The sequence below is a fragment of the Myxocyprinus asiaticus genome, chromosome 3 (genome assembly GCF_019703515.2).
Source record: "Myxocyprinus asiaticus isolate MX2 ecotype Aquarium Trade chromosome 3, UBuf_Myxa_2, whole genome shotgun sequence".
Classification (NCBI taxonomy): domain Eukaryota; kingdom Metazoa; phylum Chordata; class Actinopteri; order Cypriniformes; family Catostomidae; genus Myxocyprinus; species Myxocyprinus asiaticus.
The window spans coordinates 41,116,918-41,261,096 of record NC_059346.1 but is presented as its reverse complement, the minus strand read 5'-3'; the positions used below and the strand labels follow the sequence as shown (position 1 = coordinate 41,261,096).

General features: G+C 38.3%; 1 protein-coding gene across 5 annotated transcripts; it reads left to right on the top strand.

The window, feature by feature from the left end:
• Window positions 1-44,262: 44,262 nt before the first annotated feature.
• On the top strand, window positions 44,263-143,748 carry LOC127425608 (myocyte-specific enhancer factor 2C-like). Of its 5 annotated transcripts, XM_051671787.1 has the most exons (11): window positions 44,263-44,278; window positions 53,904-54,013; window positions 83,600-83,792; window positions 96,286-96,489; window positions 115,426-115,572; window positions 117,125-117,269; window positions 118,489-118,563; window positions 127,919-128,091; window positions 129,670-129,799; window positions 131,170-131,305; window positions 139,893-143,744. In XM_051671787.1, the coding sequence occupies exons 3-11, from the start codon at window positions 83,739-83,741 to the stop codon at window positions 140,239-140,241; spliced, it is 1,413 nt and encodes a 470-aa protein (XP_051527747.1). In that variant the 5' UTR covers window positions 44,263-44,278; window positions 53,904-54,013; window positions 83,600-83,738; the 3' UTR covers window positions 140,242-143,744. The 5 variants fall into 5 exon arrangements, with proteins under 5 accessions (XP_051527747.1, XP_051527774.1, XP_051527766.1 ...); XM_051671814.1 differs by lacking the exons at window positions 44,263-44,278; window positions 53,904-54,013 and adding an exon at window positions 55,812-56,102 and having other exon boundaries at window positions 118,489-118,536; window positions 139,989-143,748; XM_051671806.1 differs by lacking the exons at window positions 44,263-44,278; window positions 53,904-54,013 and adding an exon at window positions 55,813-56,102 and having other exon boundaries at window positions 139,989-143,748.
• Window positions 143,749-144,179: the final 431 nt, after the last annotated feature.

Below are 144,179 nucleotides of genomic sequence, written 5' to 3'. Positions count from 1 at the left end.
GAGCATTGCAGGTTTCACATCTCGTCGCTTTTGTGCAGGACACATCTGCGCATATTCCCTTTAATACATTTCTGAATTCAGGCCAATTAGTCCCCAAAATCAGCAGATGGGTGAGGCGGGAACTAACCGTGGCCTCCACTCTATGTTTTGTTCCCTGAAATGTTATCACAAGGGTCACCATGGGGTAATTGTGAATATCCAATTTCACCCTCACCCTTTTGGTTGTGCCCAAAGGCTCGTGTTGAACCAAGCATTGGTGGATAGTGGTCTGATTACAACCCGTGTCCACCAAGGCTTGGTGTGTACTCCCCTTGACTCTTACCGGTATCCTGTACCCTCCAGCCTGATTGGGGGAAGCCTGTGGACCGTCGGGGATCCGGACTACAGTTCCCAGCTCCATCACAGGACACAGATCCCTGCAACACCAGCAGGCCAACCCAGGTGCTATGCCCGCACTTGAGGGGGCGGGTACATCCGCCTGAGGGGCAGAGCGTTAACATTTACATTTAAATTTATGCATTTGGCAGACACTTTTATCCAAAGTGACTTACAGTGTACTTATTACAGGGACAATACCCCCGGAGCAAACTGGAGTTAAGTGCCTTGCTCAAGGACTGGCTGTGGAGATCGAACCAGCAACCTTATGATTACCATTTATGTGCTTTAGTCCACTATGCCACCACCACTCACTGTAAGGTAAGGCACTGAAGTCATCGGAAAAGTGATAAACCGGCACAAGCGAGGAACTGGCTTCCATGCCCCCTGGGTGCAAGAACAGGGCCTGGAGAGAGGACAGAGTGAGAGGGGAGGGGGGAGTGGGAAGAGATGGGAGGAAGCACAGGGGGAGGAGAGAGAGAGAGAGGGCTCTTCCGCCCTTGGGCACACCGCCATATGGTCCTCCGCCAGCTGGACCGCTTCCTCCAGCGACTCCAGGCGATGGCACTGAACCCATTCCGCCACCCCTTCTGGAAGCCGACAGATCAGCTGTTCCATCACCACTTGGTCGATAATTTCCTCAACGTCGCGGTCCCCTGCCAGTAGCCATTTCCGGCAGGCGTCACAGAGACATTGAGAGAAGGCAAACGGGCAGCCAGTCCTCTCCAACTTCATCGACCAGAAGTGCTGGCAGTGTTGTTCTGGGCTCCAGCCAACCCGCTGCAGGATGGTTTTCCTCAAGATCTCGTAGGCCAGGAAACTAGCCACCAGCAGTTGTTGAACTGTGAGCTGGGCCTCCCCGGACAACAAAGGGATAAGCCGGGCTGCCCACTGAGCACGCGGCCAAAGCCAGATCTCGGCGGTCTGCTCGAACAGGTCGAGAAGGCTTCGGGGTCATCTTCCACGCCCATCTTCATGAGTGAGGGCAGGGGCAAGGGACTAGTGTTGTCCGGGGTCGCAGCCGGGGCTTTCTCCTGGCTGTGGAGGCTTCGGATCGCCTGCCGGTCCTCTGCTTGAGCACTGAGGATCTCATAGAAGCGGTGATCCTGGTCCTGATGGAGCTAAAGCAGGGCCTGTTGGTGGGAGTGGTGCAGGCCGGCGAGGGACTTGAGGTCTTCAGCCAGTGGTGAGGACTCCATGGGGCATACTTCCTTCGGTTCCATGTTCCCGGGTTTTGGCACCAGTGTAACTAAGCTTCACACAGGGAGGGAAGGAGGACACAGGGAACCGGGTTTCTTCAGTCTCAGGTAAGGCTTTTTAATTGTCAACTCTTCTGAGCTTACAGCTTCACAATAACTTATTAGCTTCACAATAACACATCTCTGATCTCTGGCTTCTTGTCGGTGGCGTGGTCCTTTTATACCGCTCTCCCCAAGCTCACTGCAACTAGAAACAGGTATTAATCATAATCTGGCTCAGGTGTATGCACCCTTACCGCTTTCTCTCCGGGCGGACGCTCGACCACACCCCGCTGCCACAACATGTTTTCAGTTCGTATTATGATGGGATGAAAAGAGTTATATTGGGAAAAAATAAGCACACTTAAATTATTTTCCAAATGATTTTCCTTCTGCACTTCAGGTACATATTTGCCATTTACTTCATGGTTCTCATGATTAAATATGGGATCCAGATCTAAGAACATACACATAATCAGTGGTTGGTAAGTTACTTAAAAAGTACTGTTATTCATCACACATTTCTAAATTGTAATCTGATTTCTTCATCTTAAAAAGTAAACACATTACTATTACATTGCTTTTAAGTTACTTTCTAATGCACTCTTCACAGAAAAGTTTTTGTTTTTCCACTCAATGAATTCAAAATTATGTACACGTGTACACTGGTGAGCCAAAACATTATAACCACCTGCCTAATATGCTGTTGGTCCTCTGCCTGCCACCAAAACAGCACCAACCTACCGAGGCATGGACTCTACAAGACCCCTGAAGGTGTCCTGTGGTATCTGGCACCAAGACATTAGCAGTAGATCCTTCAAGTCCTGTAAGTTGCAAGGTTGAGCCACCATGGATCAGACTTATTGGTCCAGCACATCCCACAAATGCTCAATCGGACTAAGATCTGGAGAATTTGGAGGCCAGGGCAACACCTTGAACTCTTCATCATGTTCCTTAAATCATTCCCGAAAAATATGTGCAGTGTAGCAGGGCACATTATCCTGCTGAAAGAGGCCACTGCCATCAGGGAATACCATTGCCATAAAGGGGTGTACCTGGTCTGAAACGATGTTTAGGTAGTTGGCACATGTCAAATTGACATCCACATGAATTGCCGGACCCAGGGTTTCCCAGCAGAACATTGCCCAGAGCATCACACTCCCTCCACAGGCTTGTCGTCTTCCCACAGTGCATCCTGATTCCATCACTTCTCCAGGTAAATGGAGCACACGTACACGGCCGTCCACGTGATGTAAAAGAAAATGGGACTCATCGGACCAGGCAACCTTCTTCCACTGCTTCAAGGTCCTGAATGTATTTTCGTATTATGATGGGATGAAAAGAGTTATACGGGGAAAGAATAAGCATACTTAAATTATTTTCCAAATGATTTTCCCCCTGCACTTCAGGTACATACTTGCCATTTACCTCATGGTTCTCATGATTAAATGTGGGATCCAGATCTAAGAACATACACATAATCAGTGGTTGGTAAGTTACTTAAAAAGTACTGTTATTCATCACACATTTCTAAATTGTAATCTGATTTCTTCATCTTAAAAAGTAAACACATTACTATTACATTGCTTTTAAGTTACTTTCTAATGCACTCTTCACAGAAAAGTTTTTGTTTTTCCACTCAATGAATTCAAAATTATGTACATGTGTACACTGGGGAGCCAAAACATTATGACCACCTGCCTAATATGCTGTTTGCCCATTGTAGGCAATTTCGAAAATGGACAGAGGTCATAACAATTTGACCCTTGTCAAAGTTGCTCAGGTCTTTAATCCTGCCCATTTCTCCTGCATTCAACACGTTCACTATGAGAACTGATTTTTCGCTTACCATCTAATCCACCCAGACCTTGACATGTGGCCTTGTTAGGAGATGGTCAATGTTATTCGCTTCACCTGTGAGTGGTCAGTGTTCTGGCTCATCAGTGTATTTCCTTCTCGTCCATATTCAAACGCCCTTCAGCATTCACAGAAACACAAACAAATGTACATATGAACTAAAATTCATATTTAAAATGTATTCTTCATAAATAATATTGTATGTGCAACCCATGTAATGTACTTAAAAATAATCACCTTAATTGAAAGTTGATAACTGTAATGTGATTACAAGAATTTAAAATGCAGTGTGTTACTCTACTTTTTGTAAAACAAAGAAATTAGATTATAGTTACTAATTACTTTGGAATCATATCAAAATATCCAACACTGCACATAATACTTCCACACACCCTTTAAATTTTATCAGACCAAATAAAACATAGTTATAACATGAAACTGGATGCCTGCCACAAATTACACACAGAAAAAACAATATATCTGATTGGTGAATAGGTTCAGCTAAGTACACCAATTTAGAACTAGTGTGACAGTGGTTGTACTGAAATGCTAAATGTAGAATCCGGTCTCTCAAGAAGTCCACACAAGATAGCAACTGTCTCCCTCAGCTTCGGCATGCAGATGACTAGCCATGGCGGCCACGGTACCATGTGACTTGTTCTCACTTGAATACAGGTATTGAGCTTCAAATTCCAGTGGGTACTGAATTATACTGTGCATTCAACAGTAACAGGGACTCTTCAAGGTAAACATTAGTGACTGCCAACAACAAGTCAAGAATGCATTTTGGGAAGCATTTTGATAGTTTCCCTTCTGGTATTTTACGTGTTGTGCTTTGACATTGATGTCTTGATTCTAATAGGCATGTGTTTTGTAAGAAATTACAATCTCACACCAGGTTAATTAGGTCAAATATGAGCTGGCAGAAAGCCATTTCTTGGGTACCTACCTTGAAATAAAACCGAATTAGCCCTAAAAACACTTCCCAGTACACAGTGTTAGTCATCAACGAGTAATCAGCTTTTATTTCCATGCCATCAATCAGGATTAGATAGAAATGCCAAAACTAATAATTACACAGTTATTACCATGCATGTATTAATTCATTGAAACTGTACAATGAAATAAGCATCATGACTTAAATGTGCACTTTAATATAACATTGCCGAAAACTGGCCTCAGCATAGTTGTCTGAGGCACATTTGAACATAAACAACAGATCAAAACGAGGCTGTGAAGAAGACAAACACATGCTGGAAAAACAAACATAACCACAATGTGCTGCTGCTGGGCGGCTTTATCTCCATGTGTTCCTGTTTGTTTGTTCTACTGAGCAGAGAGCTGTGTATAAAATGTCATGACATGATAAGTGAAGAGCTCTTGATTGCACAGCGCTGTCACTCGATGCATCACAGATCTCAACAGACATGGCTGTTGAAAATCATATCCAGGAGACTTATGATTTTCTTTTTTTTTTTTTTAAGCGTTGCCTGATGTGTTTATGTGCAAAAGAAGCAGAAATGCCTTATATGTACTGTAAAAAAATGCTGTTATCCTTCCATACATATATTAAGATGCATATTAGTTAGCTGATGTCAAATATTGACAGTGCATTGCATTGTAAAATGTGGTAACCTGCAATTGTTACCTTAAGGATAAAGGCTATTTCTACTTGATCCAACCTTAAAATTAGTTTGGTTGGTATAACCTTTATTCAGGTTGATTCAGTGATGATAAATAATAATAATAATAATAAGATCAAAAATATACTTTTTATGCTAACATAAGTTAACAATGTGTAAAAATGATCCTTAGATTAAGTAAATAATGTTAGAAATTAACCAAAGATTTACTTTATTTTTTTATTTACACAAAAGTAATGTATCTCAATGCAGATATTCTTATGATATCTTCTGATTTTTTTTTTTTTTTTTTTTTTTTTTTTAAGCAAACCAACAAGCATAGCAGGTGAGTTGGTTGAATGCATTTTATTTATTTATTTACTTCATTACTGAAAAAAGTACCATTCAAACTCCTCACTGGGGCACGAATAATTAACCTGTGGTTGGATTGTTTGACTGTTTTAAATTTTTATTTACATTATTGTTGATTTAATAGCTCTGTTTAACTTTTGATGTCAGGATGAGTTTGTTTCTCAATGTAAAGTGATCAGATTATTGATTGTAACACTTATTGTGTTTTAAATCTCAATTTAAAACTTTTTTGTTTTCTCAGTGTTATTTGTCTTAATGTGTTATGTATTTTACTCTCAATGACTGTACTATCTGAACTGTGTTTTTGTTACTGTTCATTGTTACTGTATTATTGTGTACTATTGTAAAGTGTCCTTAAGCTCTGGAAAGGTGTTATATAAATTAAACATTATTTATTGAGGTCAGTTTGTGGCATTTTAAGTTATTTTCTGAGTGTTTTTTTTGTTTGTTTGTTTGTTTGTTTGTTTTTGTCTCATGTGATGCGTATGAACAGGTTGTGGCATCTCTACATTAAGGGAATGTGGGGCTGTGCCCCACCAGATGCGGTGCTGTTGTGCAAAATGTGTGGCATAATCATACATTTATTTTAAGAAATTATATATTTTTCTAAACTTGTTTTATGTCCATAACAGTAACTACAGACAACAGTAGATATTATTTTGAGAAATTGTATAACTATTAAGGTCTGTTGTGTTAAAGCCGAGGGGCATGTTTGAAAAAAATAAATAAATAAATTGGGTCAAGCTGACATGGTCCTCTGAAGTTACCGCACTTAAGTGAAGACCTGCGCACTGAATTTCATTGGTAAGTTTAAAAAGATAATTTTATAATAATGGTGTTGTTGATGCATTGGTCTGTATTAGATTACAATAACAACAAAATCCTAAGACTCTTTTGTTTTTATTAGTTTGTAATGGTGTTCATGCTAGTTGAGATAATATGCACAGTATTTGACGATTTGCCTATACACATATCTGGTTTGCTTTCATGGTCACTTGAGCTTTTTGATGTGGATGTGCATGGTTTTGTGGTGTTTTTTGCTGAGGTAAAATGTTTAGGGATGTTTGTGCGTGGCATCATGTTCAGAAGTTGCGCTGGATAAAATCGTTATCCGTCACTCTGACAAAATGAGTTAAAAAAAAAAATGTTTTCATTCATGATCTATTTTTATTTGTCATGTTTTAATTTTATTAGTACAAGTGCTACATTCAGGGGTGTAGCATCCATTAGAATGACATATATTGTACATTACAGTGGATATGCCTGTATGATATATTTTTTGACTCCACATGCATGTCAAAACTGAGGTTAAAACTATTTTCTTGTATATTTTTTATCTGTCAAAATGACGGACAGCATTTGGAATTATCAGTCATTGCTTATAAAATCGGTAAATGACATGACGGACAATTTTCAGTTAACGCAACCCTTGAATTGATGAGTTAAGTGATTGTGTGTCCCACCAGAAATTATGAGCCTGAGACACCACTGTTCACAGCACATGATGTTGTCAAAAGTTCAACAAGCACTTTGCTCTCCATGACATTTACATTAGAAATTCACATATGATGAAGCACAAATTGTTGAACAATTTAATCAAAATAAAATGGTTATATAAATAAAGGGAACATTTTCCATTGAACTCTTTTTAGGTTGACAAAGGTTAAGGTATATCCTTCATTTCAGTTCATTTAAATTGGTAATGGTTACAATGATGGGATCAAGGCAACTTGCCATTTTAAATTCAGTTTAAACATTTACTTAAAATCATTAATTCATCTCAGTTCAACATTATCAATAACAAAACAAAAACAAACAAAAAAACATACAAGCTGTTGATTTAATTTTTCAACACTTGTTTTTATTTTTTTTTTTTTAATTATTTTTTTTTACAAATACATTGTTTCTATAAGGGGTCCTGCTGACAGTTTTAGAATATTATTTGCCCTCAGGACATAATACAAAAGACTCATGAGGAACAGGTTGGCTCTTCTCTCACATTGCCATAATGGAGTCACTTGGGTAAACATGTTGAGTATGACAATGTGAATCAATCCCACAAGGCCAATGGCAGCTTGCAAATGCAGAAAGCATGCAACAACACAAGACAGAAAGAATACTCGTTCACCTCTGGCCAAATTTAAACATTGTTCTCAAATGAATGCTGTGCCTGTGGAGTTTGTTAGTGTTTAAGTTATTAAAGTAGTAAACCACAAGAAGCTGTTCATTACAGTAATTTTGTTTGACAATGTGAAGCAGAGATTTACCCATTGTAAATATGTAGACCTTCCACATTTATATAGAATTCAATCAATGTGTGGTCAGAGGTTCGCATTTATCGGATATTTTAAAATGTAGCTCAACCAATAAAATTAAAAATCCAGTAAGGAGCTACCCATTTAATAAAAATAACTTTTAGAAAATTAAAATGTCATTGCAACATTATGTGATCATAAAACATGATCATACTGATGTCACTGACCTACATTTAAAAATGTGATAGAAGCCAACAAACTCTAATTAAGAACTTTAATATAGCAAAATGAGGTATATATGCTAATCACATAATGTTACGATTGTTCAATAATACAGGAAAACATGGAAAAAGGATTAAAGTCTATCTCCCTCAGCGTGGGCTACAGACTTCATCAGGTGTAACAACTAATCAAGCAAACTCAAGTAGCAGCCAGCCATGGAGCAGTCCAAAAGCTTCAACATTAATCAAACCTAATTGGTGCTTAAAGTCTTAAATTATTTATTATTGTGAGATCTGACAGTGCTGCTCAGAAGCAAATTGGGATCATCTTCCATGACCACCAAGGATTTGGAGATTAAGCCAGAACTAAGTTTATTTCCTCCATACTGCTTTTATCCCAGCAAACGAACCGTTTAAATGGATCACCCGCGATAGATAACCGCTTTACTGCAAACGAGAAATGAGGCTGTTCCTCTTAAGATCCTCTTCTCTTTTTCCCCCCTTCTCCCTGGTCTAATTGTGCCATGGATCCCCGTGGGTTTAGATGTTTGACACTGCGAAATGCTCTTAAATCCTCCTCGCTTCTCTCTTCCTTGCGCTGCGCTCCCTATCTAGAGCCAAAAGGATGTATGTCTAATTTATAAATGTCTCACTTTGCAAAATGGTGCATTAAATGAGTGCGGACACGCTCTGATTTGAAATGCTGACTTAAGAAAAGAAGTTCTGATGTTTCAAAATGAGTTTGGATCATGGCGCCAACCCTCTCCCCTTACACCCTCCTCTGCTTCTGTTGTCTTCCTCCTTCACAAGGCATCCACTGCTCTCACTGTCACTGCCAGTCTACTATAGTACATGCAATCAAAATTTTTATCATTTTATGATTAGCAGTTAATTGCAGCTGGATGGGCAGAAAATAAATAGATTAATTAATGATCTGATGCTTTGATGTTATTCTGATGTAAAGAACAAATTATGGTTGACTTAAAAATGGCATTAGAAGACTCACAGTTTCACTTTGCATTTAGATCACTACCCAAAGACATACAGATTCAGAAAATCTTGTAATCCTTCTTAATCAATCAAAATATGTTGATTAATACAAAACATGAAGTGTTAGCTTCCTTGTGTTCCTATTCCAATAAAGGAATAAATGAGCCCAGTGGCATTCTGCGGTGTTCTGCCTATGCAGACCAAAAAGCCACGTGGCCTGTTGGCGCAAAGAAAAAAATGTAAGATACCATTTGCCCTTGCTAAAGTGTATAGATCACCTGGGCCTTACTCTGGTTTCCTTGGTGAATTTGCAAATTTTCTATCAGATCTAGCACTTAACATAGATAGAACTTTAATTGTTGGTGACTTCAACATTCACATAGACAATGAAAATGACACATTGGGATTAGCATTTATCGATATTCTCAGCTCTCTTGGAGTCAGATAAAATGTGACAGGACCAACTCATCGGCATAATTAATTCTGTCATATGGAGTTGATGTTGATACTATAGAAATTCTACCGCAGATCGACAACATCTCAGATCATTACCTCATCTCTTGTTTGCTGCGATCAGCTAATGTCACTCAATCTACACCATGCTATAGTTCAGGTAGAACTATTCTTTCGACCACTAAAGATAGCTACACTTTTAATCTTTCAGAATTGTCTCACATACTCAGTAAGCCTAAAAGTCTAGAAGAACTTGATGTAATAACAGAAAATATAAATATAGTCTTCTCTAACACTCTTGATAGTGTCACCCCCCTTCGATTAAAGAAAATTCAAGAAAAAAGCCCCGCACCATGGTACAATGATCACACTCATGGAGCGCAAGTGGAAGAATACAAAATAAGAGGTATTTTGCATTGCATGGAAGGATAGTGTCTGTAGCTACAGAAGCTGCCAGGTCAGCATATTTTAGCAAACTCATAGAAATTAACCACAACAATCCTAGATGTTTATTCAGTACTGTGGCTAAATCCGTTAGGAATAAAGCATCGACTTAGCCAGATATTCCGTTGCAGCACAATAGTAATGACTTCATGAATTTCTTTACTGATAAAATTGAAATAATCAGAACTAAAATTGGAATTATGCAATCAACTGTTACAGCATCTCAGAAAACAGTGTCTCATCATTTTCTTCACAAGCAACTTCAATCCTTCACTGTCATAGGTCATGAAGAGCTAACAAACTTATCAAGAAAGTCAAAAGCCACAAAATGTTAGATCCAATACCAACTAAGTTCTTAAAAGAGGTATTCCCTGTAATCTCAGAACCTCTTCTTAATATTATTAACTCCTCGCTATCCTTAGGACATGTCCCAAGAAACTTTAAAATGGCAGTTATCAAAAAGCTTATCATGAAGACACAGCTTGATCCTGGAGAATTGGCTAATTACAGATCAATTTCAAATCTACCATTTATGTCAAAAATACTAGAAAATGTAGTGTCCTCCCAACTATGTTCGTTTCTACAGAGAAATGGTATATATATGAACAATTTCAGTCAGGATTTAGGCCCCTTCACTGTACAGAGACTGCACTTATCAGAGTTATAAATGACTTGCTCTTATCATTTGATTGTGTCTGCATTTCTCTTCTAGTGCTTTTAGATCTTAGTGCTGCCTTTGACACGATAGATCACAACATTCTCTTGAATAGGCTGGAGAATTATGTTGACATTAGTGAACTTGCATTAGCATGATTTAGGTCCTATTAATCAGACCGCTACCACTTTGTATGTGTAAACGATGAATTGTCAAATAAAAAAAAAAAGTTACGTGTGGAGTGCCACAGGGATCAGTTTTAGGGCCTCTGCTTTTCTCCTTATACCTTATACTCCTTATGCTTCCCCTGGGAGATATTATCAGGAATCATGGAATACGTTTCCACTGTTATGCTGACGATACCCAATGTTATATTTCTTCTAAACCCAATGAAAATTCACTGTTCTCCAAATTAGCAGAGTGTAGAGTGTGGCCAGAAATTTCCTTCTACTCAATTCTGACAAAACAGAGGTGTTAATTATTGGACCAAATACCTCGAAAAATAAGATGCTAAAATATAATTTGACTCTCGATGGATGTGCTGTTACGTCATCTTCTACAGTGAAGAACTTAGGTGTTATATTTGATACCAGTCTGTCCTTTGAAACTCAAATTTCCAATGTTTGTTGAATAGCATTCTTCCACCTTCTAATATTGCTAAGTTATGACACATGCACTCTGTTGCTGATGCCAAAAAAACGAATTCATGCATTCATGACCTCAAGACGAGATTATTGTAATGCATTGCTGGGAGGATGTCCAGCAAGTTCAATAAATAAACTTCAATTAGTTAAAAATGCAGCTGCCAGAGTGCCGACTAGAACCAAGAAATATGATCATATTAGCCCCATTTTATCGTTGTTACATTGGCTACCTGTTAAATTTCATATTAATTTTAAAATTCTGTTAACTACATACAAAGCTTTGAATGGTCTAGCTCCACAGTATTTAAGTGACCTTCATACATGTTATATTCCATCACGTTCATTACGATCACAAAATTCTGGCTTGTTAATAATTCCAAGAATATCAAAATCCACAAAAATCCTTTTCATATTTGGCTCATATTTTAAACTATGGAATAGTCTCCCTAACACTGTTCAGGACACAGACACACTCACTCAGTTTAAGTCTAGACTAAAGATTTATCTATTTAGCCAGGCATACACCTAATTTATCCATCAACTCACAATTAGGCTGCTTTAGTTAGGTCTGCCGGAACCAGAAACATCTATCATGATCTATAACTCTGCATAAAATTGAATGGCATCTACGATAATATTATTCTGTTTGTTTCCATGTCTCAACCTCGGGATTCATAGCCCGAGGTTACCAGAGCCGGGTAGATCCAGCTCCATTCCTGCTTGGTGTCGGACTCCACTGCTACGTGTCGCTGAGTGATGATGACAAACTACAGCCAGTGCTAGCCAGACATCACTTCAGTCTTTTGACTTTAGAAGATGAACTGATGCCAACTCAAACTGTAAGACATCGGATACTTGATATGCTACTGCCTGAACCTTGGACTTAGGATGGACCCCACCAAACCTCACCGAAATGACCTGCCGGTTGAACTGTGATGCACCTCATTGATCTCTGCCTGCATCACCTTTGTCTATTGATGGACTACACTCTTGAAATGGAATATATAGACTATCATTCAATTGCCAACAAAAGCCTTCATCAGCCAACTAACAAAGGACAATGCATCTATGTGAACTTCTGCAGTTAATCCAGGATGGACTTCAAAGACACAAGTCATTAATCTTAAAGTTCATAAAAATCTTTTTTTAAACACTGGACCTTAATGCTTAATTAAAAAATTTAAACCATGACTTTCACTGCACACAAATAACTAATATTGGCATTATATTCATGTTGTTTAGCCAGAGGGGAACTGTCCCCCAGAGTGAGCCTGGTTTCTCCCAAGTTTATTTTTCTCCATTAACCAACATCTTGTGGAGTTTTGTGTTCCTTGCCACAGTCGCCTTTAGCTTGCTCACAGGAGTTCTAAATACAATTATTATTTATTTAATTATTTAATTTTTATACACAATTTACAATCGTATTTAAATCAAACTAAACAATGATCACCCTAAGACTTTAAAGACATTACAGTTTCATTTTTTGTTAATGCATGATTTCCTGTAAAGCTGCTTTGAAACGATGTGTGTTGTGAATAGCGCTATTCAAATAAAAATGACTTGACAAAGTTCTCAGTGAGGAATAGTTTATGATTTTCATGATTTAGGTTTGGTGGTGAAAACAGACAGAATTGCAGGATTGCAAGAACATTTTAAAATCCTTGAATTTTAAATGATTTAATTGAAACTACTATGATGTATACAGTTTTATTTATTTTCATCAGGGTTGTCAATTTTACATGTTAATTTAATTAAGTTAATTATACAAAAATAAAGAAAAATATTTTATATAAAGTATAATAATAATAATAATAATAATAATAATAATAATAATATATACACACACAGGGTTGGGGACTAACGGAATACATGTAACGGGATTACGTATTTAAAATACAGTATTTCACTACAGTTACAATTTAAATCATTGGTAATTAGAATGTGATAAATGGCATCTTATGACGATGAGGGCGTCGCATCCGCTGATTGGTCCATTCAGTCCCAGCGCTCATCATCAACAGTACAGCGGATTCACAGAGCTCAACACACTGAAAGAGAGTGTGCCATCCCTGGGAGATAACATCTTTACTGACATACTCCTAAATCATAGTATTTATCAGACAACAAACTTAAAACTAGACAAACCTGTTGTCTCTCATCGCTATGGATTGCCGAAACGTAAGTAGAGCACGTGTTTTGTGTTTGTACAGCTTAAAAGTAAAACTTCTGAAATATTTGCAGGTGTTTTTCATTTATTATGTAACTTTATATTCTTATACTATATTCTTACGTTGGTAATTAGAATACAGTTACATTCAAAAAGTATTTTGATTACTGAAGAGATTACTTTGCATTTTATTGTCATTAGTTTCATTTAATATTTAGTCCTTTCAGATGGAAAACATTTATACATATAAATGATGTGATCCAAAGTGCATTTGAACAGCGGTGAAACACTTTCTTAGGATGCGTTACATTCATACGAGCAGACAGAGAAGCAAGTTTGAAGTAAGTTTAGAGCAGAAGAAATAGAAATAAACCTTGTGTAAATTGTCAGCTTTATCCTAAGCTAAAATGCTATTTCTAGCCATTTTACATGCACGTTACCAGGCACGATCATATTTTTTTATCAAGAAAATTGACGTTAGATCATAATTTATTTTATTCTAGTATTCTTGATAATAATTTTTGCATTGTTTTCCTGTAAAAATATCTAAAAATCCTTAAAACAAGATCAGTTTGATTGATCTTGTTTTAGAAACAACACTGCATAAGATATTTAGGTTTTTCTGAGAATGTATTTTTAACATGTGTATTTTGTCTTATTGTACTGGCAGAGTTTTTATAGTCAAAACAAGTGAAAAAATCTACCAGTGCTGAAGTAATCCAAAGTATTTAGAATACCTTACTGACCTTGAGTAATCTAACGGAATATGTTACAAATTACATTTTACAGCATGTATTCTGTAATCTGTAGTGGAATACATTTCAAAAGTAACCCTCCCAACACTGTAATTTGTATATATATATTTTATTTTATTTTTTTCTTCAAGTAGCGCTCATGGCATGAAATGTTGAAAAACAGTGAGATGCTGCACAACGACCATAGACCTTCTTCCGCATATATACAGGTGCATCTCAATAAATTAGAATGTCGTGGAAAAGTTCATTTATTTCAGTAATTCAACTCAAATTGTGAAACTTGTGTATTAAATAAATTCAATGCACACAGACTGAAGTAGTTTAAGTCTTTGGTTCTTTTAATTGTGATGATTTTGGCTCACATTTAACAAAAACCCACCAATTCACTATCTCAAAAAATGAGAATATGGTGACATGCCAATCAGCTAATCATCTCAAAACACCTGCAAAGGTTTCCTGAGCCTTCAAAATGGTCTCTCAGTTTGGTTCACTAGGCTACACAATCATGGGGAAGACTGCTGATCTGACAGTTGTCCAGAAGACAATCATTGACACCCTTCACAAGGAGGGTAAGCCACAAACATTCATTGCCAAAGAAGCTGGCTGTTCACAGAGTGCTGTATCCAAGCATGTTAACAGAAAGTTGAGTGGAAGGAAAAAGTGTGGAAGAAAAAGATGCACAACCAACCGAGAGAACCGCAGCCTTATGAGGATTGTCAAGCAAATTCGATTCAAGAATTTGGGTGAACTTCACAAGGAATGGACTGAGGCTGGGGTCAAGGCATCAAGAGCCACCACGCACAGACGTGTCCAGGAATTTGGCTACAGTTGTCGTATTCCTCTTGTTAAGCCACTCCTGAACCACAGACAACATCAGAGGTGTCTTACCTGGGCTGAGGAGAAGAAGAACTGGACTGTTGCCCAGTGGTCCAAAGTCCTCTTTTCAGAGGAGAGTAAGTTTTGTATTTCATTTGGAAACCAAGGTCCTAGAGTCTGGAGGAAGGGTGGAGAAGCTCATAGCCCAAGTTGCTTGAAGTCCAGTGTTAAGTTTCCACAGTCTGTGATGATTTGGGGTGCAATGTCATCTGCTGGTGTTGGTCCATTGTGTTTTTTGTCACTGCACCCGTTTACCAAGACATTTTGGAGCACTTCATGCTTCCTTCTGCTGACCAGCTTTTTAAAGATGCTGATTTCATTTTCCAGCAGGATTTGGCACCTGCCCACACTGCCAAAAGCACCAAAAGTTGGTTAAATGACCATGGTGTTGGTGTGCTTGACTGGCCAGCAAACTCACCAGACCTGAACCCCATAGAGAATCTATGGGGTATTGTCAAGAGGAAAATGAGAAACAAGAGACCAAAAAATGCAGATGAGCTGAAGGCCACTGTCAAAGAAACCTGGGCTTCCATACCACCTCAGCAGTGCCACAAACTGATCACCTCCATGCCACGCCGAATTGAGGCAGTAATTAAAGCAAAAGGAGCCCCTACCAAGAATTGAGTACATATACAGTAAATGAACATACTTTCCAGAAGGCCAACAATTCACTAAAAATGTTTTTTTTTTATTGGTCTTATGATGTATTCTAATTTTTTGAGATAGTGAATTGGTGGGTTTTTGTTAAATGTGAGCCAAAATCATCACAATTAAAAGAACCAAAGACTTAAACTACTTCAGTCTGTGTGCACTGAATTTATTTAATACACGAGTTTCATAATTTGAGTTGAATTACTGAAATAAATGAACTTTTCCACAAAATTCTAATTTATTGAGCTGCACCTGTACATAGACCAACAATAAAAAACAAAAACAAAAATATGAATGCATATTAAACGTGTTACTCAGCTGTCACAATAATGAAATATCGGTATCGGTAACACTTTACAATAAGATTCATAACTAATAAAAATCGTTAACATGAACTAACAATTAACAATACTTTTACAGCATTTCTTAATGTTAGCTAATGTTAATTTCAACCTGTACTAATACAGTTTTAAAATCAAAAGTTATATATGTTTACATTAGTTAATGCACTATGAACTAACAATGAACAACTTTATTTGTATTAACCAACATTGACAAAGATTAATAAATTCTGTAAACAATATATTGTTAATGGCTTTTTTCATGATACCTAATGTATAAACCAATGTCACAAATGGAACCTTATTGTAAAGTGTTACTGAAATGTCTATGATTTTTTTTTTTTTTTTCATTGGGGGCTTTTCTCAGCAAATAAGTGATTATTTGTTATTAATTTAATCAGCATAACATGCAATTAATTTGATAGCATTTTTTAATCAACTGACAGCCTTATTTTTTATTTCTTATTGGTCTCATAAATGGATGTCGCTGTGATGGTAATGTCACAGTTATTATACTGAGTCAGTTCTGAACAGTTCACATAAGAGGAGCTATTTGCTTTCTTTGGCACTACATATAGTCTTCCTCTGATATGTTCCTTCTTGGATTGCAGATAAAGTTGCTAGATAAATCATGCTTTCTGAACCTCCCAAGTCCCTCAACCCGGTGAAAATAAATCTTTCTAAAGTGGGAGTTAACTTCTGTCAGCATCCTCAAGAGAAATTCAAACAAGACTGTAAAAGGATTTCATGACAACCAAAACTGTTTCACTTTTCCTCTTTTAAAACCTTTGGTCACCACTACATCATTTTCTCTTTCTTTTCCCTTTATCTACATTTGTTTGGGCAGTACACAAGAACTGCTATAGGGCCTATTATAGACCTGCAACCTTGCTTACTTCGTGTGCAAAGTCATCTTGGACACACAATAAAGCGTGTCTAGCAAAGCAATGTCAGAACCAATGGTCTGGATAATAATGTAGTGTCTAATACACATTGGTTATCACAGTCCCATTAAGACCAGATACCCTAAACTAAAACTCTGCTGCTTGGGACATGCTGAATTTATGTACTGAGATTCTGTGGCAGCACCTCTCCTCTTTCCACATGTAAACAAGCCATAATTAATTGTACAGTGTGTAAATTTAGCCCCAGAGGCAAGGAGGCCATCTAAACCCTCACCACAAGGAATGGTCTTGGCAAATAGCCACACAATATTTTTAATTCAGCCTTTTCCTGCTAGGCCCAACAACCAGGCTCTCTGTGTAACATCTCTCATGAGGATAAAACAATCCAGACTTTTGCTGTCATTTAAAATTAGAATAATGTTGTCGTGTTGGTGATATGTTGATGATTAGAGAAAATGCATGAGTAACACAACAACACCTCAAATCATATGATGGGCATGACAGTGACAAAAGTGAAAACGATGTCATAGATAGCTCTCGCAATGTTTACAGTATGCACTCTTAATATAGACTGCATTAAAGGGTATTACAGGAGAGCGTTTTGATCTACATGCCCAGACATGCTTAAAAATGCATGCACACACTTTCTCACTTGCATGCATTGATCATACATTAACTAAATTCTCTGGTCTCTCTTTAAGTTACATGTCCTATATGGCTGCTATCTCAAATTTAGCAAAAAAGTAATACAGACCATGTCCTCAAAAACTTGATTGGGTCATCTGGCCTCACTCCGGCCCTAAATCAGTACAAATGAACTGATTATTTAAGCGTAAAATGCAGTTTGTACCAGGTGCATACTCTCAAAGGTGCATTAGATGGAGCAAGTCAACGAATTAAAATAAGGCAAGAGCATAGATGTAGCAGCAGGGTCTTTGAACCCTCCAGGTGCAGCTGTATGTTGACTGACGGAAACAGGCTTTGGGCCGAGATCGCAATGCCTTGACTGCACGAACCAGGGTGTTGTGTTCACTGAGGAAGTATCGTTACACTTTGCCTTTTTTATCAAAGAATAAGTTACTGAACAATGCATCTTTTTCAGAAGATAGCTGAGGTCGAGAGTGTGTATTTATGTGCGAGACGTTCCAGTGGAGTCTTATTTGGCCGTAGGAGAATACAACTACTTCTTTCCGTGATCATCCGCAGGCAAGTTTGCACCGTTTTCCTCTGTGTGCAGTTGCAAAAACCCTCATTCTTTGAGCAAAGAGCGTGTGTCAGTAGGTTTAAGAACATGTGTGAATCCCACTGGGCCTGTAGTCTACGTCGAGCTCCATTTTATCCCCTGTTGTTTTGCTATTCAAAAGCTGCTGTCCTTGTCTCTATCTACGTGCCCACATACTCATTAAAAACAAATATGTCCTCATTAGCAGCAAGGCATAGATTACACGTGTACACATCAGTCTGTGGAGTGTGTTCCTGCAAGCGTAACATCCCTCCTGTCATGGACCTCAAAGATGTTTTTCATTTTACTTGCTTATATCTCATGCAGCTAGATACCGTATATGTGCATGATGAATGCATTAGTGTATGGTTATAGAAACACTAAATCCTCATTTTCTTATTTCCATTAAAATAAGTTGCAGCAAATATAATCATCACAGGTTGTGGAACTCAAGTCAAGCCTTGGAAATGGTAACATAGCTAGAGGGTTCTGTCATGTCATGAGGGCTGGGTAAGAGAGAGAGGCAAAGGAGGTGAATGAAAACTCAAGTAAAGAGAGTCCCCTCAGCTTTTGCCCTTTCTTTACTCTCTCCCTCCTCTAGATACATCCATAGCCTGCAGCACACCACTACTCTTTCTGGGGGGGGAATTGAAGAGAGCAAGGTGCAAACGTTCCGTGCGCTCTACACTTAGTGCCTCAGGCCTTTATGTGATTTCCTCTTGTATTTCTGTGAAGATTCTAGTGTCTCTTCCTCCAGATGTTCAAGAACATATAAGCTCAAAGCTCTAATGTTTCCAAGGCCTTGTGCAGCCTGCTTCTCTAGCTCAGTGATTCCCAACCAGGGGTTACGTGTACTCCAGAACAGTACTTAAACAGGTTCCAGAGGGTGCTTGGAAAGATTTAGCTTTTGCTTTGATAAACCTGGAAGTCATCATTACCTAGTAATATCTTCTCATTAAAGTATAAACCAATGTTGTTTATTTGCAATGTTGAGATTCCATGGTATCTGCATTCCACCATACATATGAAAAAATACATTTGCTATTTAGATTTTTTAGTTTTTTTCTCAGGGAAAGTTTGTCTATAGACAAACACGCTCAGGTGTCTCATTAAAGCTGATGTGCGTATTTTTTTTTTCCCCCAGCTTAATATCCAGAGCCATAAGTTAGCTTTTTATAGGCTGATGTCGACAAAAAGTGTAAAGGCCCGTTCACACCAAGAACGATAACTATAACATTAACTACTGTAAAACCATAAACTTTTAAAAACTCTAAGAGAATAGCAGAGTCTACACTACAACTATAATGATAACAACAATGACAGAGGAACGATATCCTTGGAATCACTTTCAGAGCTAGTTTTTTTTTTTTTTTCAGCTGTTGAACGCTAAAAACATTGACAGCCAGTCAAAATCCATCCACCTTTAAAGGGTTCAAGCTGCAACGTGCTCTCATCTTCAAAATAACATATTCAAGCACCAGATCACCACTTATTACACACATGAACGAAATGGAAACTCCTGCTCTAGAATGGCAATGTTTCTTCTGCATTCTTCTTCAGTTTTAATGGAGATGAGATAATGGAAATCTATCGCAAGCTGGTAGCATAAATTACCTCAGGTATTCAGTGCTTATGTTGACAACATTTTCTTGTCTTCTTTAAAGTTGTATCCGTATGTTTTTCTTTTGGTTTCTTTGCAAAATGTAAATCAGGTCATCTACAGTACATCCATTTTATGAAACAGCAACACTCGCTTAGAATAAGCAGAAAATTATCATCTGTTAGTGTGGACATGAATTATTTTTAGTTTTCGTTATAGTTATCATTCTTGGTGTGAACGGGCCTTAACGTCATGGTTACTTGTGTAACCTCCGTTCCCAGATGGAGGGAACGAGACGTTGTGTCGATGTAGTGACACTAGGGGTCATTCTTGGGAGCCCGAGACACCTCTGGTCTTTGATAAAAGGCCAATGAAAATTGGTGAGTGGTATTTGCATGCCACTCCCCCGGACATACGGGTATAAAAGGAGCTGGTATGCAACCACTCATTCAGGTTTTATGCTGAGGAGCTGATATAAGGTCCGGCCATTTCAGCGGGTAGTTCAGCGTTGTGGCAGGAGGGACACATCTGATGGACCTCCATCAGGGAACAGAGGTTACACAGATAACCATGACGTTCCCTATCGGTCACTCACTCGACGTTGTCGATGTAGTGACACTAGGGGTCCCTATACGAAACGCCACAACTGGCTGAACTGTGTTATGTGGACTGGCGGTGTGTGCTGGGCAGACTGCTGTGTGCCTCATAGCCAGCGCACCAAGTCAACACGTAACCTCCCCCAACATAGTTATGAGTGTCGAACGGCCCTTTTTGGGGACAAGTCGACTACCCAAAGATAGAGACAGGCTTAACCCAGTCGTGGCCTCTTTTCCCCTTCTCTTTTTCCACTCCCTAAAAAAGAAGGGGGATTATCCGACTGGGCCACCAGGTCTAGTCGGGGGGTGTCCCTCCCAAGGGGAAGACACCGTGGAGACCACACCTCGCCCAAAGGGGTCTTTCCAACCATGTGGAGAGCCTTCAAGGTAGATCCTGCCCAATGGGGGAGGAGTTACTACAAACATGGAGACTGGGGCAGAGGGGTTCTGCCCAAGGAAGACGCAGTTTTCCAGCAGGGAAACGAACTAGAGGAAGATATATATCGCATGGGGTTAGCCTTACAGGGAACCGCCACATGCGGAGCACCTACCCCAGAACAGGGCTCTTAGTTAGCGCGTGTACTGTGAGTCTTTCCGAAAACTCGGCTGCCACAGGGCTTGGAGGAAGTCAACCAGGGAACAAAGTTTGTGAACACTACTGGGAATTAATGGCGCACGTCTTCAGCTCCAAGGGAGGTGGAAGGCGCTATGTGCAAGCGATACACCCGGCCAGCTATCCCGGGCTTATCTGCTTGTGTTGCGTGCCACTACCTGAGATGAAACCGGTTCCACCCGGAGGTTGTATAACCTTGCACAGGTGCTGGGTGTTGCCCAGCCCGCTGCTCTGCAAATGTCTGTTAGAGAGGCACCCCTGGCCAGGGCCCAGGGAGCCGCTACACTCCTGGTAGAATGGGCTGGTAGCCCTACCAGTGGCGGCATGTCCTAGGCAACATATGCCATAGTTATGGTGTCAGTGAGCCAGTGGGTGATCCTCTGCTTGGGGACAGCGCTTCCTTTCCGCTGTGCACCAAAGCAGACAAAGAGCTGCTCAGAGATTCTAAAGCTCTGTGTGTGATCCAAATAGATGCGTAAAGCACGCACCAGACACAGCGACGACAGAGCTGGGTCTATCTCCTCCTGGGGCAGCGCTTGCAGGTTCACCACCTGGTCCCTAAAGGGGTGGTGGGAACCTTGGGCACATAGCCCGGTCAGGGTCTCAGGATCACATGAGAGTAACCTGGACCGAACTCCAGGCACGTTTCGCTGACAGAGAACGCTTGCAGGTCACCTACCCTCTTGATGGAAGTGAGCGCAGTCAGGAGGGCAGTCTTCAAGGAGAGTGCCTTAAGCTCGGCTGACTGCAAAGGCTCAAAGGGGGCTCTCTGTAGACCCTGAAGAATTACAGAGGTCCGATGAGGGAACAAGGTGCGGTCTGGAGGGATTCAGCCTCCTGGCACCTCTTAGGAACCTGATGATCAGGTCATGCTTCCCTAAGGACTTACCGTCGACTGCGTTGTGGTGTGCTGCTATGGCAGCAACGTACACCTTCAAGGTGGAAGGGGACAGCCGCCCTTCCAACCTCTCTTGCAGGAAGGAAAGCACTGATCCGACTGCGCATCTCTGGGGTTCTTCCCGATGGGAAGAACATCACTTAGCGAATAGACGCCACTTAAAGGCATACAGGCGCCTCGTAGAGGGGGCCCTAGCCTAAGTGATTGTGTCTACCACCGCAGGTGGTACACCACTTAGGTCATCCGCGTCCCGTCCAGGGGCCAGACATAGAGATTTCAGAGGTCTGGGCGCGGGTGCCAGATGGTGCCCCGTCCCTGAGAAAGAAGGTCCTTCCTCAGGGGAATTCACCAGGGGGGAGCTGTCACGAGGAGCGTGAGGTCTGAGCACCACGTCTGGGTGGGCCAGTAGGGTGCTACCAGGATGACCTGCTCCTCGTCCTCCCTGACCTTGCACAGGGTCTGTGCAAGCAGGCTCACTGGGGGAAACACATATTTGCGCATGCCAGGGGGCCAGCTGTGTGCCAGTGCGTCTATGCCGAGGGAGGCCTCGGTCAGGGCATACCAGAGTGGGCAGTGGGGAGGATTCTTGGGAGGCGAACAGGTGCACCTGTGCCTGTCGAATCGACTCCAAATCAGCTGGACCACCTGAGGGTGGAGTCTCCACACTTCCCTGAGGGTAACCTGTCGTGACAGCGCGTCCGCTGTAGTGTTGAGGTTGCCCGGGATGTGAGTGGCTTGCAGCGACTTGAAGTGCTGCTGACTCCAGAGGAGGAGACGGCAGGCGAGTTGTGACATACAATGAGAGCGCAAACCGCCTTGGCGGTTGACATATGCTACTGTTGTCGTGTTGTCTGTCTGAACTAACACGTGCTTGCCCTGGATCAACGGCCGAAACCTCAGCAGGGTGAGCAGAATTGCCAACAACTCGAGGCAGTTGATGTGCCAATGCAGTCGCAGACCCGTCCAGAGGCCGGCGGCTGCGTGCCCATTGCAAACAGTGCCCCAGCCCGTTTTGGAGGCATCTGTCGTGACCACGATGTGCCTGGAGACCAGTTCTAGAGGAACACATGCCCGTAGAAACGAGAGGTCGGTCCAAGGACTGAAAAGATGGTGACAAACCGGTATGATGACCACGCAACGTGTCCCGTGACGCCATGCCCATCTTGGGACTCGAGTCTGGAGCCAGTGCTGAAAGGGCCTCATATGCATCAACCCGAGCGGGGTGGCCACCGCCGAGGATGCCATATGCCCCAGGAGCCTCTGAAAAAGTTTCAGTGGAACTGCTATTTTCTGTTTGAACACCTTCAAACAGGCCAGCACCGACTGTGCACACTCGTTCATAAGGCGCGCCGTCAAGGAGACTGAGTCCAACTCCAAACCGAGAAAAGAGATGCTCTGAACCGGGAGGAGCTTGATCTTTTCCTAGTTGACCCGAAGCCCTAGTCGGCTGAGGTGTGAGACACCAGGTCCCTGTGTGCGCACAACATGTCTCGAGAATGAGCTAGGATTAGCCAGTCGTCAAGATAGTTGAGAACGCGAATGCCCACCTCCCTTAATGGGGCAAGGGCAGCCTCTGCGACCTTCATAAAGGTGCAAGGAGACAGGGACAGGCCGAAAGGGAGGACTTTGTACTAATACGCCTGACTCTCGGACGCAAACCGCAGGAAGGGTCTGTGTCGAGGAAGGATCGTGACGTGGAAGTACGCATCCTTCAGGTCTACCGCCGCGAACCAATCTTGATGCCAGATGCTCACCAGAATGCGTTTTTGTGTCAGCATCTTGAATGGGAGCCTGTGTAAAGCCTAGTTCAGAACTCACAGGTACAAGATTGGCCGCAACCCACCGCCTTTTTTCGGTACGATGGAGTAGGGGTTGAAAAACCCCTTCTTCATCTCGGCTGGAGGGACAGGTTCTATCGCGCCCTTCCATAGGAGGGTAGCGATCTCCGCGCAAGGTAGCAGCATTTTCGTCCTTCACTAAGGTGAAGTGGACACCACTGAACCTGGGCGGACGCCCGGCGAAGTGAATCGCACAGCCGAGTCGGACGGTCCGGACCAGCCCTCGCGACGGACTGGAAAGCACAAGGCATGCGTCCAAGTTCCGCGCAAGGGGGACCAAAGGGACAACGTCATCGGACGTACCGGCAGGTAGGGCCTCGCGGCGGGGCGGAGCTCGAGGTGCCACACCACGTCGTGGCCGTGCTGAGTCTAAGGACATCGAAGCACTTACCTGGCTCCTTGTGACCACCCCCGGAACAGCCTGAGATGGGGGAGGAAGAGGCCTGTCCTCGTGACCTGTGGAGACTGTCACATCGGGGGTGGATTTGTGCCACAGCTGGGCGCTCAGGGCAGGAGACCGCAGCTGGAGTGCCAAACCTGCCAAATAGTGGTGGACGGTGGTCGTGATGATGGCCGTGCACACCGGATACGTGACCCAGGGAACAAGGAAACCACTCTTGCTGAGCTCTTGAGTACTGCAGCCACTTGGGAATGCAGCGCAATTAAATGCAAAAGGTAACAAAAAGATGGAGATCTGCTAACCAGCTCCAGAGCAGTGGGTTTCGTTGTCCCTTTGTCGCCCATCTCGAGGGTGCTTTGAAGCCTTTCATGGGTTCTGGGCGGCCGTGAGACAGGTGGCATCTGCTTCCTGCAGTGGGCTCCTTGCCGGGGCCGGGCCGAAGGGGCGGGCTGCGGCGGAGCCCACCGCAGGGGGATGCCCTTGGCGATGAGTAGATGGGGTGCGGGATCTTGAGCCGTGCTGGGGTAGGATATGCCGGCTAGCATCCATCTACTGCTCTACCATCGAAAACTGCTGGGCAAAGTCCTTGACGGTGTTGCTGAATAGGCCCGCCTGGGTAATGGGGGCAGCAAGGAATCGTGTCTTGTCGGCCTCACCCATCTCGACCAGGTTGAGCCAAAGGTGGTGCTCCTGGACCACAAGTGTGGCCATCGTCTGCTCGAGAGACCGCGCCGTGACCTCCGTCGCTCGGAGAGCGAGGTCAGTCGCCGAGCGCAGTTCCTCCATCAATCCCGGGGCGGAACTACCCATGTGCAGTTCCTTTAGTGCCTTGGCGGACTTGCAGGAGAGCCATGGCGTGCAGGGCGGAGGCAGCTTGTCCAGCGGCATGGTAGGGCTTGGCCATCAGAGACGACGTAAACCTACAGGCCTTGGATGGGGGCTTTGGGCACCCATGCTAGATGGCGGCGCTCTGCGGGCACAGGTGCACCGCGAGTGCCTTTATCCACCGGGGGATTGCCGAATAGCCCTTGGCCGCCCCACCATCGAGGGTAGTGAGGGCAGGGAAGCTGAAAAGATCGGGACCGGGCAGTAAAAAGTGCCTCCCGCGACCTTCTCAGCTCTTCATGCACTTCCGGGAAGAAAGAAACGGGGGCGGGGCAGGGCTTTGAGCGGCGCTGCGAGCCCAGGAACCAATCACCGAGCCGCGAGGGTTCAGGGAAGAAGAGTGAGTTCCACTCTAGCCGACACTCGTGGCTGCCCGGGAAAGAATGTCGTCATCTCCGCGTCAGCCTGTGACTGGGCAATCGACCCCGAAGGGAGGAGCCCAGCTGAGGCTTCCGACTGGACGAGCCCACTCTCCGATGCTGCACTCAAGAGCTCATCACTTTCGCGGGCTCCGAATAAGAGGTCGAACTCGCCGTGAGACGAGCCGGCAGACTCATCCAGAAGCCCGATCGGGGCAGACGAGCATGCTGGGGAATGGGAGGTCTGCGGGGGGATACCCGGCGGAGGCGGTCCCATTGGGGTCCCCAAATCGCCCCCAGTGCTAGCCGCGCTGGCCTCATACCTGTGGGTAAAAGGACCGAGGCGGAAGCCTCTGGGGTGGCTTGCTTTCTTACGAAGGCGAGCCGCGACCGCAACGTTGCCATGGACATATTCTCACAATAAGAACATGACCATCAACGAACGCTGTCTCCACGTGAGCAGTGCCCAGACGTGTGTGCCGCTCTTTTAGAGAAATATACTCTTTTAGAGAAATATACTCTTTTATTTCTGCCGAAGTGCCCAGGGGCTTCTCTGCAGTGCACTAGTGCAGAGGGGGAGAAGCCGCTGAAATGCGCCATCAGATCCAGCAGAGGTGAATGAACAGTAGTATTCAGCTCAGTGAGCATGACCGTTCGGCTCCGAAGAGAAAATTTGAATGAGTGGTTGCATACCAGCTCCTTTTATACCCGTATGTCCGGGGGAGTGGCATGCAAATACCACTCGCCAATTTTCATTGGCCTTTTATCAAAGACCAGAGGTGTCTCGGGCTCCCAAGAGTGACCCCTAGTGTCACTACATCGACACAACATCGAGTGAGTGACAGATAGGGAACAATATGGTTTTATCTCTTTGTATAACCAATAGAAGACGGGGGAAGTTTTCTGGAATCTGTTGGAAAATGGTGATTATTTTTTAAATTCCATTTGGTTACGGTAGTGGCACTTCAGCTTTAAAGAGAGTGGAATCTACTTGGGAGTAGTCTGTTTTTCATGCGTTGATTATTATTAATAATGCTAAATTATATCCAGAATAATTTTAGTCAAAATGAAAGCATTTGTGGTTTGGTGCCGATGGGGCCTTACTGATGAGCTGCCAGGACAAAAAAGTTTGGGAAACACTGTTCTAGCTAACCCCAATGGGATGTGTTAGCAGCTTGAGAAGATACACTAAACACAAAGAGAACTGGAGACAACCATGAGCTGAACAGTAGAAAAGTACAGTTGAAGAAGGGGGAAGCAGCAGTTGATTGGAGGGTCACCATGCTGTGCAAAGGATACAGGTTGAGATCAAGGCATGGGCTGTAATTAGCGAGGCAAAGCTCTGAATACGAGCCCCACTGCGCAGTGTGGGGAAGCAACATGTTAATTGCTACCTTTATCATTGCACAAAAATACAGCAGGAAGTGTTCACTTGAACCTTGCGAATGCACATATAGGTGAAAAAAATACAGTGACATAAAAACAATAATGGACAAACTGTTTTTTGAATCTTTTATATTTTTGTCACCCTCTGGATCAATGGCAAAGAGGGATTAAACAATTGCCACATGTTCAGATAAAATACTGTATATTATTCAGATAATATACTCAGTGCATATTCAGATGATTAATTAGCTTGTTTGATCTGCAATTTTAATGAACTGAGGAAAAGTACCCATGTTCACATTATGTGAATACCGAATTTGGAATCTGATCAAATTGTAAATATTAAAGACAAAGATAAATCTAAGCCTAAATCAGTTGAAAGATTTAAGCATAGATTTATCTATGTCTGTTAAAAACCTATCTACAGGCATAATTACATTGACTCGATCAGTGATTAGTACATGTCAAATACCATTGACAATTACCAGCTGTCTCGCTTTTTTTAAAGTTAACGAGAATTGCCATTCACAATGTAGTATGGATTCTCATTGAAACAGGATATTCAATGAAAATAAATGTAAGAAACAACTTTATTTTATTAATCAGGAATTTATATAAAAAAATTTAAAAAATGGCATTACATAGTAGAATGGAGCCAGATCCTGTTTAAATAGCTATTTGGCTAATGGATTATGTTATTCAATAAGTTAAAAAGGAACTTGTTTTAGGAGGAAGAGCAAGTTATTACATTTTTTTCTATTCTATGGAATAACATGCACCAAAAGAGGTGATGGTGGGGGGGGGGGTCATTCACAATAAGACCAGGAACATGCATTAAGAAAGTAAATAGGGTTGACCGTGACATCATGTTGGCAGCTTTCTTGTATTATTTACTGTAATATTTACTTCAGAAAACCAGGCCTAATATCCTGTTTTGCTTACACAACTCAAGCTATACACCTGCTAGTCCTTTGACTGTGTGACAAGACTGATATGTCATACTGATGTACAATTTTTGTCAGTTTCTCATTGGCATTTTAACAAAGGTCTCTAGTGGGCCCGTCTAACTTGAAATACTTGACCGTGGCCAATGGCATGCCTTCAAGCAATATACTACACTCACTCAAACCCAAGGCTGGTGAAACCCTCTGCAAAGTCACTGATCCCTCTAGTGTGGACATGGTCAGGGGACAGGAGTACCACATCTGGGCTGATACTGACTTGCCCCTGGAGACTCTAGGCTGGTTGTTTTGTCTTGGGAAGTGGTGCTCACTGCCATGATAGAAGCCAGTCAATTTGTTGACATGGTGTTATGGAATGTTACACCTCATCACGCTAGTCCTGGAGAAGAAATGTCTTTCACCGACTGTGTAGAGATGCCTGAGGATTTTCTTTGTCAAAGACACATCAGAGGAGTTTCTTTTTTAAAGATATCTAGAGAAAGAATTGCTAAAATCTTCTGTAGTCTCTCCCTCCATGAAGATAGGGTAGTGTAAAAACAGCACTTGTATAACTGCAGTGATTTTTAATTCAGCAAACTTTTCAAACATGATAACAAGGTGGCAAACACTGTGAACAGCCTACTTACCATTATGTAATTGAAAAGAAGAAATTTAGGCTCAGTTTCTCTCTGTGCCACCCTCTCACCCTTTTTTGACACTTTTCTTTAGTTAGAAAAGGCAAGCATGTTAATTGCCAGAGACAAGTGTTCGCAGGATTATCTTTACATAACCCTGAGATTAGTGGAGGATGTTACGCCATGGATGTCGGGAGAAATTAACAAAGAGATAGTGAGAGTATGGTGGATATCTTAAATACCTTCTGTGTACCTATGTTAACTGGTTTTGAAGTCCTTTTGATTTTGTTTTCCTCCATTTGGATTCCTTTTTAACTGGCTTTAACTTTTTTAACTTCTGCTATATTAATTATATTATATTAGGCAATTATTTTCACCATTTAACACACATTCCAACAATTTATTCAAGATTAATTTAGCTTCATTTCTAATTCGTCTCCTCTTGTAAATCTCTTACAATTACAGATAGTTATTGTACTGGCTTGATGTTTTTACAGCCCTGCATTTTAATTACATTAGAACATTACTGAAGGCAACAAATTTACTGTTTAATTTGGGTGCACTGTTTAATTCACAGCAGAGCCCTTTCATAAGTAGATTAATTTGAATCAATAACTGCTCTGTGGCAATGGAAGGCCAAACTAATGCTTTCTGCACTCCAGTCAATTATTATTTTTATTTTTTTTATTTTATTTTTTTTTATTGTCAAATGCAAGTTATCATAATTGCACTTAATTGTGTGTATTGTTACTTTACTGTTCATGTGTAATTATTATTTTATAACAATAATATTTGTATGGCCCTTTAATGGTTGCCTCTATTCCCCCTAAAACTTTCAAATCATTGCATTTGTATAACATTTTTCAGTTATCTGATGTATTTAAGGCAATTTAAATACATGTAAAAATTCTAATTAAAAAAAATCATAGTGAGTTTCTTCTACAGAGCACTAACACAGAATAACTGCACAAGAGCATGCTGTATAGTGGATAATTTTGAAAACTCTTAAAATAACTCTTGTGACCAGAATATCTCCCTATCTTTGAATCTTGCAGGCACAGTGAGGAATCTGATGAGTTAGTGTTGCTTTTTTTTTTTTTTGCGGCTCAGTCTATCTGTTGCAAGTGCAGTCCTGGAAATCTCAGCAGCAGCAGCAGCAGGATGTACAAATATAAGCTATGCTATCATAAAGATGTACTTATTTTTCATTCTAAAATAAATAAATACATTTTGTTAACATACACTCACTGAGCACTTGGTCAGGAATACTATGGTCCAAATAAATTGCCCGACGTGGTCTTCAACTGTTGTAGCCCATCTGCCTCAAGGTTAGACGTGTTGTGCATTCAGAGATGTTATTCTGCTCACTACAATTGTACAGAGTGGTTATCTGAATCACCGTAGCCTTTCTGTCAGCTCGAACCAGTCTGGCCATTCTCTGTTGACCTCTCTCATCAACAAGGCATTTCTGTCCACAGAACTGCCACTCACTGGATGTTTTTGGAACAATTCTGAGTAAACTCTAGAGACTGTTGTGCGTGAAAATCCCAGGAGATCAGCAGTTACAGAAATACTCAAACCAGCCCGTCTGGCACCAACAATCATGCCTCCGTCAAAATCACTGAGATCAAATTTTTCTACATTCTGATGGTTGATGTGAACATTAACTGAAGCTCCTGACCCATATCTGCATGATTTTATTCATTGCAAGAAAAGTAGGCATACAGGTGTCCCTAATAAAGTGCTAAGTGTATATTAAAAAAAATGAATGCTCAATATAATATGTAGCTTGTATGGCCTTTATCGCATAGCAACAGTAAATTGATTTGTTGAAAGTGATGAGCAAGGTCAAATTGATTTTGCCACACTGAGCATTTCAACAATGCATCCTGCCACTGTAAGCCACCCATAATAAACGAGACAAATATTGAAATGTCATTAAATAATACTTGTTAACATGCATGTGGAGTTTTGTAAGGGCATTTAAATAGAGCCTCAAGTTACATATCATCCACAAGTTTCTCCAACATCTGACAACCTGCCATTGTTTAATGAATATCAAGAGCAGATTCAAAACAGGTGGCCTAAAATGTGTACGCATGCTATGCATCTAATATTTTAAACCCCAAAAAGTCAAGGATTGAGATGAACATCAGTAAGGATCTTGGCACTATTTATTATCCAATTATAAAAGTGCCCTGCAAGAGTGACGTTAAGTATAACACAAAGTGTTGGCTTAAAGGATGTCTAACAGATGGCTTACAAAACCCAGGATGTTTTTGAAGGGAAAGACCTCAGCTTACATTATTAAGCTGTCACGTCTGCACATACCAAATTTGCTGGCAGGGATCAAATCAAATGAACAGAGAAGTAGCAGAAAGGGCGCGGTATGGAATAAGAAAGAAAAAGAACAAGTCTTTCTCTGCAAAGTTAATACCGAGGTCAGCGTTGCACTTGCCAAAGCCAGACAATTTGAACTTTGGATGCCCCAAGTTCATCCCTGGTTTCTTTCCCATCAATATAGCAGCACATTTATGACTTCATTAGACCTGTGGAAAAACAACCTCAGACGTTGTCATCAAACTCGGGTTCATCTTGCTTGGCCTGGTAGCCTATCATGTGCAGAGCTGATGGCTTGGAACAGGTATTTGGGACAAAACCAAATATTTCACTTTAAGACCTCTCTAATATCTAAGGAATCTAAAGGTTAAGGCCCGTTGATCCAGAGACATTTGATTTGCCAGTGGAAATGGGGCATCACATTCATAATGAAGAGCATTACCTAATCACAGTAAGGCAGCGTGGGTTGTGGGGGAGTGGTGAACCGGCGGGAAAGGGATAGGAAATGAGTGCTTCTAATGCCTCCTGATTGTTGAGAATGAATCATTGGTGCAGAGTACATGCTGCAGAGTCCAACAGAGGTCTCATTTCCTTTATCCTAATGGGACATGGACTTCAACCTTGCAATTAGGGAGACCTTAGAGAAAATCACTGAGACCTACGCAGACCTTTGAGCGCTCATGTAACTGAGTGTGGGTTATACAAGATTGGTGAGGCTATGATGGTAAATGTGTATATATTTATATGCATGTGTGTGTACTGGGAAAAGGACAAAATACAAAGACAAACCATTACATATAGTATATGCAATACTGAATGAAAAAAAAAACAATAATATTTAGGTCATCACAGAAAAAAAAAAGCTTTTATAATTATAGGTCACACAACAGCAGTCTGAAAATATCTAACATAAAAGCAACAAGGTTAAAATTGTGGAAAATGTTGTCTTTTTAAGAGATGAATCCAAAAAAACAAACAAACAAACAAAAAACATGTAACTTTTTAATCATATCGCTTCTGAAGATATGGATTTAACTGCTGGAGTCATATGGATTACATTCATGCTGCCTTTATATGCTTTTTGGACCTTCAAAGTTCTGACAATCATTCATTGTATGGACCAACAGAACTGAGACATTCTTCTAAAATTCTTTGTTTTCTGTAGAAGAAAGTCATACACATCTAGGATGGTATGAAGGTGAGTAAATGATGAGAATTTTCATTTTTGGGTGAATGATCCCTTTAAATTGCATGGCTCAACATACTGTAAATGTGACATTTTCAGTCTGTCTCTACACCGAAGCAACAGACATTTCCTAATTTTCTTTGTTGAAAACTGTATCTAAACATTTTCACTAAACAAGCCTTGCAGACTAAATGTAGGACCAGAATTAAAAAAGTGTAATTAATTGCCCTTAAAACTGTTCTCCCAGCCTTTCGGTTCATCATCCGTCACATTTTCAGAACAGTTGCCGACCCTCGTAAACATGTGGTATTAGCTATTTGTGCTCTTTTTGGTAGCAAAGTGGTAGACACTTTAACCTAATAGACCTTAATGCTTATGGCTCACAGAGGAGGTAATTGCACCCCATATCCATCTGCCCTGACCTCTATCACCACTGCTGTGCTTTGTCAAGGGCTGGTCTTTCAGCCAAGCAAGTGGACCTTATTGCTAACACAATGGAGATTTGTGATTGCGTCTTGTTGCAGTGCTTTATTTTATTATGTTCTGGTCATTGTGAGGGATATTTTGGAGATTTTACAAATAAAGGTATATTATGAATTAACTTTAGAGTCTAGAATTTTATGTAATTGATTGCAATGTCAATTTATTTGAAAACACACTGGTTCTTTTTCCTATAGTCATGGCAACATGAGCGCACAACATGATGCTATTTGAACAAATAGTCTGCAGTTTAACATTCAAGTTATGATTCACACACAGCTATCTAAATGAGGGCATATGCAATACACATTATTTAATTTATTTATGAATCATTATCCCTATTTTTCCAATTTCAGATGTAGCTCACTTCTGTCCCCACACTATGCTCAGACATATACAAAAATACACATACATAGGCAATATATTCATCATCAGTTTAGGTAGACTAAGAGGGCAGCCATGGCCCCAGTCACATAGCCATGACCCTTGACACGCCTTACACCTCTGAGCTTTCATCCTTATGGCTTCATCTGTCACTCTGCGCTACCACCAAAACAGTGTCACACCAGCTATGGTGAGATTAGAAAATTACATGAATGGAAGGGTGGAAAGGTATAATTGAAAATGGCAAATGGTTGAATGGGGTAGACATTTAAAATGAGTGCTCTGTGCTGTTAGGCTGGCAGGATGTTGGTAGCCTTGGAGGGGCATGCTGAAGAATCATTACACTTTGTGACAGGGCTTCAGGACAGCGCCCGTCGGAGAAAGTTGGCACGTCGTGCCCAGACAAACAAGAGCAGAGTTTATGCACGGAGATTACTGCACTGCTGCTGCCATGACAGGGACTAATTGAGGAAATACAAGACACCTTCTAATGAACATCTAATTAAAGCCACACAATGTTCCAAGAAGCTTTTTGAGGAACTTACAAAGGAAAATAAGACATTGTTCAGTTGAAGCATGCAAGTTGCTTCATCGCGGCTTGTTTTCCCAAAAGCATTGCACAAATGCATTTGTAGATTAACATGAGAAAGGGTAATGACTGTCAGTCAACAGTGCCTCCCATTGTAAACTATCATGACAATTACCAGTCCACAACGTGAAGTTCAGTGCAATTGTCATTGTAATTTTTTTTTAAAGCTAATTATCAATGCAAATTAAATTGTCTATCCAATGAAGCACAAGACACTATTCTTTCAATACATTAAAATAACACTTGATGTTAGTTGTCAATGAGTGTGAATTGTAAGAGCAAATGAAGAAGGCATATTTGCACAATTCTGTGTTTAATATATTTACGATACATTTAAAATGCGGACGTTAACGTGAAATGCTGTTAGCAACCATTTTACTTATGTAATCCTATGTATTTCTGAGTGAAAAAGGTTATTCAAAAAAAATCTCTAAAACGGTTGGGATTTATGATCAAAGAACTTCCTGACAACACTGGTTTCATAAATTGTGCTGCTTTACCTCAGATTGTGCTAGAAAAAGCCATTTTCCCAGATGTGTAGCTAATGCATATGCATGTTCTTGTGTTGATTGACAGGTGATGTCTGTATCTAAAAGGTGATTGGCTCTTTTACCTGTAAGGGTAGTCACTCTGACTAAACGCACAAGAGATGTGTAGCTTCCCCTAGACCTATTAACGAGGGAGCTACCCCGAGTTCTTTTTACACAATGTCCAACTAATACTGTTTAAATTTAGATGTTAGGATTACTGGGAAACTCATTTAGTCAAATGGATTACGTTGAAATGAAAATTGAACTCATTTAGACTCTTCAATGAAAATCCAATGAAAAACTATTGAATATCACTGAATAAAACAAATAGAAGAATTTAGATCACGCAATAATCGAACTTAAGTGTACTGTTGTAAGTGCTATTTGTATTATATTCAGATATAAATATTAAAGTAAACAATACAATATCAGATGAAAATTATAAATTTCAAATAGAAATAAATCTTAAATGAAAATGTATGTATCTTCCTATGTTATTCTTTAATCTCAGGTCACAAACAAAGGCTGATTTTTGAAACACTGTTCAACTGTTACAATGAAAACACAGTTTAAAGTGCACTTTCAATGATTTGATGAAGAATTGAGTAATTAAATTAAAGCCAGCAAGTAAATAAACAAAAAATAAATACCCAGTTCACTGTTGCAGGCCTGATTGAAGCTAAAGTGCATTGTAGCCTTAAACTAATGGCCGCATCACTCCAAAACTAATACAAGAAAAGAAAACTCACTCACTGTGTCCTGGTATGATGTTAAATTTGTAAAACATGCATCAACCATTTAGATGAGAGTTTGGAAAAGCGTTTGGGGAAGACTACGACCTAGTGAGGAAATCCAGCGGTGCCAGAGGAGATTTGAGCATTCCCGGTAGATCAAACCGCTATCTGGGAAGATATCCGTGCCACACACAGTAAACACTTGCAAAGTTTTTCCTTATAGGTATCGCTTGTCATATCCAAAAATGAAACTGTGCTAGCATTAGCATCAGGCTACTTGCAACAGTCCATGCTAAACACAGATTAAAGACTTCTCTTCCAACTTTTAATCAAAGTCTGAAAAAACTGAGTAATTTACCCTCTTAGCAGACACACAGGTTAGTCACCTTTGCAAACTAACAGGATCTGTCTTAACAATAAGTTGATCACCCATCTCAAACTGTGTTTGCACCTTTCACATGTGCTCACTCTTCTCTCCCTTTCCTCTTCCCATTCCTCTTTAAGCAAATTGAATGAACTCTTGTTTACAAATAAACACAAAAGAAAAACACTCTTTGAACAATTCCATTAACAAATAAACCAGAATAAACCACAAACCTTGTTGGAAACTTTTACCAGGTTACAGATGCATAAAGTAATCCACGGCATTGTTAATGTGTGCAATTGATGGCCATTCAAGATGAAGTGAATAAACTGAAAAGAGGTTTTCAATGAAGGAGATTTTACTATCAATTAAAATAATGCTAATTAAGGCCTTTTGTAATTTACAGAACAATTGGCAGGCATGAAATTAAACTGTAAGATGGTGAACCATCATGGCTTGAAGCCTTTGCAGTGATTTATTATTTACTTCTGCACTTGAAGACATGATCAGCACAAAGTTCATTCCACAGATTTAATGGAGATGCAATTGGAAAGATCAATGAGCTTTATCAGTAGCTGTGTTTTTCATTTGATTGCTGGCCTTCTGGTAATGACCTTATATTTCCAGCTTACTGAGAAGCACATGTTTTTTTGCAGAAGAATGGCCCATCCTCAATGCTTCACTTACTTGATTACTAAGCTCTCTCCTGAAGGACCTCTTCAGGACAATGTCTACATTTCAGGCTCCTCTTTAGCATCATCGACTGACATGCAATCAATTTAACCAGTGTGCCAAGTTGGATGCTAAGAATGTGACCTTAAATGGTACCATAATTTGGACCACTGTTGGTCCCATTAAATTGAGATTCGCAGAAGTCTTGGAGTTGCATCAGAAAAAGACCCTTAGCAACCAAGGCTTGTAACAACATTATTATCTGCATTTTAACAAGCCATGGACTTTTTGGAGAGCCTTATGACATTGGCATTCAATTCTGTCTTGTATAGACGATATAACGAAACCCACTCTTAGGACGTATGCCAAGGATGAGACACATTTTCGAGATGTCACTTAGCTGGTCATTTCACCCTAATTGGGACATCACCGACCTGTTTTCCCTGAAAATATGTCATGGATTGGCCTTGTAATTATGCTGTACCTGTCAAATGCTGTAATATCACACCAAACAACTCAACTTTTGCTTATTTTACCAGCATAAAGCAGACTTTCAGTGATATGTAACCTTAGAAATATTGTATGTACCATAGAATAAAACTTAAACATTTTCACCCATTTAGTGTTCCTTTGAATATCAGTCTCCAAAATACAAACAATGAAACATATAATTGCATTCCATTGCCGAGTTATATCGAAATCTTTTAACTTTTCCCATTTTAAAATTGAAGTTGTTGCTCAAAATTGTGTGATTTTTTTTTATTCATAGGCACAGAAATGGACCCAAGTTGCTAGATACCACTAAAAGGTTGGGCTTTCTCTTTTATTTTCCTGAAGTGCTGTCTAAGAGAGTTTGGGGTTTTTGGAATCTCTTTCATTTAGAAATATTATCATGGATGACACGGATCAGAAACCTAATTCTATTGATGTGATATACAATATACATAACTGTCTCGAGATGAATGTTCTTTTAGACATCCTTTATTATGTGTTTCTGATGTTGGCAATAACATTATAGTATGACAATCTTTATTTCCCATTGTAGTGCCATGTGCTGAATAGGTTCATTCACTTATGTTTTTCTTCTGAAATATTTTCCAAGTAGTTCTATAATGTCTCATCAAGTTTGTTGGAGAAATACCATACATTTGGAGCCAAACAGTTACCTAACTACTTATCTAAACTTTAAAAGATGCCAAGAACACTTACCATGACAATTCATACCAACATGATTGGATCTATTGTTTCATCTACATGTTTCCAAGAGCTAAATTCATACCAAAGAAGAGACCTGGACTTCATCTTTGCTTAGGTTTTCCTTGGCTTTCAACGAATTGCCAAAATTCAAAGCGTGAACAATAATTTAAAAAAATAAATAAAAAATAAATAAATAAAAATCAGCCCATTTTACCCACAGGAGCTTTAGTGAGAGGGATTCACTTTATCAAACAGTTTGCCAATTTTACTCTTTACTTAGCTGCTAATATGTTTGACAAGTCCTTTAAATCACTGATACTGAGAAAGCCGTTTGATTGGACTAGTTGTCACTTTAAAAAGGATGCCTGAGGCTGCCAATTGACTAATTCTAGATGGAATGAAAGAGCTTTGTGAGGATGCTGCTCTGGAAGTGTCCGTTGGATTAAGAGCTATTATGGGAACATCTATTATGACACCTAAATCATCAGCTGCATGGCGCAGCCAAATACGCCATGAAATGGTCCCGAGAAGACCTCTCTCCTCACACTTCATCAGTGCTACTTGTCACATGCTTTTCCACAAGTGGAGACAGAGCTGCTAAAAGAGCGAGCTGGAGAGAAACAGAGGGATGTACATATGTAAATAGTTGATATATACAGTACGTCACATGCTTGCCTTGGGTGAGATTGCAGTCTTTTCATCACCCCTCCAAAAAGTCATTTATTGTATTGTGTTGTTCTCTCTCACTATGTTCACTAAGGCTATGTCCACATTAATCCGGATACATTAGAAAACACTGTTTTCATTTTCGAAGCACTCTCCGTCCACACTGCCGTTTTCAAGTGTTTTCCAGAAGTTGCTTGTCCACACTAAAACGAATGGAAACACTTAAATCCCCATACTGCGCATGTAAAAAATCACTGTTCCATGTATGGTCTGAAATGCAATTGTCCATGTGTTCCGTTGCCAGACCACAATTCCGAGTAAACTTCCTGTCGCCTTTAATGAAATGCAATATGAAGGTTTTACAAAGTACCATTTATCATGGGCTGCCATCTTGATTGTTTTGGGTTGAATGGATCATATGACTGCATCACATGACAACAAATACGTCATCGTTTTCAGATATCTCCATTTCCCCTGTCCACACTACAATGCGAAGATGCCGTTTTCAAATGTATCCACTTCGGGGAGCGTTTTCGAAAAGCTCAGTTTTCGCTGTCAAATAGGCAGTCTCAATGTGGATGGAAGATCATAACGTAGAGACAAAAATGCGTTTTCAAACGAAAACATATTTGTGTGGATGTGGTCAGTTTTGCTGTTGGGCTAATCAGGATGCTCAAGTAAACAAAGTAATATTTAAAAGAGCCAGTGTTGACACTTTTCAGGTGAATCAATCTATGAATTCCTTATAGTTGTCACTGCACATTAACCTAAGATAAGAGAAAGTATTTTACCAGAAAAAAAATACACATATCGCAATTAATGTTTGTTTGAAATACTGTATGAGATGTTCTCCAGTTGTTTTGAATGATCTATGTGAACTACAATTCCATTACCTTATTAATTGTGGTAAATCCTGGATTGTGAATCAGATATATAGGACAGAGTTAACTTGAATGAAAGGGCAGCGCGGGGTCTTGCCCCACTTGCACTTACCTTTAGGTGAGTTCCTTCCATCTAATTAGAAGAGAAAAGCTGCCACTTACAGAGTGCTCAGGGCATGCTCGGAGTGAAGGAAAGAGAGAATGAGCGAGTGAGTGAGAGGGAAAGGTTGAGTGCGCATTCAGGATGCCATGGACACCAGCCAGAGCATTTAGGTTTGAGCTCGGTCAGTGCTGAGGAGACAGAGATTTATGTGAAGATTTACTGCATTTTCAAATGAAACAAATTAAAAGCAAGGTAATTTTTTTCATACATTCAGTTTTTTTGTGATTCAAAAGTGAAGACGTGTATGGGCAGTAACGTTGGCCTTGAATAATATGTTTTCCAGGTATCACAAGTTATTTAAGCATGCTTAAATAACCCATTGTAGTTTTGAGAGCTGTTCATGTAGCAGCAGTGTGGTTGTCATCATAGAGGGTCTCCATGCAAGCCAGTGGCTGTGTCTGTGGCAACCAGAGTGGTAATAGGGGAAAAAATAAGCTGAGGCACAAGCCGTAATCCTGCCTTCAGAAGATCCAGATGACTAACCTTTCAGTCAAAATATTGTTTTTGGAAAGAGGTGTGCAGACACCTTCCTCTCTCCAGCTCTCTGTCTCCCACTCTCTCCTTCCCCCTTTCCACTTCTTTTCTCTTTTCTGTACTTCATCAGATCTATTCAGGCTCAGAGTTCATCAGTGTGTGACAGAATGGAGTTGAATTTTAACATGGAATCATGTGATGTGCTTAACATGTGCACACGCATATGTGTGTGTGTGTGTGTGTGTATGTATGTATGTATGTATGTATGGATATGCATGTTAAACGTGGGCTCCCCTCAGTCTCCTGGGCAGGACACACACAGAGCGACCTTGTGTTAAGGAGAATGCTGACTTGAACCTGCCCACGCCACTCAGTACCGTTGATATAGAGACCACCAGTGAAATTTCCAATACAGAACCACAGTTGCTGAAAGTTAGCTGAGAAGTACATATTGGAACATGTGTTATGGCATATGTTGATTGGGATATTCAAAATATTAAAATGGCTAGAATATTTTGATTATTGGAATGACCACCAAACAAATGCAGCAGAAAACAGTTACAAATTAAATTCAAATCACAGCTTCGTTAAACATTGTTTGTATTACTTTGCTCATAATACCTTGAGTTGAATTAAATATTAGTATGGTGGTAGGGGCGTGGTCGAGCACCAGCTTGTGAATGGAGAGCGAGATCGGGAGATGAGAACAGTAAGGATCATCACCTGTTAATGATTTTCTATAACAGTTGTTTGTCTTTGCAGTGAGAGTTGGAGACGGATTTACGAGCGAGCCAGATGCCAGTGGGGGGAGAGAGAATGTCACACGAAGCTGTGTGTGTGTGTGTGAGTTTATGAAGCTTAAAAGTGAGTTTTGTTTATTGTAAAAATAAAATACCTTTTTGAGTTGGATTTCGCCATCTCCCCCAGGATGGGGCCCCAAGACTATCTGGAGGCTATCCTGGAGCTCTTTGAGCAGACAGCGGGGGCATGCGATTTGCCGAGCACCCAGTGGGCGGTCCGCTTCTTACCACTGATGTCTGGGGAGGCCTAACTCGCGGCGCAGCAGTTACCAGCAGAGAACCTCCTGGTGTATGCTGATTTAAAGAAAGCTATCTTGCAATGGGTTGGCGGACACCAGAGCAACCGCGCCAATGATTCCACTCACTGACCCTTGCCTCTGCCCAGCAGCTCCAGGACGCCTGCCAGAGATGGTTGCTGGCTGAGCAACGTGATGTCGGGACTGTGATTGACCTGGTGGTGCTGGAGCAGTTTATTGCTCAGCTTCCGAGATGGACAGCTGAGTGGGTCCAGTGCCACCACCCGGCATCGCTCCACATGGCCATCCAGCTGGAAGATGATATGCGTCGTATTCGGGAGCCGGCAAGCCCCGGGATCCTTTTTTTCTCTCTCTCCTGTCTCCCCTCACTCTCTTCCCTCCCCTTCCTCCTGTCCTGTTCATCCTCCCCAGAAACAGGGAGTTCCCTCTCCCAAACCGGCTCCCGGGCTTCGGGAACTGCACAACCCACTGGTTTCCCCTATCCCTCTCCACTCTCACTCCCAGTTTGGTGAATCCGCCACCGTGGGTGGAAAGTCTGGGTCGGTTTGCTGGAGCTGTGGGGAGCTCGGGCATTTCCAGGACCAATGCCCGGTGATGGAGGTGGACATTGGTCAGGGTGCCCGACACGCCGCAAGCCACCCCCGATCGATCAAGGATGTACCGCATACCTGTGAGTATTAAAGGGGGTAAATAACAGGCCTTGGTGGATTCAGGTTGAAACCAAACCTCCATCCATCACTGCTTGGTTCAAGATGAGGCTTTGGATGCTAGTCACAGGTGAAGGTGAGAGATGTGTGCATGGGGATATTCATGATTAACCCTTAGTGTCTGTCGTTATTCAATTTAAAGGGCAAAAGCATAGAATAGAGGTGGCAGTTAGTCCCTACCTCACCCATCAACTAATGTTGGGTACAGATTGGCCAGCATTTACAACCTTATTGAGGGAAATTTGTGTAGATGGGTCCAGTAACAAAGCGTTGGTGTATGATTTGCGATAAACTGACTGAATGAATGGATGATGGATGGATGGCTATTCTGAGGTCGTTGCGATGGGCGGGACTCACAGCAAACCCTAAGAAGTGCACAATTGGATGGGTGGAAGTACAGTATCTGGGGTTCCACTTGGGCCATGGTCAGGTGTGTCCCCAAATTGATAAGACAGCAGCGATTGCAGCCTGCGGCCGGGGCTGGCTGGCTATTATAGAAGGTTTGTGCCTAATTATTCGGACGTCACCAGCCTGCTGACTGATCTCACTAGAAAGGGATCTCCAGACCCGGTCCAGTGGATGGAGCCGTGCCAACAGGCTTTTATGCAGTTGAAAGCTGTGCTTTGTGGTGGACCGTTGTTACATTCTCCTAATTTTGCTCTCCTTTTTGTTTTACAGACCGACGCATCAGACAGGGGGTTGTCCCAGGTGGTCAAGGAGGAGGAATGCCCGGTGCTGTACATCAGCTGAAAGCTTTCGGCGAGAGAGGCGAGGTACAGCACCATTGAGAAGGAGTGTCTGGCCATAAAGTGGGCGGTCCTCACCCTTCGGTATTACCTCCAGGGATGTGCTTTCATCCTCTGTTCGGACCACATCCCGCTCCAGTGGCTCCATCGCATGAAGGATACCAACGCGCGGATCACCCATTGGTAACTGGCTCTTCGGCCATTTAAATTCGAGGTGATCCACAGGTAGGGGGCGCAGATGGCTGTTGCGGATTTCCTCTCCAGAATTGGGGGGGGTGGGGGGGGGCATACTGGGCAGGCCAGAGCCGTCAGGGGAAAAAAAAAATCCGTTGATGGGATAACCTGGTCATTCAGTACATTCAGGTACTCAGCTGACTTCATTTTATTGCCGCATAACGTTGCTGAGCCTAGACCTGACTCATCAGACCACATGACCTTTTTCCATTGGTCCACAGTCCAATATTTATGCTCCCTAGCAAACTGAAGTTGTTTATTCCAATTAGCCTCACTAACAAGTGGCTTTCTTGTGGCCACACAGCTGTTTAATCCCAATCCTGTAAGTTCTTGTTACATTGTGTGTGTGGAAATGCTTTTACTTTCACTACTAAACATAGCCGTGTGTTCTTCTTTTGATTTTTTTCGATGTGACTACACCAAGCATTTTAGTGATCTCCGATCACGATCATTCAAGATTTTTTTTCTGACCACATTTCTTCTGCAAAGCTGATGGTTCACCGCTATCCTTCCAGGTTTTAATAATGCATTGGACAGTTCTTAACCCAATTCCAGTGATTTCGGCAATCTTGTTAGTTGTTTTTTTTTTTTTTTTTGCTTGATGCAGGCCAATAATTTGCCCTTTCTCAAACACAGTAACATCTTTGTTACGCCTTCCGACATGGTTGTTTAAGAAATGAGAAGCTACACACTGCATCATTTAGGGTTAAAAGAACTGTTTGCAGCTGCAATCTCCTTTTCCCAAAAAATATTGTGGGAATATTGCGACTTTATTTCTTGCAACTGTGACATTATATAATAATGCCGTAATTGTGAGAAATAAAGTCACATTTGTTTATTATGAGAAATAATGTTGTAATTTTGAGAAATAAAATCACAGTTGTGAGAAATAATGTCAGAATTGACTCTTTTTATTTCCCTCATCTCTAGCAGATTCTGACTCCCATACTGTAGCTAAGTGCTTTTTCTGCAAGTTTTCATGAGTTTTCGTATTTTTCGATTGCTTTCAAAAGGTTAATTAAAGTTTCAGCTAGGCTGGGGATCACATGTTAATTTCGGATATGCGGTAATCCAATTGGCTAAAATATCAAAACATACACTTTCTCTTTTCTAGGAACATCACATGAAGTCAACAAGAGCAAAATCAACCCTAACATTTATTTATATCAATGGTGATATCAGTAAACTTTCAGTTTTCAATAATAAAGTTTCAATAATAGTTCATATGTTATCTTTTGTTTATAATATTCTACATTAATTAATATGCATTATTAATTACAACCTTGAAGGAGATTTAGTTACAGTGTTACAGTGTCATATTAACTGTGAATTCATTGAATTCATTGTGTTTTCCTGTATCACATCGAAGCCTTAGTCTTAAAATGTTAGGGCTGCCACTTATTAAATATTCTAATACATTTTGAAATATAAATGTTTCCCCCACCTCTAGAGGGTAGGTATTGTAACTTAGTATGGAGAGGTGGGGAGGGCCAGTAATAAATTCTATTATAGACAAATTATGTTTTTGTTTCTTAGTGCTCTGTACAGAAAGCGATAATTACACCTTTTCCCCTCAACAGTTTCCTCCTCCCTTGTGACTGCTGACCTAGGCTACATCCTGTTAAAGTGTTTTTACAGTAAGCGAACACTTTTACTGCTTTATCTCATATTTTTGTGTCCCACACCAATTAAACTCCCATTAAGATATGTTAACTATATCTATGTATGATGAACTCATTCCTTCGTACCAAAACCCATTCCCATTAAAGGTCAGATATCCCCAGAATATTGTTAACAGGGTCAATACAAATGTGATGTCACAGAGAGAATGGAATTCAATGACCTCCCGGGAATAAATGTTCTAATGTCTTCCCTCAGTTGTACTATTTCAGGTTAAAATATCATTCATAATTGAATTGTTATATATTCAGCTTGAAAATGCATGTTGTGACCCTGATCGTATAATGATGTCATGGTGTGAGTTTGAACCATAAAAAATACAGCCAATCAATGGCACATACAGGAATGTACAATATATGTTTTCATTCCACATGATAGATAGATATAAAAATGGATGGATGGATGTATGGATGAGTGGGTGGATGGGTGGGTGGGTGAGTGGGTGGGTGAGTGTGTGGGCGGATGAATGGATGATAGATAGATAGATAGATAGATAGATAGATAGATAGATAGATAGATAGATCCTTTCTTGTGGCAGGCATGTCCCATTTTGTTTGATGTTCTTTTCTTGATGACAGTTGGGGACATCATGTCAAGACAGACATTCCAGCAATGACAAAGGTCTGGGTGTCATTGATATCTCTGCAACCTAAATATACCTCTAAGCCTGGAGAGACAGGAACAGGTGGAGATCAGGCACTGCCAAACACTTTTGCTGCAGGACCACAAATCTTAAGGGTGACTTTTTTCATGGGGGGTGTGTGTTTAGGAAGCAAGTGTCTCATTTCTGTTGGTACGCATAGCACTCTTTTTAGATCCGAGAGAGTTTTCAGGGCAACACATCCCACATCTTGGTTTTTGTTCAAAGCCAGCTGGTCTGGCTTTATTAATGCAGGGCATTTTGTTTTGTTATTATTAATTTTTGTAAGCGTTTCATTAACCTGGCCCACAGCTGGACCTGCAGGGTGTGACTTCCTGGGGAAGCACAAGATCGGCACCGGTGAGTTTTTCCCTCCAAGCTCTTCCCTTTCTCCTTCCCCTCTTGTGATGAGCCGAAACAGTGTGTCTGTGGAAAAATCAAGAACTGCACAGTGACCAGGGAACAGTATGTGCCGACTGTCTGTGCCAAAAAAGTATATGTTTTTGAAGCCTTGTCCTTCTGTAGAGAATTTCAGAATTCAGGATGAGCTGTGAAGTTTGGGTGGTCTGAAACAGTCATTTCAGGTAAAATGAAATCTTATAATCCACATAATGATTTGTACTTATTTGTATTATTAAGGGATAGACCATGGCATAATGTTAAATATATCACAGACACAGGACTTTGTAATCCTAAATGATGTGCTTTTATGTTGTCCTAAATCCTCAAAGTCAGACTTCATTATTACTCCTGTTTAGAGTAATTGAATCCAGCAACTATTTGCTTGGTTGGAAGTGAAGCATGAGGGGAAACTACCTAGCCTCTGCACAGTGTTTGAATTAGATTTTCCTCACTTTGGAGCTAGCGGCCACGACAGAATCAATATCAATTTGTATCAATCTGGCCTTAGTGTAAGTTTGACATTGCTAGTTTAAGTATGAAACAAGGGAATTGGTGATCTTACACTAGCAGGAGTGGTCTGAACAGTTTGCAAATGAGAACTTTAGAGCTTGGGAGGAATGTAGGGAGTGTTTGAAATCCAAGAAACAGTGAAAATCATCTTGTATAACTGACACATTGAAAATGGGAAGAACATTTTTACCTCACAAATAAAGATGAATACCTGTATTATTCTGTATAAGTCCATAGCTTAATATTACCTCAATATTAACTTTGAAGTCAACACTTTTTTTCAAGACTCAACAATGTAACCGAACTTAGTTTTGACATTAAACGTTGAATGCAAAAAGGGGGTCAAATTGACCTGAAGGGGTCTGATGTTTGGAAGATTTTATCCACAAAAATATTTATTTCCTTGATCTTCCATGTAAGCCTCAAAAATCTTGTTTTTGACTCTCACCGATGTCATTTTAATATTTCTTGGTCATAGTTTCAGAAAAAAAAAAATAATAATAATTCTATCACTACCCTAAGACTGCATAAAGAAGGTAAAAATTACCTGCATGCATTTCCTATGGAATTTTGACTTTACATGGTATTGTTCTTTTTTTTGTTTTGTTTTTTTTTTTTTTGTACTTTTTAAAGTTTATGACAGATACGTTTTGAAGCACTAACATTCAGATATTTTAAATGATATTTTAAATCAGCTAGCTAGCAAATTACTAGAGCTTATACTTAGGTAGCTAGCACATTTTAGCAAGCTGGTAAGTTTAGTCTGGAAATACTGTATTTTTCAAACTTAAAAAAAAAGAAAAAAAAAAAAAAAAAAAAAATATATATATATATATATATATATATATATATATATATATATATATATATATATATATATATATGACAGATTTTGAAGCATAGACATTCAAATATTCTAAATCAGCTAGCAATCAATCTATTAGCAAGTTGACTATTAGCAAAATACGCTCACATATACAGCAGATTAGGCTTTGGAAATGTTCAACGAGACAACCATAGTGGGTTAGGAGTCAAAATCAGAGTACTCGGATGATGATGATCCAGACTACCGACTAGGGTTGCGTTTTCCATACAATGACATAACTCACTGTTTAACCACCATAGTATGATGCATCATTGGAACAATTAACTAGCTTGTCACGACTGTTTCCCGAACCATAGCATTTATGTTGCACATCCATCGTTTGAACCACATTGGTTGAGCTATCATTATTGACTTTACTCAGGGGGTGGAGTATTAACTTCTGCAATTATTAAATTATAAATGCTCATTTACACGTACACCAGAAAGCTGTTTAATGCAAGAAAGCAGCTGAAGACACGAAAGCGACATGCACTTTGTAATGCGACAGTTGCATTGCGCTGCAATAGTGGGGTTTCTCTCTACATCAGACTTTGGTGTTTCCCTGATGCACTTGAGCTCATACACACATGTGCACTCTTCAAAAACATATTAACGGCACTTATGCATTAACATAAACACATAAAAGCCATGTTCTCTGACAGAAGCCATGTGTGATAAAGCGTTTTTTCTTTAATCACTTAAACGGCTGCACTTGCGTTTCCTTGATGTTTCAGAACGCCACTTTCTGCAAAACCCCGGAATTAATTGTTTTCCTGAATGCATGTAAACATGATCAAAGTCTTGACAGAATAAAAGATATATGGAATAAAATATATAGAAGCCTCAGCGAAGTGAAATGATGTCCACACAGCAAATTAACAAGAAACTATTCCTCTAACCACAGGTAAAGAGCTGTAGTTCCTACCACAACTTTGCGATGCTGTTTGCGAATGTCCATTGCGAACTATGGTTTCGGGATACAACAAATCGTTCAACAATGTTGGTAACGATGGAACTTGCGACTATAGTTGGCTAACGATGCTTTTGGAAAATGCACCCCAGGTTGTGCTGGAGATGGAGTATTGTTTAGTTGTTTGTTGTTTTAATGAGAAGCAGATGAGGTTTTGAATGTTCCAGTGGAGAAAGCTGCACTGTTAGATGTTTTGAATGTGTTTGTGATAAAGGATCAGAAAGAGTCGATTCAGGAAAAGTTGTAATAATTTTAAAGAATATTGAATTTTTATCTTTTAATTTTAAAACATTAAAGGTGAACAAATTAACATGAATTAAACATTAAAAGCAATGTGAACAAATTAATTCTTAAATTTTTGAAGATAAAGGTATAAACAGTATATGTTTTCTTGCAAGAAGTCCATTGAAACCAGTAGGTATCATTTTGACCCTATTTATGCATTCGTGTACTGTAGGTTTTTTGGGTCATGCAGTCTAGGGTTAATTCAGCCCTTTGAGAATAAAATCCCAATTCAATCAGCTTCCTCCTCTAGCATAGTTTATTTACATTCTGAGAACAATATTTCTGAGGCAGCATATTTTTAAGGAAACATCCCTCACAAGCTTTCTGCCATCGAATCCCTCTCTTCCTGGGTGTTCAGGGTGTGACATTCTGCACCCCCCACCAACCCACCCCATGGAGACACAGCCAAGGCAGCTCTGACCCAGTTTACCAAAGCTCCCATGTTTGTCATTTGAAAAACTTTCTCGCTACCAAAATAAATAAATAAATAAATATGAATCTTTGATCTGAATTGTGGTTGGAAATGAGCGTTGTTTTCTCACAGGAAAGGTGGTGCACTTTGTAGAGGAGGCACCCTTTTCTGTTTGAACACTTCTCTGTCTATTCGCCATTGGCTATGTCAGGATTCAGTTTGTCTGTTTGTGTGTGTGTGTGTGTGTGTGTGTGTGTGTGTGTGTTTGCATATCGCTAGTCCCCTTCTCCTAACTCCCGCAGACTCGCATTATTTGCTAAATCAATAATTAACTGGAAATTACACAAATATGGCAATTTTCCTTGTGCGGTTTTCCTCTTATTTATCACAGCATCTACAGGCATGAGTGATCTGGCTTTAGCTTAGAACTGAAGTACCTCTACCACTTGCCATTAAGTGTGTGACAAAGACAGACCTGTTTGCATACTGATGCAGCAATTAAGCCTGCATTAACTACGAAACATATACGTAGTTGAGAAATGAGCCCCCCCCCCCCCCAAACGTTTATTTATATTAATCACAGTTGGCACGCAGGCGTCGCATTAATTACCATCCTTATGTTGCATATTGGAGATCCAGATGCTATGTTCTTAGGTTACATGGCTCCATATTATTGTCTGTCAGAGGAGTATTTCATATTTTAAACAATTCACAGCAAATGGTGACATATTAAACACATGGAAACGGTTACATCTCTCCAGCAGTGAAAAAAAGCAGAATTATCTTTGTTCCACTATAATTGCTTGTGGTAACGGTTTAGTTTTTCTTCTCTCTTTTTATCCATTCTCTTTTTCATAATCTAATTCCAGTATTTCACACTGGGCCTGTAGTCTTGGCCCTCTGTCATTTTTTCTTTATTCTCTCTCTCTCATATTACTTCTCTCTGTCCCTTGGAGAGGGTGTCATCTGTGCAGCGCTTCGTACCTCCGCGGATCTTACATGTAGAATGGGGCCCGTCTGAATCTACAAAACACGAGTGCTTCACCGCCTTTTGATCTCAGGCTAATCTCTGTTGCCTGCCTCCAGTCTCATCTTGTTTGAATAAGAATGAGTCTGGGATGGTATTGCAGGCACAAAGAGGTTTAGACGGCATCCGTTCAACAGAGCAGCGCTGTGCGGTATGTGTACACCCAGCATCACTCGTGAAGAGTCGGTGCAAAGTGCTCCTATGCTTCTATATTCTCCAGTGTGAAGCTTCTGTAGGCATCTGTGGGAGAGCAGTTTTCTGACATGCAAAAAACCTCAGATGATGTTATATATTGTTTGATATTACCTGGATAGGAAATTAATGACTTTTCCTGCAAATATTTTGCTGATGTGTGATCCAGTATTTTTGTGAAATGGCTCATATTGACAGAACAATTTACGGGAGTGGTTCTCAACTGGTTTTGCTCCAGGACCCAGATTGTATGCCCCAAAATGGTAACATAATCGTTTATCATATTAAACAAACAAAAAAAGTCCTTAAATTCAAACATAGAAATACATTATTCACTTATTTATTACAATTTGTATTTCTTATATTTATTAAGCCAAGGATTACCATACAGAACACATTGCAGTTGGCACAAACCATGTTTATACTTGTTGCAAGTGAACCTGTATAACGTGTATTCTGGGTCATTTCTTTTTCTTTGCTTAATTGTTCATGGTTTCGAGGATGAAGGCATTTCAAGCAACCTGTCTCTATTGGCTTCTGTGTAATTTGGCTAGCTTTGACCAAATGACAGATGAATTTGCACCAAAAAAGCAGCATTTGACATCAACAACGAAAGATATGGTGAGCATTTTCTCCTCCCTTGTAAAAGTTGATAAGCCTATTTATTATGCTAACCTTACTGTGCTCTATGATATAAATGGTTGCATTTTATTATTTGCATTTATTATTGTTTCTCTGTTATCCATGAACCTATCAGAGCAAACCTGCAAACCATTATTGTATCATGACACAACAATGGAGAACCCCTGATTTTATTTGTCAGTGCTTTGTAAAAGTAAGGCTTTCTATAAAAGCACAACCATTTCTTTGTTGCGTGGTTCTAAGAGCAAGTAAATTCTGCAATTTCTGTCACATAGAGAGGGTCTTCTCAGTTCAAGAAAACAGCGGTCCTGGTCTTTGTGCTACAGTCAGAGAAGAGAAAGGGCAATAGAGAGAACAAAGAGAGAGTTTGATTTCTTTACCACTTGAAGTGTGCATGAGTGTAGCTGGGCAGCTTTGCTCAGAGTTTCGATACTGAGTAAAAGAGGGAACAACAGAGACCAATAATAAAGAGAGTAAAGGAAAGGTATGATGCATTTGGTGTCCAATGAGATTTTTTTGTGGGGAAAGAACCCTTAAATTAAACACATAACACTTTATGTTATGGGTATTTAACCACCCCCTGCACAAATAATGTAGACCAGCAACTATTATATGGCCAGTTTGGCATAAACATGAGAAAATATAGGTAGATTTTTCTATTGCCTGTCCATAATGCCCAACATCTGTTACGGCCCAACTTCTGCACTAGCTCAGGAAACACCGGTTGGCACTCTGAGTCTGGAGACAGAAAAATGTGATGTTGGCATCTTTTTTAGTGCCGCCGTCCTGAAAAAAAGAGTGTCGAAACAATGAAATAACTGTACAAGTTTTGAGTGAGTTAGTTTCCAGCTGTTCAAAGGAGGAAAAATCATTATAGTTGTATTTTTGTATTTTTGTTTTTCCAGCTTTTAGTATTAGACAGACAAAGGGAACTTTGAGCTGAAGGGTGACACATACAAAGGCAAAACAGTGATCCAACTAACTGAGGAATTCAGGAAGCAGCAGGACCTGTTTATTTCAGTAATTTGAATGCAGAAATAAAAGGAGACAATTTGAGGTGGTTTCTCATGGATATGACAGAGAGTGAGCTATGTACCAGTGTTCTTACTGGTGAACTGAGATATTTGCATGTTAGTTCTTATACACAAAAATGCAATTTAAGCGCATGTGTTCCTTTGAGTCATTTTCTTTAAGGGTTCGTTCTCTTAGAAATTAAAAATCTGTCATTTACTCACCCTCATGTTGTTACAAGCCCACTCCACTTTCATTAGATGAAAAAAAAATGTAATAAATCGTCTCTCTCTCTCTCTCTCTCTCTCTCTCTCTCTCTCTCTCTCTCTCTCTCTCTCTTTAATGGAAGAAAGTCATTCAGGTTTGGACCAGCTTGAATTTTCATTAATGGGTGAACTATCCCTGTAACATATGCTTGTTGCTGTATAATACATACAGCATATTTTCAATAATTTACCTTTCAGTTATACTATAGTATTTTAGCTGTGACAGACAGGGTTGACTCATCTGTGATAAGGCCTTGGTGCGCCCCTGCTGGCAGAGATGTGTATTACAGTTGCACTCAGTCACTCAGAGATGTGTTCTGAGAAATTGCCCTTTAAGCCATGCTTATATAAGTACGGAACTTAAGCTAATATAGTTTTCAAATTTTACTGTCATTTGACACTTACTCCTATTTAGGCCTCCATTAGCAAGTGGGACAGAGTACAGGTGTATTGACAGGGGACATAAAGACTTCAGTAGAGTGCAGGGTAACTGGAACTAGGGTGGCTTTTTCCAGCACACCGCTTTAAGATTGAAACCAGAGCAGCAGCATCGTGCACAAAGGCTTAACCGTGTTGTGCTGCTTGTGGTTCATCTATAATGAATCAAAGGTGTAGCATTCACGCGCTGTTTGCCCAGCAGAACATGCAAATTACCAAATTTGTCCCCACACGAGTCAACACTTCACTACCAGTTTTCTTCCAACCACAATAAGTGTTAGCGTGCTCAGGTGCTATTTAAATTCAATGAAAAGAAGACTCAAATCACGATGATTGCATCAACTATGCAGTTTTTAGAAGTTAAATGTACACTTGGAAAGTGAAAGTTGAACTTTTTATTATTACTTTGAAGTTCATAGAAAGTTAGATAAGGACTGTGAATGGTCGGAGGGGATGGGTGATGAATTCGGTAATGTGAACTCGGTTTCCATTTAAAACCATAGCTGAACTGCTTTACTCTGATGCTAAATGGCGGCTGTAATGCTGATTAGTCAGGCATTATTTTTCATAGTATTTGCATCAATCAAATTGATTTAGCTTGTAGGATCTTTTAGAAATTAGTGAATGCTAGGATTAAAGGTGCAAAGAGACCCATCTTATACAGTTATGTGCAGTTAGTATTGTGTAGTGTAGATCGTAATTATTATGCTCTCATGTTGTTTCGTGCAATGTAAGTTTTAATTTTAAAAACAGAAAAACTGAGGCACAAACAAACAAAAGTGCCATTTCGTAGCCCTCCAAAGCAATCTGTAGACTCATTTCAAGACTCTTATGCAGTATTACTCTGTGTACTGTATAAATACCCCCAGTTAGTAAGTCTGTTTTTCCCTCTGCCTGTCTGTCTATTTATCTGTCTGCCTATCTAATACTTCAAAGTTAAGGAGAGGGTAGCGATGAAATGAGTGAAATTAAAGATGGCAGAGAGAGAAGCAGAGGGGAGGAGTGAGATAAACTGAGAAAATGAGGAGGGGAAGAGACAAATATACGTATGATCTGGCCAGACTTTTGGAGACCAGATTCATTCCCTGTGTTCAACTGCTCTGTGAAAGCTCAGTGCTGCTGTTTGAGCGCTTGACAATGTTATCAGCAGTGACAGCCAGATTGTGTTTTCAATGAGCGCGATCAGCAACAGATTCCACACGCACACTTGCACACACACATACTGTACACAAACAGCCTTGCTTGTTCCTGTTTGCCAAAGAAAATGTGTTGATGTTTATCATGCTCTTAAAATAAAACGAAATAGAGGCCTTGTACCTCTTTCCTCCCCAAACACTACTCATGTCTGACTAAAGATAATAAGAAACAAGTGGGTAACTACCGGGCTCCCTAAAAGAAAACAAGGTGGGTGGGATCGATGTCAGCCACTAACATTGTGTATTTATCCTTCATCTCCTTACAGCTGCTCGTTACGAACATGAACAGATGAGGCCAAAACCTCAAAATGACCTTTTACTGAAAAGCCTCTCATAAGTGTGTACGAAATGGCATAATCATTACTGGACACTTTCTACGCTGCTTTGAAGTTAATAGAAACCAGGTTGTTGATCTGCAAGTGATGGAAAACAAGTTTAATTTTAATTCGTAAATGGGGGAGATCTCAGCTTTCTAATGACACTTAGATTGAGGTTCTAGTCCACTCAGAGGCTGAGATATTTGATGAAATAACAAGGTTGTTGCATGAATTGAAAATTAGACTGAATGTCTATGGATGAGGGCTAAAATGCGTTAGAGCGCCACCTACATTTCAGATCTGTATATTGTGATATTGTGATTTTTTTCAAAAAAAAAAACTTTCTGTTTATCATATTTAGCATATCATATCTGATTATAAATAAATACAATCTTATTTATGAATAATTTGAGTCTTTTTTTTTTAATTTGGGGGGATTTTTTTGCAGTTAGTCCACAGTATGTGTGATTGATGACCTCTTCAATTTTGAGTGTGAAAAATTACGAGCAGCAGCCCAAAACTGCACCAGAGATTAAGGGCTTAATGTATAAGTCATCTTAACAATATCTAATTACTCATCTATATGTGAGAAAACATTTGTAGGGTCCCCCTTAGTTATGAAGCACAATGCATAGCAGACTGAAATGATTTAGTGAAATTATCAAATTCGTTGGTTGCAATGTATTCTGTATTCCCTATATTTATGTTAGTAGCAAAATACCAAATTTCTTACTACGTATATAAACAGTGTGTCTATGAATGCATCAATCTGTTGAAGTTTTAAGCTAACCAAAATAGTCTTTGAAGATTGATGGCAGAACCTGAGATAAATAAAAAAAAAAAAAAAAAGAAAACAGTACAAATAATGGTTAGACCCAGGCAGAGAAAAAAAAAAAGGAGGGAAAGAGAAAGAGAATGGCAGGAAATGCCAGGGAAAATTTGTACAAAGAGAATGTAAATATTTGTAATGCCTATTTTCTACATAATACACTGGTGGTGTTTGAGGAGAGTTATATACTATGTAAAGCGCTTTGAATGCCTAGAAAAGCGCTATATAAATGTAAGGAATTATTATTATTATTATTATTATTGGTAGTAGTAGTAGTAGTAGTAGTAGTATTAGTATTATTAGTATTATTATTATTATTATTATGAGAAAAGAGATATCTAGAGTGGTTAAATCTGCAAATGGCTTGTGCAGATCTTAGCCAACCAGGGCAACATCAATGATATACAGTACAGTATAGTTGCTGTTGTTTCTGTTCTTCTTTCTGTTCTTTATCTAGTTTACCTACCACATGAATATGCAAGAGGCAACTCAATAACAATGTTTATATATTTAATTATTCCTTTTGTAGTTCCCCCATCTATGAAGTGTATCCTGAACACTGTGCCTAGAAATGGCTATTAACACAGAAAGAATTTCTCTCTCTCTTTGTGTCTCTTAACCAGGTGCCAACTAGACAGCCAAAACTGCACACTGAAACCTAAGAGGGCCTTCCTGGTGAAATCAAGACAAAACACAAGCTGGATCAAGAAGAACTGAAGGAATTGTTAATGTGGTGGGTATTGAATGATAAATATGCTATGCTTTTGCAATTGGATGTAAAGGTTAAAAGCATCCCGCTCTGCTCTGTTCATAATGTTGAAGATGTTTTAGATTGGTTGTACAGTGGACTGTCAAAATGTGAGGAACTGTCAAATTCATGGTGAATCAGAGAATCTGATGAAACATAGCACGTGGTATCACATAGCTCGTGGAACCAAAGACGTAACGATCTGGATATTGAAATTACCAATAAAAATGAAATTCAAGATCAGTGTCTTGTGACCCAGAAGTGGGATCCCACAGAAGCTGACACCACTGGGTCTAGTTACAGTCTGTCAGGCAGATTAGCAGGTTTGTTTAATTCATTAACTAATTTCATGTTTTACCTCTACCTCTGGTTGTCTGACAGTGACTCAAATTGCACTTAAGGTTAACTCTAAAGCAAAAGTTTTGTGAAGGGATGGAATATCTGCATTAAGAAATTCAGAAGCAAATGTCAGCTTTGGAAGTCAAAATGGGGAACTGAAAAAAAAAAAAAAAACAGCAATATGATGCAATTTGGTGTTTTTATTCCTTCGTCAGGCCTCCAACATGAATTCAGTTATTATTTCTAAATATTCTTAAGGTGGTCTTTGGCATGGGGAGGTTTTGTGATAGTAATCAAGGTGTCTCTGTGTATGAATTCTCATCTGCTAAACTAGATGTGTTTAAATCATTTCATGCTACGATAGAACTGTGTGTGATTTATTCATCTGTTGTAGTACTCCAGTGATAAGGAAACCCCTCTGAATTAAAGGTGAGGAGATACTCCTCTCAGGCTGAGAGAAGGCACTAATCAATGAAGGGGAAAAGGCAGTGTTTAATGTATCTTAAACAAGGTAATTAGTAGAGTTATACTCTTATCAGTGATGTTTTGCTGTTATTTGGTTATTTTAAACTCTTCGCTGTCAGAAACAAAACAACAACTTTTTTTGTTCCAGAAGGTCAAAACATAAATGTACCTTTAAAGGTAAAGAATAGGTCATTAGGGTACAAATATGTACCCAAAACAATTTGCATTATTTATTAATGAGTTATAAACAAGTTATATTTTAACTAAGCGCAAACTAAAAAAAAAAAATTATCTGACGGTTGTTGTTAGCCTGATTTATATGAGTTATATGTTTTATGTTTAATGTTTAGTATACCTATGTCTGTTTACTGAATGCGCACAGTATACAGTATGTTTTATTGCTATATATTTGTCTGTTGTTTTCGATCCCAGTGTCAAAGGAAAATTTGCCATTCTATAGCAAACTGAATAGAAAATAAAATGTAAACTTAAAAGTTTAAAAAGTTTAACAACAACAGCATCCAACAACAACAAAGAAATAATAATAATAATAATAATAATAATAATAATAATAATAAATATTAATAAATACTCTCTAATACTCTAAAATCAGATACTTGTTTTAAAAAAGCTCTATGTACAAATGGAATGAAAATCGTATTAATTTAAAGCTAAAGGTGCGACTGTGCAGCATACATCCGACAAGCTTCATTCAGCCTGGTACTTGCGCTAAGTCACCACAAATGTCCACTCTGATTATACACGGTGTGTTTTGACTTTATCAGGTAGGAGATAACAACGCATTTTTGTTGCGCTTCTTTCATTAAAACACTGGGGTGATATAAGCCCGTCCCCCTTCAAGAGTAAACCCGATTATTTGCCCTGAGGGGGGGTGCACAGAGAGCGAGAGAGAGAGGCAGAGAGAGACAGAGAGAGACAGAGAGAGAGAGAGAGAGAGAGAGAGAGAGAGAGAGAGAGAGAGAGAGAGAGAGAGAGAGAGAGAGAGAGAGGCTCGCACGCAGCTCAACATCATCAGTCGCAATAACGGCTTAATCATTCCTCACCGTGGACGACCGACACCAAGCGCTATAACCTCACCATCTGAAACACTTCATTAGACAAACACGCATTTACAAAACGACACTTTTATCGTGCTAGTGATTTTTGGTGGATTTTAATAAGTGTGAAGTGGCGAAGTCCACCCCGGCGGCTCAACACCTTCCGTCACGCAGGACAAACTTCACCGGGCGCACATCATACAAACCATGAAGTAAGTGACACTGTTATCAGTTTATATCATTCTGTTTGTAGCTACATTGTGCATTTATGTGATTGTGTTAGGCAAACAATAATGCGTTGAGTTGATATCGCCGTTATTTCCCGAGTCCACGAGGTTGTTACAGACTCCGTTAAAAAGTTGACATGACAAACGCATGTTATTTCAATGACAAGCACATGTTATTTCTATTAATACTAACATGTACTAGTATGCCCTCTTAACAAGAGAAACTATACTACTAATGGCGAGACTTTATTTTAAACAGAGGCCCGTGGTTTAGTTTTTCTCTTTCAAAGTGCTTAAATCTGCTCGCACAGTGAACCAACATACTTTAAAGCAGTTTGAAACAAATCTAGGAGTTCATGATTAGACTTATAATATATATATTTGTATGCTTATGGTTGGAATGCATGTAGTAAAATAGAGCTGAGCGGCAATGTATGGAGGTCCGATAAATGCATAGTAACTTTCAATAGTTTTATAAAAAAAAAAAAAAAAAAAAAAAAAAAAAAGGGTGAATGTATGAATTAAGATCAAGCGCTATAGCCTAAATTTGTATTAGTGAACAACTTTTACAAATAGAGACATAAATAAATAAACAAAACAAAACTCAGCAGTAAAAACTATAGCTGTATATATATATAAATCAATAATCAGATTTTAATTATGTGAGCTCATCAGAGTTTTATTACCTAAAGACAAACTATATATATATATATATATATATATATATATATATATATATATATATATATATATATATATATATATAGTATCCTGTATATATTATAAATAAAGCCATACATAATTATGCACAAGACTTCACAGAACATAGCAGTTATGTGTTAGTTGTATTGTATTTTATTTATTTTTATTGCCAATTAAATGCCATTGAAACTATAGAGGTAGAATTGTGAGGTTGATTTTAAATCTAATAAAGTGTACTTCAAGACAAAGACATGAAATTTTATATAGATTAATGTAGCGCTTGTAATAAATTAAGCTTTTGATACTGAATGATACTGTGTGAATTAGTGTCACCTACCATTTTTTATATGAGTTTTTCAAGAGTTTGTGGAAGGAGCTGTCATAAACTAATTACATTTTGATGTGATTTGATGTATTAAGCCAGTAGTTGCAAAAATATGAGAATTAGCATAGTTCTACAAGTAAAGAGGAAGACAGACCCAGATATAATGAATGAAAGTGATTGTTTAATTAAGAGGCGAAACGCTTTTTGGCCCCTTTTTTTTTTTTTTTTTTTTTTTATCTCAACAGAGATTTCCTGTCCTGAACTGTGAATGAATATGATAGGTTGCATATCACAGTTCCCTCGTTAATAATTAAGTAGCACTTCAAAATTTCAAATGCACATAATACATACTGCACATGCACATCTGTCCATATTGTATTTTTGTCACTTCAACTCTCTTTCAGACTATAGTGTCGGAACAGGCAAACACAATCAATGAAGCTCCTGTATGTGTGTGTACTGTATGTATTTTGTGTTTGTGTGTCTCACCTGTTGCTTTAGTTTTTGGTTAATCTGCCCAAGAGGAAAATGAACACACACTTGCATGTGGACTTTCATGATTACATTCAGAGGGTCCTCTCACAGACCTGCACATACATGCACACACAAACACGAGCGGTCCTCCTTAGACCTGTCGTCTTTAGGAAATCACCGGGGATTGGGCTTCTGTCGATTCACAAAACCAGCAGTGACAACATGGCCTTACACTTCTCTTAAAGAGGGATCAGCTCTCCAAGTGTCACTCTGATTGGCTGAGGTACTTGAGCCGATTGTCAGGGGCATTGACAGGAAGACTTTGTATGCCCCTCTGAAGTGAAAAAATTGGCGTACTTAATAATGGCTTTAAATGTTTGTACATGGTTTGCAGAGTTTATCCTGTTAAACAAAAATATTTGTTATTATTAGTTGCTGATTGCATATTGGCAAAATATAGTAGTCGATATACAGTACGAGTTACTGTTTCTGTGCCCACAGTTTAAGAAAGCATTGTATTTTGTAGTGAGCTGACTGATGTTTCATCTTCTAGAGAGGCATTATATAGAATATTTCATAGCAATTCATATTTAAAAATTCTTAGTAAAATAGTTGACATTAATCTTGTAATTTATTTGTCTAAAATAAGTCATAAATTATACAGTAAGTGTATAAACCAAATGTCTTCTAGTAAGTTTTGAGTGCTCACAGTGAGAGAAAAAAGTCTTCATTTTCATTGCAACTCTTAAGCAATGATAATAAAAAAGAGGTAATATCAGCCCATTTTATTACACAGCAGTGTGTTAATTTTGAGTTAATGAAGTCAAACATTTTCTCATTTCAGTTTTTCCATACTCTCTTGGCTTCATTTACTAGGCTAAAAATTTGTTTAATAAAGCAAATAAACCAGCTTCAGATCAGTAATTTTTTTTACCCTCAAAGAGGTTATGATGTCTGGTATTATGAATGTACCCAGCACATATTAGACTGTCCTGGGTTTTGCATAATGAATTTAACTTTGCTTCTGTCTCTATTTCGTAATTAGCAGTGACGCTTGGCAACTTTCTTTCTCTCTGTAAAGTGGAAGGTAGTGTATGGAGTTAATTCACCAGAGTGCTGCATGATCACAGAGGAATAGTTCCGCCTTTGATGCTTAATTGTATTGTAAAACATATTTTAGAATATTTCTGCATAAAATGTAATTTTATAGCATTCGTTCTCTGTTCTAAAGGTCTGCTGTGGGTTTACGTGGTATATGCAGAGCGGTGTGTAATTATTATGTATGCAGAAAAAGTATGCCTGTATGTGGCCGGAAATAGTTCTAAGAGTTGTGTATGTGTGTGCATTTGCATGATATGAGAAAAACTTTATTTTAGTGTGTGTTTGTGCATGAGCAAATGATAGAACACTGTGAAAGTCGGTAAAGGAGACTGTGATGACAGACATGTCAGTGTGTGTGCTCGCGCAACATATCACACTGTGAACATGAAAGAGGTGCTGTTCAAAAAAAGATCAGATGGGTAAAGGTGACTCCTGTTTCTCATAAACTCTCCTCTTCACCATAGACAACTCTCTGCTCTGGGTGGTCTAGCAAAGAGACTTCTGGCCTTCCTTCCCTTAAACTCAGCAATTTAAACCCATAGACATCCAAACACCTCCATATGTGTTCTTCGAAGGGAAGTATAAAGAGTTTTAAGCAAGATAAGAGTCAGAACAGTAGAAAATCATGAGAAACAGTCATCTATTTAGAAAAGGGTTCATCCCTTCATGGGCGTAACACATTTTATCTTGTCATGTTCATATAAACAGAGTGTTTATATTATCTTTTTTTTTTTTTTTTGCAGTTCGGTGAGAGTTGGTCTTAGTTAAAATATGTAGTCTAAAACAGGCAAAGTTCATAGACTTCATGCTGTCTGTTACTCAAATAAACCATAAAAACACATCAGGGCAAGTTTTACTCCCAATCAGCCAGGCGATTTCAGCAGTCTTGGTGGCTCAGAACTTTTCTTTAATGTGCAGAGTGTGTGCTTAGACACTGTAGATGGAGAGTTGTTCAGTGATAAAGCACAGTGACACAGTGTGTGCATCTCGCTTCGTGGCAGAGGGACCCATGGCACAGTGGTGGACGTGGGCCAAAAAAACGACGAAAATCCCACAAAAAAAAAAAAAATAAAATTGGGAGACGAGTCGAGAAGGGAGGGGAGAGGAAAAAATGCTGAAATATTTTCCAGCAAATGTAATTTATCTTTGTCAGTGGGGCAGCATAGCCCAGTCATTCTGTAAGGCTCTCCGGTGAGAGGGGGAACAGAAGGGCCTCTGTGCCCCAGCTTCACGTAACATTCATAACCCTGACGTCTCTGTCGCAGGAGCTGCTCGAAGCACAGTGTCGTGTGGCAAGGCATATATTTTTAGCAATTCCTGCACTTACAATGGACTTTGAAGGCAGAGGCACTCTTGTTTAATGTGTTCCGAGGATGTTATTTGTTTCATCATACACTTTTTTGCGCGTTTAGTAGTAAACACAGGCCGAACATCTCCATTGGGAGACAAATGACAGACGTGTTTCAAATGCATTTCAACATAAAATGAGTGGAGGAAATAAGAGTTTATTTTCATTAGTGTGAGGATGAGGTATTTCATTCAGCCGAGCTTCCAAAGACAGCTCCTCAGCACAGCTCTAGCGCTCGCAAAAGGAGCTCTCACGAGCGGTGTCCTGCCAAGCTACACACATGTGTCTTTCTGCAGTCATCTGCGCCTTTCTCAACAATGGCCTGTCAGCATCGGAGGCTGAAGCTCCAAAAAAAGCGCGCCATGCTGGACACTCACTCACACATACATTCGAGGCGGAGAAAGAAAAAGAAAAGTAGTGAAATAGAAGAGGAGATGTGTCTCTGAGTTTGGCATTGTGACACTTAATGCCTTTATGTTTGTGGTGGCGTTTGCACAGGGGCCTTCAACAGTATGTCATCCACCTCCAAAACAACCAATCAGATTAGCCAGTTTCAGCAATTGGCTGTCTGCTCTGTCTTCAATCATTTTTATTCTCAAATCAATGTCGAGCACGATTAATGTACGAGTTTAGACTAATGAGAGTATAGTTCAAATTTTTTATTTCTTAGCATTTCTTTTTCACCTTTCAAATGTGTCAGTTGACTTTTTATCTTTTTATCAATATCAATCTTTTAAACCTTTAATCACTTTTTTGCCTGCACTAGTTCTAGATTTAAATTCAGTGTGACAAATGAATGTTTAGTAGAAGTAGAAATATTCCATGTAGTCTCTTAAATAATGTAAGACCATTAAAGCTGATTGCATATTAATTATAAAAGGAATTTGAAAAATTGAGTTTCAAATATTTTTAGATGGACTATAGCATGTCACACCACAGGACATGTCAACTGTCTTAAAGTATTTAATGTGAATTACCCAAATCTTTAGTCGCAAGTAAATGTTTAATGTCTTCACTATGAAAAGTGTTAACCTGCTATTTTTATGATCTAACCCTTACAATTAGTGTTGTTGGTGTAACAAAATGTATTCAGGTTGATTCTGTGATGTAAAATATATTTTTGATGTTAGTTCATTTAGATGTTACCTCATGAAGCAATTTTATGTGATGTCTGGGTCTTTCTGTTTCTTTGTCCATTTTTTTGCTTTGTCTTATATCGGACAATGGAAAAAGATCAGGCTAATGACTTAGGAGCTATCTCTTTTATTTTTCTTTTTTTTTTCTCACACTCTCAAAGTTTTTTCTCCTCTTTTCCACAGTACAGTTAAGTTTGTTAAATTTTATTCCAGTAGTTTCTCCAAAGTACAGCCGATGATGTCATTAATTTGATTACAGATGCTCCATCTGGAAAAGAAGAGAATGAAAGAGAGAAAGAAAGAGAGAGAGAAAGGAAATGTGTGACACAGAGTTATATGCATAACTAATAAGCACTTCATTTGAAACTTCAAGGTTTGCTGGGCATTGCAGGGTGGATTGTGGAGGGGGGGTGTTGTCCGGTCTTCTTTGTATAGTGAAGTGCGGAGGTGGCTCCTTTCACCTGCAGCTGCTGTGTTACAGCCCCTCTGGAAAAACAAATAACCTTGTGTATGTGTGTGTGTTTGTGTGTGTGTGCGTGCGTGCTTGCGCTCAACCCTAACAATGGCGGGAGCTCCTGTGACAAGAGACCGCGTGATGCAGGCGTGTCATTAAGATGCTTGCTGGCCCGTGGCCCACACTTCCTAAACGGTACTGTTCCAACAGAAATAGCTCAGCCATGAGATTGACTTTTTTGCCTGAGTTTGTTTGCCTGTGTGTGTGTGCTGTGCATATGTATGTCAGGGGCTACGATATCGAGCCTACAGTATTGTTCATGTTAAAATTGGTCACTGTCTTATTTTTGGATCAGAGTGGCTCACGGGTTATATAAATAGAAGAGGAAGCAAAGGGAGATACCTGCCGAGACTCTGGCTTGCTCTGCCGTCCCCCCACCACCCAATATCCATGTCGTAGTCCTTGCTCTGTTTCTTTCTCTATACAGCCTTTGATCTAGGCTGTTTTAACAGGCATTGGTAAACTTATTAAATGTTAAAATAGCACAATTTCTTTTTATTCGGTCACAGCACTGTACATTAGGCTTGAGTGCTCTAAGAATGAGCTTTAAAACTGGTTTATGGCCTTCACACTTGGCAAAGAGAAGGTATTGTGCGAAGAGAAGAGAGACAAAATACTGCGTAGGCATGGAGTGTAATCTAATAGGGCGATATCCACATCATGGAATATTTTTAGAAGTGAAGTGCTAATTTTATTTCCTCATTACAAACTTAAGCTATTTATGAACAGTGAAGTTTCCCCATCTCCTATAGAAGTAACACATATATGTAACAACACTAGGTGAAGATAGTTCAAGTTTTACTTTCAGGGTGTGTAGAGTGAAAATTTTAAGGTACTTTGCTTATAAAATAAGTATTTAAGTTCAATTGACATACTGTTTTTTTTTTCTTTATGAAATATCTATTTTTTATTCAATTAATCTTCAGCATAAATAGCTGTTCGTTTAACACATTGCAACATCTCCAGTCCTGTTGCAAACACTGTTAAGATTTTGAATTAATGATGTGGCATAATTAAGTTTGACTCAGCAAACATTGCTGCTAGCTTGCCCCAGTTTCCTGCTAGTGTCTCTCTAGAGGGGTTGTGTGGACCTGTGGACTCTAGTTAGCACCTGTAAACTGGGAAGAAAGGCCCACCACCTTGGTTAGACTAGAACAACTTTAAAACCAAAGAGTCATATAGTCTACAGTTACAGTTGTGCTTTTAAAGGTGTCCTTTTCTGAGGCTTCCTAGAGAAGTGCCGAATTACTTGTGATGCGACAAGATTCCAGTGATAAGCAATTTTGAAATCCACACTGAAAGCAAAAATGCTGTGCAACACAACAAAATCAAATTTGATGGACGTATCTCTGTATTTGCGCTAAGAGTGGGTAAAAATATTGATTTTCCGATGCATCACAATCTTTATTTCAACAATCATGATATTGCTTCTTAAATCCCAAGATCAATGTTTTACTCTACACGCAACTAAAGTTCTGGTGCAACCCTTTTCTACATTGAGAGGCTTTAGCAACCAAATGTCACGCTATGCGACTAAAATGTACAGTATGTATTTGGCAACTGGCTGGTAAATGTTTACATTTCACTCACCAGCAATTGTGTAGTATAGTGGTGGAGTATTCAGCAGCGAGATCCTTTCACTGCATGTTGAGAGTAAAATTTGTTCCGTGTGTGTCCAAAGACGAGATCCACACGACCCATATGTAATTTAATAATGTCTCTTTTAATACCCTTTCTGTTCTTTGCAGTCAGTTGTTGATCAAAATAAATAAATAAAAATAAGCATTTAATTCTAATCATACATGGCACAGATAAGATAAAGCCATTAGAGTCCTCTCTCATTAACAGGTGCTCTTCTACAGACGCTCTTTACAGAAATACTGGGTTTGTTAAAGAGACGGTACCGGTTTAAATATGTGTTCAACAAATCAATGTAAATATGTGTAAATAGTAAAACTTATGAAAATAAACAATAAACATGTAACAAAAAATAATATATGAAATATAATACCTTATTTATTGATTTTTAAAAAGCCAAAGGTGACCAAAATTATGAAAAACGAATAAAATATAATTAGTAAGGCTGTCACAATTATGAAATTTGGCTGACAATTAATTTTCAAACGATTATGCGATTATGACAATTTATTGTTTTTTTAGGGCTTTCACTATTAATTGTCATATGTCATATTTCTCAAAGTGTGTGTGTGCTTCATACACCTTAAGAAGTAATTTTTACATATTTAACTTCAAATATATAAATAAAATAAATATAGGGATTTATTATTTAATTTTAAGGCTTTAAAAACGTATGAATGACATGAAAAATAATCTTTTGAATATAAAAATATTTCAAAATATTTTAAACATGTCTCTCTTTTTGGTCAGCTTTAGTTTTGTTCAATTTTACATTTATATTGTTGTTTTTGGAACAAAAAAATCTATTTATTTTTTTCATGAAAAATTATATCAAATATATATATTTGTTATATTTATATTATATTATATTATATTATATTATATTATACTATTTTATATTATGCAATAGTAAAATATTTCTGTCCTTATTTCTTCACTTTCACATGCTCTTTCATTAAACCCACGAGCCCTTATTTCTCATGAAGCAAAACCTTTGAGAATTTGTTTAATAATTTTATCACTCTACAGAAATAGAGTAAGCGTGCATCTCCTCCTCTGTGTCACTGCATGTCATTAACACTGCATGTATGAACCCACTATGACCTGGAATATTTGCCATTACACAATTGTTTAAAGAGAAGCCAGAGGCCTTTGCATTCACTTTCAATGTTTATATTTGTTTATATTTTTGTGGGAGTTTGGCGCGAGCCTCTGCTGGGTGTGAATAACACACAAATGGCATGGTGTTCATGGCATTTATATATTCCCTTAAAATTTGGACATTAAGATGTGATTGGAATTTGAAGTGCACAATAATTGCAGTTATCACAAATAATCACGGTTAGATCAAATAACCACGATTAAGAGATTATTTAATAATTGCGACAGGTCTAATAGTTCATTTCCGTAATGTACCTAGTTAGAAGGTCCCCAGTATAATTAACAATATTCGCTGGTAGATATTTTCTTTCATAAGCAAAAGGGACATTATAACTCAAATATACCCTTTTGAATCGATATCGAATTGAATCAAGAACTTGTGAATCGGAATCGAATTGGGAAATCTGTATCAATACCCATCCCTAATTTGCACGCTCACTCGCAACGCATTACCCAGCTGAAGAGCATAAAATTAAGAACTTATACCTTTTATTTGCATGACTTTCATGATGAATCTCCAAACAGCATCCTTTTAATTGTTTTTCTTGTGGAACTTGAGGGATTTGTCATACAATATCTGATGTTTCCACAATCAGTCGTCTGTTTGATGTTTAATATACATGAGGGGCGGATTTTGGTCCAATTAGTTTTTAGTAGGGGCGGGGCTACCTGGCACAATGCTGCATGAATAGAAACCAAGCGACTGACAAAATGCTTGTTGCTACTGTTTAGGACACGAAAAACACGAATTAATCAACGAGATCACACGAGAAATCGATATGATTTTTTTCCGAAATTTCATGTACCCTGAAATCAACCCATTCAGCTGAATTACTGACAAGTGCCATCCCCCATTTTTGCATCAATTCAACACATTTCCCTTTAGTGCAACTGATGACAGGTTATGGTCCCATGGAAACCAGGAAGAAATCACGTTCTCACTTTTTGCGCAACTCTATGGACATTTCACCTGGAAATTAGAGCTCACACATGCCAATATGTATATTGAACAACACTTCCAGCTTTGTCCACTGGGGGACAGTGATTTTAATTTTGGTAAGCACAGACCGATTTAAGCAACAAAACTTTTGACCTACTGTTGCCGAATTCACAGTGCAAATTGTCTGAATTAACATAAAAAAGATAGCTTTTGTCGCTTGTAGCTTTGCAGCATTGTCATATTGTGCCTGTACAGGACACAGAGTTACATTTGCAATATAAATCACAGCATAACAAGGAAACTGATCTCTAAAATATGTTTCTATCCAATTGTAATGTGATTATCTCTTTCAACAGCACTGCATGTGTGGGTCCCACCAGAGTGTTAGACAGACAATGGACATAATCTCATTATATCGGGATGGTTGCTGCTAGCTTTTATCCTTCGGTTATTGTTTCCCTGGTCAGATTAAAAGCACTGTGCACTGTAGGCCTGTTAATGGAGAAGGTCTAATCTTATTAGATTTATCATCTTCAGCGAGAAAGAGGAACTGCTCCTGCCAAGCTTCAGTGCACAGGTGAAGAAACTGTTGTCCTCTTGTGTTAATAAAGCAATAGTTAGCCTTTATCCCTCTCTCCCTGAATGGGTATGTGTTGTTTTAATGTGTTTATGACAGGTTAATTGGATAAGGAGGCCACTCATAAAAAGTCTACAACTGTTTTCGCAAGGAGAGTGCAGACCTTTTTTTTCATGTTCTTCAAAATGCTGCTAGGCAGCCGTCGATGACCCACTTCTAAGACGATCAAGAAAACAAGGAAGAGCCGAGCACAATCCGTGGAGAATGCCAGAGAAAATGAGAGAAAGAGAATAAGACAGAGATAGGGATATTTTTTATTTTTTTATTTTGTTGGGAAGTCGATTTTAAATCCTTTTTCACTTCCCCTCCCTCTCTTCCGTCTCCTGAACACAGTCCACTTTTCTCAGAGATTCCCTCCAGCGGAATCGGAATGGAGAGGGACTGGGAATACTAGTGTGGATTAACTTCCGATGCTTGGCTAGCCCCCTTGGTTAATTACATGTGTAATGAGTTGTTTATTTGGGATAATGCTCAGCAGGAACGTCTGCCTAATGCCGGAGCTGGGAGCAGACCCAGTGAGAGTGGAGGATAGGATAGGAGGATGGTGGAGAAAAGAGAGTAGGAGAGTCACCATTGTCGGCGCCAGAATGAGAAAGGGGAGGACTGGTGGAGGAGGGGTGGGCATTCTCATCCCAACTCGGGGTCAAATAGCCATAGGACTTTTCTCATGGGTGGAGGGAGAAAAAATCAGAAAAAAATCTACAACGTGGAAAAAAAAAACAACGTATGAGGAGAGAAAGGAGCTATATGTGCCCAGCAGTGCAGACGGGAGTGGAAAAGTCCATGGGTGCAAACGCAAGGGAAGGGGGTAGGGAGGAAAGGGAGAGACAAGTTATGCTATCATAAGCTGAGGGGGACAGCTGGGGTTATGTGAACACTGCAGCTGGATCGGGAGCCGAGGGAGAACACTGGGCAGGTCCCTGTGCTGCAGAGTGGCTGGAGCCTTGAGAAAAAGTTTCACTCCCAGTCGCAACCTTCTGCAGCCTGCACTCCCACCCCCCCCCCACCCCCGCCCCCCACTCCTAAAAATTATATGGTATAGATAAGCCTTTGGATCATGAACGAAAACACACACGCTGACCTGGTTAATACAGAGCTGGCTGTAAGCACTGCCTTTTCTTTGTTTTCCTTTCCATCATTATCAGCTCAAATCGAGAAACTGTCATTATTTAGTAAGAGTGAGCGATTACTATCAGAATAACAGCAATTAGAAGGGTGATTATTTTTTATATAAATGCCTGAAAAAGTAACACATGAAATGTATCTCTAATTTGTTTTATTCTTCCGGTAAGTAGAGATTTTTATCTTTTTTTTTTTTTTTTTTTTTGACTAGCATATCAGAAAACTTTCGCTGTCACTGTTGTCTGATCACATAAAAAAAAGGCCCGTCACAGCTGCAAGACACAAGAAACACACAGTAAAGGAAGTTATGCAAATGCATGCAACCCTGGCTTGCCACTAAACAACAAGATAAAGCTTACAAAAATAAATAAATAAAAACATGCACGCACATCACGTTACACATGGATACTCATAAAAATGACGTTTTGGAGGATTTGAAAGGCGAATGAAAAAAAATATAAGTTGTGGAAAGTTTTTTGCTCACACAAGGGAGAGACTGAGATTAATTGCAGTTGCACATGGCAGGACATTTAAAATGCCTGCGATGCATATGTCACCATGAGGACGAAATATGTTTTAGAAAAAATATAGTTAAAAAATCCCTTTAAAAGGAAACTTACAGTACCTTTATTGATTATTTTAAGGTAGCTGTGTAACTGTTGTGTTGAGTGTCAACTAAAAGTAGCTCACATGACGGAGTGGGTGTAAGTTCTTTTCAGCTCTCGACTCTTTCTAGTAACAAATTAAAAAATCGCCGCCACGAGAAGGTGTCAGCGCGACGTCAAACGCCATTGGTTCTCGCGTGTCTTGTGTCCGATTATGATGAGCTCAAGTTCGGATGTATCTTTTGAGTGTGACTGGTATTGGATGGCGCTGCCTTCACGGAGGGGGGAGATTTTCAGCGATTAAAATCTTCGGTTTCACTCTGTTCCTCATACAATGCTATCGTATGGTTTGGAATTATAATAGTGCTTTTGTATAATTTTTATTTTAAATAAATAATTGTGACTGTACTTTTATCTGCTTGTTATGTCTTTAATATTGTTGAGAATTGGTTAGGTTTAGGCATAATGGTGGAGTCGGGTGCTTAAAAATATCAAAAAAATTGTGCAGTGTAAATTTAAATTATTGTTACTAAATTTACTCAACCCCACCCCTAAACCTAACCAATTATCAGCGATGTTAAACATGAAACCTCATTCATGATTTATATCGTTGATAATTGGTTAGGTTCAGGAATGGGGCTGGGTTGGGTTAGGGGATCTAAATAATCGACATGATTGTGTAATATAACCACACTTACATATTTATAAGTATAATAAAACATATTGCGGTTAAACACATGCAATACTATCCTAATATTGGCAGTGTTTAGACTGCCCTCTGCATGCGTCGGATACAGATGCCAGAGGGTGCTTTTGGGGTCTGTAGATTGACGTGCTGGGCTCTTGCACAAGCGGCAGTATTTGACGCCTCGGGAGTGAGAACGGGTTGTTTATGAAGTCACGTTCAGTCATCGTGTGTGAGCTTAAAGATCCTGTGAAATCAAAATGAGAGTTTTGGAGCTTTTAGTCTATGTGTGGATGCTTTGAGGCCATCTACAGTATACACTAGTGTACTTCTAAACAAAATGTAAGCTTTTCGCATAAATGTGAATATTTAAAATCAACAGTCTTTCTCTTTCAGGAAAGCAGACCAAAAATATTCATGCCTCATCAAGCACTTTTTTTTTGTCCAATCAAATGCTCTCTAAAATGAGAATTTTCCTCCCCCTAACCTGCAACTGAATACCAAGTAGTAGATCATGGTTCATGGCTGTGATGTAATTAAAGCCTACTGTTTTTTTTTTTGTTGTTGTTTTTTTTTAAAGTAGGGATGTCCCAATACCATTTTTTTGAGAACGAGTACGAGTTCCGTTACTTTCTGTCTGATACTCGCTGATACCGAGTCCGATACCAAATCCGATACCTGTTTTTTTTATTTTTATTTTTTTTTATTATTATTAACTCCATATCATCAGATTATTTATCAAAATGGTGTTTAAATAAATGAATTTAAAAAAAACTTTAATCAAATGAAAATATATCAATAAATTTTCAACATAATATTGTATTGTTTTTTATAAAATTAAGTGCTTATATACAGAACCTCACAGCACAATCCAAAATACAGCACTGGAGTTATTTCTTGTCAAATAAAGTGCTGCATAACAGAGAATCACAGATGTGAGATATTGCTTAAATAAAATACAGTTACCATTGACTTATTATTAGTATTAGTAATAGTATTATGGTGAATATTACATTACTTTACAATAGTGATATATTTATTTTATCCTTTTTTAATTTAAAGTTAGCTTTTATTTTGAAGGAGCTTATATTTTGAAGTGTTTCTGTGTGATGACGGTAGCTTTTCAGTCCGAAAAAGCCGGTCGCTACGTGACTCAAACCTGCAAAAACCTGCTATTTAATTAATTGAGTATGTACTCTGTATGTGCCTCATCTGCATCAAACAGAGCGATCGATGCTCATGACAGGGTTTTCCTTGTATGAGCCAAGGAGTAGCTTTAAAAGGTACATGCAGCTGGCTGTGGCACAACACTGTCTCCAGTATTGGTATTGGAACATCCCTAAAAATAAAAAGGATGTCTTGTCCAAACTTCCTGTTTCAATATGAAATGTTTTGATGCTTTAACACACTACCAGTAAAAGGCCTTCCACCATTCAATACAAAAATGTAAAATGTAACATTTACTTTTCTACTTTACTTTTCTTCCAGGTTTTTGTTGTTGTTGTTGTTTCTCTCATCAAGGGTTAACCAGCAGTGCTTTTTATCAGATCATACCAGCTCCGCACTCTAAACCTCCCGTCCATGTTTGAGGTTTTTCTTTGAAAGTCCAGGCCGTTTTGATTCACCGCAGCTGCGCTGACTCTTTAATCAAATGCTATCTTTTCACTGGTTTGCCCCGTCTACCCTTCCCTCTCTCCCTCCCTTCCCCCGTCCCTTAACGCATCTTAATTGGTTGCTTTCTGTGACAAATTACGAGCGCGTGCTTTGATGAGGTTGGGCCGAGCCGGTACTGGAGTAACTTGTGCCAGTGCCTGGTGGTTCTTCTCACCACTACAAACATGGGGGTGGGTATGCCTCGGCATGCTGGGGCTATAATGAGAGACTGGGCCTGTGGCTGCCTGGTCCCTCTGCTCCTAGTTGAAGATGCCAAAAGGGGGTTTACAGGTATCTTACACCAGCAAGATTGAAGCGTTATATTTTTTTTATTTTTTTTTTACATTTATGCAACAGTTAGTTCCTGTCTTTTAATCTAAATTGGACAAGGGTTCCAAGAGTGTTGATATTTAGTATAGCAGCGCTTGGATGCTTTCACTGTTTCTATCACTCCAGTTGTCTAACTTCATGGCATTCCATACAGGCTGCTGTTGACAGTTGCTGCTGAAAATGGTCTGTGCTAACCGAAATTTTAACCACTGTCCCCCAGTGGCCAAAGCTAGAAGTGTTGTTGAATGTATGGGCATATATGAGCTCCAGTTTCCGAATGATATGTTTACAGAGTGGTGCCAAAAGCGAGTTGTATTTTTATTTGTAAATGATGTAATACAGTCAACAAGAATGTACATTTTATTAACCCTACATCCTAACCCAAACCCCAACCCTAAACCTAATTTTAGAGAGAAAATGCAACCTATGAATCATACTCATCATTGTTTACATGAACATAATTACTTCCTGGTTTAGGGAAATGTGTTCACTCTTGAATTGATGCAAAAATGTCTGATGAGGGATGGTGCTTGTCAGTAATTTTGGCTGAATGGGTCGATTTCAGGGTACATTAACTTTTGGAAGCAACATGCCCATCTCCCGTGTGTTCATGTTGCCGAATCACAGCCTCGCTGATATTCAGTACAACTGTGTGATACTGCTTACGTATAAAATATTTCATGTATGCACTGAGGTTGCAGTTGAGCAATTGTAACTGATTTTGTTTGTGTCCTACATTAAGGGAAGTGAGGGAAAGAAATAGAGGGAGTGAGTCAAAAAGGAAGCATTAAAGAGTAGGGAGAGGAAGAAAGAGTTATTTGAGTCACCCAGTCATTTGTGCACTCATGTTTAGACAAACCCTAACTGCAATAATGACAGTTTAATGATTCACATTTAATTATGTCAACAACACAGCAATTCTTCCAACAATCAGGTGAAACTGAACTGTGACATCACTTTGGAAAATGGAGTTGGGGGATGGGGGAATAATGGCAAAATATTTTGCAGCAAGAGATTTGAGACTGTGTCTGAGCTCATGCAATCTCTCTCTCCTCTTACGCTCTCTCTTCCGCCCGATCTGGGTTACTCGGTTTCCTCGCAGAGCCTTGGGACCACTGAGAGAGAAAAAAATTGTGGGGGAAAAAGACTCAGTCAACATATGAAGGACATCTTCGTTGAGTGGGTTTTAACTTCAAACTATGTTCTCCCTGAAAGAATGTGTATCGTGATCAGTGTAGATAGTTTTAGATCACCTCAAGGAGGTTCAAAAATGCAATGTGTTGTAGAGCATGTTAGGGCAGGGATTGAATCATTTCTCTGGTCAGTGTAGGTGCAGTTAACAGTCATTTGGAAATATTGCTTTGTCAGTTTGCAAATGTGCCCCTGCAGTTCTGAGAGTCATGTCATTTGCTTACAGAGCAGGTCACAGACAGGGTTGGGAAGGTTACTTTTGAAATGTATTCCACTACAGATTACAGAATACAGTACATGCTGTAAAATGTAATTTGTAACATATTCCGTTAGATTACTCAAGGTCAGTAATTTATTCTAAATACTTTGGATTACTTCTTCAACACTGGTAGATTTTTTCACTTGTTTTGACTATAAAAACTCTGCCAGTACAGTAGGACAAAATACACATGTTCAAAATTCATTCTCTGAAAAACCTAAATATCTTATTCAATGTTGTTTCTAAAACAAGATAAATCAAACTGATCTTGTTTTAAAGATTTTTAGATATTTTTACAGGAAAATAATACAAAAATTATTATCAAGAATACGATTTTTGCCCTAATATCAAAGGTCTTACTAGAAAAAAAAATATTATGATCCAACGTGAATTTTCCTGATAAAAAAAATATGATCGTGTCTGGTAACGTGCATGTAAATGGCTAGAAATAGCATTTTAGCTAGCATAAAGCTGACAATTTACACAAGGTTTATTTCTATTTCTTCTGCTCCAAACTTACTTCAAACTTACTTCTCTGTCTGCTCGTATGAATGTAAAACATCCTAAGAAAGTGTTTCACCGCTGTTCAAATGCACTTTGGATCGCACCATTTATATGTATAAATGTTTTCCATCTGAAAGGACTAAATATTAAATGAAACAAATGACAATGAAATGCAAAGTAATCCCTTCGGTAATCAAAATACTTTTTGAATGTAACTGTATTCTAATTACCAATGATTTAAATTGTAACTGTAGTGGAATACAGTTACTTATATTTTGTATTTTAAATACGTAAAACCGTTACATGTATTCCGTTACTCCCCAACACTGGTCACAGATCAATCAGAAGCTTGTATTTGCATTGCTGATTTTTCAACAATTACGGGGACACTTTCTCAGTGTCTTTTTAAATTACATATTATATTTTTAGAATAAATAAAAAACTAACATGAGAACATCTGCTTGGGCTGGCATGAACTTCACAAATGTTTGCAAAACCTGGTGATCCATCCCAGCATGATTTGAAAATGTTCCAAACAGCATCTTGTGTGCTTCAATGTAAGCAAGTAAATCTGTCAAAGCAAGTAAATGTGTCAGTGTCACACATTTGCTTACTAGATATTGGGCAGAATCAATTTTTTTATTTATTACATATCATAAAATTATATGAAATTTTTTTTTTTTTTTAAAGCTTAACATTTTCTCAGTTTTAAATAAGACTTTGAATCCCAGATTATCAAGGTGGATTTAAACTTTTGGACCCCACTCTATGAAAATTCCATGACACTTCAGATTACTTTTTGTTTTGATGATATTGACATAGCTGTCGGCTTTTTAACCATTTTTGCTTCTTTTTTAATACAGTGAAAGAGAAAGAAACATATGGTACCAGACTGTTTTACCATCGTTACTGAAACATTACTCATAAAGAGAACTTTAGTGCAATCACTGCTGATCGATCAGAGACAGAGAGGAGATGTTGCTCAACTTCCCTTTTCCACCTTACCCCCTAACAACCCCCCTCCACCCCCACTTCACCCAACATCTCGTAAAGCCACTGCAAGAAGGAACCAAAAAACCCACAATCTCTTTAAATCAATGCAATAAGATTTAGCTGAGTTTCAAATGAAAAATCTAAAGAAAAGAGAGAGAGAGAGAGAGATAAAATGGCAAAGGAAGTCTCTTGGCCCTCACTCTTGCCTGGTGAGCTGTGTTAGCCTCTGGGCTTAGTTGAAGCCAGGAGGGAGTGTTTAATAATTGCTGTCAGAAGATCAAATTTAATTCTCTTTTCACAGGACTGCTGTAGGGTAGAGTGAAACAAATCGTCATCTGAGATTTCTAAATGAACAAAGCTTTTAATAAGTCTGATTAAAATATCTTGGTACAGAGGGAGAAGAGGGTATGAAGAAAATGTTCAATGAAAAAATCAGAGGGTCAGCCAGGTATACTGTCTGGTGTTGCGGGGAGGTCACATGACTTTGTCTGCAGTCACATACCCCCCCAACCCTCAACACCACATGGATAACATCACGAGACATTGTCATTCTCAGCTGATAATGTGTTTTGGTGAAGATGTCAGACCTTGTCTGTTTGAAGTGACAGGTTCAGGGCCTCATCAATTGTCAGTCGTGCAAACAAGTCTTCTCTCTCTCTCTCTCTCTCTCTCTCTCTCTCTCTCTCTCTCTCTCTCTCCATGCTCAAGACACAAGCGTAGGCCTTATTTCAGTTCTCCTTTCTTTGTTTAACTCAGTTCCACTATACCAAGAACTCACCCAGAAGTCTAAGGACTACTTCAAGCTAACATCTTCAGAATTTTGACCCTTAAAACCACCTAAAACAACCACGCAATCTCCATTGCATGCCCAGTGTAGGGCCATTGCCTTCTTCACAAGGAGACCTGAAACCACTGGGCTGAAAATACTAGCTGAGATCACCATAAATTCCCATGCTGGCCCAGGCTGTTTTATGCTGGGTTTTGCTGGTATGGTGCTAGTCTAGCTGGTGAACCAGCATAGCCATGTTTTTCACTAGCAAAACTTAGCTAATGTAGCTGGTTGACCAAAGAGTATTGCCATTTAAGCTAGTTAAAATATAAAGGGAACCAGCATACAACCAAAACATGTGATGGTGACCAGCTATGCTGTTCTTGTAAGCAGGGCAAGCCACTCCTGGGGCTATCATTTTTGCCTTATTTTTTGGTAACAGCTGTCCAGCCAGAACAGGACAGTGATCAGTCATTACTTGGTTCACTCAGTGTGTATCTGTCAGCTGAGCAGCTGGCTTCCTCGCACCTCTTTCATTTAGAGTTGACACAGTGTGTTGTTTCATGCTTTCCTTGGGCCAATAACCAATCACTAATTGAAAGACAACTCTCACTTTCCACAGTTCTGGCTTTAGTGGGCCACCCTCAGTATTTACCGAGTTTGTGAAGGATGCAACTGCTGTTAACACCCTTTCATCCCATTTTCCACTGTGACACTAGGTCACATGTCGCCGAGTCTTTGTCTGTGGGATCAGGAGGTGCATGTGTTATTGGAAAATGATAAAGAATTTGCTTTTTTTTTTATTTCACTCTCAGAGCTCAACAGTTGAGCTAGACAGATAACAATTGTCAAGACACACTTTGATGTTGGCCTGATGTCTGAAAGTTGAAAATCTGGATGCACCTCTTTTTTTCGATCTTTCTTTTAGTTCTAATGCTTTTTTGGCCTTTTTTAAATGTAGTAACACCACACTTTACACTGCACAATGCACTGATGTAATGATTGTATGCAGTCATAAAATCAGAGACCCTCCACTAGAAATCCCAACACAAGTGGTCAAGAGATGCTAATTACCAGGTACGGTGATACAGTCTGTCCACTTGTGATTGAATCGCCTGAAATGCATCTTTAGTACAAGGCAATAAACACACACACACACACACACACACACACACACACACACACACACACGCACAGAGTAAAGTCAACACTGATGCACTTGGTTAAAACAGTTTTCTTTTTTATCTGTCAAAATTGATCATTTTGATTTTGGTTTAGTGATTTTTGAAAAAGCCAACATATTAAAAAAAATAAAAAAATAAATAAATAAGGTGAAGGTGATTTATAACTTGACTCAAACCAAAAATAACTCACAAACCTGACATGTGCATGCTATATTATTATGTTATTTGGTGCCCATGTCAACATTTTTAGCTGTCCAGCAAAGAAAGGTGAACTTAGGGGGAATAAGACGGGATGGCATGCTATTTAAGGTACATGTAGCACTATTTAAGTAATTAGCTGTTGATTCCTGTAGAAACAGAAGTAAGGTATTGCAGCAGAGAGCCCTGAAAGAGCACCCTGTTTCACATAAATAAATCCCTCCACCCAGTGCCCTAATCTAGCAAAGTACCTGAAAAGAGCTTTTCACTAATCACTGCCATAACATAAATGCAGTTCATCCAAAATTCTACACATTTGAAAATGTCTCTTATCATCTTTTTTTTTTTTTTTTTTTTTCAGGCTGAAGTGAGTTTATGGTAAAAAAAAATAAAGAAACACATCACTTGAATGTATTGAAAAATAAGCAGAGCTTTGAAATCAGTTTCGCTATCACAGAATGAGATTGTTTTGTGTAATTAGGGAGTTTGAATCTAATATAGGTGTAGATGCAGTGGTTTTTCTTTCATCGTGTATGTATGTAAAACTAGTTAGTACAGTTTTAGCCATCATTTTGGCCAAATGCTTGCAACAATAAAAACCACAAGCCTTTTAGGTCAGTGCTTGCATCAGTGGGGGCTGTTTGTTTACAATCAGCTGTGGTGGCTCGAGCCCTCAACTCTTTTTTTCTCTGTTCTTTACTTCTTTTTGCTCCTTTTTTGGCTTGGAGAAGGAAGCGCAGGAGTTTTTGGTTCCCATTTTGTGCACACTGGAACAGTTTAGGAAAGGAAGCACCTTTACACCTTGATTGTCTGTGGCTGCTGATGTCACATCCTTCCACCATGCCATGTGTGTATGCATATGTTTCCTGCCTCTCTATCCAGTCGTACTGTGGGGGGTCTTGAGGGTATGGATGAGTGTCGAGGAACCCGGAGAGACACTGATGAATCCTTATAGTAATGAGACTGTGTGTCTTACTGTTGCTTTTAGTTTCTCTGTACTTGGCTGCAAGTGTTTTGATTACATTCAACATACAGTCAGTAGGAATTTAGGGGGAATGCAAATCAGATGTGCGCCATAACTATACTAACCACTTTTCTTCACTTATATAACAACCAAATATTAGCTTAGGCACTATCGTCATAAACAGGTTATGCAGTATGCAGTGCATCTGATTTGCTTCAATACACAGTATATATATTTATTATATATATATATATATATATATATATATATATATATATATATATATATATATAGTGAGTGTGTGTGTGTGTGTGTGTGTGTATGTCAAACATAAAACAATAATCAAAATCCATCCACAAGCACAGCAATATTTATACTGTATGCCAACCCTTTAGGCTAGCACTGATTTTGGGAGACCCCAAAATGAAAATTTAATATACAACTTAAAGATGCTATAAGCAATTTCAGCTGTTCTACTTCCATAAAACTGAGCTGTTGGATTAGCCACGCCCCCTCTTTCTAAAACCCTGCACTCCAAAGATACCAAAATTACCTTTACAATTGATAGCAGAAACAGTTGTTAAAAAAACTATAGCAGCAAAATAGCACCCTCAACTGACAACTGTTATGAACAACATGGCATAAAATGCATTATGCCTCAATAATTTGCTGCAACCAGGGACGTCTGCAGGATTTAATCTGAGGGTACGCACAGAAATCAGGACATGCTCCCCTGGGAAATTTTTTGTGTGTGCAAAAAACAACACTAAAGCATTCAGTTCTGGTGACTTTGAGATAAGCATTTGTTTTATTTTCTGGAGTATGAGTAGCGTTCATGTAACTATTGGCTAAAGCATTTCTTCCAGCAACCGTTCAGACAGACACATTTTCGTGCTAAATAAGCAAAACGCACCACAACAAATAGAGCAGAACGCAGGTGTCTTGAGATGCATTTTGATCAGTTGAACAAGATCTTTTTAACTTGACACAGTGTCTACAAATTCAGCGTTCCTGTGAGAAATGCTAAAAAACACAGTGAAATGTGACGCAGTTGTCAAAAGACATCCATCTAGCAAATGTGTAAATGGAAAAAGATTGAAAAATAGTGCGAGCGGACGCAAAAACACGTTCAGTTTGAACAGCCCCTTGTTCACATAACACAGCACTAGCTGAAGTTTTTCAAAGTTACCTCTCAAAAAGACAGACTTTTGTTTCAGTTGACACATTTCCACTGTATTCAGCGCTGTTTGTTCTCTGTATTCGTAAATATCCCGATACTGTTTTACTGTGTGTGAAACCGCTCCAAATGATTCAGTGAGAGAGCAGTCCGAATGAGTTGTACTGAATCACGAATCGATTCAGACCGTTTTGCAAGCCTGTTTGGCCAATTCACTGAAAAGAACTTGGGCATTGATAGTTCTTTTAAATAGCCAACAGAAATACGGGACACATTTCATGATTGGTGAAATATTCTGAGAGTAAATATTTCTCAGGTCAGTCAGAGCGCTCATGGTACACACAGTGCGTACGGCCGTACAGCTGCAGGCGCCACTGGCTGCAACTACAATACTATGAAAACGTGCAAAATGATTGACAGGCAGAAAGCGTCACTGTCCGCAGTCTGTGGACACATTTTTGGAGACCATGACAGGTGGGGGGGGGAGCATGCCCCTCTAAAATTTTCTTGTGCCCCCTCCCCATAAACTTTTGACACCTCCTTCCTAGTCCGAAGAAGAGACAACCACTTGCCCACTCTAAAGATCAAAACACCCCCCACAGGCCCATTTTAGTACCAGCCTTGATTGAGATTGAAGCTGTCATTTTGCCTTACACCTGCTTTTGTGTTCCATGGACAAAATTTAAGTCATACAAGTTTGAAACAACATTGGGGTGAGTAAATGATGACTGAAATTACATTTTTGGGCTTCTACCACACTGATCCTGATCTCAGGTTCAGGTCGCACATCCTGTGTCTTTTCCATGCCTGAGATTTGTATCCACTCGTCAGCTAGTCCTTCAGTCCTCTCCTCTGTATGGCCTCTCTGCCTCTCGTCTTCTGTAAATCAAAAAGCCACACCACCATAAATATGTGCATTAAAGAGAAACCCTTTGGGTGTAAATAACAGTATTAATTTAGTTTCAAGGATTACAACATGAAAGTTCTTAGGATTTAAATGTGAATAAATGTTTAGAATTCAAGACAGTCCAAAAGCATGCCCTTGTATTCAAATTGTTCGGAAGACGTATTAAAAATAGTTTTTTGCCTCTTTAAGGAAATGGGAGTTTATTTTAAAAGAGCGAGGGTTTATTTAATGTATCATGCACCTCCTAAAAGGTTTACTTTCTGCCCTGTAATATGTTATTTAAAATTTCTGCTACCACATTTCCCTATGAGGATAGAGGATACTGCCCTTTTTTCAAAAAACACACTAGTACCAAATGTCTTGCAGATGTGCTTAAAAAAAAAAAAAAAAAAAAAAAAAAAAAAAAAAAAAAGAAGCGAGAAAGAAAAAGGGATGGAAAAGAAGAGAATATACGAAGGGTGGCAACATTGTGCTGAGTTTGATTCTTTTGAAAAATCAGCTCCTGTCTGATTGTAAAAATAATGTTCAGATGACCTAAATGTGGTTAGAGTTCAGCAAGGCTGTACCTTAGCTCCTCCATATCGCACAGTTTGTGTCAAGACTCAATGAGACTGAAACTTGCTTGAGTTGTATATCTCATCAAATTTTCCATGCATCCTCTTCACAAGTGTTTCATTATCAGAGACAGTTTCTGTGCTTTTTACAAATGTAATTCATGATATTTGCATTTAATCATTTTTCATTCTCAACACGAGACCCCTTAGAGAAATAAAAATTGCTTCGTTTTTCTTCTCTTACAAAATTATATCACTGAACACAAAGAAGTCATATTCACTTTATTAGGACTTTGACAATACAATCGCATGCAAAATATTTTTTATTTTTTATTTTTTATATGACACTAGGGAATGAGACGACCCAGAATTCTGCCTGTTTATGTACTTACTTATTGGCCTCGCAGTTCCAGTTCTTAAAGGGAGAAAGAAAGAGGTGGATAGAGAGAGAAAACACACAGCACTTCATGATGTCCCAATGCTGGCATCCCCAACTTTCTCTCTTTCCCCAGTGGTTTTTCCTTATTCCCCACCACCCTTCTCATCTGTGGCAGAGGAAGAGAGGCATGGTTAGCAGATGGGCACACTCTCCTCCCTTTTCTCGAGAGAGACCTGCTCACATCTCTCTCTCTTTCTCTCTTCATTTTCTTTGTTCTCTATTTGATTTGCTTTTTGTGCTCTTGCTTTGAGCCCAATATATATAAAATAAAAAGGCTTTAGTGTAGGGATGGGTCATGAAGGTTGACAACTCAACTCATCATCCAGCAACTGACAAGTCTATTAGTGAGTTCAACTAGTTTGTCTAGATTTATTTTTAATTTTTTTTTAATTATTTATTTAGTTTTTATATATTTTTAGTGGCAGTACTTTAATTAGCATGCTGACAGTGTGCTTTGATTTAGCTTTTAGACAGTTTGCATAGTAAAATCCTATTGGAAAAGTTGTGTCTTTAAATTAATCCCCTTTAAAGCACCACTGATATAGACATACACATGTAGAAGGACATGTTTGGGTGTTGCATCACGCCTGGTTTGGTTTTTTGAGTGTTCCACTTCTAGCATTGCATTTTTTAAGACACTGGAGCCAATTCACTGAGAAATTGTGCCACTTTTGTGCTTAGTATTTCAGCGCAACAAACTGTGTCTTATTTACTAACCACCCGCAATCTAGTTAAAGCAGATACAGTCGGCACTGAAATAGCACTGCGTCTTCAATATTTAGATAACTCATTGTCATATCTTTCCACGCGAACATGCCTCCTTTGTAAATAAGACTCATTATAGTGAAGACTGTACAACATTGACAAAAGTCACAGTCGCGCTGTGCAAATTGCGTTCAGCACAGCCGTTGCCTGATCTGCATTTGTCCTTAAGTCAATCGGGTGCTAAACCAATGCATACAGCAGAGCACATGCAAATAAAAAGCACTTCTAGCAGCACAATTCTTTCTAAGTGAATCCCTCCCATGGTGTCCTTTTAAAAACACATTCTTTTCCATTCTGTCTAGCTTTTAATGCAAGAACACATCTTATGGAAACACCCCCTACACAACATGTCAAATTGTTCTCAGGTGAACCCTAATTATATAGGGCTTTCTGAAGACAGATTAGTGACTAATACTGTAAGTTATTAGGTACTATTTCCCTATATTACATATTTTCAAATTTAGTGAATTTTCTGAACGATTTTTAGAATATTGTAGTTTTACACATCCCTAGTTTAAGGATCTAGATCTATTATCTTTCTCTCCATATGCTTCCGTGACCCTTCAGCCTTTGGTGGGGACCCTTCTTCCATGCTTTCTTCTGCCAGTCACAATAAGCCTGTCTTGAGGTTCACTTAGTGGGGAGGGATCTTTCTTGCCCTCTTCTCTCTCTCTCACCCTCCCCATATGCTTTGCTATGGATTAGTGAATTGGCTTAGCATGGCAGAGAAAGCCTGTTAGTAGTCTCTCTCTGCCTCACTCTCTCCCTCTCTGGCATAATTGCTTATACTAAACACTAAAACCCTCACATACACACACATTCGATCTCAAACACACACATAATATTTGCTTTCATGCTTTTGTCAGGGCTACTGGTCAGTAACACTTGAGTGTCAACCACAGCCTTGCCCATTTTTCATGTTATTTGCTCGTGTATTGCAGAAGTGTATGTAAGTGCTTGTATGGCAGCAACAGGACTGTTTTTTATATCTGAAACGCCTCTGGCTTCTGATCAACCACAGCTTGTCTGTGCTGTAGTTTGGCCTTACTGGTGTAAATTGGATTGTGCTCATCTGTGGTAATCTGAAAGTAGATGAGTAAGAGCATGTGTATATGTAAAGGAGGGGAATGACGGAGAGAGAGATTGTGCTTAGGTAGATTCCAGTTGCCCCAGTGCTTAGGGGTAGGTATTATTACATTACATTTACATTTACTGATTTGACAGCAAGGTTATTATGATTATAGAATTCTATTATATGTATATATATTAAAATTAAATTTAAAATTACGTAAAGCACGGTAGGTTCACGTTTGAGACTGTGGCGTGTCAGGGATTACAGACCTGTCGTTATCAATGAGGAAGCTCCTCCGAGAGTCATAGACCCTGTTTTGATTGAGTTAACTACTTTATCAGCTTTAAAATGTGACCCGGCGTAACCGCACTCGTTGACGCCAAGTTCTGCTGGCTGCACTATGGGTAAATATTTACACAGGCGTACAGTCATTATCACCAGCTTGTAGTCGAGTTGTTTTGCTCCTTGTTTTATGTCTTTTACAATGGCCCTCTAAACAATCATCAAGCCATTTCAAATTTCACCACTTACGCGTTAAGATGTGCTCGCTAACAGCCTCACCAACAGCTCCTTGTGAAGCACGAGCAGTGTTGTTTGGATGCTATAGACTGTAAACTTAATCGCAGTTATAATTAGAGACAATTGAGCAATAAACATTATATCAATAGCACCACAAGAATGTATTTGTAACACAGAATATATGTATTTGGCAACTTAATTTCAACAGCCATAAAGGAATTCAACAATTTTGTGTGGAATTTTGTCAATTAGCCACACCATGTAATATGAAGATGGATTTGAGAGAATGGAATTAGAGTTTGCTTGTGGTTTTACGCATATGAAATGGAAAAGTCTCTCAACCACTTGAAACCTTACTCCACCCATAAACACTTGATTATTAATAAATGAGAGAAGGATGGAAGTGCAGATACACTTGAGAACAGACAGAGTAGCATATCATTTAGGTATATCTACATCAATGTTTCTTGCTTGCCGTGGCAGGTGAAATCTGGTTCAGAAACAAGCAAAAAGAAGGAGAAAAAAAGAGACAGAGAATAAAGCGAAAGCGATGGAAGGCTTTTAACGTGACACCACTGACAGCTTTACTGCATTACACCAAGCTTAAATAATGGGACGCTCATTTGCATAACGAGGAACGTTATCACCTCTACTGTCAGAATAAAACACAACAACACTTCTGCCGCTCTTCCCAGAGATGAATCGGGTTGGCCTACTTTACTGCACCAAAGAGGTGCGCACATACACACAAACACAGCCAAACACACACACACACACACACAGACACGTGTGTTCTGTGATCGCTAGCTCTCACACTGTGTGGATCTAAGCTACGAGCACTTTATAGAAAGCCTAGGTGAGCTTCTCAGGTGAGGGCAGTCTTTCAAAAGCAGAAAGAGCTCAGCATGAGGGCCTGATAAAGGCCCTCTTCCCCTCTTTCCCTGAGAGCAGAGCAAAGCTGTGACGTGATGACGGCATCATATTCCAGATCGGCTCGGGCAGCGTCTTTGACGAGAAGTAAATCAGGGTGGCTTAGGTTTGCATTGAGGTTCTTCCTTAGATCTTTTGATACCTGGATCATCTTTGTAAATAAATCGTGCTCTACAGTACAGCCTCATATATTGGAGCAACTGCCACTGTACCTTAGTCTTGTTGTCTTCAGTGAGCTGATCCTTATAGTTTCAGCTAGAAAGGAAATTCCAGTCTGTTCGTTCAGTTCAGATTCTACAAAAACAAGCTGGTGTCAATTCTGCCTGATGTTATGCCAGTGTTTTTTAGGAAAGCAGAGCTGCTTGTTGTTCAGTTGGCAGTAAACGTTACACTGCAAGTGATTAGAGCTGTTAAGTTAGCGGCACTTCCAAAACACTGTCAAATTCTCTGTGACTGTAAAGAGAGCATGACAGTGCTGTCTACACTCATAGTCGCAGCCGAAGCGCGGGAATCTGATTTGCATGATATTGATGGCAGAAAACAGCGCTGCCTCAGAATGTCGACAAATTCTTTTGTCTTTATTTGTTGTCCCATGTGGCTTCGACTCTGCCTTTCCCTGTTTTTAAAGCTGCAGTTTTTGCCATATTTCATCTGACTTAATGCCTACCTCTCTCTGTCTTTCACAGGTACAGCTACTGGAATCTTTGAATTGAGTGGAGCAAGTCGAGAGAAGAAAGTCTGGTTTGAAGAAGCGCAAGACAAAAAAGAGGGACAAAAAGCATAAAGTTCATTGGTGAAAAAGAGAGAGAAGAAAAGACGGGGACAATGGGGAGAAAAAAGATTCAGATCACACGGATTATGGATGAACGCAACAGACAGGTGAGTCACGCTGACCAGAAAGGTCCAGAAATATTAAGGTGAAGTGTGTTATACGTATTTTGGATGTTAAAATACTTTCTTCTATCTCTGCTTAATATTCAGAGTCAACTATAAATTAGCCATTTGTAGGTCAATTTCCTGAAAATTTTTAACACTGGATCTGTGGCACTATCAAAAAGCCCAACACAGCAACATTGGAACAACCAGTGATGTGATTTTGGGGCGGGATTATCTGTCCAACCAACTGAAGACTGGGGGAATGTTCAGAAAACCTGTTTTTATAAGCCAACATTACTTTTGTACAGTTCACCTTTAAATGTTTTCTATTCACCACCTTGAATTAGATTTAGACAGCTTTCTTGACAGAAGCTTAAGGGACACCAACGTGTGTTATTTTAAGCCAAAATAGACCAAATAGGAGGTGTGCTCACACTAATTGTTGGCGTCAACCTGGCATGCCTCCACCTTTTGCCTCTGGCAGTGGAATATTACTTCAGTAAGGACAGGGTGGGTGGAGAACACAAACACGAGGCAAATGGAGATGGCAATGATGGGGTGATGCCACATGATTAGGGCTGTAGGTGGAGTCAACGCAGAGGTAGAAGATGGCCCTCAAGAGGCCCTCTTGCCTTAGCTAGTAGTTTTCCTCTTAAGTTCAGCTTTCAGGTAGAGGTTGTTGAGATCCTGCCCTATGACATCTCTCATTGCTTTTATAGTCAAACACGTACGGTCTCTATATAGCTTTAGTTCCATCATAATGTTATACTGTATTGTGTCATAATATGATTTTTCTTTACTATTTTTTCCTGTGGTGGTATTTCACCAAATAAATATGTTGATGAAGTTATGCCATTAAAATAATAAAATAAATGTAATCATTTTTATTGGTTGATCGATATGGGTTTTTCAATTACCAATGGCAATACCGATATCTACAAAGCTGGGTGGCAGATAATGCCGATATATACATAATACAAAAGGCTATTTTTATGTTGGTAATTCACCAAATTATTATTTTTATGAAGTTATGGCACTAAAATAATTAAATAATTTCTAGCGTTGACCGGTATGGGTTTTTCAATGACCAATGTCAATACCGATATCTATAGAGCTGGGTGGCTGATAATGCTGATATATGCTTAATACAATAGGCTACATTTTTTATGTTGGTAATTCACCAAATTATTATTTTATGAAGTTATGGCACTAAAATAATAAAATAATATTTAGCAGTTAACCGATATGGGTTTTTCAATGACAAATGTTGATACCGATATCTAAAGAGCTTGGGTGGCCGATAATGCCAATATATTCATAGTACAATAGGCTATTTTTATGTTGGTAATTCACCGAATTATTATTTTTATGAAGTTATGCCACTAAAATAATGAAATATTTTTTAGTAGCTGACCGATATGGGTTTTTCAATGACCAATGTCAATATCGATATCTACAGAGCTGGGTGGCAGAAAATGCCGATATATGCATAATACAATAGGCTATATTTTTTATGTTGGTAATTCACCAAATTATTATTTTTATGGAGTTATGAAGTTCATGGAGTTATGGCACTAAAATAATAACATAATTTTTAGCAGTTGACAGATATGGGTTTTTCAATGACCAATGCCAATACCTATATCTACAAAGCTGGTTTGGCTGATAATGCCGATATATGAATAATACAATAGGCTATATTTTTTTTAATTGTAATTGTTTATGCATTGACAAGACTGTTGGTAGATTTTTGAACTGACAAGGGGGACTAACCCTATAAGATGATAAATCTCAAAATGGTAAAACTATGTGATTAATCATCCTTGCCGATATCATTCAATCACTATTAATTTAGCATTTTATTTGATTTAGTAATTCTTAGTCAACATTTTCACAGACATTTACTACTTAAAGAACATCTTATCTCTGTCTTTTTTTAAAATACAATTACAATTTAGAAATGAAGAAAACAAATTCTGTTAGTTAATTTTACCTCCAGTTCCCTGGCCAAGAAACAGAATCAAGTCATGAACACACAAAAACAGCCACTTATCATACATCGAAGATACTGTAGTTGTATTGATCGTATTGGTGCCAGTTACATAGAAGCTTGTTTTACTGCAAAATCAATAAACTGTCTTTAGGCCTGACATTTACAGTTGTCCCCTTTTGGACAAAATATAGTTTATAGATGCCTTCAAAAAATGACCTGTCAGAAAAACAGCACAACTGGAAAGCACTCACAGTTTGACAGAAAATAACCTTCACTAGTTTGAGGTTCTTCTCTCTGTCTTTTCATGTCTCACCTTACTTTGTGTTGTAACTTGACTCTCTGTACAGTCAACCAGAGTCCTCACATCCTTTCACAGGATGACACTTTGTCACAGAAACAGACATTTGTAGTTCCTCAGTCTGGTCTGGAGAGAGAAAAAATTAGATTTTAGGGAAAGATCTTGACTAACAGTTGATATGACTGAGTGACACCATATTGCTGCAGTTAATGGCTGCTGTCTGGACCTTGGGTGGGTTGATCAATAATTGAAGATAGTGTGCCGGCCCGAGGAGAAGTGGAGGAGAAAAAGCAAAAATGCAGGAGAGGAAAGTAATGGGCATGTCAGGCAGAGCAGACGGAAGGGGCACAGTGACATTAGTCAGTCGGTACTTGTGGGTTGAGTAAGTTCTCCCCCTTGAGGAAACCAGAGGCTCACATGCATGTGAGCTCTCATGCTAAACACTGAAAAATGAGTCAAGGTAGCTCTCAACCCAGACACTTCCCTCTTCTCTTTTTCTATTTATTTTGAAAAACAAACAAGTTGTGAGGTTAACAAGATTAAAATAAATACCGTATATTGTATGAATTTTCAAGGTTTGTGTTTATGAAAAAGGAAAATGTATCATCTGTTTTCCTCTGGCGAGTTCATGTGCACTTATCATTTTAAAACTTTTTTTACTACTGCATATATATTTGTATACTACTTTGCATGTTCAAAGACAAACACTGTTTCTTTTACTAATGATGAGGGCAGATGAAAAGGAAAAAGAGAAAGAAACAGAGGGGGGGAGGAGGGGGATCAGGATGTTTTTGGCTAGGCTATCGGATTGCACAGAGAGCATCCTGTCTTGGTGTTATCAATGTTCTCCTCTCCTTCTTTCTCTCTCTGTTTCTATCTCACTTCCCCTCAACCAGACTTCAAGATCTGAGATTGATACAGGAAGGACACCTGATGAGAGTCAGTGCCACAGATTTCCAGGTCTTGGGTTCCTTTTGACTAGTTTGAAATTAAGTCTTTACAATAATTGTATTTATTTTTTTCTGTAAATGTTAGGTGTATACACAAATGATAAGCAATTTTTAGTGGTCATGGCCTGTCAAGCTCATAATAGGACAAAAACATAATCCATAAAAGCCATTATGGCTTTGAAGCCTTGGGATGGAGCACACAAGTTGTATGGCAACTTATATGGGGGCTTTTATTGTGCTTTTGTCCTTTATGGAGCTTGTATGCAAGTGCAGTTTAAGGATTCTTTAAAAATGTCTTGTGTTCCATGGTGGGAAAAAAATAGCTGCATAGGGGTTTGGAACAACATGAGGATAAGTAAATGACAGAGTTTTCCTTTTTGGGTGAGCTATTCGTTTACTGATAAGCAATGCCAAAACCTACTGTGATCTTGAATCGTGATAAAAATAAGTTCATAAATTCTGCGTAGAGGTTTTGGTCAGCAGATAGTAGATGCTTTACTGAAAACATGCATCATAAATTGTACTCTATTTATAGTGTACATGCCATGTTCGACAGCTGGCACAGGGGTTATTATTGACTCTTGTCCTCTCGCTGCCATTCATCTGAGGCTGTTGCAAACAACCCGCGTCTTTGTACTGCAAGAGAAGCATGAAGACAGGCATCACAAGACAAGAATGGGGGACCTTTGACTTACAAAGGGTTGTTTCTTTTCCATTTTGCTTTTTCTCTCCCCTCCTTAATGTGTTGAAGACGTGGCTGGGGCTGTGCATATTTTCACTTCCTCTTAAGGAAATCTTTCCATACCAAAAGCCAAATAAACAACAACGACTGCATCAATGGTGTTACCTTAAGCACAACATTTTTTAGATGTTTTCACTCTTTTCTAGCAAATATATCCAACTTTTATAACATCACTTTTTTTTATAGCTAACCAAGCTGAAAAGGTGGGAAAATAGGCTTTATTTTCATGAAATTTGTATCTAATAATTCTGTGCACTCTCCCCATTTAAATATATCACTTATTTGTAAAAATTCTTCCCTAATTTTTATTATTATTCTTATTTATTTTTTAGTTTAGCCTGGTTCCTTGACAAAGATGAAAAGGCAAATTTTTGTCCTTAGCCACAAAATGTTACTTTTATCCTATTGTATAGTATGGCCACAAATTGCTTAAATGCAAAATGGGGGTGCTACTTTAAAAAATGCATTTAAAGTCTGAATTCTCTCAGATATCTTTGGCCCGGCTGTTGTCTCCTATCATTTCCTTGCTGATATCACCTCTTTCAGATTGGCAGCTTCTCTGCGGCCCACCCTGCCTCTGGCGCCATGCTTGTGGGCACAAGGCCTCAGTCGCCCTGGGCGGCCACTTTGGCTCCCTAGCCCAACTCCTGAAAACACTTGTGCTGAGCACAGGCACATCCAGCAGGCCTCCCTGGCGTTGACTGGCTGCCCAGAAGCTCAGACAGAGGGCATCAGTGTGAGGAGCCTGGCTTTCTTCCCCCCAGCCACTCAAACACTTTCCTGGGCACATCACATGAAAGGACCCCCTGTATCATGAAAGTGTTAGCCACATTGCTAACAAGCGCATGCTTACGGACTAATTTACACGCTGCTGAATACACAGTGAACACAAACTAAATTATAATTATTTAAAACAAAATATAGGTAGTCAGTTATAGTTAGTCATTTAATAACTTTTGTGGATTCAGTGGAAACTGGCTTATATAGAGTGCTAATCCATCTTCTTTGCTGTGCAACACAGTAGAGGCCAGTACCCAGAAGGGTAGGGCAGAAGTGACACTTGATGGTAAAGGATACATGAAGGGTTAAACCATTACTCACTGGGTGGATAAATTGTGTTGCCAATGGCTTGCCTTGTTTTGCAGGGAGAAAAAACCCAAACCTGAATAAATATGTTAAAAACCACTTGCAGATATTGAAAATGAAATTAGTTTGAGAAAACTCTTTCTAGCAAGTCAGCCCACTGGCGGCCATCTTTGGAACGCTCTCGGGCAGCTATTTTTAAGAGCAGCTCCTATCTACTTGAATGGGGAAAGACTGAAATCTCCAAAGCGGTTGGTCAAGATTACAATCAAAAAGAATATTTCAAATCAGCAGTAAAATCTGACAACACTGGAATCATTAATTGTGCCTCTTTACCTCAGATTGCAGAAAAAACAAAACAAAATGAAGAAACAATTTTCCCGGCTTGTATAGCTAATCTGCATGCGTGTTCTCAAGTTGATTGACAGGCGATGTCTGTATCTAAATGATGAGTGGCTCTTTTACCTTTAAGGTGGGACTTCCTTTCTACATCCGTTGACCATTCAGCATTTAAATATATCCCATTAATTGTAATAGAAGTGGCCCTTCCCTTCAAAAAATTCTTTGGTTTAATTAAATGCCATGGGGCATTTGATGTCACATCAAGTGAGTTTGCGTACATTTATGACTCCAAGGACCCCCATAGTCAAAGACAATCTTTAAAGGCCCTAACATAGAGAACAGTATATTTTTAAGAACTGTATATTATTTAATAAAAACAATAGCTGAAGGGAGTTAAATTCAAATTAGAAATATGATGTGTTTACATATTTTACTGCCAAAAAACCTATATTTTTAGTGATCTTTTTTTCTTTTTTCTAGCATTTTAATAAATTAGTTTTTATAACATAACTTATTAAAAATAATTGTAAGTGATCATGTGACCCCCTTGGTTTGCTGAGGCTCCCTAATGGGTCCTTGCACCCGATTGAGAGCCACTGGTGTTTGTGACAAAAATTTCCTTTAATTACAATGTAGTTTTTTTTTTTTTTGCATTTGCATTTGCATTTGCATTTGATGCAATATACTTATGTACATGCATATTGTTGAATTGTACTTACATTTAAAGTATGTGCATTTAATTACATCTGTAGTTACACTTTTAACCTTACCCTTAATCCAAACCCAACCCTTAGCCTAACCCCCTAAACCTAACCCTAAACCTACCCATACCCCGACCTCAGTAGCAGCAAATGTGAATCTTGTGGGAATTTTGCAGAACAACATGTAGTTGCACAATAAGTACACTGTATTGTATGTATTTTAATGTGAGTAGTACATAGTAGTTAAAGACACCTAATATAAAATGGGACCGAGAAAATAAAAAAACTTTTTAATTCAGTTTAATTGTATTAACTTGGAAAGGACAATAAGGGAAAAGTGACTTTATTACAATGTAAAAAAATGGTAAAATGCAATTGTGACCTTAAAGATTTATTTCTACTTAATCTAATCCTTAAAACTCACTTTTTGGCATAAACTATTGTAATCAGTTTAATTTTAGTAATTTTGATGGAGCATATTTTTGAGGGCTAACCTACTGTATAAAGAGGACAATGGCAAAGATGATTTTCTTCAGAAAGGCTTAATGCAATGGCCAGTTGTCACTTATTGCTTCTGCATTAGAAATATTAAGTGTGGAAGTTCACTGCACCAAATGTGATCAAAGTTTATTCAGAAGTATACATACTTTAATTGGCACTCCACATGCACTTGATGTGGTTTTCATCCCTCTTACTGACTTGGCAAAGTAGGCAACCACACATTCTGTAGGCTTCTGTTACCTTTCGTTTCATCTTTGCCTCATGATGGTGTGATGGCATGGAGATGGAGCTTGATTCAGCCACCCATGACAACAGAGGCGTCTCTCCAATCAACAACAGAAAGGTGTAAAACAGTTTGAGTAAAATTAACAGCAAGAAAATAATGAGGCCCTCTGGGTATCCCATCACCCCTTGCTCTCCTCTCCATGATTCCCACCTTTCTATTGTGATCGTTACCTCTGTGCCTGTCTCCTCACGAAACACGCTGTGTGTGTTTGGGTTTTTTTTCCTCATTTTTTCATCTGTTTCTCTCTCTTCTCTTCCCCATTGTCTTCTGCTTCTTCACCAACATCTTCTCAAAAAAATTGCTTTGCTTCTCCAAATTTCTCCTCTTAGAATTGATCTTCTTAAAATTATTTTGTTCCTCTTATGCTAATTGTTATTTCTTTTCATTATTCAGTGCCGTTCTCATTTACATTTCTCACACAGGTTATGTTTTTTTTTTCTTCTTGTATTTCTGCTGATGACCTTCAAATCATTATCTTTGTTGCAGCTAGTGATGCTCAATCAGGTTTTGAATCTGATGCTTAATGTCACATGACTCTAAAATATATTTTGTGATTGTCATTGTACTGTAAAATGGCATAAACAGTAGTTATATTTTATTAAAAAATACTAAAGCCCTTCTATGTATGTTGATATGGAATAGACAGCAGTACTATTTATTCTTATCTCTAAGGGATCCCACTGTCCAACATTAAAATTTGAAATGTTCAGTGGACTCCAAGAGTGGAAACAGAGAACATTGTTGTGTTCAGCATATTAACATCATTTAAATATCGCTACTGTCAATACAATCCTTACTGTCAGACTACAGTACACCATAAGCATTCCCATTGCATAGAGTGTAAGTGGGTAGATTTAGGGGATTTGGGTCAAATGAATCAGGGTGCAGGGGTAGATGGTGACAAAAGGACATTCATCCTCCCTGTCTCTGTCCTCTAGAGGAACTCCCCAGGGGAAGAAATGCTCTGGATCGGGAAGCAGAAGCGAAGCCATTGTTAAGGGGAAGCTGTCAGGCACTTCCTGTTATGAGAGGAAATGCATACAAATGTGCTTCCTGACCTCCCTCCTCCAACTCCCCCTCACACACACATGCAAATGCACACACATACATTAAAAACTAAGGCTGGAAATCAGGCTATTAGACATTTTTAATTCTTTATTTGGAAGCAGAAAGTGATTTTGAGTCCTGATTAGATTTAGCTCACGGGGCAACACATTAAAGGAATAGTTCACCCAAAAATGAAAATTCTGTCATTATTAACTCACCCTACTCACCCTTAAAATTCACCTTTTGTGTTCCACAGTAGAAAGTCATACGGGTTGAAAACCACATATGGGTGAGTAAAGAATGACATAATTTTTATTTCTGAGTAAACTATTCTAGATTATTTATTTAGGATACAGAGCTTTGAACAGTAGTTTAAACCCACCTCACTGTTACTTGCAGCATAACACATTTATGTCTACATACAGTACATGCCAGTTTATTTGTCACGCATGGCAAGACTGTGTTCACATGATAAGGGCTTGACACTGTGCGGTTAACAGGTTCAGGGTTTGAAGAAACAAAATCAGGATTGTAATGGAAGCATGGTTCTCCGTTTTTGAGGCTCTCACCACATCGAGGAGGTGTTGCAACTGACATTTTCTGCAATTAACACGCTGGCTCACTGAAGGCTCATGAGCTTCACAGATAACAAGGAATAAGATTGTGGAGGCAGGTAGGGAGCAGGAGAAGAAGGAAGAACATCACACTCAAGGCCCTTGTGATCACATTACATCTGCATGTTTTATATGTGGAGAACTTTGGTGGTTTAGGAAAGAAAGAGTGGGTAAAATCATTTGCTAGAACTTCTGTGATTTGGGGTAATAGTGGTCAGAGTATCATCCCGGTAGGCTGGTAGGATATATATATATATATATATATATATATATATATATATATATATATTGTTGAGGATGAGAGTTTAAGAGATTTAATGCCTATTGCAATGAATATGCAACCTATGTGGGGACTAGTTCTTTCAGTTAGTCAAACTCCCACTTAGATTTTGGGAAACGTTTAATGTTACTTGATATTGTAGCGCACTTCTATCGTTATACTGTGGAAGTCTTTGTTTGGAAAATGTTATTAAAGCATTATATTGTTACATTTTTTTGTATTTTTTTGTATTTTTTTATCTAAGATGGAAATAAATGCATTTTGACAGGAGAGTATATTTAGAGTCAAATTTCAGCATTTTTTAAAAATCTGTGATTAATCGCAAATAAACATTTCAATCGACTGACAGCACTAATATATACAGTGTGTGTGTGTGTGTGTGTGTGTGTGTGTGTGTTTAAGGCATTATCTACAATCAAATTTTTCATCAAACCGCACAATGATGACTTTAAGACATTATAGACATTACAGCATTAATTTCTGTTAAAGCATAATTTTATATAAAGCTGCTTTGAAACGATGTGTGTTGTGTAAAGACTTGACTTGACCAATACTGAATTACTATGACTAATATAAATATGTAAGATCCATCGTTAACTCTCTGATGCATGAATGATTAAATCAAAAAGCAAAAAATATATAGTATTTTTGAAAAATCAATTGTATTAATTATTTATTTAATAATTAAATCAATGTTATTAATATTTATAATAAAATATATAAAAAAATTATAAATACAGAAATATATTCAAAATAATAAATAAATAAATACAATTGTTTTACTCCAAAACAAGAATATAATAATTCCCTTTTTTTATTATTATATTTTGAGAGAGTTACACATTTGCTTGTTACAAGAGATGATTCCAGAGATCCAAAGACATTTGTCAGCTGTGTTAAATTTACATTTATGCATTTGGCAGATGCTTTTATCCAAAGCGACTTACAGTGCCCTTATTACAGGGACAATCCCCCTGGAGCAACCTGGAGTTAAGTGCCTTGCTCAAGGACACAATGGTGGTGGCTGTGGGGATTGAACCAACAACCTTCTGCTTACCAGTTCAGTGCTTTAGTCCACTACACCACCACTCTTTATGTTGTCATAATTAATAATAATAAAAATGATTATAATAATAATAATAGACACAATGACACAAAGAGGACAGTCATATAGAATTATTGGTAACGGTCAAAGGCAATCAGCCATGGCTGTTTGGATGTAACATCATAGCCTGAATGGTTTAAAATGACTTTTAAAGATCTATCCACTTTAGTGGACACCATGCATCAGATGGTAAATATGAAATGTTTAAAGTACACAGGGATTTAGAGTACTTAAAAAAAATTAGATAAATTGCAAAGTGAAAGTATATGGTAACATATTGGGAAAGAGACACCCAAAGTCTAACATGAGGAAATGACCATGCAGTTTTACAAAGACACCAGCATGAACGATCTGTAAAGTATCTTTAGTATGTGGTGTTTGTGTGTGACTGTGGGTGTTGGTGTCACTGCCCACAGTTGGTAGCTTGACCACAGGGATTTATTTAAGGTCCTTACAGCTTCATATCTGAGCTTGTGTGATTCTAGTTCCCTTTTTCTGTAAGCTGCCCAGTGCAATTCACTATACATTTATTTCCGATGTGTGAATTAATGATGGTCAATGTTATTTGTTTTTGAGATAAGCCAAAATTCTTAGTCTATTAAGCAAACACACTGTTCAGTTTTCCTCCCTTCTCAACCTGTTGTCATACTAGAGGTCAAACATACCAGATGACAGGCTTTTTGCTTATCCTTTTGACATCTTATCACATTTGCCAAATCTCCAGAACTTCTCAAAACTGCTAAGCCAAAGCATAGAAGCTTTCTCAGGTTGTCAGAAGTCTCACTTTGGCTTAATTTCACATATTTCACAAAAGGAGCTGTACAAAATATAAGTTGTGTTCATTAAGAGCCTATTCAACTTGTGAAAATAATACATAAATAATACATAATGAAAAAAAAAAAGAGAGAGAGAGAGAGAAAGACCTAAGCTAAGACCAGCCTAAGCTGCTTTTCTGTACTTAGCTGGTCTCCCAGTCTGGTCAGGCACGTTTCATGGTAGACCAACTTACTGTCCAGCTGGAGACCAACTTGGAGAGGCTGAGAAACCAGCTAAACCAGTTTAAACCAGTTTTCTTTTTTCCTTATTTAGCAGGGACATCATTACTTTTTTCATAAATAATTGGAAATATGTCAACCTGGAGGTGACATGAAATTAAATACTGAAACTTCAGTTCATCTACTCACTTTTTTAATTAACTTAACTTAAATGTCCTTTCCCTTCATGTTTTATAAGGCTACACTTTGGTCAGTGTCAAACTTTTAAATTTAGACTATACCATTATTTTTAAATTAAAACTCATAATTAGATAAAAATGAAAGTTTTTGAAACAAGAACAGACTCTACCCTTTTATGTAACTAGGACTCAATCTTCATTTTGCATTTAACATAGCAGAGAAGCTAAATTGTTTCACCATGACAACGTCAGAAACAAATTAGCAGCATCAAAGAATGTAATACCTTATGCTAATACATGCTAATTTTCTTCCTAAGCTAATTGCTTTAGTGATTACCATGTACACAATATACAGTATTTTGTAAAATTATGCATTTTAACTATGTAATAAATAATGTATAGATTGCCGGGAACATGTATCAAATTAAAAGGTGCATAGGGACGTTTGGTTACACTCAATAGCCAAAGGTAAAGAGTTTAGTGGTTTGGCCTCAAGGTTCCTCTGTGTTGTTTTTGTCATGAGCTGGTCTGAGCCGCGTGTGTGTGGTTTCTCCGGCACTGCATTAAAGTGCTCAAGAGACATGAAAACTATGAGGTCAGACAGAGATGCTTCTTATTTTTAATGCTGCTAATTTAGATGAGAACATGCACTGAGAAGTCATTAACAGCCTCTCAGACACTCCGTAGCAGTGATGATCTTTGTGTGTTTGTGTATGCATGTGTTTGTATGTCTGTGCGTATCCTAAAAAAATTATAATAATTGCACACAGAAGCACCAGGCAAAGAGAATTAGCCTCCCATAGAGCTTATTTCCTCAAGTAATACAGACTTTTACCCCCCAATTTACTTAACCTTTATTGCGATAGAAAAGCCTAATTATACAGCTGAACTTTTGTATTAGAGGGGGCAGACAAAGTTACTGTTACATTATTATTTTTACATAAAGTTTATTGCAGGGCATGCATGAGATATTTCAAATATCAGCACTATTTTTCTTCTTATGAATATGGGAATAACAACAAAAGTGAATAAAGTATTTTACTTACACTTAAAAAACAGAATCTGTAAAATATCACTGTGTCATCTTGGTTGATTTATGAGAGGAAAGAGTCTTATTACACTATTGTCTATTTTTTCAGATAATTTAAAAGAGCACAAAGGGAAAGAAAGTATCATTGATTTTCCAAAGAACACTGTATTTAGGACAACTCAAGAGTCAGGAATATTTAAAATAATCAACTCCCTGAACCAACACACACTCTCTCACACACAGAGTAATCCATCTCAGTTTTTATGCCACTTGCTATTTCTTTGTGTTACACCGTCATTTCAGGCAATGACCTTTATTTAACTTATTTTTCCTCTTCTATCTTGCTTTAGGTGACGTTTACAAAGAGAAAGTTTGGCCTGATGAAGAAAGCTTATGAGCTGAGCGTGCTGTGTGACTGTGAGATCGCCCTCATCATTTTCAACAGTACCAACAAGCTGTTCCAATATGCCAGCACAGACATGGACAAAGTGTTGCTCAAATACACAGAATACAATGAGCCACATGAGAGCAGGACCAACTCTGACATTGTGGAGGTGAGTTATCAGACAGATAGATCTACATACACTAGCATGACAGTCTTACACTTTTATAAAAGTAAAATGTGATTGATTGTACATTTTAGAATGTAATAAATGATTTTGCCCTTTGACCCAACATTTAAAATGTATTATAATAGCTTTTTGATGTGTTATCTTGGGTCAAATCTACCTATAGATGTATCAATGAGCATACAGAAAGATGTATTGTAATTAATGGTGTTTTATGTGTGATGATGTCACATAATAAGCAAAACAGAACACTTGGGGGCAGATTTACTAAAAATGAATTGCGCTCGCTAAAAGCGGCATTTTTTTGCTTGCGCTAACTGCGCTCATTTAGCGCCCGATTCACTAAAGGAATTATGCAGATCAGGCAACGTTGCAAACGCACCCACAAAATCGCTGCTGAACGCAATTTGCATGCGCAATTCTGATCATGCATTCCGATTCTGAGCGCAATATAGCAGATTATGCCGCAGACCACAGTATTTGACCCACCCTGCCGAGACTGAACAATATCACTTTGATCCAGACACATTAATCATCTCTTAAACATGCAGAACGTGCGCTTGACGACACGTGCATCTGGATATATGCCAGGTTGTAATGCTCTTCAACATCATTTGATGAGTATTTGATTCATTACTACTGAAATGATTGGTTGAAAATGTTTACAAATATCTCTTTTAAATAAAATTCATTTTACCGCCTACTTTCATTTGACGGTTGCACAGAGTTTTGTGAATGAAGCGCAATCTTTAATGAGCCTAATTTACATAGAAAGAAGGCGTGTTTGCACGGAACGGAATGACGATGACTTCATTTAAAATATTAAAGACACAGCGCAATATCAGCACTGATTGCACACACTAAATGTGATTGTGGTTATTGAATAATATGCAGGTATCTGCACTGAAATACCCTGCACAAAAGTGGCGCAACTGTTTAATGAATCTGCCCCTTACTCTGTCTTATCAAAATGAATAAATATGTTGTTTTAATTATTTCCAAATAACAACATGTGAAAATGTTGTCAAATTAATTGTATTTATTGATATACTGTATTAGCATTATTTAAAATTTAATAGGGTATTTCAAGTAAAGAATTTAGGTAAAAAAAAAGTTTTGGAGCCCCTGCCATAGACAACGATTCCATTATCACCCTTTTTTTCATTTCCGGGTTTGAAAGGTGCAAATAAACTATAGCAGTTTTAACCTCTATAGCGTTGAATTGGGGAACACAGCAAATATTATGTTTGCGTTAACATTTGTTTCAACAGCAAAAGAAAAGAAAAAAATCACTATTGCATTCCTTTAACAAAAAAATGGGAAAAATACAGAGAACAGTGGATTATGGCAGTCAAAACAGAATAATGGCAAATTTACCAATATTTCACCAGTATCTGAAACCTCATCGCAGCAGTGTTGACCTTTTTTTTTTTTTTATTATTATTATGCCAGTGTAATATAACATACATAGTATAATATAATTGTATATATGTACATTAAATAAAAAAAATACAAAAATAAAATATAAAAAAGTTAGCTAGATTTACGCTGCTAAATTAGCTGGAAATGTGTCACCAGTACTGTATTTGCAGCACAAATCTTGACCCAACTGTAAAGAAGGAAAGCCTTTGGGGTTTGGATATAAACTCATAGACCATGCAGCATCTCTGTGAAAGTTATTATAAAAACATTACATGACTACATCCATCCTTTGTCATACTGTATGACAAAGCATTTCAGTGTTTCTTTTTTAAAACTACTGATTTGACACCTTTATTCTCTCAATCAGCTTAATAATCCTAAAGAGTCTCAGGCTTTAGAGACAAAACGTCTCTTGGTTTCTGCCTTTAAAGCTATGCTGAGGCCAAGCGATTGTATAGCTGTCATAATCCAAAAGCACATTAAGCACAAAGTGATCTGGTTATGTAATCTGCTTTTCGGAGAGCAAAAATGACACTACATGGGTTGAAAAGGTGGTCCCCAGAGTGATTTTAGGGTTTATTGGTATGCCCATTCATGATCCATGCCAACATTGTAAGAACAGGTCCACATTCATCAACAAAGTTCAAATGAAAATTAAGTTTATGAAGTGAGTTGTTCACAGTCTACTGTAAGTGCAAACCAACAAGTTATTTTTATTTGAAGACACTCATTTGCTTGTAGATCGAGTCATTTTATTCTGAAATATTGTCACAAGTGTCATTCCCGCTCATTCTCTGGTCCAAGTCTTATCTACATTTTAGCTGTGTGTAAAAAAAAAAAAAAAATTATTTGCTTAGTAATGCTTCATCTTGATATTTTATTATATTTACACATTCAGCAAGTTCCATGTGTACATGTCCATATGCATGACATATAACAAAGTTTTTGTGGCAAGCAGTACTCCATCTCCTCTCATGATTTATATTATCAGCAGTTTATTTAGTTTTTTTGCTCTAGGAAATACCATCTCAAATCCAAAGATGGATTTTTGGAAGGTCAGTTATCCATCTGTCATTAGGTGTGCAATATGCCTAATGTGTCTGTCTCTTCTATAAGCCAGACATTGAGTAATAATGATAAAAACTGAGCAGCGCAGCAATATGAAATGTAACATGATTATCATTACAAGTGAACTTGCAAAGTTTATCAAAATGATCGCTTTCCAAATGTTGGTTGTAGATGCAGTACTCTTGAAACACATCACCGATCAAAGCAATAATTTACGATCTATCTGAATCATCATGGTAAATGAAGGAGCGGTGGATATTTGATTCTGCTATTTATAGCCTATCCATATTGATATGAAGCGCCCATAACTGTCACGTAACTGATGGTTTTTTATGGGTATTTAGAGCAAAGGAAGGAGACCCATTTTGTTCATCAACATGCGCACAACGCTGAGGCCAGTTATGGTATGATTAAGACAGTGTATACATGCATAATGGATGAAGTCGAGCTACAATCACACTGTACAATTGCACTGGAAATATTACCGGCTTTTATATCAGTCTCTTTCATTATTTGGAACAAAGATGTAATGAAAGTGAATGCTGACTGAGGCTAACATTCTGCACTGTAAAAAGTATTCACATGCAATTGTTACCTTAAGAAGTCTAGCTCTTAAAAGTAGTTTTAATGGTGTAGCCTAATGTATTGAGGTTGATTCAATGATGTTAAACTATTTTGGACTTGAATCAAATCAGTTTATTCTATTTTTTTGGTTAACATTTTTGTGTGTGTGTTCCTTGGAAGAAAGAAAGTCAAATGGGTTTGTAACAACATAAGGGTGTGCAAATGTGTTATTTTGTTTTATTTTGTTTATTTTTATATTTTCATTTTTGGATGAGGTTTCACTTAACATGATGCACAGGACTTTCACATTGAAAAATTATAATACAGACTGGGTCTCACTTTTTGAAAGAACAACTTCTGAATGCTGCACTCCACTTAAAAAGCAAGTCCTAAACATCACAGCTTGCTCTACCATGTGAGAAAAGAAAGCACACCGGGAGAATCAGTGCACACAAACATCAAAGTGGAATGAGAATAAAAAAGAACATAGCAAACCTTGCTTCCATCATCAGGCAACAGCTTTAGTGTAGCTTTTTTTTTCAATTTGCCAGATTTCACATTAGAGAAATCGATTCAAGGGTGGCTAAAATGCCGCCCCTAACTTGATTAGTCGGCAGTGAAGTGTTGAGCTCCTGCAGGGCCGCGTTTTTCTGCTGCTAGGTTACACCACAGCCAGGGGATGTGGGCGGTGGGAGGTAAAGAGGAACAAAGCAGACTTCCTGTTGTGATGGCAGGATGGGGACGAGGCCTTTGGGTGAGCCAGAGGGTACCAGTGCCATAGTTCAGCTTTGAGCTTATAGAGTCTTTAAGGATTTGAGTGTGTGTAAGTGTGAGAAAGATACACATTAGACATACACGTAGGATATAGACAGTCTCAGCTGTGACTCTACGTACAAATTTAGCATTGTTTAAATGAGCAGAAAACACACAGACACACACATCCGTATAAAACACACAAATACAAATGCAAGCAATCTTTCCTCTCTTTGCTGGAGTGCCTGTGGGGTGCAGTAGGAGGATAAGGAGAGGCAGGGGAGCCGGGCGCAGCGTGTGGGCGTCTTGAAGAGCAGCCTGCTACATTAGCAATAAAGCTCCATGTAATTAGCATGTCTTTGGTTGATAATTAGCGTTGTTGGGAGAGAGGCAGTGAGAGGCTTGCCCAGCCTCTTTAGCTGTTTATGAGAGGCTAGAGGCTTTTCTACCCTACTCCCCTGTCCCTGGTTCTTTCTTTCGATTTACGTCTTCCATTTTTGGCCATTTTTATCTCAGCTTTCCTGAGTCCGAGCATTTAAAAAAAAAAAAACTGTATTCAAAATGGATGCTGATGTGCCTTTCTTCATTTAATGTTGCCATAGTAAAAGATATACAAGCCTGATCTCATGAAAATGACGTGACTGTGGCGAGATTTTGTGGCTTCTTACACGCATTGTGGCAGTTACAAAGTGAAATGTCCACTCAGTGACACTAAAAGTGAGTTTTTTACATTGATGTTTGGGTTTTAAATCAACAAAACCTACCTCCTTAACCTAACCTAAAATGTAACCTAACCAATAGTGTCATAAAAAGTAAATGTGACATGAAAATGCAATTACTAAAAAAAAAACATCATTTTGTGGTGTTTCGAGTTCAGCTCACGTGTCAAATCGCACGCTACTCGGGATTCATGGTTTATAAAATGTAGTTGCTTATGTAATGAAAATGTTAAAATGAATCTCTTTACAAATTATTCGTTTTAGTAAAAGTTTTCTCCTCCCTCATTAAAACATGTTAAGTAAAGTTTAAATGTAATGTTAAAGCGTATGACTCTGTACATAAATAAGTACTGTGTGTAAATATGGTACTATATGGGTTATTTTAGGCCAAGTGTAAATTTCAGCACTCAATGTTATACAATATGTAACAGGGTTTTTTTTTTAACGAACTGAAACTTCCTGTGGCTAAACTTGGTATACATACATTTCCAGGAGGTACACGTTCGACTTGACTGCACAACCTAGCACAGAAACAAATTGTGTGGAGCAGTGCATGCTTATTCATTACGCGCGATGCATGTCCTGGGCATAATAAACATGGGAGTTATTGTATGGAGAACGAAGACTTCACGCACAAGCGGTGAGCCAGGTGTGGGAGACATACTCATCGCATTTCCTGAAAACACCATGATTAATTGTGATAAATAACAGAAAACTGTGTGATAAATCAGATAAAACTATTTAATCAATTAACAGCCCTACCTATTAGTAAAAACTAAAGGTTTGCATATGTTGTTGAATATTTTTGGGAATAAGAGCAAAAACTGAGATAGATTAACATGAGGATGACAAAGTGGAAGCACATTGTGGCTGCCTGGTAAACTCTTGTCAACACTTACATATCATATGGATAAGGAGTGTGAATGGGACACAAACACTTGAGAGTTTTCCAAACCCATCCCATCATAGATTAAATTTATCTGAACATCCACCTTTTAATCTTTTCTCTTCTCACACCACCACAACTTCTGAATGAAAGTGCGATAGTACAGTAGCTGTAGGCGCAGGGAGACAAACTAAGAGAGAACGACAGGGAGGGAGGCTGGTGATTATTTCCAAAGGTCACACTGTTAATGACTACCTGCTTGGTTAATGAGATTCCACAAAGCTCCCTCACGATGTTTCACCCTCATATGTGTTGCCTTGTACTGAGATGTGTGAGAAGGGTTGCAGGCGTCAGCCTTCCCTCAACTTGCATGTGTCTAAAGTAGAGGGAGAGAGAGAAAAAAAAATGAAGGTCAACTCAGGTTCATTAAACATCTTGGAGAATGCTTAATGTGGATGAGGTACACTAATTAACAGAATTTCATTTTAATTTCTCTTCCAAGTAGCAGAAAAGAGTGAATTAAAAGCTTTGCACATTAGCAGGCTGCTTCAGTAAAATATTCCCTCAGTTGTCTTCTGAAAAAACGTACTTTATTAGAGTATGAGTAATCAGAGATCAGAGAGAACATTAGCCTAAAGCAATTTTCTTTCAGAGCTGGTTCTCAGTGGCCATTTATTTAACTTACAAAGGCTCACTATGACACATCACACTGACATAACTGTGTCCACTTACAAAAAAGCACAGATCAGATAGAGAGAAATATTTGTGTATACCACCATAATCCACGCTTTTAATGCTCACGCGAAGAGTCAATAATTTATGGTAACTAGCCGAGTGATGTATGAGCCCATCATTCAAGCTGGATGTTTTTGCCAGATTTTGGGATTAAACTCTGAAGAGGCTTTGTCTAGTTAAGCAAATAAACCTTGAGACATAGGCAAGTCAACAGTGCAGGGATTGTGGATAACAATGCGTATATCGCCGACAGGATGCTAAAAGAGTACTGAAGTCTTTTATGAAAAGATTCCCTTGATTGCCATAATGCTATAAATATACTATAATTCAAACAAAAACACAATATTCAGAGATACAGTAAAAATCAAGATTATTCTGGTAACACTCGCTATGAAGCCTGTATATATAATGCATGATAAAGGCATAGCTTGTGCATTGCAGCTAATTCATAATGCCTTAAACCGTAATACACTTAATCAAATAATTATAAGCACAGTTATAATACATAACCATGTATTATATATGATAAAAAAAATAATAATAATAATATTAAACATATAATACAATTAAGACACTATAACGAAGACACAATATCCAGTCAGAGGTTACTCTGGTAATCACTTTTTATATAATGTATTATGAAGGTGTAATTAATGTGTTATAATGCACTCATAGCATGTCAAGCTACAAATTATGTGTTATATCATGCATTATACTGCAGTATACTATTTAAAGCTGCAACCACATATAATTAAATATTATAATGTTTTATAACTCTAATTATAATTATTTATGAAAAGATGTAATGGATTGCAATGATTATATTAAGGAGTAATGAATACATTAGGCATTAAAAAACATACAGTACAATATATACAGGCTTTATAGGAAATGGTATCTTTATATTTGTATTTATATTTTGCTGTACAAATATTATAGGTTGATTGTCTTCTTGTACCGTGTGATTATAAAAGTCTTCACAGCACAAACAAGCCAGACAATTTCTACAGATCCTTGACATGTTAAAAATTACTGTAAAATTTGGTTTGTATGCGCTCTCCTAAGCCTTCGTAGCAGATCACATCACTCAGTCGGTGGAGAGCACCACCCCTAGATCCAGTTTAGATCATGTTGACCCCACAGCCTTGCAACAACTTGTTCAACTTTCGCCTCATGGCTGCTGGATGTCAATGAGGAAAAAAACAAGAACATTTGTTCTGCCTCTCTCTCTCTCTCTCTCTCTCTCTCTCTCTCTTTCTCTCTCTCTCTATTTCTCTCTGTCTAAATCTCTTGTGTTTTCTCTACACTTCCCTCTGATTGGAAACAGCTGCAAATCGTCTACAGCAACACATTAAAAATGAGTGCATTTCAGATGTGTCCAAATAAGGAGCCCCCTCCCTCTCCCCCTTCCTCCCTCAGTTTGTGTGTGTGTGTGTGGTGTGGGTCTGTGTGTGTTGGGTTTTTTTTAGTATCCTTCCCCTAATAAATGTCTGAAAAAAATGGTAGTGGTCTAAAAATAGTGTGCTGTGTTCCTAAATTTAGCACTTGGCTTATTGCGCTGGCGAAGCAAATGGAGAAGAATAGGCGTGGAGTGGCAGGGTGAGTAAGCGAGACTCTATTTATTCAACAGCTTGTGAAGAGGCCTCCGATGAACTGCTGCCCATGGATTGCGGTCCACCCCCTCCACCGCCAGACCTGGGGGTGCCACTAAACATTTGATCCCAGAGATAAAAGCTGTTATTATTTATATATTTTTAATGACTCTATAAAATGATTTTTTCCCCTTGCTCTGGCTGAAAAGTCAAAGGCTAGTTTGACGAAACTACTAAAAGAAAATAAAGAGAAACCTTGGATGACATTTCCAATGCTTCCATGTTACAGAAGTAAAAGTTAATATAATAGGGGCTCTCCACTAAGTAATCTAAATACATAACTTTCAATAAGTTCAAGACAGAAGTGGGGTTAAGCCACCAAATATGCATTAGTGATCATTAGAATATAGCCACAGCATAACAACTAAGCAAGATTGTATTGTTAGTAAAAGTGTAACTTTACAATAGGTTTCTATACATTAACATTAGTTAATGAACAATTTTTATCTGTGTATACAGGGTTACCAAGTTTTCTGATTCAACAAATTTGTTAAACTGCTCGTCTTCTTATTAAAACTTTTATTATTGTGCTTATAGATAAAGAATCAAAGTTAATCTCTAGCTTGTCCATATAATCTGTCTAATCAGGATATGAAAGGCATAGACTGATCTTAAATCAGCATAACCCCAGAATTTAATATAAAAGAAGCAAGGCTGTCCTCTTTGGTTGTCCCTCATACTGTCAGTGGAAAAAGAGCGATCTATTTCTGTATGTGGGTGTAGATAGCAGTGTCCCCTCCCACAGGGCCTGAAGGGTGTGGAAACACAAGGTCATGCCAGAGAGGTCAGGTGCCTGCGCATTGTTCCTCAAAACCCTCTGCCCCTTCCTGTAATGCAGCTGCTTGATAAGAACCCCTATAGACAAAGGCTGATAACTGATGTGTGTGTATGTATTGCATGTGTGTTCGCATCCTAACTCATCGTGTCCAAAAAAAGAATCAAAGCCCTTTCTCCATATGAGAATATTAGTGTGTGCATTTTAGGTGTCCTTCTGTCCATCTAGAAGTAAAAAAGACATAAAGACATAACCAACGTGTTTCAAATGGAAAGATGGCCATGGTATAAGTACCCCTTTGTTTAGCTTGACTGAGTGCCATTGTGTGCATGTATGGGATGGTCCATTAGGTCAAATGAATGACTTAACTGTCTTTCTTACTAATACAGCCATGGAGAGAGAATATGAGATGACACGCTTTCTGCTAATGTACAGATTGAATCAACTGACAGCTTATTGAAAACATGGCAAAAAATGTTCTACAGCTTTTTAGTTTGTTTAAAAGGTAGTTTTTGTGAACCATCAACATTAGACACTAATAAAAAGATCAAAAGATACCCTTTTTGCGCATTTACTTCAGTCACTGAGAGGCCACTGGGCTTAAAAGGGCATTAATAACTACTTGAACTAGTAAACTATTCATTTTTTTCTGAATGTTAACTGCGCTGAAGAATTATAGTTATAAATGTTTTTTGTTTTTTTTCAGAATCTATTTTATTATTATTATTATCATTATTATTATTATTATTATTATTATTATTATTATTTTCCACTTTATGCCTTTGTTTTGAGAATAGCTTGAATTTTAGAAAAATGACAATGTATTTCTACATTTAGTATTTTTATTTAGGATTTACATTTTCTCTTAGTTCATCCATTCCGAGCTACAGACTGCAGTAGTTAGATGCTTAACATATGATATTACTTATCCATTACCTAACCATTATTTATATTAACCATGGGATTGGGGACCTATATTTTGTCTCTTAGATGTTTGATCATAGTGCAAGAAAATTACAGTAAAGTAGACTTGGTTTTAGGAGTGAAGAAGTGCTCAATTCCAAAAGCCTAAAAGGCCTGATGGGACAGTTTAAATAAGGATAGTCTTCTGTGATACTCCACCTCACACTAACATAATGCTGTACACATACAGAGAGTCAGTTACATATGGAGCCCATGTCCCTTGTCATCTGCATCAGTGTGTCACTACTGTACACGACTGTAGCGTGTTCAAACCATGCTTAATGAAATGGTGGCTTCCCTGCATTCACTCTAGTCATCTGCTTCCAATAAGGTCAAAACAGGCTAGCTCTCTCCCTGAAGTTCTGCACTCGTGTTCAATAGAAGCGAGAGACTCTGTGGTCCGAAGTATTGAAAAAGGCACAGACTTTTCAACAATTCTTGTTCCAATTTCGATTTCACATAACGATTTAGATTCTGTAACAATTCCATTAATTATTCTTTTAGTAAATATGTGGATGAAAGAATGGACCTTGTTTGGAAAGCAATTTTTGTTGTTTTCACTCCACAGCTTAACCCAATCACATGACAAGTCTTTATAATTAGTACAAGATGGTGAAATTGTAAGAAACTGAATGAGTGGACTTGTACAAAAACATTTAACGTTTACTCTCATAGAGAAAAATAGATAAACCAGCGAACAATGTTATAAGTGACTATTATAAACAACAATTTTTCTAAAGTTTAAGCCCTAACCCAAACCTTAACCTAACCTAAAGTCTAACCCCTTACACAATCCCTAAAGCTAAACCATGATTTTTCACTGTTGTGTACCTAAGAAAGAGAAACATCAAAGTTTGGAATGAGGCGAAACATACTGCAGGTTATTGACCTTGTATTTCATAAATACAATTGGAATAAGTAACCAAATTTGTTCACTGTTTCCTTTCTTAAAAATAAAGTGTTGGATAGGAAGCTAGCTAATTTTGATCCCTGTACTGTACTGTTTTCCATTTTTGTTTATTGATTGATTGGTGTTTATGGGCATAAAAAGGTTTAAAGGTGTCTTTCCACTTCAAAGAAAGTGGAAAAAAGCATGAAATGGTACAAACATTTTAATTGTGGGAAACAACAAATAGAACGTTTTGTTGATTCTCGTGCACATCCAACAGAAAATAAGAAATTTTTTGTCATGTGTATCGCATGTTTTATATCATGTTCCATTCGCAATTGTGGAGGAATGCTGATGTTTCCGTTCACGGAAACAAAAATCATAAAATTCTTTCAGTTACGCCATTTTTTTTTAAAAATGGTTCTCGATTCCCAACCCTACTGAATGAACATGTCTGTCACCAAGACTTTGTTGAAGCAGAGAGTGTGTACAACTGTGTGTAATAATTAACCCACTTAAAGAACACATGAGCACCCGAACATCAAACACACACTTGCAGTGCACACATGGTGAAGGCGTGGCTGCTGAGGCACATGATGTCATCTTTGTAGGCATAATGGGACCACCTCTGAGTTTGTGGCTTCATAGTGGATTTGTGTGAGAGAGTAATAAGTGGAAAAAAACACTAGTACATGTGCTGAGCAAGGAAAGTTAGTGAACGGCCAAAATAGAGTCTTGAGTGAAATTGTCTTTTTTTGTGAACCACTAACGTGAACTAATGAAATCAAATGTAAATGTTTTTATTGTACCTCAGAGTACCTCAAGAGTGCGAAGTTCAGTCAATTACAGCATTGCAAATATCAGCGCATGCACTTTTGATTAATTTAAAAGTTAATTAATTAATTTAGTCAAATGCCCTGTCCAATTAAAGAAGGTGCTGGATTTTGTATTTGTTGTCAGGCTTGTGGATATCATATAAATAAATATTGTCTGTTCTATCTTCTGGTCTTGATAAGCAGAACATTGAATGTGGACTTCTCTCCAGACTTCCCTGCCAGCTCCATCCCAAAGTTGGATGCTGGAGAAAACCTCTTGAAAATAACCCCTAAACACTGACAGTCTGTCTATGTCAGTGTCCCTCTCGGGTCTGGCCTGGTATCACTAGACACTGGTTAGATCAGTCTTAAGGACAGCAGGGAATCTTCTTTGGCTACTCGAGCTAGAGTTTCTCTGACAGGATTAAAGCTGAATTTGCAAGACCATAGTTGATATCAGTCCATTATTTAGACTTTAGCCCAGAGAGGAGGTCTGACAGAATGAGCCAGAAGAGACGTTAAGTGTGAAGGAGTCTAGTTAGGAGCGTACCATTGAAGGAGACATTCTTTTACTTTCTATCGGTCACCCTTCCTTAGCTCCCCTGCATCTCTTCCATCTTCTTAACCACTCCAACTTCCCAACCTCTTTCCCTCTCAGCTCTCCATTGACTTTCTCAGTGCATTTTATCTTTTTATCAACTGCCCCTCTCCACCAACCCCCGCCTGGCCATTTTCCACTTTGCTTGATTGATTACTCCTCATCGATAATGTTTTGGATGGAAGAATACACAGCTTTCATCTGCCGAAGCTATTAAGACGTCAGAATGTTCTCGCTGCTCGGTCCAAGTACAAAGTGTTGTCTACTCTATCTTATTTTTAGACTAGAAAACTGGAAACTTGGAAAGTCGCAGACTATGTTTCTTGGGAAATCAATTGAATTGGCTGTGTGTTTTTTACCTTTAGAAATAAAGAGCATAAGAAAGATGAAAAGCATCATAAAGAGGTAAATCAATTTTGGTGATCCTTTTATGGCTGTCTTCTGGATTCACTCTTTGTGATTGGCTAACTATACCCCCCACAGAAGAGTATGTGTGTGTGTGTCGTAATTTGGTTACGAGCTAATTTTTTTAAGTTACAAACTGGTAATTGCAAGGGTATTATGCTACAAATGTGGTTTATGAAGACATTTCTAGTGTCCCCATAATTCAAATCGCTTAAAAAACATACTAAATGATTTTTTTTTTTTTTTTTTTTTTTTTTTAATGTAAAAATGCAGAAAGTTTTTGTGAGGGTTAGGTTTAGGGGTAGGATTAGGGGATATAATCTATAGTTCGTACAGTATAAAAATCATTATGTCTATGGAGAGTCCTCATTAGGATAGCCGCACCAACATGTGTGTGTGTGTGTGTGTGTGTGTGTGTGTGTGTATGTGTGTGTGTGTGTGTGGGTGTGTGATAGAGGGCTGGTGACAGATGCAGACACTCTGATAGGTGCACATGTGTGGAATGACTGGCATAGCGGCCGACCTTCAGGGGGTTCACAGCGGCAGCAAGCTGAGTCTAAAACTGCCGATCCCTGCTTGAGCGCTCACTCAGCCAGCATGACCTCCCATCACCACGCTTGTCTGCCTCTTCACACTCCACTGCCTCAGATCTACGCCAATCCTGCTATACCATAATCTTACCCCCCTCCGTTACCAAGGCATTATCTGAGTTCTGCTAGTTAGGGGGCAACCTATTATTTGAGGGAAAAAATGATTTGAAGTGACCAAGTTTGTTGAACTACCACCCAAGACACAGAGAGTCTGAAGCAACACATTTGCTCTGTTCCAAAACCTATTGAGCTGCCTATGGAGGCTGCATTTTAAAGAAATAGTTCTTCCTAAAATGAAAATTCTGTCATCATTTACTCATCCCTATGTTTTCCAAACCCATATGGCTTTCTTTCTTATGTGGAACTCAAAGGATGTTAGGCAGAATGTTACAACTCGTAATTATTTGCATGAGATGGCAAAATTGTAAGATATCATATGACTTGGCTCGTACAAAAAGGTACGACTTAGATCAACCTCATTTCATTCCAAACCCTGAACTTTTCTTGTGTTTCCTTGGTACACAAAAGTTGTTGTTTTGCTATTTTTAAAGTTGTTGTTTTGCTATTCAAATACAACCCCAATTCCAAAAAAGTTGGGACGCATTGTAAAATGTAAATAAAAACAGTATGCAATGATTTGCACATCTCATAAACCCATATGTTATTCACAATAGAACATAGAACACATATCAAATATTTAAACTGAGGAAATGTACCATTTTATGAAAAAAATAAGGTAATTTTGAATTTGATGGCCACAACACGTCTCAAAAATTTGGGATGGGGGCAACAAAAGGCTGGAAAAGTAAGTGTTACTAAAAAGAAACAGCTGAAGGAACATTTTGCAAGTAAATAGGTAAATTGGCAACAGGTCAGTAACATGATTGGGTATAAAAAGAGTATCTTAGTGAGGCAGAGCCTCTCAGAAGTAAAGAGGTTCACCAAAAATTTCAGAATATGTTCCTCAACGTAAAATTGTGAAGACTTTGAATATCTCATCATAATATCATCAAAAGATTCCGAGAATCTGGAGAAATCTCTGTGCGCAAGGGACAAGGGCGAAAATCAATATTGGGTGCCCACTGCATTAAAAACAGGCATGATTCTGTAATGGAAATCACTACATGGGCTTAGAAACACCTCCAGAACTCATTGTCTGTGAACACAGTTCACCGTGCCATCCACAAATGCAGGTTAAAGCTCTATCATGCAAAGAAGAAGCCATATGTGAACATGATCCAGAAATGCCACCGTCTTCTCTGGGCCAAAGCTCATTTAAAATGGACTGAGCAAAGTAGAAAACTGTTCTGTGGACAGACGAATCGAAATTTGAAATTCTTTTTGGAAACTATGGACGCCGCGTCCTCCGGACTAAAGAGGAGAGGGACCATCCGGCTTGTTATCAGCACTCAGTTCAAAAGCCTGCATCTCTGATGGTATGGAGGTGCATTAGTGCCTATGGAATGGGCAGCTTGCACATCTGGAAAGGCACCATCAATGCTGAAATGTATCTACAGGTTTTAGAGCAACAAATGCTTCCATCCAGATGACTTCTTTTTCAGGGAAGGCCTTGCATATTTCAGCAAGACAACGCTAAAATGCATACTGCATCTATTACAACAGTATGGCTTCATAGTAGAAGAGTCCGGGTGCTGAACTAGCCTGCCTGCAGTCCAGACCTTTCACCAATTGAAAACATTTGGCGCATTATGAAATGAAAAATACGACAAAGAAGACCCAGGACTGTTGAGCAGCTAGAATCCAGTATCAGACATGAATGGGATAAAACTCCTCTCCCAAAACTCCAGCAACTGGTCTCCTCAGTTCCCAGACGTATACGGACTGTTGTTAAACCGAAGAGGGGATGCTACACAGTGGTAAACATGGCCCTGTCCCAACTTTTTTGAGACATGTTGCTGCCATCAAATTCAAAATTACCTTATTTTTTCCTTAAAATGGCACATTTCCTCAGTTTCGACATTTGGTATGTTTTCTATGTTCTATTGTGAATAAAATATGGGTTTATGAGGGGTTTATGAGATTTGCAAATCATTGCATTCTGTTTTTATTTACATTTTACATAGCATCCCAACATTTTTGGAATTGGGGTTGTATAATGGATTGGTTTAGGGTTGGGATAAGGTGTTAGACTTTATGGTTACGTTTACGTTTAAGGTTTGGGTTAGGGGTTAAACTTAAGCCCGCTATACACTGTAGGATTTTTACAGTCCTTTAAGATTGTTACTTGTCACTGTACGATATGAACGCATTGAGATCACCATGGCACACTGTTAGTTTATGTCAGACCATACAATACACATCGGTGGTCCCAATTGTCCCGATCAGTGAATGTGATCGTAAATATAATAGAAGTATATAGATCGTTAACAATGAATAGATGCGAATCAACGAGATTTGCCCGGGGGAGTGAGTCAGGGCATCGGCATTTCCGTTTCTCCAATACCACTCCATCACCTGTCAAATAGGCCTTTAATAAGACATCCTGTTCACATATACACAAAATTAGAGATGTTGAGAATGAACGCGAGTGTGGGAGGTAGCCTACAGTAAAAATTAGCCACCACAAGCAAATATTTGTAACCTATCAGCCACGCAAAATTTCGAAAATTCATGTAGGCTAATAATATATCGTGCTTGCAAATGTATAACGCACAAACACGACATAGATTTCTATAATTGTATCCAACTGTATCTGCTGATTTAGATTCAAACGTCCAATAAATACGTACCAATATAAATTGTTCAAACTTTTTTTTTCTTTTATAAAATTGGAGTGGTGTGAATCGTAACTAAAGAACTTTACAGACATTTAAAGTAAATTTAATAAAAGTAAAATAGTAATTAAAATAAAATTGAAAAAAAAAAAATCATGATAAATGTGAAGAAAAAAAAACGTGTTAAGAAAATGCAATAATTTATTTATTTTCATTTTGTAAGCTCTGTATTTATTTAATTCAGGGAATAATGCTTTTATATTGCTGAAGTGTTACACTTTTCTCCAAGTATTTTCTGCTTATTTATTTATTAAAACTTTTTATATAAAATGAAAAGAAGAAAAAACATTGAAAGAGCTTGAGTAGAGTGATAACTGGGCACAAATGTTGTGCAAACGCAGAGCAGGTTTCTTTCCAAGTAAATTGGGGTGCGAGAGAGGAGCGGAATATCTCATCTGGACGTCCTAATAGCTGTCAGAACTTCATCGGAGGCTAAAGATCATCGCAAAGGCTATTAATCGGCCATTGGTGAGCATCTCACACTAAACATTGTAAGATTACTGATTTTGCCCTACGACAACAGAAATCCTTTAAGATTCCTGAAATTTGTCTCAGACGGCAGAATCGTGGCCAAAATCATACAGTATGCACTGAGCTTTAGGAAAAATCATAAGAATGCTCATTCAAAACCCTATTGTTTATCTTTCTTCCATGGTACACAACAGTGATTTTCCTATTTAAAGACAAGGTTTATGTTTAGGGTTTGTGTAAGGGGTTAGACTTTATTGTTAGGTTTAGGGGTAAGGGTTATGGTTAGTTTTGTTTATTATTGTTTATTATGTGCGTTTTTGTACGTTTGCAACTTGTACGATTTCTTGTGATTTCACCACCTCATCCAATTATTCCGACTTGTCATGAGATCAGGTTGGAAAAAAGATGTGATGAAAGTGGTAACTGAGACCAATATACTGCCTAACATCTCCTTCTGAGTTCCATGTAAGAAAGAAATTCATACGAGTTTGAAACGTGATGTTGTGGAGAAGATGACAGAATTGTCCTTATTGGATGAACTGTCCTTTTTTAATTACAAAATGCTACCTTCTTAGATATCTTGTTTTAGGCTAATTGAAAGGAAGCATTGTATGGATCCGTCACAGAATGAAGCTCAGTGAAAAATAAATAAATAGGTACACGATACTTGTGTGGTTGGCTCAGTGGGTAGCACTGCTGCCTCACAGCAAGAAGGTCCCTGGTTTGAGTCCTGGCTCACCCAGGGTGGGGAGTTTGCAAGTTTTTCCTGTGTAGGTGAGAATGTGTATGTCTATGTGTGTTAGCCCTGTGATGGACTGGCCACCTGTCCAGGGTGTTTCCCTGCCTTCAGCCCAAGATAGCTGGGATAGGCTCCAGCACTACCTGTGACCCTAGGAAAAGTGGCTTCAGAAGATGGATGGATGAATATTTGAGTGTGCAATGTATTTTTACACTTATTAGAGTATTCTACACCTTGCAGACTTAAAGAGAGTTGCTGTCTTTGTAGAGCATTCCAAATCTGTCACTTATGAGCATTGCTGGTCATTGTTGTGTTCTGGGTGCTGGTCTCTAGTATACTGGTGTGCTGGTGAACCTACCAGGCTTTTCAACTTGCTTCAACTAGCTTAACCAACTTAATAAGAAATACCATGCTTGTCAGCCAGCTTCACCAGCTAAATTTTGCTGGAGAAAAGCATGGCTATGCTGTTCCACCAGCTAGACCAACACCAAATCACCACTAACCAGTATAAACCAGCCTAGACCAGCATGGGAACTGCATGATGGTTAAGCTGGTCTTTGTACCCATGACGTTTTTGGGGTTTTGTTGTTTTAATTATTGAAAGAGAGACACAATATTTATCTAAATCTAGCTTTACTTTCATTTTCTATTTCAATTACTCAGAATATCTGTATTTTTCTTCAAAGCATTTGATTAACTTAATATGTAAAAGCCCACATCATCACACAGTACCTACCTCCACACAATCCCTAAACAACTAATATAAGCATGTCACACCAAAGACAAGAGAATGAGAAACCCATCTTCATCAAGCAGTCACGTCAGCAGAGTAAATTAATTATTGTATGATTGATGCAGACAGGTAAATGAAGGCAGTGAAGAACTATTGTATGTGTGAGAGCAGTAGCTGCACATATGTTAGCGGGTGCTAATATCCTGCCACACTGATCTCCCTCTGTTAAATCTAAAGTTGATCTGGTGGAAAGTGTCTCACTTTGATGAGACGTCAAACTCTTCGGGCACCATGTACAGATAATGACACAAGACAGTTGTAGACATTTTGGTGTTTTGTGGTACTCTTAGCATGAGGCTGTAAAAGTACCTCAGGGTTTTATTTCAAATTTACCCCAAATTTTTAATGTACTCAAAAGATTTTGCCTACTAGAATTTTGCAGCACAAACTGCTATTAGCTATTTTGGACAGGAGACTCAGGACAGCAGAATCTTTTACTCTAGTGAATGAGTGAAATGGTGACAAGTGTAAATTAAGAAGAGATTTACAAAAACGTAACTCCCCATTTGACAGACACTCTCTCATAGGTTGACTCTACTCTGAGAGGAAGATGTCATTCCTACTAGAAGGTGGCCATCTGATGGCAGAGAGTGAAACTGCTCCTTTAATACAGATGGGAGAGGCCACGATTCTTGATTTTCTCTGCTTTCATAGCTTGTTTGCTCAAGCATGTCACAACTTTTATGCTCCATCACACAATTTATGTTTTATGTTAAAAGAATCCTTGTATTATTATTATTATTATTTTATTATTATTATTATTTTGGTTCTTTGGTAGTCTAGTCCTATTTGGTCCTGGGATAGGTCATCTGTGGTTAGGAGCAATAGGGCCGCTGGAATCACATGAAGATTTTTTTTTTTTTTTTTTTTTTTTACTTTTTGGCACCCAGACCTGGTTAAATGTTGATATGTTTAAATTTTAGGTTGGCCCTTCCTGTGTGTGTATCATGTTGTCTCTGGACAGCCTCCTTTAAACCAGCTTACAAGGAAGATTTATGATTATTTTATATTGTATAAATATAAGTAACACGACCTTAAGCAAATAGTCTAAATACAAACAAGACATGAAAGATTTCTTGAAAATTAAACTTGAGCTTTGAGTTTCTTTATTTGTAGCAATGTATTAATAACTCTTTTTATGTCTCACCAAGGCCGTTTTTGTAGTATGTTTAACAAGACAACTCTAGGAAAACTTCAATTTAATCTTGTCTAAATACAGTATTCATGGAAAACCCACTTGAGGGTCTTTGTGGTCGGTATTTGAAATGTGTGCAAACTTGTATTTACAGACATTAAGAAAGAAGGGTCTAAATGGCTGTGACAGCCCTGACCCCGATGCAGACGACTCAGTGGGCCACAGCCCAGAGTCAGAGGACAAGTACCGTAAAATCAACGACGACATTGATCTGCATATGATCAGCAGACAGAGGCTTTGTGTAAGTACCAACATCTCAGACAAGCTCTCTCACACTTCCTTCTCTTTCTCTCTTTTTCTGTCTCTCTCTGCACTGTCTCACTGTTCGCCCTCCGCGGACCTTCAGGCATTGAGCAAGAAAGAGAACAAAGGCAACAAGAGCCCGGAGTTCATGTTTGCTCTTGCTCTCGCTCCATGTACGGAGGAGAAATACAAGCAGATTAACAAAGAGTTTGATCTTATGATCAAAACTCAGAAGATATCTGTAAGTACAGTGAAGAGAGAAGAGGCGAGGGCAAAACTAGCAGCTCTGTGGAGAAGCTAGCAAAGCTAACAAGCTTATTTGGAGAAACAGTGGAAGTTCATTCTAATCTTAATTTAGTCTTGCATTGATCCTATGTAACATATGCAGATCTAAAATAATGTAGGAAAGGCATGATGCTTGGATGCATAGGAGGTAATTACATTTCTGATTTATAAGGCTTGGCTGACACTAAGATTTTTAAAAGTGTATTTAAACTACCAGTTGAATGTGTGTTGGAAAGCCTTCCACTAGTTCAGAAATACAATAGATGACTCATGACATCATCTTTATACCTACAGTCTGATTGTTTTAAAGATAATTGTAAAAACATTAATTTGCAGACTATCAAGGTGCATACATGTAACTAATAAGAGCATGATAGAATTAAGATAAATAAAACTATTTATTCAGCAACTGAATGTGTGCGCACACTCAGCATTTCCATTACAAGCTTAACTAACATAACTTGAGGCAAAGTGTTTATCGAAAGCTTTGAGAATTGTGATGTTAGATTTATATTGATCAATTTGATATTGTTTCTCCTAAAGAATAATAGTATACACTATGTTCAGGAACTCTACAGTGTATTTAGTGGCTTGGGGGAATTTGGTTGCATTGGGTGGAGTGGAGAGACTCTGACAGTGGTGAAGATGGTGGCAGTTAAGTCTGTGGTTACATTGACTGAGTTATATTTTCCCAGTTAGAGAGTACAGCAGTGCAAACAGGAAGGATGTCACCATGCAAATGATCGCTCATGTAGACAAAAAGATTTTAAGAGCCCTCTCCTTATCAGTAATTTTAAAATTGTGTTTTCCAGGTTTGGAAAATTAAATGGAAATTAATGCAATCTTAAGAAGTCATGGAAATTTGTATAGTAAACATACAGTATGTAGGTAATTCACTCGAAGCCTGTCAAGGAAATGTCCTGGTCATATTTAAGTAATGCACATATTGAATTACAGTATATATATATATATATATATATATATATATATATATATATATATATATATATATATATATATATTATTTTATATATCATTTTTTTTTAACATTGTGATAATGAGAATAACATATTCAGTCTATTACTAACCATTCAAGCTAATCCATCAACAATATTCTCACATTTTACTTCTGTTTCTTTTTTCTTTTTTCTTTTCTTTTTTGCTTCTCTTCTGTGTGTTTAGTGTTTAACTCTTTATTTTCACCATTATTGTTGTAGTTTATGTGACCAGTTCTTAATAGATACCTTTCATCTGTCTTACATCAGGCTGTGCCCTCTTCCAACTATGAGATGCCCATTCCCGTGAATAACCAGATCTACCCTGGTAACCATAACCTGCTTCCCTTGGCCCACCATGGCCTACAGAGAAACAACATGTCACCCGGAGTCACGCACAGACCTCCTAGTGCAGGTAGATAACACATACAGCTCATGAGTGTAATCAATGTATTCACTGCAAATGAAACACAATGTGAAATTTGTGAACACTTGTATTTATTCTTGATGTAAACGTTCCTTAAGGATACAACTAAATCACATTTTTACCATGTTTATTTAATTTAGCTTAATAAATGTCAAAAGTCCTATTGTGCACAATTATTCTAAACATAATAATAATTTCCTTTGCCTCTGAAACAACTTTTCTTTTCTACTGATGTAACCACGCCCAAACAGGCGGGAAAAATGAATATTAACCAATAATATCAGAGCCCAGTTTTCAAAATTTTCAAATATCCAATCAAGTACGATATTTAAAATCAAGAGCTGCTCTACATTTTTGACTTGTTTCACTCTGAAATACATCACGTTATGTGAGTTAAATACATTTTAAAAGTAATTTTATGATGTCTTTAAATTTAAAAGTCATCCTAAATTATGCAAACAAGCACAAATTACAATAAAATGTCCATGTTTAACTGTATTACTACAAAACCAATACTCTCTATTCCTTAGCTTTTACCTATATTTCTGTCTCTTCCTGTATTTTTATATTTCTAAGTCATGGATGTTCATACACGATCATGTTGGCACTGGTATTGTTGTGTTGTCTTGGTTCATTAGATTGAGCCTTTCACCCACAGCTCTGTCATTAAAACTGCTTTCTCCTGATGTAATCAGCCCTGTATTCCAGGAGCGCTTAACTAAATATGAGTTTTGGCCCAGCCCGTATTCCTCTGACCACACTTGCTCCTGTGCATGCTTAAAAATAAAAATGTGTAATTTTTCTTGGACACCACGGCCGAGCCCCGCCAGCCACATCGCTTCCCCCTCAGAAATGTGTGCTGAGGTGGAAAAGGACAGTGTTTTGTTCTCTCAGACAAACACACACACGTCTCTGTCACCTTATATTTGTCTTTCAGTCTCCCTTGCTCTTACACTCGCTAGGAGGAAGATCTCTATGGCTCGAGGGAGCTGAATAAATGACCTGACAGATTTAAGAAGGAAGATTTTGTGGTATGATATGGATGTCAGCTGCAATGAAGTGACTAAAATCTCTGTCTCTTTCTCTTTCTCTCTCTCTCTCTCTCTCTTTCTCTCTCTCTCTCTCTTTGTCTCTCTCTCTCTCTCTCTCTCTCTCTCTCTCTCTCTCTGTGTGTGTGTGTGTGTGTGTTTTTCTCTTCTCTTGCTAGGTGGTCTGATGGGAGCTGATCTCTCCACTGGCGCGGGCACCAGTGCTGGTAAGGACGGCATCCCCTCATACTACAGTATGTTTCCTCTTCATCAAAACTTTTACTACCATTAACTGCTCAAATTCTCTGCCAGCTCAAATCAGCCTCACAAATTTTCATGAGATTGTGATGTTTGTGTAAAGCTGGGGTTGTATTCACAGCTATTTATTTGCAGACATTAACTGAACTGGACTTTTTTAAAACCAAACATCCACAGTAATTGAATTTTGCCCACAACACAGTTCTTATGGAGCACTGCAAAATAAAATAAAAAATAAAATAAAGCCTAAACATCATTAAAACAAAATAAATATACTTCACCAAAATTGTGTGAAATAATAAGACTTATTTTCAGAGAGATGTTTTTTTTATTGTTATTCTTTACCTTATTGGCAAATTATCATAATTTTTTTGTTTATTTAAACATAAATATAAGAAAACATACTGAGGTTTGCACTTCAAACAAGAAAAAAAAAAAAAAAAGAAAAAGAAAATTCAGAAAATAAACTTTCAAGATAAATAAACTGTAAGCGATTTTAACGTTATGGAATTTCCATAAGCTGAGCCGTTGGATTTGCCATGCCCCCTTTTACCAAAACCTCACTCTAAAAAGACACCAAATGAGCTTTATTGAGACCAACACCGAGGAGAAGCAATTTTCAAAAACAACAGCAGCATATTAGTACCCTCAACTGACAACTTTTATGAACAGCATGGTATAAAAATTGCATTAAGCCTCAAAATTCACTGCAACTATAATACTATGAGAACGTGCAAAATGATTGATAGGTAGAAACTGTCAGAGACCGCGGCCCACGGACACATTTTTGTTTGCTGTTTACAGAGTCTAGTGCTGTCACAGAGACTGCTGAGATACCTAACTACATGTATTTCATTAATTTCTTTCAGGCAGTAGGAAAAAAAAAATTCCATAAAAAAAATTGCTTATAGCAACTTTAAGGATCAAATCTAATGTGTATAATACCTTGAAACCATTTCCATGCTGAATTTGTCTGAGATTTGGCAAAACCACATGCTCACATTCCCCGTGTGTGCCCTTTAAGTATGTCTCTATATGCTTTGTAAATATATATATATATATATATATATATATATATATATATATATATATATATATATATATATATATTATTTATTTATTTATTTAAGAGGTAAACAAGCATATTAGATCTAGGTATACACTTCACTATTTGACACTTTTACTCTGTTTGTTTGCTTCAGCTCCCATTGTCTGATCCAAACTGAACATGACAGTACACACAGCTTCCCTTTAAGTCTGCTCTTCTGCTTTATGTCTTTTACAGGATAACAAATATCATATGTTTGGAGTGAAACATACTTGGAATACTTTACCATGCAGTAGTCCAGTTACCATCCTTTTGGAAAATTTGTGTTTGAGTTTATATATACAAGCACAATCCACTTGAAAGGGATAGTTATGGCAGCATACAGCCAGAGTGCTGCTTTGACATGTGGTTGCCGCAGTCTCTGGGGATATGCGGACGTGTGTGTGTGTGTGTGTATGTGAGCGCGTTTGGGTGGTTTACGAGGACATTTTTTTTAGGTTACAAACTGGTAATTACAAGGATATTATGCTATAAATGTGGTTTATGAGGACATTTCAAGTGTCCCCATAATTCAAATAGCTTAAAAAAACATACAAAACTTTTTTGAAAATGTAAAAATGCAGAATGTTTTTTGTGAGGGTTAGGTTTAGGTTTAGGGGTAGGGTTAGGGTTAGGGGATAAAATCTGTTGTTCATACAGTATAAAAATCATTATGTCTATGGAGAATCCTCATTAGGATAGCTGCACCAACGTGTGTGTGTGTGTGTGTGTGTGTGGCGGGGGGGGGGGGGGGGGGGGGGTCTGTCAGTCTCAACCACTAACCAGTGGTCACTACAGAAGCATGGCTTTGATATTTAAAGCAGGACAGTAGTTCCTTTGAACTTGGTTCTGGGTTGCTGAGACACAGCTGGGTAACCTTGTCTGGCCCTGAGGCCATTGTATGAGGGTGAGGGGAAGGTCTGTCAACTGACCCCTTCTTCTCACTGTCTCTGATGCACAAAAGTGCCACTTGTTAATGTGGGCCTTCTGTCCATATTCAAGGTCTACTGCCATCAAATGAAGCCATTGTGCTGGTGCACACGCTAACAGAGGGCACAGTGTGGAGTTGATGTAGGCTGCCACTCTGGAAACAAGAGTTGAAGAGAGTCAAACGGCACAAGTACCCTCAGTATTAATGGTCTGACAGAGAATACAACATCAATATTCAGTCTTTTTTGTCTTTGAACAGCCTTAGTTGATTCCAAGAACTATAGTATTACATGTATTCTTTTTGCAGATGCTTTTATCCAAAGGGACTTACAGTGCAATCAAGGAATACATTTTATCAGTTCATTTGTTCCATGGAAATCAAACCCATGCTCCATCATTTAAGCTACAGGAACACTATAGCATCCTTTTTGTTAAAAGATACTATTAATTTAAACACTAATAGAGAGAGAGAGATACTAATAGTAAGTATATCTGAGTGAACTTGTATCCTAGTTACGTAATCTTGCAGTAACCACATTTTTAAGATTGATTGCAATCAGTTGCAACTTAGATGCTCAACAACTTTACAGTAAATGTGAAAAGCAAAACCCCATTATGAACCATCATTCAATGGCAAACAATCAAGACATATTTATATTAGTGCTTTCAGTCGATGCATTTTCTAATCGCAATTAATCGCATAATGTTTTGTAGTTAATTGCGATTAATCGCAGATTTAGAAAGTGTTGGATATTGACTCTCCATATATACTTCTTTTCCTGTCAAAATCCATTTAGTTCCTTCTTAGAAAATAAAACAATATGTAACAATAATGTTTTGTTATAATTTTACAAACAAAGCCTTCCACAGTATAAAGATGAAATGCACTAAAATAGCACCAATTAAAGTAGCATTATATGTTTCTCAAAGTCTAACTGGGAGAAAGAAAAATTGAAATAACTAGTCTCCCAATAGTTTACATATTCATTTCAATGGACATTAAATCTCTTAAACTCTCATTCTCATGTGTGTGTGTGTGTGTGTGTGTGTGTGTGTGTGTGTGTGTGTGTGAGAAAGAGAGAGAGAGAGAGAAGACGGTGGCGTTTCTGGATCATGTTCACATATGGCTTCTTCTTTGCATGATAGAGCTTTAACCTGCTTTTGTGGATGGCAAGGCGAGCTGTGTTCACAGACAATGAGTTCTGGAGGTGTTTCTGAGCCCATGTAGTGATTTCCATTACAGAATCATGCCTGTTTTTAATGCAGTGGGCATCCAATATTGATTTTCACCCATGTCCCTTGCGCACAGAGATTTCTCCAGATTCTCGGAATATTTTGATGATATTATGTACAGTAGATGATGAGATATTCAAAGTTTTCACAATTTTACATTGAGGAACATTATTCTGAAATCGTTCCACAATTTATAGACGCAGTTTTTCGCAGATTGGTGAAACTCTGCCCATCTTTACTTCTGAGAGACTTTTTAGTAACACTTACTTTTCCGGCCTTTTGTTGCCCCCATCCCAACTTTTTTGAGACGTGTTGTGGCCATCAAATTCAAAATTACCTTATTTTTCTCTTAAAATGGTACATTTCCTCAGTTTAAATATTTGATATGTTTTCTATGTTCTATTGTGAATAACATAGGGGTTTATGAGATTTGCAAATCATTGCATTCTGTTTTTATTTACATTTTACACAGTGTCCCAACTTTTTTGGAATTGGGGTTGTACACGTATATAAACTTACAGTATATTTTTTATTTTTTTGATTCAATGCTTGGCACAGAGTGCTTCAAATTTAACTTCATTATGTCCGTTGCATATGTTTTTGTGTGTGCACAGCACCCTGCCATTCTCAGACAACCACAAATCCCCTGCTATGTTTATTTATGCATGTGTGACCCATTGCATTAAGCTAAGAGATATGGAAAGGTTGGCCAGCTCATCGGACAATGTGAAGCGGACCACATTTTTTTACCTCATAAGGGGTGGTTTTGGGTCTCACAGACAGTATGAGAACTTTTTTATTGTTAACTGACTGCTCGCAGACATCTACTCTCACCACACCTCAGCAGTTTACTACCGGTCATTGAATTAGCTGTGCATGTGAAATTCTTTCAGTTGCTAGAGCCAGGGCCAGGCTGAAACCTCAACAATGAGTAAACAAACATGGACAACAGGATGATTAACTGAGGCCGTTAGACCACAATAAGAAATCAGAGACAGTTCAATATGCAGGGAAAGCGAGCGTGTGCTAAACCACACTAGACGGTCGGTTTGCTTTAACATTAAGTGGAAACTTAGGCCAAGCCCATTTACAGCTAAGCCTCCTCTGTGGAGCCCCAGAAATAGAATTGGGTCCTTTATCATCTGTACACATCAGGCGATTTGTGTGTGAGGAGGGGACCACTAGTTTCTGGGAAGCTATAATTTTAGTACTTCCCCATTATGAGGGCGATGGCTGGGCCTCAAGCGTACATGGAAAAGACTTGTGTGGCTTTTGCAAGGGAAACAGCGTGAGTCAGAAAACTTTTTGAAGATGGACACTGCATTGGCCTATAGTGCAGCAGTTTTCAACTGGTTTTGCTTCAGGACGTAGGTTTGCATTGTAAATCAAGTGATGACCCAACACACAGCAAATATTAAAATGTATTAATATCACCATGAACTGCCAAAGCCCAACAATGATGGTTTCATGCTCTAGGTAGCCAATAATTAACGGCATAAAACACATTGTGTTCGGCATAAACCATGTTTATCCTTTTTGCATGTATTTAAGGTAGCCTGGATCTGATTTTTGTTTTACCTTGCTTAATTGTGCGCATAGGATGAGGGCTTGTAACACAACCTGTCCAAGTTGGCAACTGCCTAATTTGGCTAGTTTCTACGCAGTGACAGATGCTTGCACCAAAATACTGTTTGATTGGATGCACAGCCTTTAAGTCAACAACATAAGAAATGGGAAGTGTTTTCTCCTCCCTTTTAAAGGTTTTTAAGCTTGTTTCTTTTTTTTTCTTTTTTCTTTTTTTTTCTTTTGCTATCCTAATTATGCACAGCTATGTGCATGTGTGCTATACATTTGTATATTTGTATTTACCGACCCTGTCAGGATGGACCTGCGACTTCTGAGGTCGCGAGACCCACTAGTTTAAAGGGATAGTTCACCCAGAAAGAAAGTCATACACATCTAGGATGGCATGAGGGTGAGTAAATGATGAGAGAATTTTCATTTTTGGGTGAACTATCCCTTGAAACAACTAGCCTAGTGCACAGGTTTTGGTTTTAAGATGCCATGCTCAAACTTATAAACAGCATGAAAAGCATGAGAAATGAGTGCAATGCTTTTTTTACTGACCACCTGAATCCCAGCTATATTTCTTTTGATGCATAAATCAAGCAGCTGTGGCTCATTCATCACCGGTGTCTAGCACATGCCCTTACGTGAACTCATCTTTTCTGTCTGTCTGCTCTCTTAGGGTCACTTTAACTCTTGGGTGGTATTGCTAATCACTATCAACTGGTTGTTAAATACACCCCAACTTGTGTGATCTGAATGGTCCGTGTGTTTCTTTATTGGCTCAGATGTACTGTACTGTATGTACCCCTTTAATTAATCTTGCACACATCATGAAATCAGAGGTTTCTATGGTTACCAGAGCAGAACAGAGGGCAATTTTCATGTATGGTTCTATCTCGTAGTCATTTTGTGCAGCTTTTGTACAGTGATAGTTACAGGAACTTCTTGGAATTTCTGATTGCGTGCTTCTGATTATAGATGTGTTTATAGGAGTAATCTTTCAAATCGCTTGAAAATGCACAGATATTCACAGAAAATTTGTTATTGTACCCGGTTGTTTTGTTGACTTTAAAGGGACTGTTCACACAAAAATGAAGTGTCATTCCAAACCCACATGACTAACCTTTTTCAGTGGAACACAAAATTAGATATTTATGGATATGTATGTCCAAGCTGCTCTTGATGGGGAGTCGTGCTCATCATTTACTTTCATTGTTTGAAAAAGAGCAGCTTTTGGAATGGGTTGGAATGGGAGGTAAGTAATTTTCATTTTTGGGTGAACTATAGCTGTAAGTGAGGAAATCTATTTTAGGTCATTAAATGGAATGTTATTTCTATTTCCTCATCTCTACTCATTCACTGAACAATGAGCTCTGGGAGTGTGGCTGTGTTTAAATGTTTAGAGAAGAGCTCAAGCCAGCTGTTAGAGCCCTGCACTTCACAAAGTTTGAGGAGACAGGAAGTGTATCAGTGCACATGGCGCATACATCTACCCGCACACACTTGTACAAACACAATCTCTCACAATCACAGTTACTATTCTTGGTACTCTTCTTCTCATGTCCTCCTTATTTTCCTTGAATCGTGCAAATTGCTCTTTCAAGATATCTCATTTGAAAACAACAAAGAACATCGCCTTCAAATTAAAGAAAGATCACCAGGACGAAAATTCTGAGGATGACATCTGCGTCTAGTTTCCCTCTTGAGTGTATGATTGGGAAATTCATTTATGTCTACCATATAATTCCTAACCCTCTTTTAAGTGGCAAAAAATATGCAGCACTCCACATTTTCTCCCTCGAAAGCAAGGGGGAAAAAGGATTTGGATTGAAACAAAGACTCTGTACTTCTTTCCTCCAATCCATCCTCTTTTTCTATTATAATGTACACTCTACTTCTGTGGAGATGATGAAATCGGTCTAGCAGTTGTGGATGATGAATAAAGATTGCTTGTCTGATCCAATTCTGGTAGTCATAAGTGAAAGCCACATGTGCACACATATATTTAGCATTGATTGCCAAATGACAGCCTTGACTGTCAATAGTTAAGGGGCATGCATTTTATGTCATTAATTGAAAATGCTTGCCTTGGGAAATGAGATGCGGTAGTGGCAACCTTCCTCATGTGCCCCATATCGGCCATATAAAATATAAGGTATTAAAATTACTGGAATATCATACAAAATATATTTACTCACTCCCATGTACATTCTATTGTATTTATTTATTTTACTTTTTTCATATGTAATTTGTAAATTCATTGTAATGGATCTTCTTTCAAATAAGGGAATTCATTTGAACAGAGGTGGTCTGCTCACAAATAAAACTTTTCAAAATGTTTCATCTAATATCATGTTTTTACTGTTTCACTCTTCAAAATCAGTACTACAAATACCCTTAAAGCACTCAATGCCACCTGTCTCTATTCATCAAACACCTGCCTCCTTACCACAAAACCACACGAGGAACGAATGAGCCTCATCTCTCTCCTCTCTCTTTCTCTTTATCTCCCTGCTTATCTCTCAATTTCTCTAAATAGCCATGATACTGCAACAGTTTGTTAGGAATTCTCAAACCAAATATTAGCTCTCTACAGTTAACTGCACATGGTTAGTTGATGCATAACATGTCCAGGGACATCAAGATTAAGTTGTATATAATATAATATATATAAATGTGTAAGGAAAAGTGTATATCTGAGAACTGGACAACATTAATTTTACATTTTTATTCTTAATTCATTTTCAATCACTTTTTTCCCTGCAATAGTTCATTAAATGGTTCTGTGATGTGACAAATTATTTTTTTTAAAGTACAAAAATCCCATGTAGTCTCTCCATTAATATGAGATCAAAAAAGTTGCATGTAAAATATTTCATATTATATATGAGTATACTGTATACACTGAAAAAAAAAAAAACATTACTTTTTGAATTTACCAAAAAAACAAAAAAAATATTTTTAAAAAAATGTGGTTGCACAAAATTAATTTATGTTCATTTGATATTTAAATACATATTATGGGTATTGCATATTTTTTTGTTAAAACAGCTCATTTATATTGAGTAAATCCAATGCAAACTAGTCGTGTTAATTATACTTAATCAAAACACAACATGAGATTTGGTGCATTCTTTTTAGGTTAAATCAGTATTCTTCAACTTAAATTCATAGTCCTGCTGCAGCTGAACATGATGGGTAATCTCAAACATCTTCTTTCAGATACTATCAGAGTTATAGTTTCTGCTCTTTCACACTGACCACATGTTTAGATAAATCAAGTTATGTGGTTTAGAACAAGGTTTACCTTAGTTAAAAGGAACACTTTTCCCCTTGATGGTGACTTATAAAAGTGAAACACTATAATTGAACCCAAAACAGCATGGGTAACTCAACTCAGAACTGTAAACACAACTACAACCCTACTAATTACCAACAACAACTATTTACAGTATGCTCCACATTAGCCTCCATACCCTGCCCGGTCCTACATAATTACAAATTCAGGTGCAAGAGCCTATGGCCACTTCCCCAAACACAGCTCAGCTGAAATATTTTTTTTCTAACTGACTTTAAATAATTGACATGAGTCTGTTCAAAACTCAGTTAATACATTTAAAAACAATGTAATGTTGAGTAAAAAAAAAATAATAATAATACTTTTTAAAAAGCAACATTTTATAACCTACAATTAACTTAGGGTAAAATTATTATTATTTTTTTCAGTGTAATTAACAAAAGAAATAATAATAAGCTAAATGCTGTTTTAAGTTGTTTTAGATGGACTGTAGCATGTCAACACTGGATGACATGTCAACTTTCCAAAAGTATTCAAAAGTATCAACCATCCACATATGATTTTAATGACATATTTACACTTCTAAGAGAGGCTAGGAGAGGATTATTGAATTAGCTCATTGTTTTCCCCAAGTTTCCCCTTTGTTCTTAATTTCAAATAACTTCTTTTTATAGACATAAAAATATAAAACTTATCCATTACAATAAGCTGAACTTTTTTATAAAGTGAACATTAAAAAAAAATCATATTTTGAATTATAATTATATTGCATATACTGATTCATGAGTCCGAATCAGCTGAGTGTGACAGGGTGATCTGGGGTAGCTGAATTCGTCTGGTTTGGTTTGATTGGAGTTGAATGAGAGGGTGTGTTTACCAATTGCTTGGTACAAATGAATGAGTGGTGGTGGAGGTGAAAGTTGTGTGAAATGGTGTGGAAACATCTAACTGAAAGAGCACATTCTTGCTGAAAGATGGTTGCAGTACTCCAGAACGGATAAAACTGTGTTTAATGGCTGCATGTGGTGAAGGCTCACTGGAAGCGTATGGAGAGCTGAAGACAGGTTCAGTGGAAGCTTCATAGTAGATGATGCTGGAAATGGTGCATTCTGGCAGAGGCGAAAGAGGGAAATGAAGCTTGCTTAAATTGTGTGGCATGGTGAAAGCCTGATGTAATGAATTTGGCACTGTTGTGTCTAATGCCTTTGTTCTCTTTCTCTCTGTTTCTCATTAGGAAATGGCTATGGAAACCACCGTAACTCTCCTGGACTGCTGGTGTCCTCTGGAGGCATGAACAAGAGCATGCAGGCCAAGTCCCCTCCGCCGGTTAACCTGGGCATGAACAGCCGTAAGCCTGACCTGCGTGTGCTCATCCCACCTGGCGCCAAGAACAACATGCCTTCAATTGTAAGTCCATCACATTATGTTCTCTTCATTGACATGGTCCGCGGAGAGCATTTTGAGTAGATTGAGCTGAGAATGAGAACGAGAATTAATAATGACCCTCTTCCCTTGGCTTAGTTTTAGCAAATAAGCCACCAAAATGTATAGCACCTCTCATTAAAAGTATTGCTCTTTGTAAATACAAGTGGCTATGACTACTGGCTATAACAGTTCTGCGGCCTTTGGTCACAGACATGATGCCTGAGCCCTAGTTCCTATGTGATTCTCCTCTCCTTTCTTCTCCAATAGTCTCATGAGGTGATAAGCCGAGGTTAGACTCATGTTAGAAACATCCTGAATACTCTCCTCAGCTTTGGTCATGTTTGGGAAAGTGCTTGCCAGTAGGTTATTATAGTGTCATAGTGCCACACGCATCACACACCATCAGCTTCACTCACTGCCACTGTCAGCAAATTACTCTAATTCTGGATTTATCCCCCTCCCTTTAATGCCATCAGTCTGAGGATGTTGACCTTCTATTGGTAAGTGAGACTGTCACTTAAACTAGTGACATAGGCTGATAGACATCATCCTCATAGATATGTTATATGTCCATTTTTTCCTGTAGTTCAGCTGGTGGAACATAGTGCAAGCAACAATAAAGTCACAGGTTCAATTCACAGGGAATGCACAAACTGATCAAAAGTATAGATTGAATGCACTTTAAATCCACTGTAAGACAATTCAGTTAAAAGAGGCTGCCAAATGCATAAATATAAATGTACAAGTGACCAGTGTCAGAAAGTAAAATGCTAAAATTCCATCATCTTAGCCTTGCTAATTATTCTAAAAATTCAGATGGGGAATTTATTTTAAAGAATCAAGTTTTTAAAATAAAATGGTGACACAGTGTGTTTGGTTTTTTTTTTATTTTTATGCCCTCATAAAGGTAAATATGCCATAAAAATCAACTCTAGATGGTAAATATTACCCCTTCATAAAGAGCAATAAAGTATTTAAAAGTAGAAATGTCAATAGTGTATCCAATATTATTTAGTTAATACTCATAAGCACATGTGACCTGTAAAAATGCTTCAACAAAATGAAAAAAAAAATAAAAAAATTATTAGTGAGAAGAGGAACGCTACACAGCTCTATAGTGACATCTAGTGTTCATCTAAGTCATCGCACTGCCAGCGACAGCCACTTCATCTTTTTGACCCCCCCCCCCCCCCCCCCCCCCCCACACACACACACACACACATTTCCACTTCTGCTTTTTCATTGATTTTCTTAACCCATAAAAATAAACCCAAAATTGTCACATCTTTCAGCATTCATACCAGCAAGACGAAAAAGTAAAACAAATCCTCCAACCCCTCTGTTGCCATGGAGACCTTGAGTTTCTATAGCGACCAAGTGCCCTGTGAGAGATTGTAAATCATAGGTTGAGAGGGTTCAGTGGTGCGTCATGTCAAGTGATTATTTTCTCTTTCATTCTCTTTGCATTGTTTGAGATGCACACATAGATACTTTCTGTCCTGCTAAATCGACAAGTCATATGCATTCATGTTTTACTCTTCTCTGTTCCTCCTTTTGTAGAATCAGAGAATAAACAACTCTCAGTCTGCACAGTCACTGGCAACTCCTGTGGTTTCTGTAGCGACACCCACTCTACCAGGGCAGGGAATGGGCGGCTACCCCTCAGCCATTTCCACCTCATATGGTACTGGTAGGTAGAATTCGATTTGTCATTAAAAAATAAATAAATAATAACAATAAAAATAAACATATTCAGAATAACCCCTGAGACAACATTCACCTACATAGAGCTGTTCAGGTTGTAGTCCAAAAACCAGAAGAGAATTCGCCATGAGTTCCTTTGGGTATTCCTATGGGTTTTTATAATGGGGGTTTTAAGTAAAATAAGGTCTGTGGTAAACATTACTTGACAATACGTGGACATTTTGTTTTACAACAGTTATACACAGTCATACCTCAAACGTGAATTTTGAAGCAGTATTGAATTACATATTTTTTTTTTTTTTTTTAAACACATGGCGGCTTCAAAATTCATGTTTGAGGTATGACTGTGTGTAATTTGTGTTGTAGAACAAAGCGTCTACGTGTCGTCAAGTAATGTATACCACAGGCCTTATTTTACTCATAAGTAAAAAAAAAAAAAAAAAAAAAAAACATTATAAAAACTCATAGGAAAATCCAGAGGGAACCCATGGTGAATTAGCCTTCCAGGTTCGCCTACAAATTGACGTCATGGCTGAACAGCTCTATTGTTCTGGAATATACTAACACTACACATTAAATTAACACCATTTATTATTTCTTGCATTATTCAGAATGTTTAGAATGTTTTCCTATGAAAAACTGCATTATATTTTATCTTCATAAATTCAGTAAATGGAATGTTTATTAATAATACAAATGAATTTGTGAATTCTAAATATATAATAAATAATAATATAAATATTATTAAAAGGTTATATATTGATAGAAATATTAAATATTAATAATAAAAGGTTACGCATTTAATTACGCATTAATTCATTTATTGTGAATTCTCCAAAACTGATCCGTCTATGACTCATCATTGTAAACTACAGTAATAATTAGATTTTTTTCTTAAAATTTCAATGTAAATTTTAGTTTTTATTTCGTTTATAATTGTAATTATGTCTAATTACTTATAGGATTTAAATTAATTTTTTATTTTATTTAAAAAATATTTTATATATTTGTTAAACAGAGACTAAATCTACAGTATGTGGGATCTCACTGATTTATTGTCTAGTCTGTATGTAATGTGTCTATCTCTCCAGTAGGCGGATACATAGTTATCCATAAGAGCAACACAAAGTCTGACCATAGTTTACAACAGTGGTTGTTAACCAGCCAGTGCCCACAAGAGGGCCTCAAGATGACTTTAAATTATTTAAAAGAAGTTAGATTAAAATAATTTAGTCAGTTAATAACTATAAACTGTTAAGAAATTACATTTAAAAGGGATTACAACATAAACTTGCACCTTGAAGTCAAACAGGTTTAGGATGCAAATGTTAACTGTGATCATGTGTTTTCTTCTAGAATATTCTCTGAGCAGTGCGGATCTGTCCTCTATATCTGGCTTTAACAGTGCTAACACGCTGCATCTGGGCTCAATGAGTGGATGGCAACAACATCAGATACAGAACATGCATCACTCTGCTCTCAGTCAACTGGGGTAAGTCCAAATACATGCAAAGACTCACTGAATAACCTATTCTTATCCTTTATCATTTATTACATGCAACTTTCTCTCACTCTTACCATTCTTTGTCGCTGTACTAAAAATAAACCTCTCTTTATAAGGTGCACTCAGTAATATTTATGTTAATTGCTAGGCTTGGGATCGATGCCTTTTTCATTCATCGATAATCGGAAGATTTTCCAGGTGATTACAATGGTGCCTCCAGGATTTTTTTTATGGGGTGGCCAGAGGGGAACAGTAAAATTTTCTAGGGTGGAACATCAAAAAGTGTGTGTGTGTGTGTGTGTGTGTATGTATATATACAGTATATATATATATATATATATATATATATATATACAACCCCAATTCCGAAAAAGTTGGGACAGTTTGAAAAATAATTTCAAATCAGATGATTACAACACACTCCAAAAAAGTTGAGACAGGGACAATTTATGACTAACAAACATTTGACGAGTTAAAATAATAAGGCAATGTGATACAGGAGATGTTAAACAGGTGAGGCAATCGTGTAATAGTATATAAGCAGCCTAGTCCTTCAAGAGCAAGCACAGAACATTCCCCTAACATTAGCAGATGGTTCCCTTTGGTTAATTTTTGGGAACCAGTTCTCCTTAGGTTATATTTTTAGAACCATAAACTAACGTTCCCAAAGCACTGCAGACAGGTTTTTCTGTGGCAACCTTAAAAGCACTTATGCAGAATGTTCTCTAATGGTTATTTTTAGGTTGTATTTGTGTAACCATAAACTAACCTTCCAAGAACATTGCAGGGAGGTTTTTGTGGTTCAACTTTAAAATCACTTATGCGGAACGTACTCTAATGCTTATTTTACGTTTTTATTTTTCATTCATATTTTTCATCATTTTTCTCATCACATTTGATTATTTGAGGTTGATAGACAACAATGAATGAAATTAGTGAAGTAGGCTAGCATTTAATTAAATGCGGAAAATACTGTAAATAGGCTAACAGTATGGCATTTGAATGCATTATAATGAACAGATGAGAAAAACATTCAAGAATACCCTAACTTTCTACCTCAAAATATTATCTTAATATCTAATAACCTTAGTCGCTGTCTGATAGCCATTCACCTTATGTGCCAGAGAAACTAGCGCGCAGCCATCTTGTACATTTTGTCTCTGAACTTCCGGTCTATCAGTTGCTATATAGACATCTATGGTGTTGATGTCAAAGTCAAATTAGCTAGCGAAGTGGATTTACAGGATATAGAGTTGTCAAAAGCTATCATGAGTATTTTAAAGTGTTCAGGGGATGTCATAACAACTGGAAACAGAGCGGGGATATTTTAAAACAAGAGTGCTTCATTCATAAATACAGAAGATCCTACCTTCACACTGTGAACGAACTGATATTTCTTTGTGCTCATGAAACTCCAAGAGACAACACATCATAAAGTCATAAAAAATATCTCTGTACGACACCTCTGACCATCTTCTCGTTTCATTCGCCCATCGTGGTATAGTTAAGGTGAGCAGATTTTTTGAGTGTTAAACCGGAACAGGGGAAGGGGTGCTACTATATTTATATACACACACTTACATGTGAAAGTGTATGTTTTATTTTATATTCCGTTTACAACTATTTATTCACATTTAAGCCTCTTAAACATTTAGGGTGACAAAACAATTTTAAAAAGTACAATTGTAATTTTCTTTAATGTTATAAACTTGCATGTGTAATAATATGAGCTGTCAATGTTGGAAATTGCATGTCATCAACACATTAACATAAATTATTAACAAGTTGTAACCTTGTAATCTACTGTTCTCAGTAGCTTCAATACAAACAGGAAGTTAGATGACAAAATGCGGAAGAGCGGAGTCCAGAAAAGGGGTGGGGCTGAATAAGCTGAATACTGTATTCAGCTTATTCAGCCCCGCCCTTGTCCGCGCTGCACTCTTTCGAATTTTGTCATCTAACTTCCTGTTTGTACTGAAGCTGCTGAGAAGAGTCGATCAAAATGGATTATGTCTGGGAGCACAGAAAGTATTTTCTCCAAGATGTTACACCACCCCTTTACTATGTGAAAATGCTCGTGAGGTGTTTTTTCTGTCACCCGCGAAGATAAATTGGAACAGACAGATTACATAGACAGCTATGACACTGCATTTTTTCATGATACAAGTGTTTAATTGTTTTACGTGTAATTCTGCTTAATTTTTAGGTTCCAACTTGTTAATAATTTGTATTAAAATGTGTAGTTGACATGCAATTTCCAACAGTGACAGCTTGTATTATTTTACTTGCAAATTCATAACATAAAGAAAAATAAAATTCTACTTTTTAAAATTTATTTGTCACCTTACTTGTTTTAGAGGCTTAAATGTGATTAAAATAGTTATAAATGGAATATAAATTAAAACATACACTTTCACATGTATATGTGTCATGTTTATTCTGTTGATTCATGTTTTTCATGTCTTTTATTTTGAAAAGTTTAGTTCCTGTTTCATGTCATGTGGTTCCCTTGTCATGTGATTTCATGTTTCCCCTCCAGGTTCATGTGTCTTGTTTTCATTGGTTTATTGTTTGATTACCTTGTTATCAGTTCTGTCTGTTCATTGGTTCCCTCATCTTTGTTTTACCCCTTGTCCATGTATTTAAGCCCTCATGTTTACCATTGTCCTTGGTCAGGTATTTCTGTTACACTCCTTGCAATGTTGATGGCATGAAGAACCCAAGTGCAAGTTTATTAACAAAAGTGAGATCCAATAACCCTAACTATAAACATGAACTTGACTTGACTTAACATGACAATGTTACAGAACGTTACAGAATACCTGACCAACACAATATGAACACAGCGGACCAACTCCTACGTCAGGGGAGTCGTCCCCTAGAGGATTATGTTTGGTAACGTTGTCAAGTCAAGTTCATTTGTTTTGTTTAGTTCATGTTTATAGTTAGGGTTATTGGATCTCACTTTTGTTAATAAAATTGCACTTGGGTTCTTCACTCCATCGTCATCGTCTTTGTCATTGCCAGCACCAGCAGCAGCGTTACAATATGTGTGTATAGTCGCACCTTTCCCCAGTCCCAGTATAACACTCAAAATCTGCTCACCTTAACAATAACACAATGGGTGAATGACACGAAAAGATGACCAGAGGTTTTTTACAGAGATATTTTTAATGACTTTGTGTTGTCTATATGAGTTTCATGAGCACAGAAGAATATCAGTACATCCACAGCATGAAGGTAGGATCTTGTGTATTTATGAATGAAGTACTCTTGTTTCAAAATCTCCCTGCTCTGCTTCCAGTTGTTATGACATCCCCTGAAAACTTTAAAATAATTATGATCGTTTTTGGCAACTCTATATCCCGTAAATCCACTTTGCTAGCTAAATACACTTTGACATCAACACCATAGATGTTGCTAGTTTCTCTGGCGCATAAGGTGAATATGAATGCGCATTTGATCTGCATGCACTTCATTCAGCCACAGAAATTCGTGCTCTTGTGCAATTAAACATTAATGTTCATTGGGAGACAGACTCACTGACTGACGTTCTTTCTATAGCTTTCCTCAATAAATAATTACAGTTAAAAGTGAGGTTAACTATAGTCTAAATGTTATTGATTTGATACAAATTTCACTCAGAAAATCGAAAAGAATATGATGTGTAAGTTTAACCAAGAGGATTTTATTGTTTACAACTGAAGAGAAACAGAGATTTCTCCACTAATCTGTACAGTAAGAAATTAATCTAACATTAGCTGGTTAAGGTAAATTGAATGGTTTATTGAATGAATGAGGAAGTTTTTAAGGAAACTGAAAAAAAAGGCACAGTTTTCAGTGTTGAAGCACAGAAGGGTTGCAGAGAAGATATATAAGTCTTCCAAAATGTGTTGTGGTTGATTTGAATGATTATATAATAACTATAATTCATAATAATTAATCATGAATTTATCAATGGCTTGTCTGTTTATTGAGGTTGCAGCATGGTTGCTGAAAGGATCTAGAAATTAAGAGGTTATGGGAACACAGGGGAACCATTGTGTACAACCTAAAAAAACGTTCTATTTCCGTAAAGAAAACTTTCCTGGAAAACCAAAAATGTACCTTAAAGCTCTGTTCTGGGATCATTCTGGAAACCGTCTTGGTTACGTATGTAACCTTGGTTCCCTGAGATGTAGGGAACGAGACATTGCATCACTAAGCTGATGCTATGGGGAATGTCCTTCTACACAACCTAGTTGAAGTCTTTCTACAATAATGCCAGTATTGGCTATGGTGTTTAAGCCCTGCCATTTTAGGTGCGAATCTGACCAGTATAAAAGCGGGCGTGCAAACACTATTCCTCAGAATTTTCTGACTAAGAGACATTGCTCGCACCTAAAAAAAAAAAAACTGAGTCCGTAGTGCGGTCAGCTTATGCAATGTCTCGTTACCTTCATCTCAGGGAACCGAGGTTAAATACATAACCGAGATGTTCCCTTACAATTCAGTACACCTGACGTTCCGCCACTAAGCTGACGTTATGGGGAACAGATTCCCATCACACCACACTACACAACATGTTTCCTCTCTTCCCAGAGAGGAAACATGATGCCGCAGTCACGCGGGACGGCGACTGACATGAGTATGCCGCAAGTGAATGACCCTCACAGTGAGCCAGGAGGGGAACACTCAGAATATATATATATATATATATATATATATATATGAACTATGGTCATATAGTATGAATTAACCCCTTCACGAACCTTGTAGGGAAGGAAGTTTATTTGTAATGAAAGTGCCTGTGACTTTTGGGAAATACAGCAGTCTGAATGCAGGCAGTTGTGTAAAAAGACAGGGAGCCTGTACTTAAAAAGAGGGGCATAAGGATATGTTTGGCTAATGACATAGCAAGCACTCTAGACAGAGACGACTTTCTATGAGAGAGAAGTTAGTCTAGGTTGTAAAACCTTGCAAATGTGTTTGAAGACCATCTTACTGCAAAACATATGTCTTGAAAGGACACACTGTTCATCCATGCCCATGAAGAGGCCACAGCCCTAGTTGAGTGTACTTTAACACCAACTGGGCAATTTGCACCCTGCAACACGTAAGCCAGGGCAATCGCATCAATGATCCAGTGAGAAAGTCTTTGCTTGGAGATGAACATTCCTTACGTGCATCCTCAATAGCACACAAAGAACTGGTCAGACAGTCTGAATTGGCGTGTGCACTCAACGTATATGTGTAGCACTCGCAAAGGGCATAACAAATGCAAGGAATGTTCCTCATCCTAATTAAATGGAGGAGGGAAAAAGGGGGCTGCCTTTGTTTGGGCCACGGCTTGTGTGGCTTTACCGGCAGTTCAGAGGTGACATTTGGCGGCACTGAGGCAGCAGGCGTGGGGTTTTTAGCTGGCCGCTGGCCCGAGACAGAGCGGGAGCGAGCCAGTTGTGATGAAGTACTGCTCCGTTTTGGCATAAAACGTCTCATACCCTGTGAGTGTTGCTGGGTCGTGACGTAGCGCTCGGCAAATCTTTCCACAGAGCCGCCGAAAAGGCTGGCTGGAGACACTGGAGCATCAAATAGAGCTGCTTTTTCTGCATCATGCATTTCCGTGAGGGTCAGCCAGATATGATGATACAAAACCACCAGGTTGCTCATTGACTTGCCAATGGCCTGTGCTGTGAATTTTGTTGCTTGCAGCACTAAGTCCGTAGCGGTGCTGAGCTCTTTGAACGTCTCTGGATCGTAGCCTTGCTCGTCCATTTGCTTGAGGAGTTTAGCTTGGAAAACTTGGAGCACCGCCATCGCGTGGAGTGCTGAACCAGCTTGGCCCGCCGCTGAGTATGCTTTTCCAGCCAGTGTGGACATCAGTCAACACAGCTTGGAAGGATGGACGGGGTGTGATTTCCGCGCCCTGCTACTCGCCAGGCAGAGATGTGCTGCTACCGCCTCTTCCACAGGGGGTTGTTAGGCATAACTATTGTCTTCCTCATGGTCCACTTTAGTGAGGAGAGTGGAATCACTGTGCGAGCAAGCTGAATAGGGCACGCATGCCAGGACAGGGCAGATCTGCGGAACGCGATCGCTTGATGGCATCTAGACTGCAAGAACCATTCATCAAGGCAAGATTTTTCAGGTTCCATGTAGGCTTCTAAACAAGAGATGAATCGCTGTCTTGAAGGAAGAAAATTCTGAGGAATGGTGTTTGCGCGCCTGCTTTTTATACCAGTTAGCCTCATGCCTAAAAGGGCAGGGCTTAAACACCATAGCCAATACTGGTGTTATTGTAGAAAGGTTTCAACTAGGTCGTGTAGAAGGACACTCCCCATGGTGTCAGATTAGTGACGCAATGTCAAGTGTACTGAAACATAAGGGAACAAAAGTTGTTAGATGGGGAAACTTGCCAGATTAAGAATAATAGACTAATGGTCATGATGATGATGATGTAAACTCACTCTCTTCATAAAGATGCAATAGCATAATATTAGATTACTATAGCATGTCCTTAAACATGATTGTTAACTATCACATTGACTGGCTGCTGCATTATAAGTGAACATATGTGACTGGGCAAACAAAAGTAGCTGACTGTAAGAGCATTTCTACATGCTGCGGTTATCAGGAGTGCACAACAACGCGCGTCTTAAATCATCAACAAGCAGCAGATGAATTTTGTTTCCCGCAATTGTAATTCCGATCTTAATATATTTATGCCACCTCTGTGAATTAAATAGTCTGTACGCACATTTTCATTGTAAACATATGACGTTTCAGAGACTTTGTTTCTCCATATGGAGAAATAACGCAATGTTTTTTTATTATACTAAATTATGATAAAACAGCTTTTATCATATGCCTTCCACGTGGAACCAATCTTGGACAAATGGGAAACAAAAAGTAGGAAAGCTAATTCTTAATTATTTTCTAATTTAAACTAGGCCTGTTTGTTTATCGAAAACAAATTTATCTCACATCCGACTTCATATTTACAGTTACAGTGAGTCTTTACAGTGCATACAGTGACTTTTGGTTCACCAGGGGAAAATATATCACTTTTAAAAGGGAAAGCATTTGGTAAAAACTGTTGCATAAATGCTTTTGGTTGTTTTGTCCAAGAGCTTGTTTTGTCATTGTCAAGTTCACAGCACTCCTCTTACAAGCACTGCTGATGATTTAAGTAACGCGCTATGACACGCATATTCGAGAAAAGTGGGGGTGGAGTTTAAGAGGGCGATTCTAAATAAAAAAATGCCATTCCTTACTGTTGAATTATTTTTTTAATGTTAAATATTTAAAGTCTGTTAATATATAGACATTATTCTGAATATATATAGAATATTATATGCATAGAATATTATTCTGAGTTAAATATAAACTATCATAATGATCATGGAGGATGGGGAGGCCCCCCCACCGAAGGTGCCACAGGATGATTATTGAGATATATCTGGATTTTTTCATATATAAATAGGGCTAAGCATTGCACAATATCCTGTCTTACATGGCGTGCTCTAAAATTCAAAACAATTATTTTCTATGGAGGTATGTATGCACACATCGCGAGCTCACCATCTCCGGAGGCTGCTCAAACATCTGCAGTGCCACGGAGCATAACTCAAATAGTTTTCCATTAAATTTGACCCAAATCATTATCAAAGGACAAAGATTATTTACTCTAGCCATCACTGGATGATATATTGTATATATGCATCTTTTATAGAGCCTACTTAATGTACTTTCAGTTACAAGTATGTTGTTTTGTGATTTGACAGCTTGAATGAAACCTTTTTAAATATACATACAGAGAAATGGTATAATAATTTCTAATCATTCAGTTTGTGCAGTTAAACCAGTTTTGTACACTAATCTGCAAACTCATCAACGTCACTTTCATTCTTGAAGTACAAAAACCTTTGTAACTTTTGTGTGTGCAAGGAGCTCTAAAATACCCATCCTATGTTGTGATACCTGTACCTTGTGACCTGCTTCAGTAAATATCATATCACCCCCTTGTGGTCTCCCAGTGCTATTATACCAGACATTCAACAGAAGCTAATGGAATAGTATTTTTGAAAGAATATTCTTTAAAATTATATGCACTAACATTAGATGAAGACTCTAGTCATTTCAGTCTTATAGAAAAAGCATATGGTTACATATGGTGTTGGGCACACATTCACAAGTGCAGCGATGTTGAGATAAAATGACCAGTTGAATATTACTCGCTTTAAATTAATAATCCACTCATGAAATAAATTAATCATGGTTGACTGCTAATAGCGAATTTTACAATCACATTGGTAACTGACAACTTCTGTTTTTGCGTTATGCTGCATGTACGCCACTAGGTGTCAGTGCAACATGAACACAAATTTTATTGAGTGGACCTTTAAAATCAGTCTCTGAATTTGTACATATTTTGCTAGAAATTTTTAAATAGAATTCTCATTCTGCGATATCCACACTTTAGTATATGAGATAAATGTCAGTGGTTTGGTTGTGAGTATCTTTGCCACCTGTGTACAGGAGTGCACAAGCACTCCTTATGATCCGTAATCCCCTTCATTTCCTTTCCTTCCTACAGAAATTGCTCTAGCACTCACTTATGTCAGGGTTCAAATCTCTCCCTGCCCTCTACTCAAAGCCTGCACATCAAGTCCGAACCTGTTTCTCCTCCTAGAGATCGCTCCAGCAGCGGCACGCCCGCCGGCTACGGCCCGCTACAGTCCCACCAGCAGCACCAGGGCCCACCCCCACAGGGGCTACAGGACTCGGGCCGCTCCCCGGCTGACAGTCTCAGCAGCTGTGGCAGCTCACATGAGGGTAGCGATCGCGATGAGCACCGTCCCGACTTCCATTCGCCCCTGGGATTGGGCCGACCCGGCCTAGACGAGCAAGACAGCCCATCCATCAAGCGAGTCCGCCTTTTTTAGAGGGGTTGGCCACATGATATGCGACGCCCCTGGAAAGCCCCATCCTTGATCTTGACCTCCCCGATGTGGTTCCATGGCACCACCTCACTCTCTATTTCTTTCTGCCGCTGACGAGTCACAATCATTACTCCCACTTATTTTCTGTTTTGCTGTTGAGAGGGGAAGAAGTGCTCTCTAAATTACCTGTAAATTTTTTTTATTATTTTTTATCAGAGTGTGTCTCATATACATATTTTGATTGACGGGTCTATGGGAGGGAAAAGGGAAGAAGAACTCTAGTACAACAGGGTTGGGGAGGGCTTAGTGGGCGGGGTTACTATGCATAACTTGTGCATTGTGTGGAATAAAATGTAAAGAATTACCATATATGCATATATATTTACACGTGTGTGTAGGTGTACATGTATGCAGAGTAACAAACCAACAAAAAGTGTCAGGTACTCTTGGATGTTCTTTTGTAAAAGTACTTAAACTTGCCTCAGTGATATTTAGCCACAGGACACGTACAGCAGAGAGTGTTTCGCGAAGTGACAGCTTAGCACTTGAGTTCTTGTACCAGAACAGTATGTACAGATTCCTTTTTTAGTGCCACTCTCTTCAGAGGGCCCCTTCGCTAAATGTATGTTATGGGTGACAATGTCATGTTGCAGGTTCAACGTATTGTACATAGAGAAAAGGCAGGGACAAGGGGGATGGGTCAAGGTTGATAAATATTGTTGATTTCACACAAACAAAACTGTTATGCAAGAATTTTGAGGGATTGTATAGATATACAGTACGTGCAGGTTCCTGTGTTAAGTTATGGGGGAGTGGGTGTTTCAGGACCTCCAAAGGAAGAAAAAAAAAACTCTCCTGCTGAAGGAAGGAAAGAATCAATAGCAGGACAGAGAGGTGTTGAGTAGATGAAGGATTTTAAATTAAGAGCCATGTTACTTCATTCTGATGAAATTTAAAACTTAGGACTTTCATTTGTTGTTCAGTATTAAAAGAAGAAAAAGAGAAAAAAAAATGTATGATATACTTGCTTATATTTTCATATTAAAAAGAATACAATGCAAAGCATTTTGTGGCTTTTTGTAGTTTATAAGAGCCAGAATATGTTTTGATAGCTTTGCTTATCTGAGAAATGATAGTAAACGAATGAGAAATCTTGGGCTTTTCAACCCTAACCCATGAAATATGAGACAGTGAACCCTTGCTTTGCTCAATGTTTTTTCTCTCTCTCTCTATCTCTCTCTCTCTCTCTCTCTCTCTCTCTCTCTCTTTGTAGAAATTTTGTTTTTAAACGTGTATTTCTAAGTATATTGAATAATAATATTAAGAATCTTTTTTAAAAAATCTGTGAAATTAATATTGCTTGTGTATAGCTTTCTAATATATGAGTATATATGATAAATAATTATGGTCATAACTTTTTTCTTTCTCCCCAGTGTGGGATTATGTGCAGATGCACATGTTAATTGTATTTTTTTCTTCTACTTTTTTTTTTTTTTCCTCCACCGGACTGAGTCTTTCAGGGGCAAATAAGTTCAGAACGTCAGTTTCAAGTTCCTCTTTTAGACGGACTCATGAATATGCCCCATGGCTCCTTTTTTTGGACTTTTAATAAGCACAAGATATTTGTCTAGATCTTCTCACAACCTCTCTGCTTTTAAAACTAAAAACTCATAATTTCCAATGTCACATTGATTGACATTGCACTGAAAAATTCAAATATAAGACAGCACAGTCATAATTACCTCATGACTGCTTGTGTAAGCTTGTATCATCATTTAGTGGATTGTGGCTAGTTTTGTTAAATTTATATTAATCTGTCATTGTACAGTCTGTGATATTGACACGACATTTGTTAGTCTGTTTTTTTCTACCAAAGACGAAAAATGATGTTATGTCTGCCGACCCATTATCCTTTCTGGATTTGAGACCATTGTGTTTCTTCACAAGTTGTTCATGCTTGTGGCTGGTACCTCTGACTCACCCTCCCAGTGCCTCAGATTACCTTTCAATGAGTTGGTTTTGTTGAGAATCGGGAGTGATCATCCCTAAAATGTGTACAGTATTGTGGAAAAAATGACATTGTTTGTTATATAGATTTCAAATGTCCATATATGGCTCTCCGGTTCTTTTTTATTTATTTAATTTTTTTCTTATCTTTCTCTCTCTCTCTCTCTCTCTCTCTCTCTCTCTCTCGCGTGTGCGCGCGCGCACACACACACACACTCTTTGTCTTTCTCTCGAGTGTTGTTTCCATTAAGTATATAAATAACAAAATAAAAAAAAATAAAAAAAAAATGCTGAAAAATTCTGTAGTACCAAATGTAGCTTGTATAAACCTACAATGGGTAAGTTTGAAAGAAAAGTGTGTCTTTTTGGTTTTATTTTGTTTTTAACCAGGAGAAAGAGGCTTTCAGCGGCACAAGCTGGACTTTGTCGCCACTTGAAGACAAGATGTCATTAAATTAAAACCACATCTCTGTATCTCAAGGGACTTTATTCAGCTGTATGTAGTAAAAATTAATGTATGGATGAAAAAAAAAAAATTCTCCTGCTGGGACAAAAAAAAATTAATAAAAAAAAAAAAAAATTTGTATTTTGCAGAGAATTCAGTAAAGTTACTGGCTTTCTTATTTACACAGACGTCCTGGTGTGATTTTTATTGTGTTCTGTCCCTCTACTCAATATATTTTTGTGAGCGTGTTGTAGGCTACAATTTACTGAATTACATCACACCTAATTCATCAATATCAGATTTATTATTACGATGTGTTATTATTATAGCAAAATATATGCCTATTCTTTTAAGGTTTCCCCAAGGCCTGAGATCAGATCATAGCTTTGAACAAATGTCAGTACCTTAAAAATCAAACATATTGCATCACAGATGTGCTCATCATTTGCAATTTTTATAATGATCTTCAAACACACTAACACACTCAAGGCTTTGTAGCACATGGTGTTTAGTTATAGGCAGGTGTATGATATTCCAGAGAAATTGTTAATTCATCAACCGATGGTCAACACTTGATGATGAATCCAATTTTAGGTCATATTCCTCATGCATTCATCTACCTAATTGCACATGTTTTACTATAAACCATTTACAGAAAGTAATGTTGAACACATATACTGTTTGACATTGATGCTATCATGTGGATGTGGAATAAGCCCATTTGTTGGTTGCAAAATATACACATTAGTGTGTGAGTTCAGCTAGATGTAAGCACTTCTCCACTTCTTTTAATATTGTTTCATATTCAATTCATATTACATTACATTACATTATACTATATAATATTATATTATATCATATTATATTATTCCCTAAGCAGGAGGGGATTTTTATCTAATCTTTTCTGGGAAATATGTTAGTTCCTGAACATTAAGCTAATATATCTATTTGCTGACATTCCAACAATGGAGCTCTCTCTCTCTCTCTCTCTGTCTCTCTCTCTCTCTCTCGATATATATATATATATATATATATATATATATGCGCTCTTAAAGAGCTTATTAAAAGAACACAGTTTTCACCGAGTATAATTTTTTTATTGTTATTATTATTATTTATTTATTTTTATTTAATTTTTTTTTTTTTTTTTTTTTTTTTTTTTTTTTTGTTTAACCATAACAACTGAATTGCTTACCTTGGTGCTGGGGCTTTTGAAGAGACAATGAATCCTATTGGCCACAAGATGTCACCATTGTTTAATTTTTCAAGTCATCTTTGACGGGCAGTATCGCCTTTATTTTATTTCATTCAATTTTCGTAAGATACATTCATATTTGATGTTAAATAGGCTACATAAAAAAATAAAAAAATAAAAAATAAATAAATAAATAAATAAAAATTCTCATTTCTATTGCATTTGTTTTGAATCAATTACACTTTAATCTGTTACAACGTGTTTGTTGCTGTGTAGGTCTTGCATCTGCACCAC

Excerpts from the sequence above, each read along its gene's own strand:
- LOC127425608 (XM_051671787.1), top strand. The coding sequence starts at position 83,739 with ATGGGGAGAAAAAAGATTCAGATCACACGGATTATGGATGAACGCAAC. Across the intron at positions 96,490-115,425 it reads CCAACTCTGACATTGTGGAG|ACATTAAGAAAGAAGGGTCT; the intron begins GTGAGTTATCAG and ends TTGTATTTACAG. Across the intron at positions 131,306-139,892 it reads TCTGCTCTCAGTCAACTGGG|AAATTGCTCTAGCACTCACT; the intron begins GTAAGTCCAAAT and ends TCCTTCCTACAG.